Genomic DNA, 144,179 nt, shown 5'->3' with positions numbered 1-144,179 from the left:
AATATAGTGAGGTCATGATGTGTCCCTTTTCACACACATATAGCACGACTAGAAAATAATAGAAAAACAATAATTTAACGTTATTTTATACATAAATATTAGATCACATTAATCTTTTTACTAAAATTAGCTATTTTGTTTATGATTTAAAGCATATTTGTTATAATTTTTTTTCCATAGTGTTTGAACGTTTAAACTTTATTTAGTTGTGTATTTGTATTGAAAACGCATTTGACTTTAAGCAATGAAAAAGCATGTAAAACGCGGTGAAAACGCGGTAAAGACGCAGGAAAAACGCATGCGAATTTTTAGCGTTTTTGTGGTCAAAACCAAATTTGCCAATGACAAATTCTGCCAGAGGATGCGTTCATTTCTGCAAGGTACCGGACGCAACATGCGCACACAGCCTTACTGTCTATGGCAGGCAATCCCCACATGTTTATTGGCTGTCTAACAGCCACAAAACATGCAGGGTGAGAACTGAAGCATGGCGCTTCAGCGCCTGCAATACTCGCCAGAGCAACGAACGTGCCCAAGCATGCCGATGATCAATTGAGTAATGCTGCGCATGCTCGCTCATCACTAATTCTAAACTTTTCAAAAGAAGTGTAAACATATAAGCTTAATGTTGAGAGAGGAAAAACATGCTACAATGAATTAGCCGGTCCCCTCATCTGCTCTCCTGGTCTGGTTTTCTGTGAGCAAAATCCCGCTTAATGCTACCGGGTCCTTCTGCCAACCATCCTGCTGGTCATCAAAACTACCTGTCTACTGTTGTGCTTGAAATCAATTAAACAAACCGCAACCAGTCTTTGGTTGTGGATGTATTCTGTTAACCCTCCATCCTGCCTACTTTTTAAAGCATTCTAGAGTCTTTTCCTATTTTACATCAGGTGTTGTTAGCTAAGCCAATGCCAAGGGATTCCCTGCCACAAACTTTTGATCCATTTTTGAGGGCATTAATAATGAACATCAAGAAAACCTATAGTCTCCATTTATTCCCCTTAGATTCCACCACCTAATCTGTAGAAATCAAGTAGGTTAACGTCATGTGCAATAACGTACACTGCACAGACCCTTGGAGAGGGCATTAAAGCTGTACTACGTAGAATCCCCAGTGCCTGAACAAATAACACTTTCAATAAGTATATCTGTGTAAGATTTTTATAAAAAAAAAAAATCTCTTCATACTTCCTAACACTTTCGGCTGCAAAGTTCTCACATACATTAATGTATTACATAAATATTGAGTTGATAAACAGTTTTTATTTCTAACTTTAAAAAGATGAATGTTTGTAATAAAATGATGCAATTGCAATTTACTAATCTTTTTATTGTTTGCATTGACTGGTTTTATGTTGTCTTTTGTATCTCAGTTAAAGAATTTGTAATATTAGTGTACAATTTGACAGTAACATGTAACAATACCGCCATCTAGTGACAATGCAATACTCCATTTGCTCAATTCTGAAGTTATCCAAAGATTCAAAAATTCAAGTCAAACCCTTGTGTCCTCAGCTGTATTATGGCTCCATTTTGTATAGATTAAAAATAGTATTAGCCCAAAGGTCTATAGAGCCTCTATTATTTAAATAGGCTAAAAAAGGTGCATTAAGTTCAACCCTTAAATTATACATTGTCTCTAGATTATTTATAAACCTGTACATTTAAGATTGCATCAGCTAGAGAAGGCTGACATGGCCTTGGCTGCGGCCAGGTGAGCTCCCCTGTAATGATTTGCAGTTATCACTTGACATACTATAAGCACAACTAATCAGAAGGGACTATCATAGGTTAGAGCAGGAAATGTAATGGCCATTTTGTGATGAATATGAAAATTTAAGGGTGCGTAAGCTTTTTTGGCATAGATTTGGTGCAGTTTATTGTGTACGAAGGGCTGCTGATAAGTCTTTGGCTTTGTGATCTTTTTTGTTTCTATTGTAACGAATCATCACATGAAAGCCTTATGTTTCTAATATATGTTTTCAAAATTTTGTTTGTTCCTTATGGCAACAGTGTCCTACGCATGTGGGAAAACAAAATGGTGGTGTTTAATTCTATATTCATAACAACTGAGAGCAGAGGAATGATAAAATTCTTGTTTGTGCAAGGAAATTCCAAGAAGGATATTTATGGTGATATGTCGCAGACATTGGGGATCAATGCCCTTCATATTCCACAGTTGGGAACTAGGTTACCAAATTTAAAACGTGCCACTTCAGCATCAATGATGAGGAATGTCCTGAACGACCGAGAGTGGTTGTTATTCCGGAGATCGTTGATGATGTGCACAACTTCATACTGGAAAATCTACGAATTTCAGGTAAAGCAATAGCAGACATCATGGGAATTTCCCGTCAACGTGTTGGTGTCATTATCCATAAAAATTTGGACATTAGGAAGGTATCTGCAAAATGGGTCCCCAAATGTTTGACAACAGATCAGAGAAGCATGTGAGTGAAAACGTCCCGTTCCATTTGTCAGCGTTTACGGACTGATAAGGACTTCCTGGATTGACTGATCACTATGGATGAGACCTAGATTTATTTGTATGACCCTGAAAACAAGTAGCAGTCGAAAGAGTGGAGGCACAGTGGTTCTCCTCATCCAAAGAAGTTCAGGGTGCAAAAATCAGCCACTAAAGTGATGGCTTCTGTGTTCTGGGATAAGTAGGGCATACTGCTAGTGGACTACCTTCAAAAGGGTTCCACCTTCAATGCAAGGTATTACATTGAACTTTTGGACCAAATGAAGGCAGCTCTGAAATCAAAAAGGTGCGACAAGCTGTCCAAAGGAGTCTTGTTCCTGCAAGACAATGCCTTTGCTCACGCTGCACAAGCAACCATGGCAAAATTGGCAGAGCTGGGCTTCCAGCTGGTTGACCACCCACCTTATTCAACAGATTTAGCTACCTCCGCCTATCATCTGTTTCCAAACCTGATGAAACACCTCAAGGTACCACATTTCACACCATTTCTGATGCAATAGATGCTACGGATGCCTGGTTTGAGGCACAACCAAAATCCTTCTTTTTGCTAGGCTTACAGAACTTGGAATACCGATATAAGAAGTTAGTTGACATCAGTGGAGAGTATGTGGAATAAATGTAAAGTTTCATCATCCTATCTCATTTCTTTCTGGGTAAAGCCAAAGACTTATCAGCTGTACCTCATAATTAGAGATGAGCGAACCGGTCGCGGTTCGGCTCGAGTTCGGTTCGCCGAACGGAGGTCTCGTTCGAGTTTGGTTCGGCGAACCGGTTCGGCGAACCACTCGAACCGCATAGGAAACAATGGGAGGCAATCACAAACACATAAAAACACCTAGAAAACACCCTCAAAGGTGTCCAAAAGGTGACAAACAACTCACAACACAACACAAACACATGGGAAAGTGAAAAGGACATATACTCATGCGAAAACAAAAGAGCTGGACAAGGAAAAAGAGGAGGAGACACAAATATAGGCATGGCATGCCCTTCTAAAATCATGTAAAACACTGCAAGGTTACTCCAAGCGGAGTCTCCCTTTTTTCCAAAAATTGGGCCACACAGACACCACTTCAGTTGCAGCACTTGTGACCCAGTTGTACACTTCACAGGTAGATTTGCATCAAGCACATTCAAAATTACGTCATCCTTAACTGTCCCCAGGATGACACCGGGGTAGGTAGCAAAATCTTTCCTGAACCATGACTTGTTCATCTTGGCTCCTTTTAAAAAACACAGCAAGCAAGGGTTACTCCAAGCGGAGTCTCCCTTTTTTCCAAAAATTGGGCCACACACACACCCACCCCTTCAGTGGCAGCACTTGTGCCCCAGTTGTACACTTCACAGGTAGATTTGCATCAAGCACATTAAAAAATACGCAATTCTTAACCGTCCCCAGGATGACACCGGGGTAGGTAGCAAAGTCTTTGCTGAACCATGACTTGATCATCTTGGCTCCTTTTAACCCCTTCAGCCCCCAGCCTGTTTTCACCTTAAAGACCCGGCCATTTTTTGCAATTTTGACCAGTGTCACTTTGACAGGTTATAACTCTGGAACACTTCAACGGATCCTGGCGATTCTGACAATGTTTTTTCGTGACATATTGTACTTCATGTCAGTGGTAAATTTAACCCGATATGTTTTGTGTTTATTTGTGAAAATTTCGGAAATTTGGCAAAAATCGTGAAAATTTCGCAATTTTCTAAATTTGAAATTTTATGCCCATAAATCTGAGAGATATGTCACACAAAATAGTTACTAAATAACATTTCCCACTTGTCTGCTTTACACCATCACAATTTTTGAAAAAAAAAAATTTCCGTTAGGAAGTTAGAAGGGTTCAAAATTCATCAGCAATTTCTCATTTTTCCAACAAAATTTTCAAAAAAAAATTGTTTAGGTACCACATCACATTTGGAGTGATTTGAGAAACCTAGGTGAAAGAAAATACCCAAAAGTGACCCCATTCTAAAATCTGCACCCCTCACTCTGCTCAAAACCACATCCAAGAAGTTTATTAACCCTTTAGGAGCTTCACAGCAACCAAAGCAATGTAGAAGAAAAAAATGAAAATTTTACTTTTTTAACACAAAAATGTTACTTTAGCCATAAAAATTAGTATTTTCACAAGGGTATCAGGAAAAATGCATCAAAAAATGTATCATGCATTTTCTCCTGAGTACGCAGATACCTCATATGTGGTGAAAATCAAATGTTTGGGCACACGGCAGGACTCGGAAGGCAAGGAGCGTCATTTGAATTTTTGAGTGCAAAATTAGCTGCACTCATTAGCGGACGCCATGTCGGGTTTGAAGACTCCCTGAGGTGCCTAAACAATGGAGCTCCCACATAAGTGACCCCATTTTGGAAACTGGAGCCCTCAAATATTTTTTCTAGATGTTTGATGTGCACTTTGAACCCCTGGGGGCTTCACAGAAGTTTATAACGTTGAGCCGTGAAAAGAAAAAAAATTATTTTTACCACAAAACTGTTGCTTCAACCAGGTAGCTTTTTTATCACAAGGGTATCAGGAAAAAATGCACCATAAAATGTATTGTGCATTTTCTCCTGAGTGCGCAGATATCTCATATGTGGTGGAAATCAAATGTTTGGGCACACAGCAGGACTCGGAAGGCAAGGAGCACCATTTCACAGCAAAATTGGTTGGAATTATTAGCGGACGCCATGTTGCGTTTGGAGACCCCCCTGAAGTGCCTAAACAATGGAGCTCCCCCACAGTTGACCCCATTTTGGAAAATAGACCCCTCATGGAATTTATCTAGCTGTTTAGTGAGCACTTTGAACCCCTGGAGGCTTCAGAAACGTTTGTAATGTTCAGCCGTGAAAATATTTTATTCTTTTTTTTACCACAAAATTGTTTTTTCAAACAGGTAGATTTTTTTCACAAGGGTATCAGGAAAAAATGCACCATAAAATGTATTGTGCAATTTCTTCTGAGTACACAGGTACCTCATATGTGGTGGAAATCAATTGTTTGGGCGTACGGCGGGGCTCAGAAGAGAAGGAGCGCCATTTCACAGTAAAATTGATTGGAATTATTAGCAGACGCCATGTTGCATTTGGAGACCCCCTGAGGTGCCTAAACAATGGAGCTCCCCCACATGTGATCCCATTTTGGAAACTAGACCCCCCCCCCATGCAAAAAAATTAGTTTGGCGAAATAAAAAATACAGACATCAGTAAAAAAAAAAAAATGAATAAAAAAAAAAAAATATGAGCGCCTGCCACTAAGACCAGTGCCAAACGTGAGAGCAATGCACGAGTCTCGCATCGCATCATCCACTCCAGTCTGGAAGCGGGCAACTGCGCTGGATAATGTGATGCGAGAGGGCGGGGCGGCAGATGAGAAAGGGCGCAGCGGATGGAAGATGGGAAAGGGCACAGCATATGGAGGAGCGGCAGAGGATGGGAAAGGGCGCAGCGGATGGATGATGGGAAATGGCGCAGCGGATGGAGGAGCGGCAGAGGATGGGGGGGAGGGAGGTGAGATGGGGATACCTACCTTACAGGATGGATCTAGGCAGCAGGATCACAGCAGACAGAAGAGGCAGCAGATGAAGGAGGCAACAGATTGAGGAGTGTGAGAGGGGGCAGTAGATGAAGAGGGAGAGAGCAGGCAGCAGATCGGGGAGGGGGCAGAGTCTGATGGGAGAGAGAGATGGCAGATGGAGGAGGGGGGGCCCCAGGGGGAGGGGGGCCCCCAGAACATGGAGGGGGGAGGGTGGCTTGCAGCACATGTGGGGGAAGGGTGGCTTGCAGCACATGTGGGGGAAGGGTGGCTTGCAGCACATGTGGGGGGAGGGTGGCTTGCAACACATGGAGGGGGAGGAGGTGTAGTGGCGAAGGAGAAGGGGCAGCCAATGAAGGAGGCGGCGGTGGCCGATCGGGAACAGTGGGGGCCGATTCGGGGGCAGCAGCGGCTGAAAAAGGTGGGTGCGACGGCGGCGGGGACAGTGGCGAGCGTGGCGGCGGGGACAGTGGCAAACGTGGCGGCGGGGACAGTGGCGAACGTGGCGGCGGGGACAGTGGCGGGCGGGGTGATTGGGGACAGCAGTGGATCGGGAGCAGCGGCGGGGCGATCGGAGACAGCGGCAGGGCTGGCGGTGGCGATCAGAGCCGCAGCGGGGCTGGCGGTGGCGGGCGGGGCGATCGGCGACAGCGGCGGGGTTGGGGCTGGTGGGCGGGGCGATCGGAGACAGCGGCGGGGCTGGCGGTGGCGGGTGGGGCGATCGTTGACAGCGGTGGGGCTGGCGGTGGCGGGCAGGGCGATCGGAGACAGCGGCGGGTCTGGCGGTGGCGATCGGAGCCACGGCGGGGCTGGCGGCGGCGATCAGAGCCGCAGCGGGGCTGGCGGTGGCGGGCGGGGCGATCGGAGACAGCGGCGGGGCTGGCAGGCGGGGCGATCGGAGACAGCGGCGGGGCTGGTGCTGGTGGGCGGGGCAATCGGAGACACAGCGGCGGGGCTGGCGGTGGCGGGTGGGGCGTTCGGAGACAGCGGCGGGGCTAGGGCTAGCAGGCGGGGCGATCGGAGACAGCGGTGGGGCTGGCGCTGGCGGGCGAGGCGATCGGAGACAGCGGCGGGGCTGGCGGTGGCAGGCTGGGCTATCGGAGACAGCGGCGGGGCTGGCGGGGTGATCGGAGACAGCGGCGGGGCGATCGGAGACAGTGGCGGGGCTGGCGGTGGCGGGCGGGGCGATAGGAGACAGCGGCAGGGCTGGCAGGGCGATCGGGGACAGGGGCGGGCGGTGGGGGCAGCAACTTACCGATGGGCACCCGCAGAGACCGCTCTCCTCGGCTTTCAGGGACGGACACAGGTCACCGGCACCAGATCCACGGTGATTGGAGAGATCGGTCACAAGACCGGTCTCTCCAATCAGAGCTGGGGGCGGGTGAAGCACCGATCACCCAGCTCCAGCCAATGGCCAGTGCTACAGCAGCACTGATCAGGGCTGGATTTCAATGTTCCAGCCATTTTCAATGGCTGGAACATTACAGTGACTGTAATTGGCTGAGCGTCGTTCGTCCGCCAATCACAGCCTCTGTAGGTTCGGGGAGGAGAAACCACCCCTCCTGAGGTCAGGCAGAGGTCCCCTCCTTCCCGAATCTACTGTTTAATTAAACACATTTCACTCCCCGGGGCTCCGGGACCCCGATTTCGCCATGACGTACTGGGTACGTCATGGGTCGTTTAGCACCATGTCACCATGACGTACCCAGTACCTCAAGGGTCGTTAAGGGGTTAAAAAACACAGCAAGCAAGGGTTCTCCCCGGAAGAAGGATCAATACGAAACCTATAGGTCGGAGTTCACCCCTCATCCCACACTTAGGTATGTTTGTCTGCTTAGTACTATGACCTTGCAAATCTTTTGTATACTGCCACATGGCTTATTGAATTCATTTTATGGTCATGGTGGGACATTATGTGTTTATCAGCACACTTCTATCTTTGGAACACTTCGGCCTTTCACGGGCAGCTGTCAGCTGGGCTGTCATTAGTGTCGGCTTATTTTAGAGCGGACTTACATGCCTATGTGGTGTGAGGGCGCCATCTGCTGGTGTTTACCATTTAATTTCACTGCTTTTACATTTCCTTGCATTTTTTGTATTTGCTATAATGCCTTTATAAAATCTAATAAAACTATTTGTACCTTTTGTAATCAAGCTGTTGTACAGATTTTTCTTTTCTTTTCATCTTCATTTCTGTATATGGCTTTCCCCATATTAAAAAAATGACACGGGTTTGTCCGTGTCTGTTGGTATCATTAACTTAAAGGGTTACTCCAAGCGGAGTCTCCCTTTTTTCCAAAAATTGGGCCCACACACACACCCACCCCTTCAGTGGCAGCACTTGTGCCCCAGTTGTACACTTCACAGGTAGATTTGCATCAAGCACATTCAAAAATATGCCATCCTTAACCGTCCCCAGGATGACACCGGGGTAGGTAGCTAAGTCTTTCCTGATCCCAGCTCTGTTCATCTTGGATCATTTTTAAAAACACTGTAAGCAAGGGTTACTCCAAGCGGAGTCTCCCTTTTTTCCAAAAATTGGGCCCCACACACACTCACCCCTTCAGTGACAGCACTTGTGCCCCAGTTGTACACTTTACAGGTAGATTTGAATCAAGCACATTCAAAATCCACAAGCATTTACTCTCCCCAGGATGACACAGGGGTAGTAAATTCCTTGTGGATCCATGACTTGTTCATTTTGATGAACGTTAGTCTGTCCACATTGTCACTGAGGAGAAAACAATAAGAAACCTGTGGAGAAGAAAGCGCAATAGGGTCTTACCCTGACAAACAAGGGGTGGAAGAGAAGGTAATCCTACTCACCAAATAGGGTTGTGACAGGCACAACTCCTATACCAGCATAGATCCGGATCAACGGCAGCAGTACCCCAAGAGGCTGATGGCAGAAAGAGATAATAGAACGGGGCTTTCATACACCGCGCCAAAGATCACTTGATGAATTCTTGGATTAATGTAAACTTTTATTTTTGCACAGGTCTACGCGTTTCAGGAGGCTCAGCTCCCTTTCTCAGGACCAAAAGGCATAAGATACATCAAATCTCTGATGTCTGATGTATCTTATGCCTTTTGGTCCTGAGGAAGGGAGCTGAGCCTCCTGAAACGCGTAGACCTGTGCAAAAAAAAAAAGTTTACATTAATCCAAGAATTCATCAAGTGATGTTTGGCGCGGTGTATGAAAGCCACATTGTCACTGGACAGACGCGTGCGCTTATCTGTCAGCACACACCCAGCAGCACTGAAGACATGTTCAGAGATAACGCTGGCAGCTGGACACGACAAAATCTCCAAGGTGTAAGTGGAGAGCTCTGGCCAGTTTTCAAGATTTGAAGCCCAAAATGAGCAAGGCTCCATTTGCAAAGTCATGACATCGATGTTCATTTGGAGATACTCCTGTATCATCCTCTCCAGCCGTTGACTATGTGTCAGACTTGTTGTCTCTGGTGGCCTTGCAAAGGATGGTCTAAAAAAATTATGAAAAGATTCAATAAAATTGCTGTTACCAGCACCAGATACGGTGCTACTGGTACGGGTAGACTGTTGAAGATGACGAGACCGTCCCATGTTTGTCAAGTTACAACTGGGAGATTCACTCCCTGCACCACGGTTGTTTGGTGGAAAAGCCGAGCTAAGATCGAGTAACAGCTTCTGCTGATACTCCTGCATACGTGCGTCCCTTTCTATGGCTGGAATTATGTCACAAAATTTGGACTTGTACCGGGGATCTAATAGTGTGGCAAGCCAGTAGTCATCATCACTTCTAATTTTGACAATACGAGGGTCATGTTGGAGATAGTGCAGCAAGAAGGCGCTCATGTGTCTTGCGCAGCCATGCGGACCAAGTCCACGCTGTGTTTGTGGAATAGAGGTGCTAACCGTTCTTTCTTCCTTTGACATCTCCCCCCAACCTCTTTCAACAGAAATTTGACCAAGGTATCCCTCATCCGTTGAGTCTTCCATGTCCATGGACAGTTAGTCCTCCATTTCTTCATGTTCTCCTCCACCTTCCTCAACATTTCGCCTGCTACTATGCGCCCTTGTTGATCCCTGTCCCTCATGGTCCCATGCCTGCCGCGTTGGTGATGATGAACGTCTGGACCTTGGTGATGTTGTTGTGTCTTGCGCATATGAATCCTCCTGTAGTTCCTCCCCTTCCTGTTGTCCCACCCCCTGACTCCGAATAGTGTTTAGCATGTGCTCCAGCATGTAAATGACTGGAATTGTCATGCTGATAATGGCATTGTCAGCGCTAAACATATTCGTCGCCATGCCGAAACTGTGCAGAAGGGTGCATAGGTCCTTGATCTCCATCAGGGTGATCTGCCCCACCTCTGCATCTCGTTGGCCCAGGCTATACGTCATGACGTATTGCATCAGGGCTCGACGGTGCTGCCACAGTCGCTGTAACATGTGGAGAGTCGAATTCCAGCGTGTCGGCACATTGCATTTTAGGCGATGAACCGGCAGGCCGAAAGACTTCTGGAGCGATGCAAGTCGCTCAGCAGCGGTGGTTGAACAGCAGAAGTGAGCAGACAGTTTTCGTGCCCTGTTCAGAAGGCCATCTAGGCCGGGATAGTGTGTTAAAAATTGCTGGACAACAAGGTTCAACACGTGAGCCATACAAGGCACGTGTGTCACCTTGCCCAGGCGAAGGGCCGCACCCAGGTTTGCAGCATTGTCGCACACGGCCTTACCAGGCTGCAGGTTGAGTGGAGACAACCATTTATTAAACTCAGTCTCCAGAGCTGCCCACAACTCAGTCGCTGTGTGACTCCTATTTCCAAGACATTTCAAGCTAAAGACCGCCTGATGCCGTTGCACTCTGCTGCTTGCATAGTAATGAGGGGTGCGTGATTCCTTCTGCGCAGTTACAACGCTGGTGGCCTGACCAGGCAGGCTTGGGGTGGAGGTGGAGGACCCAGACAAGGTGGAGGAGGCAGAAGCAGTGGCGGAACTTGGACAGACAGAGGATTGACACACAAGTCGTGGGGACGGCAAGACTTGTGCAGCAGACCCTTCACCATCTATCACCATAGTTACCCAGTGCCCAGTCAGCGACATGTAACGTCCCTGTTTATGCTTACTGGTCCAAGTATCGGTGGTGAAATGCACCTGTTCACACACAGAGTTTCTCAAGGAAGCGGTGATGTTGTGTGCGACATGCTGGTGTAGCGCAGGCACACCTTTCTTGGAGAAGTAGTGGCGACTGGGCATCTGGTACTGGGGCACAGCGACAGACATAAGGTCTCTAAAATCCTGTGTGTCCACCAGGCGGAAAGGCAGCATTTCGGTAGCCAAGAGCTTACAGAGGGATAAAGTCAACCTCTTAGCTTTGTCATGGGTCGCAGGAAATGGCCTTTTATTTGTCCACATCTGAGGGACAGAGATCTGGCTGCTGTGTGTAGACGGTGTTGAGTAGGGTGTCCGTGAAAAAATGCAGGTTTGTGAGGAAAGTGCAGGCATAGACATGATGTTGCCTTCATCCAACGTTGATGCTATCGATGTCTGAGAGAGCTGTACACACGCACTTTTTTCCCCTTCCAAACCAAATGACGACCTACCAAGAAAACTGCCTGTTGCGGTTACAGTGGTGGAAGTTGTGCGTGGAAAACCAGGTGTGACAGCTGTCCCCACAGTCCTAGAAGATGAAGAGCGCGCGGATGCACTGGAAGGGGCAGGCAGTGGATGGGTCGCTCCTCTAGACCGCATTGCAGCACGGTGAACTTCCCACTGGGACATATGATATTTATTCATGTGACGATTCATGGAAGAAGTTGTTAAACTCCTGAGGTTTTGCCCTCTACTAACAGAATCATGACAAATTTTACATATCACATGATTTGGGCGATTATTTTCTATGTCAAAAAAGGTCCAGGCTAGGCAAGGCTTAGAGGGCATGCGACCTGCTGAGCCCCCCCGACTAGTGCTCAGAGGCAGAGTGGTGGCTGAGGATGCAGTTGTAGACGTGCTACCAGTACTACTCCTCTGTCCAGGAAGGCGCAAGGTAACTTCGTCGTCAGTAGCATCCTCCTCCACCGCCTCTGTTGACCTCCTCGAGTGCCTGACTGTGGGTTGACAGTAGGTGGGATCTAGAACTTCCTCATCAAGCGTTGTGATTGCACTCCCCTCACCCTCAGACCGAGCCTCTTCCTGACGTGAACCAATATTTAAGTTGTCATCCCAATCTGGTATCTGCGTCTCATCGTCATCAGTATGTTCCTCATTGTCTATAACAACAGGTGTTACAGTTTGTGAATAAGGGTCAACATGATGCTCAGAAACTTGGTCCTCACGGCCTGAATCAGAGTCACAAAGGTTCTGGGCATCACTGCAGACCATTTCCTGGTCTGTACTCACTGTAGCTTGGGAGCAGACCTCTGATTCCCAGGCTATAGTGTGACTGAACAGCTCTGCAGACTCAGCCATCTCAGTTCCACCATACTGTGCAGGGCGGATGGAGACTTCAGAGCTGGGAGAAAGCAAGTGTGATAGGGATGACAACTCAGAGGACTGGTGTTTTTTGGATGCGGTAGTTGAGGTGGCGGAGAGGGCACTTGTTGGACCACTTGAGATCCATTCAAGCATTTTCTTTTTTTGGCCATCATCTACCTTTGTTCCAGTTGTTTGTGTGCGTAAAAAAGGGAGCACATCGGATTGTCCACGGTAAGTAGTAGACATCTTACTTTTGCTGGAAGATGGTCTATCTTCAGAAGATGTTAATGGAGCTTTGCCACCTTCCCCACGAACAAACCCTTTTTTTCCTTTTCCAACATGCCTCTTCCCCTTTCTACCAGCATCTGTCATTTTGCCACTCATTTTGATTGCGACAAGATTGTGCACTTAAAATGTGGTAGTAAAAATTGAGAGGTGGTGTAGATTTCAGCGGTGGTCTATCTTTATTAACAGCAGAATAAACAACAATAACTATTCCTGACAATGCAACTACGGCCCTTAAACTGGCAGCATAGTTTGCTAGTATAATGGCTTAGTAACAATGAGTTTGAGTGTGCAATGCAGTGGTGCTGCAAATAGATTTGCACTAGTGGGACACTAATGGAAGTCCAACAGCCACTTTTAGGATGCCACTAAGTTCACTCAGTGTTTGCTAGTATAATGGCTTAGTAACAATGAGTTTGAGTGTGCAAAGGGCAGGAGGGTACAGTGGCAGGGTTGTGGGTCAGTGTACAGGAAAGGAAGCCTCACTTTCTATCCCTCCTAATGGGGAAATGCAGCGAGGAAGTCCCTGACCTTAGCTACACAGACGCTGTTATCTGTAGCTGTTAAAATCTGTTTCCATGGATCTGACTGTCACCTATGGCTCTGAGCCTGCTGGTATTAGCCCTTACAAGGGCTAATAGAAACTTCTATCCCTATTCTGTATAGCGCTGTGTGTAGAGCGTACACAGCAGTATCGGAGACAGGAGCTACGCCAGCGGTGACTGACACCCAGACGCAGAAGAGATAATGGCGTCCAGACAGGCAGATACCCATTTTTATAATGCAGGGACATGTGACATGGACATCCTATCACACATGCCGTTGCTTCTCTGGCTAAAAGTCCACTTAGCTGTGTGTGTGTCTGGGATTGGCTGACATGCTGGCCCGCCCCACTACACGCGCGCGCTTAGGGAAGGAAGACAAGGAAAAAAAAAATTATCCCATTATCCCAGCAGCAGTGATCTGAATGCATTGTTCCCGCACACTATACGCTGAAATTTCATAATAGTGTGAGGCACAGAGTGACTTACACTATTACAGCGGAAAGCCAGCTAATAATTAGCTTGGCTTTTTGCTGCTAGAACCGTTCTCGAACATAACTAGAACTATCGAGCTTTAGCAAAAAGCTCGAGTTCTAGTTCGATCTAGAACAGCCCCCAAAATCACTCGAACCTCGAACTGGAGAACCACGAACCCCGCTCAACTCTACTCATAATATTGTTGCCCAAATTTGCATGTCTATCCTTGTGCCAGCAAAGTCAGTGAGAATTCTGAAGTACTGTGCGCACGTTGCTTCTTTTTTCCTTGACGTTTTGGGAGCAGAAAAAATCTGCAGCATATCAAATGTTGGTGCTTTTTTCCCTTCATTTTTTAGCCCTTCCAGGCATTGATTTCACAAAAAAATGCATGACAAAAAAATGCACCAAAGACACATGCGTTTTTTGGTGCATTTTTCTGTCACAAGGTGTGCATTTTTAAGTGGAAAATTTCTGCACCTAATCTGCAGCGTGCGCACATAACATAAAAGTCGTCACAGCTCACAGTTTACCCTAGAGATAACTAAAGCAAGCCATAAAACACTGAATAAACTGTAGTATGTGACAGCTCAGGCAGTTTGGTTCAGAGAGCACAGTCGAACCATAAAAAAGTTACGTTTGTGACCCTGACTTGATCCGAACCTCAATGGAAGTCAATAATTCGGCAGTTAGTGGTTTCACCCACATGCTACCTGTCATAAGAAGAACACTTAAGGTGGAGGGTTGGCGGGGATTTTCAATTTTAGTGTGTGTGTGTGTGTGTGTGTGTTGTGTGAACACTACATCTGATCATGCTGATTTTACCCCCAGTGCAAGGTATTCAATCACTGCAAGCGGCACGCACAGAGCGGAGCATCACTCATATCCAAGCACAGCACTGCTCGCTTGAGTGGTTTGCACTGTTAACTTTACTCGAACTTCAAACTTTGTTTTTTTGGTAGTCGATTTCCGAACCCAAACTCTGAACCTCAAGTTCGCTCATCTCTACTCAGCAGCGAAGCACATTAGTGTGTGGAGAACAGATTGCTGGTTACCATCTGTTTACCCATAATTGTATATTGTTGCGTCAAACTGACATTAGTAAGACAGAATTTGTGTTGGATTCAGTCATAGGAGACCTCAGAATGTCATATACATTTTTTTAGGGCCATTGGAGGTGTTTGAAAGTATTTTACATTTATGGCAAATTGATTCACATAAAATCGAATTGTGTGGAAATGTTCAGTAAGGCTAGCAAATTCCAATTTCAAAAGATTTGCTATTCTCCAATTTTGTTTCCTCTACCCAAGTGCATGTCCTTACATTTTTCTACCTTAAACTTCAATTCCTATTTTTCAGCATAAGCCTCCAATTTACATAAATCCCTTTGTAATACATTATCCTCCTCTATGTTGATTACCTTCAAAACTTAGCATTATTTGCAAATATTCAAATTCTGCTCTGTATGCCTTCAACATGGTCAATATTATATTAACAAGAAAAAGATAGTAACCCCTAATGTGGTACCCTGTTGTTAACTCTGACCGATGAGAGTGCGTTCCATTAATAACCTTCTGTTTTCTTTCACTGAATCAGTTGTTAACCCATTTACATGTTGCGCCCCTGAACCCTTCAGGGTACTACTAGGTACTGCATCCTGTCATAGATGCAGGGCCTACCCCCAGGGAACTCGAAGCTCAGTGCCGGTACCAACCAAAACACATAACATCCCCAATTCCCTCGCCCAATCAGGTGGAGCTGATCCAGTCCACTAGCCAACAACCCGGGGGGGAGGAGACAGACACGGAGTTAGTCAGTAGTGACAGTAGTAGGAGACGGATGTGTCTCGAGACGGGGCCGTGTAGCAGTGACCTGACTGGTACAGGAGAGTGGTTTCCAGGTAGGGTACAACGAGGTATCCCTGGAACCAAAGCACCGATGGGGCACAGGGCTCTAGGTTAGGCAAACGCTTCAAGCTGCCTGACAAATACCTGCACAGTGAGGGGACCATCCAGGACCTCACTGAACCAAGAATCCGGGGGCACCAGCAGTAAAGATAGAGCCAGAGACCGGAACAGAACACCGACCTTACAGGGTTGAAACTGCCCGCCGTACAGACCAGAGCCTGACGACAAACAGGAGGGGACCCCCAGACGCTACAAGCTATGGGGTTCCACAAAACTACAGAAAGGTGCAGGGGAAAGAAGCTACCAGGTTACCACACCAGCACAGGGACTACAGGGACCAGGGGTCTGAACCAGCCATCCAACATTACCATCATTGTGAGTAAAAACAACAGTTGCAATGCATTTCCATCATGTGGTCTCAGTTCTTTCCCCCCACACCCCATCATCTACCCCCTGGGGCTCAGTCCTACTTGCAGAGGGCCCAACATCCAAGCTGCCATCACCACCAGCCCCAGTGGCCATACAGTGCCTTGCAAAAGTATTTGGCCCCCTTGAACTTTTCAAACTTTTCCCACATTTCAGGCTTCATACATAAAGATTAAAAACATTTTTTTTTTGGTGAAGAATCAACAACAAGTGGGACACAATTGTGAAGTAGAACAAAATTTATTGCTTATGTTAAAATTTTGTAAAAAATAAAAAACTGAAAATTGGGGCGTGTAATATTATTCGTCCCCTTTAAGTTAATATCATGTAGCACTACCTTTTGCTGCGATTACAGCTGCAAGTCACTTGGGGTATGTCTCTATCAGTTTTGCACATTGAAAGACTGAAATTCTAGCCCATTATTTCTTTGCAAATAGCTCGAGCTGAGTGAGGTTGGATGGAGAGCGTTTGTGAACAGCAGTTTCCAGCTCTTTCCACAGATTCTCGATTGGATTCAGGTCTGGACTTTGACTTGGCCATTTTAACACCTGGATACATTTATTTGTGAACCATTCCATTGTATATTTTGCTTTATGTTTTAGATCATTGTCTTGTTGGAAGACAAATCTCCGTCCCAGTCTCAGGTCTTTTGCAGACTCCAATAGGTTTTCTTTAAGACTGGTCCTGTATTTGGCTCCATCCATCTTCCCATCAATTTTAACCATCTTCCCTGTCCGTGTTGAAGAAAAGCAGGCCCAAACCATGACGCTGCCACCACCCTTTGACAGTGGTGATGGTGTGTTCAGGGTGATGAGCTGTGTTGCTTTTACGCCAAAGATATCGTTTGGCATTGTGCCCAAAAAGTTCGATTTTGGTTTCATCTGACCAGAGCACCTTCTTCCACATGTTTGGTGTGTCTCCCAGGTGGCTTGTAGCAAACTGTAAAAGACACTTTATATGGATATCGTTGAGAAATGGCTTTCTTCTTGCCACTCTTCCATAATGGCCAGTTTTGTGCAGTGTATGACTGATTGTTGTCCTATGGACATTCTCTCCCAACTCAGCTGTAGATCTCTGCAGTTAATCCAGAGTGATCATGGGCCTCTTGGCTGCATCTCTGATCAGTCTTCTCCTTGTTTGAGATGAAAGTTTGGATGAACAGCCGGGTCTTGGTAGATTTGCAGTGGTATGATACTCCTTCCATTTCAATATGATCGCTTACACAGTGCTCCTTGGAATGTTTAAAGTTTTGGCAATCTTTTTGGAACCAAATCCGGCTTTAAACTTTTCCACAACAGTATCACAGACCTGCCTGTTGTGTTCCTTGGTCTTCATGATGCTATCTGCGCTTTAAACAGAATACTGAGACTATCACAGAGCAAGTGCATTTATACGGAGACTTGATTACACACAGGTGGCTTATATTTATTATCATCAGTCATTTAGGACAACATTGGATCATTCAGAGATCCTCAATGAACTTCTGGAGTGAGTTTGCTGCACTGAAAGTAAAGGGGCCGAATAGTATTGCACGCCCACTTTTCAGTTTTTTATTTTTTACAAAAGTTTAACATAAGCAATAAATTTCGTTCAACTTCACAATTGTGTCCCACTTCTTGATTCTTCAACAAAAAATTAAAATGTTTTATCTTAATGTTTGAAGCCTGAAATGTAGGAAAAGTTCAAGAGGGCAGAATACTTTCGCAAGGCACTGTAAACTGTGCAGCGGCGGCTCCAATTACTTACCCGCAACCCGCAAGTGGTGTCACGACATAAACCCTTTCATCTCCCCTGTATATAAACCCCTTTTAAAGTGATCCCCAGGGTCACAGAACTGGGCAACGGCCATAGCACACACGTGATACAGCATCCCCGTACATATACGGCCCGGGACCGAGTACCCCATAGCCTTGGGTGGCCCACACATTTATTTTTTTAGTTCCTAGCAGCAACCTAAGAGTGTGGGCATTTTCCACATACAGTTCCCATTCCATTTCAGCACAGCTTCCATTCATTTCAGAAATTTTCCAGTCCCCCAGCCCTCATCTGGGGATCTTCTGGAAAAATGCTTGAGTTTCCCATTGACTTCCAATATACTCATTACTCTAATCGAGCATGTCAGAGCATCCAAAATCCTCAATTCGAGTACAGAGCATTTGAGCATTTTAGTTTTCGCTCATCCATGGTGTAAGGGTATGTGCATACGTTGTGTTCTGTGCAGTGCAGAAAAGAACGCACCCTTTGGCAGACTGGACAAATATAAACACTGCATTTGTCAAAAAAAAATCCATCCAAAACATATGCATTTTGGATGCATTTTCCATGTGATTTGCATGCGCTTTGGATGCATTTTTGACAGTGCATTCCTCCAGCAATTCAGCTCTGTTACATGCCCGCTGACAGCAGTCGCGCGATGAGAATGAACTTGGATGAACTTTACCCGACTTCATTGTCATCCCGCGGCTCTGTCTGTGTGTCGCGTCTTGATTAGCAGTCATCCGTGAAGGACTCACCAGTGACCGCTAATCCCCTGAGTGACTGAAGTGAGCAGCGCGATCAGCGGTGCCGTCACTCAGGTTACCAGCGGCCAGCTGGAGTCCTCCACCCGAGACTGCAACTCACCTGTAACATCATCGCTGATCGCTCAGCTCACTTCAGTCACTCGGGCAACTTGCTGTCACAGTTGGAGGATCCAGTGGTGGCCGCGGGTAACCTGAGTAACGTCATCGCTGATCGTGCGGCTCACTTCAGTTGCTGCGTGGAGCTGACAGAGCGGTCGTGATCTGTGGCTGCTCCGATCAGCTTCATGTAGCAGAGCTGGATGCGTCACAGGACCTCGTGTGGATTACGTCAGGAGGGGTATTTGGGGATTAATAAAGTGGTGAAAGAGGGTGTTTTTTTTGTCTTTTATTCCACATAAAGGATTTTTTCGGGTGTATGTGTTTATTTTCTTTAACTTACAGGTTAATCATGGAAGGTATCTCAGGGAGACGCCTGCCATGATTAACTTAGGACTTAGTGGTAGCTATGGGCTGCCATTAACTCCTTAGTACCCCGATTGCCACCACACCAGGGCATTTCGGGATGAGCCGGGTAGAGTCCTGGGACTGTCTCATCTAATGGATGTGGCAATTCCGGGCAGCTGCTGACTGATATTGTTAGGCTGGGGGGCTCCCCATAATGTGGAGCTCCCCATCCTGAGAATACCAGCCTTCAGCCTTGTGGCTTTACCCTGGCTGGTATCAAAATTGGGGGGGGACCGCACGTCTTTTTTTAATTATTTATTTATTTATTTTAATGCACGATATAGAACCCGCCCACCGGCGGCTCTTATTGGTTGCAGTGAGACAGCTGTCACAGCGTGGGTGCGTCTCTGACTGCAACAAATCATAGGCGCCGGTGGATTGGCAAAGCAGGGAATACGAGATGAAATAATGAGTGGCTGGCATTTTCAAAAGAGGAAAAGCCACCGGGGCTTTTTGACAGCTATGCATCGCGACACCCGTGATCGGTGAGTATAAGAGAGGGGCAGAGACCGACCAACGGATAGAGAGAAAGACAGAGCGACCAATTGACAGAGAAAGAGACAGATCGACAGAGATTGACCGTCATTGACAGACAGAGAGATATTGACCGACGTAGACAGAGAGAGATTGAAAAGACCTGCATTTTGTTTGTGAAAAAATTATGCGGAACGCAACAAAAATGCAGTCCAAGTGCATTTTGGTTGCATTTTGACCCACATCATTTATTTCAATGGGTGGAGAACACAGCTACAATGCACAAAAGAAGTGACATGCTGCTTTTTTTTCCGCATCGATTTTTGGCATCTAAAACGCATTGAATTTTCGGACTTCTCATAGACTTTGCTGGGGAAGCAGAAAGCATGCAATTTGGCACTGAAACGCTGCAGTTCAAAGCGCAGTGTTAACGCGGGAAAAAACACAACGTGCGCACATAGCCTTACTCTTGTCCAATCTGGAGCTTACCTATTCATAGAGGTGTAGCGCCCCTGAACCCATTAGGGTACTACAAGGTACTGCATCCTTCCAAAGATGCAAGGCCTACCCCCAGGGACCTGGAAGACAAGTGCCAGAAACAGCAAAACACATTATAATCCCAGTTTTTCCCCCATCCCCACAGACTGGTGACAGACTAGACCTGGACCCAATGGATGACCAGGTGGGAGGGGACAAACAGACAGTAAGTGGAAGTGAGAGGAGACGGACGTAACTGCTCTGACACGGGAGTGTAATGGATACCTGAGGGCCCCGGCGTGTGGTTGCCGGAGGAGTACGGCGAAGTACTCCCAGAACCATAGCACCGATGGGGCACAGAGCCCTAGGTCAGGCAAACGTTCCAAGCAGACATGATAAAATCTGCACAGTGAGGGGACCATCCAGGACCTCACTGACCTTAGAAGTACGAGGGCACCAGCAGTAACAAGGGAATCCGGGACCAGAATGGAACACAGACCCTACAGGGTTCACACTGCTGCCGTATGGACCAGAGACTGAGAGACAAACAGGAGGGGACCCCAAGACACTCCAAGCCACAGGGACCCACCAACTTAAGAAAGGTGCAGGGGAAAGAAGCCACCAGATCACCAACCAACACTGGGACTAAGGGAACCAGAGGTGAATACCAGCCTTCCTCCGGGTACCAGTTACCATCTACTGTGAGTAAAGAGAACCAGTTATACAGCAACCTCTCGTGTGGCCGACCTTTCTTTCCATGCCTAACTCCATCACCAAGCCCTTGGGGCCCCGGCCCTACTTGCGGAGGGCCCAACATCCAGGCTGCCCTCACATCAGCCCCAGTGGAGAGACTGTACAGCGGCGGTTCCATCACCATAACCGCAACCCACAAGTGGCGTCACGACTAGAGATGAGTGATGTTCGAGGTTCGCCAATTTCATGTTCGAGTGATTTTGGGGGTGCTCGAGTCATTCGTCGAACTCAAACAATTTGGTAACAGTTCGATAGTTCGAGTTACGTTCGATCAACAAAAAACGTAGCTAGTTACTAGCTGGCTTCTCACTGTAATAGTGTGAGTCACTGTGAATCATGATATTATCAAAACGCAAAGTATAGTGTGCGGGGGGACGGGGTTTAGATCAGTGCTGCTGCTGAGTGCTGAAAGAATGCCAATAGCCATTTTTTTTTATTTTTTTTTTTCTAACCGCATGTACAGTGGGGCGGGCCAGGCTGTCAGCAAATCACAGACACACACACAGCAAAGTGGATTTTTGCCAGGCAAGCAAGGGCACGTGTCATAGGCTGTGCATGTCACATGTCCTTACCCTATAAGATCCGGCCATTTTCCCCGTCGCTGCCATTATCTCTCTGCTGTGGGTGGATGACAGTCACTGCTCCCGCTCCCGCTGCTGCTGTGTGCGCTATAGACATACAGTGCAATCTACACAGTGCTTTAGGGATTAGGGACTACTTGTAATTTCAGCCCTTTTCAGGGCTACATTACAGCCATTCATAGGCACTGCTGCTAGGCAGGTCCGTACCAACGCTGTACTGGGCTTTAGATAACAGCATCTGGCTACATCAGCTCAGGCAATGCCTTGCTGCATTTTTTCATTGGCAGGGATAGAAACTGAGGCTTCCTTTGCTGTCCTGCTACCTACAGCACCTCTGCATTGTACACACCTTCCCATTTTTGCTATGCAATTTTTATAGCAAACAGTGCTAACACTTAGTGGCATACTAAAAGTGTCTGGGATACTAACTTAGTGTTCCTCTGGTGCCACGCAAGGTACACCACCTCTACATTCTACACACCTGCCCATTTTTGCTACGCATTTTTTATAGCAAACAGTGCTGACACTTAGTGGCATACTAAAAGTGTCTGGGATACTAACTTAGTGTTCCTCTGGTGCCATGCAAGGTACACCACCTCTGCATTGTACACACCTGCTCATTTTTGCTACGCAATTTTTATAGCAAATAGTGCTGACACTAAGGGGTACTTTGTACACTACGACATCACAAGCCGATGGTACTCCCCGCCCCCGTCGCAGCAGCGATATCTTGTGATAGCTGCCGTAGCCGTAAAATTATCGCTACGACAGCTTCACATGCATTTACCTGCCCTGCGACGTTGCTCTGGCTGGCGAACCGCCTCCTTCCTAAGGGGGCGGGTCATGTGGTGTCACAGCGACGTCACATGGCAGGCAGCAAAGGCAGCCACGTAAACATCCTGCCCACCTCCTTCCTTCCGCATTGCAGTCGGGACGCAGGTAAGGCGATGTTCCTCGCTCCTGCGGCTTCACACATAGCGATGTGTGCTGCCACAGGAACGAGGAACATCGTAACATCGGTCCTTCCGAAATTATGGAAATGACCGACGCTACACCAATCATACGATTTCGTCGCTTTTGCGCTCGTTAATCGTAGTAAAAACGATTCACATACTCCGATGTCGACAGCGATGTCGGATGTGCGTCACTTTCGATTTGACCCCAACGACATCGCACCTGCGATGTCGTAGTGTGCATAGTACCCCTTAGTGGCATACTAAAAGTGTCTGGGATACTAACTTGGTGTTCCTCTGGTGCGATGCAATGTACACCACCTCTGCATTGTACACACCTGCCCATTTTTGCTACGCAATTTTTATAGCAAACAGTGCTGACACTTTGTGGCATACTAAAAGTGTCTGGGATACTAACTTAGTGTTCCTCTGGTGCCACGCAAGGTACACCACCTCTGCATTCTACACACCTGCCCATTTTTTATAGCAAACAGTGCTTACACTTAGTGGCATACTAAAAGTGTCTGGGATACTAACTTAGTGTTCCTCTAGTGCCAAGCAAGGTACACCACCTCTGCATTCTACACACCTGCCCATTTTTGCTATGCAATTTTTATAGCAAACAGTGCTGCCAGTTTTAGGGCCATAGTTGCATTGTCAGGGATAGTCAGTGTTGGTTCTTCAGCTGTCAATAAAGCTAGACCACCTCTGCATTGTACACAACATCTCCATTTTTGATACGACATTTTAAGTGTACAATCTGGTCACAAACAAAATGAGTGGCAAAAGGACAGATGCTGGTGGAAAGGGGAACAGTCGTGTTGGAAAGGGAAAAAAAGTTTGTGTCCGTGGGGGAGGTGGTAAACCTACAGTAAGATCTGCTGAAGAAAGGCCATCTTCAAGCAAAATTAAGATGTCTACTGCTTTCCGTGGACAATCCGATGTGCTCCCTTTTTTACAGAACCCAACTACTGTAACAAAGGTAGATGATGCACAAAAAAAGAACATGCTTGAATGGATCTCAAGTGCTCCAACAAGTGGCCTCTCCTCCACCTCAACTTCAACATCCAAAAAACAACAGTTCTCTGGGTTGTCACCCCAATCGCACTTCCTTTCTCCCAGCTCTCAAGTCTCCACCCACCCTGCAGAGTATGGTGTAACAGAGATGGGTGACTCTGCAGAGCTGTTCAGTCACACTATAGTCTGGGAATCAGAGGTCTGCCCGCAAGCTACAGTGAGTACAGACCAGGAAATGGTCTGCAGTGATGCCCAGAAGCTTTGTGAGTCAGATTCAGGCCCTAATGAACAAGTTTCTGAGCATAATGTAGACCCTCATTCACAAACTGTAACACCTCTTGGAGGAGACAATGAGGAACATACTGATGACGATGAGACTCAGATACCTGATTGGAATGACAACTTAACTATTCAGTCAGGGCAGGAAGAGGTTAGGTCTGAGGGCGAGGGGAGTGCAAACACAACGGTTGATGATGAAGTTCTAGATCCCACTTACTGTCAACCCACAGTCAGAAAGACCATAGAAACTTATTGTAGGGGGAATTCAAGTGTCTAGACCAAAGAAACAAAACTCCTTAAAATTTTACAATTTTTATTCATGCAGTTAAAACACACCCCAAACAAACAAACAAACACATATATGGGACACCCAATCCCAAAGAGACCCCTCTATGAGTTAAGAGGTCACGATGGCGAAAAAGGGGGAGGGGGAAATAAACGTCCCTTTCAAAAACACAGTTAATACTACCTATTGAAAAATATGTATGGATACCAGAATCAATATTAGAAAGTGCAACCAGGGTATGGCCAACCGAACCCTGTAGTAGCCCTGCCTTGCCGCGGAGGTTGGCACCCTAAACCTAAGCGCTGTGGCGCCCCCACTCAACGAAGACTCACCCTACTTTCCCTTCGCTGGTCTATTGTGCAGCTGATCTGGGAAGGGAGGAGGTGAGGGACGGTTGCACTTGTAGAAAATACTCAAAGGGGATCTCATACAATCATAACAATAGAGCAGTACAAGTTCAGTAATTTATAGTGTTAAAAAATGGACCATATCAACAGAGTTGTTACTCTCCAAAATATAGGCACATAAATGGTTATTGAGTGCTTACTCGTTCCACTTATATATATCTGCACATGCCCAAAGGGAATCCTATTAGGGTATGTGCGCACGTTGCTTTTTACCTGCTTTTTACCTGCTTTTTTGCTGCTTTTTCTTCCGCGCTGTTTAATGCCAAAATGGATGTGTTCTTCTATTCAAGCAAAGTCTATGGGAATTTGGGTTTCTTGTTCACACTATGTTGTTCAAAATGCTGCCTTTTTGTGGCAGAACTTTGGTCAAAAACTCAGCTTTGCAGTGCAAAACCCAAATGGCAAAAACAATTGACATGTTGCTTCTTTGAAAAGCTGAGTTTTTGACCAAAGTTCTGCCTCAAAAAGGCAGCATTTTGAACAACATAGTGTGAACAAGAAAGCCAAATTCCCATAGACTTTGCTTGAATAGAAGAACACATCCATTTTGGCATTAAACAGCGCGGAAGAAAATGCAGCAAAAAAGCAGGTAAAAAGCAACGTGCGCACATACCCTAAAACAGATAAGTATACAAAAGTGCATAGATACCTTAAATATATCTCTTAGAATCCGTGAAAATATTCAATGAACACCCTCTGTATACAGAAAGTAAGGAGATAATGGTGGTTTTTCTTAGCAAAAAAACAAGGCCAATATTGCCCTAAATAAGATCTCCCAGAGACTCAATAGTCCCACACCAGTACTCCCTCACAAAATATTGGGAGACATCAGTCCGTAAGCATTATTAACCATAGGGTGCATACTTCACAGAAGGCAATAAAGGTTTTTTTTTACACTTTCACAGAAGGCAGAATAAACTTCACAGAAGATGGTACATGCAGTGGAATATAATACAGTTAATAAGGTCCAAATAACCATAATAGAAATTTCCAAATGTAAGCCGACGCCGGTGACTAAGCTCCACACGTGGCGGATTGCAGCCAGTGTTTCCTACCCTAATAGTGAGCCCCTGATGAACCCCGATGTGACTTTCGATCGGGGGGAAACGCGTTGGGCAATGTTTTGCGGTGTCAATCTGGACCCTGATGTATTTACATCATTCATAGGACTTCTATAAATAAGTTAAGTACTATGCTTACATTTAGAAATTTCTATTATGGTTATTTGGACCTTATTAACTGTATCATATTCCACTGCATGTACCATCTTCTGTGAAGTTTATTCTGCCTTCTGTGAAAGTGTAAAAAAAACCTTTATTGCCTTCTGTGAAGTATGCACCCTATGCTTAATAATGCTTACGGATTGATGTCTCCCAATATTTTGTGAGGGAGTACTGGTGTGGGACTATTGAGTCTCTGGGAGATCTTATTTAGGGCAATATCGGCCTTGGTTTTTTGCTAAGAAAAACCCCCATTATCTCCTTACTGTCTGTGTGTTCATTGAATATTTTCACGGATTCTAAGAGATATATTTAAGGTATCTATGCACTTTTGTATACTTATCTGTTTAATAGGATTCCCTTTGGGCATGTGCAGATATATATAAGTGGAACGAGTAAGCACTCAATAACCATTTATGTGCCTATATTTTGGAGAGTAACAACTCTGTTGATATGGTCCATTTTTTAACACTATAAATTACTGAACTTGTACTGCTCTATTGTTATGATTGTATGAGATCCCCTTTGAGTATTTTCTACAAGTGCAACCGTCCCTCACCTCCTCCCTTCCCAGATCAGCTGCACAATAGACCAGCGAAGGGAAAGTAGGGTGAGTCTTCGTTGAGTGGGGGCGCCACAGCGCTTAGGTTTAGGGTGCCAACCTCCGCGGCAAGGCAAAGCTACTACAGGGTTCGGTTGGCCATACCCTGGTTGCACTTTCTAATATTGATTCTGGTATCCATACACATTTTTCAATAGGCAGTATTAACTGTGTTTTTGAAAGGGACGTTTATTTCCCCCTCCCCCTTTTTCGCCATCGTGACCGCTTAACTCATAGAGGGGTCTCTTTGCTTATTGGCGAATTTGGGATTGGGTGTCCCATGCATGTGTTTGTTTGTTTGTTTGGGGTGTGTTTTAACTGCATGAATAAAAATTGTAAATTTTAAGGGGTTTTGTTTCTTTGGTCTAGACAACCCACAGTCAGGCACTCGAAAAGGTCAGCAGAGGCAGTGGAGGAGGATGAGACTGACGACAAGGTTAGCTTGCACCTTCCTGGACAAAGACAGAGTACTGGAAGCACATCAACAACTGCATCCTCAGCCACAACTCTGCCTCTGAGCACAAGTCGGGGTGGCTCTGCAGGTTGCATGGGATCTAGTAGTTGCATTGCATGGTCCTTTTTTGACATTGCAAAGGATCACCCAACTCATGTGATCTGTAGGCTGTGTCGGCAATCTGTAAGTAGAGGCCAAAAAAGCACTAGTTTGACCACTTCGTCCATGAACCGTCACATGAATAACAAGCATAAGTCCCAGTGGGAAGCTCACTGTGCTACAATGAGGCCTGGCGGAGCGGGCCTACCACCGTCTGCCCCTTCAACTGCATCCACGCACTCTTCATCCTCTTATGACTGTGGGGACAGCTGTCACACATGTTTTTCTACGCAGACCTTCCACCTCTTTAACCACAACAGGCAGTTTGCTTGGCAGGTCATCATCAGTTGTTTTGGGAGGGGAAACAGGTGCTGTTGTAGAGCTCTCTCAGACATCGAGAGCACCAACTTTGGATGAAGGCAATATCATGTCTCCGCCTGCACTTTCCTCACAGACCAGCAGTTTTCCAGGGACACCCTACTCCACAACGTCTCCGCACAGCAGCCAGATCTCGGTCCCTCAGATGTGGACAATTAAAAGACCATTTCCTCCGAGCAATGACAAAGCTAAGAGGTTGACTTTCACCTTCTGCAAGCTGTTGGCTACAGAAATGCTGCCTTTCCGCCTGGTGGACACAGAAGATTTTTGAGACCTTATGTCCGTCGCAGTGCTCCAGTACCAGATGCCCAGTCACCACTACTTCTCCAAGAAAGGTGTGCCTGCGCTACACCAGCATGTCGCACACAACATCACCGCTTCCTTGAGAAACTCCGTGTGTGACAGGGTGGATTTCACCACTGATACTTGGACCAGTAAGCATGGACAGGGGCGTTACATGTCGCTGACTGGGCACTGGGTAACTATGGTGTGAGATGGAGAAGGGTCTGCTGTACAAGTCTTACCGTCCCCACGACTTGTGCGTCAATCCTCTGTATGTGGAAGTTCCTTCACTGCTTCTGCCTCCTCAATCTCGTCTGGGCCCTCCACCTCCACCCCAAGCCTGCCAGGTCAGGCTACCCGCGTTGTAACTGCGTACAAGGAATCCCGCACACCTCCTTACTATGCTGGCAGCAGAGCTCAACGGCATCAGGCGGTCTTTACGTTGAAATGTCTGGGAAATAAGAGTCACACAGCTGAGGAGTTGTGGTCAGCTCTGGAGAGCGAGTTTAGTAAATGGTTGTCTCCACTCAACCTGCAGCCAGGGACGGCCGTGTGCGACAATGCTGCAAACCTGGGTGCGGCCCTACGCCGGGGCAAGGTGACACACGTGCCTTGTATGGCTCACGTGTTGAACCTTGTTGTCCAGCAATTTTTAACCCACTATCCCAGCCTAGATGGCCTTCTGCACAGGGCACGGTCACTCTCTGCTCACTTCCACCATTCAAATGCCGCAGCTGACTGACTAGCATCGCTCCAGAAGTCTTTCGGCCTGCCGGTTCATCGCCTGAAATTCAATGTGCCGACACGCTGGAATTCGACTCTCCACATGTTGCAGCGACTGTGGTAGCATCGCAGAGCCCTGGTGCAATACGTTATGACGTATAGCCTGAGCCAATGAGATGCAGAGGTGGGGTAAATCACACTGATGGAGTGGTCTTAGATCAAGGACCTATGCACCCTTCTGCACAGTTTCGACATGGCGACGAATATGTTTAGCACTGACAATGCCATTATCAGCATGACATTTCCAGTCATTTACATACTGGAGCACACTCTAAACACTATTCGGAGCCAGGGGGTGGGACAAGAGGAAGGGGAGGAAGTACAGGAGGATTCATATGCGGAAGGTATACCAACATCTACAAGGTCCAGACGTTCAGCATCACCAAGGTGGCAGGCATGGGACGGTGGGGGAGAGGGATTAACAATGGCGCATGGTAGCAGCCCAACTGTTGAGGAAGGTGCAGGAGACCAAGAAGAAATGAAGGACGAACTGTCGATGGGCATGGAAGACTCAGCAGATGAGGGAGACCTTGGTCAAATTTCGGTTGAACGAGGTTGGGGGGAGATGTCAGAGGAAGGAAGCACGGTTATCACCTCGCCGCCACAAACACAGCAAGAACTTGGTCTGCATGGATGCGCAAGACACATGAGCGCCTTCTTGCTGCACTACCTCCAACATGACCCTCGGATTGTCCGAATAAGAAGTAATGATGACTACTGGGTTGCCACACAATTAGATCCCCGGTACAAGTCCAAATTTGGCGAAATAATTCCAGCCATAGAAAGGGACGCACGTATGCCGGAGTATCAGCAGAAGCTGTTACTCAATCTAAGCTCGGCTTTTCCACCAAACACCAGTGGTGCATGGAGAGAATCTCCCAGTTATAATTTGCCAAGCATGGGACTGTCTCGTCATCAGTCAAACTGTACCAGCAACACCGTATCTGGTGCTGGTAAGAGCAATTTTATGGAATCGTTTCATAATTTTTTTAGACCATCCAATGCAAGGCCACAAGAGACAAGAAGTCTGACACATAGTCAACGACTGGAGAGGATGATACAGGAGTATCTCCAAATGAACATCGATGCCATGACTTTGCAACTGGAGTCTTGCTCATTTTGGGCTTCAAATCTTGAAAAATGGCCTCAGCTCGCCACTTACGCCTTGGAGATCTTGTCGTGTCCCGCAGCCAGCTTTGTGTCGGAACGTGTCTTCAGTGCTGCTGGGTGTGTGCTGTCAGATAAGCACACGCGTCTGTCCAGTGACAATGTGTACAGTCTAACGTTCATCAAGATGAACAAGTCATAGATCCACAAGGACTTTACTACCCCTGTGTCATCCTGGGGAGAGTAAAGGCTGGCATATTTTGGAATGTGCTTGATGCAAATCAACCTGTCAAGTTTGCAACTGGGGCACAAGTGATGCCACTGAAGTGGTGTCTGTGGCCCAATTTTTGGAAAAATGGGAGACTCTGCTTGGAGTCCCCTTGCTGTGTTTTACATGATTTTAGAAGGGCATGCCATGCCTCTATCTGTGTCTCCTCCTCTTTTTACTCGTCCAGCTGTTTTGTTTTTGCATGAGTATATGTCCTTGTCACTTTCCCATGTGTTTGTGGTGTCTTGGGAGTTGTTTGTCACCTTTTGGACACCTTTGAAGGTGTTTTCTATGTGTTTTTATGTGTTTGTTTGCCTGCCATTGTTCTCAATGGGGTTCGAGTGGTTCGTCGAACGGTTCGTCGAACGTTCGTCGAGCGGGGCCTCCGTTCGACAAACCGAACCGAACTCGAACGCCAGGGGGGTGGCTCAACTCTAGTCATGACATAAACTTTATTAACCATCCCTCTGTATATAACCCCTTTTTAAAGCGACCCCCAGGGTCACGGAACTGGGCACTGGCCACCCAGTGACAGATCTCAGTAGTACACTGCCCGGGACCGAGTACCCCAAAGCACTGGGTGGCACAGAAGCTGAGCAGATTAATAGGACAAGACAAATCTGTCAATCTGAAATTGATGTTGGATCATGAGGTTATTTTAATAGACACTCTCCAATATGGCATCTTGGAAAACCCTAATAGATTTTGATGACAAATAAGCTTAAATTTGCCAGTCTAAAGATTCTAGTTTCAGCTTTTGAACTGGTACCACATGTGCAAACCTTGCTATTACGGAATCCTTAATATTAGAAATAATGGTATATCTGTCATGGTACTACTCCTACAGAATTTGAAGGTGTATGTCTTCCTGGCCCAGTGTGGTATCGTTCAACAACAAGAAGAAAGGAAGAGAAAAGCTGTTACAGAGAATGAACTATAAAAGGATGTGCATAAAACACACATGGGTTCCATATTCATAAAAATATAATTTTATTGAGTGCAAAAAACATACAAAAAGTTTATAAAACTATAATCATAGTAATGCAATATAAATAGAGGGCTCCAAAAAGGAAGGGTAACCCCTTATGTCAGTGGCAACATGTACTGTAGAAAAAAATCAATTCTACCATACAGAGTGCATACACATGAATGTGCATGAATGCCCATTCACGTGCATCACCATATATCATTATGGCTCAATCAAAAGTGCAAGTAAATCAGACACACTATGTTGCATCAAATTAGGCTACCTGGTATATAAGTAATCACATGGCAAAAACCGCCTATCAACTATTATGTGAATAGCTTACCCATAGATGCAATGTGCCTAACTTGCTGCCACAGACCACTGGAGGGGACGAACAGCTCCCTGCTCCCGGACGCAAGTGTCGCATTAGCTTCCTCAGCGGGGGGACGGAGTTTAGTTAAGAGTTGTTGTTTAAAACAAACTTTTGATCTCCTTGTGAGTACGAGTTCTCATTGGGTCCTAGTTAGCCAATGACAGAGGCGGTTTGTGGCTTGCACAGGTTCATAGCCAACATGACAAGACTCCAAACACCGACCCAGGACCAGCTTTTCCATGTAGCATGCCAGGGCATCTTGAGTAAATCCCTGACCCATGACTACTACCCCATGCTATTCTACATAATCTGAAGACAGCATGCTGTAAGGGAGTTCAGGGATGCCTCTCTTAACAAGGTCCATGGTGTTGTTTACTTGCAATGATTGTTTTAGCACCTGGACCTTATCATTGCTGGACTATATTGTCTCATGCATGGCAGTTCAACACCCCCCTTCACTCATTAGCACCTCACTGTGAATGTACAATGAGTGTACGGGCGGGGCAACTCTCTGAGCTCTACTACATGCTAAATCTAAAAAATTTGCGCCTGAACTGCTGCACCCAGTAAACTGAATGATATGTCTTTGGATTCAAGATCTCTTTGCCTACATCATGCTACTCTCAGATGAGGTAGCAAAAACCTGCTGACAGATTCCCTTTAAGCAGAGGACATTAAGGGCTCATGAGCACGTTGCGTAATTGCATGCATTTAAGCTGCGTATAGCACTGCAGCGTAAATATATGCGTCCTGCATCCCCTGCACAATCTATGAAGATTGTGCATGAGACGTGCGCACATTGCTTTTATGAACGCAGCGATTTGGGTGCTAAAATTTTGACCCAAATCCATGCGTTCATAAAATGAGCATGTCAATTATTCCATGCGCTTTGGATGCAGCTCCCGCTCTGTCTATGGTGGGGTCTGCAGCCATAGCGCATGTAATCTACATTTTTTGTACAGAAAAACTGCATCCTTTATGCAGTGTTTCTGCAGCGATTTGAAATCGCACGTGCTGTCAAATCGCTGCAGAATATTCAGCAGTTACGTGCATATGAGCCCTAACAGTCTTCTACTAGGCATTGCTCCCACTAGCCAGTTTCCTACTCCACACTGATGAGGGGCAAATATCCCGAAAAAGCTGTCTATGGATAGATACCATGTTTGGTATAGGTGATCTCCTTGACTGGAGACTGCCCTTCCCGTGGTTGTTCCTTCCCGGTGAAAGACCTGGCTAGTTTCCTGCCAGCGTTGAGAAACATGTGATGGTGTCTCCGCAGGCTTTATTGTTTTAATGCTGTGGCTGCTCATGTCATCTGTTAGTTTTCTGAGCACATTTTGTAGAGAAGAAGACGTTTAATACATTGGCCTTTCCTTCATCCTCTAATACACATATCACTCAGACTATTATTATTATTGAGTGGACCAACACTATCTTTTTTGAGTCTCTAACTGTTTATGTACTGTACATGAAGAATATTTTTGGATTTTTCTTACTTTTTTTTTTAGCAATGATCCCCTGTGTCTCAAACTTTAGTTCTTCAGTACTTTATTTTTGTCATTTATTGGGCACCTTACAACTTTTTAGTCATACTGATTTTCTACTGTTTCTGTTTATTCCCATGGGGTGTATGTTGTGCACATTTAGAATACTTAAAGAATGGTACTTTGTGTACTTTTACTTTTGAGGATGTTGCCCCAGTTTATAGTATTAGGAGCATCTCTTGACCAATGGAAATTAGTAAACTAAACCTCTTATTAAAGAAAGCATTCTTTTGTGGTCACTAAAAAGTAAGTCACATCTAATTAAGAAAGATGACCAAGGAACAGGGCTAGAGAGATGGTCCAGCTATTATATTGTGTCATGTCTCAGTTTGGTGGATTATTTATTTTGATTCAAGATATTATTTATATCTTTGCATTTAATTCTCTTAGGTAGTATTGTATAATGCTTTGCTGCCACCTCTTGGTTGTAATGATTCCATCTCTTTACAATCTTGCTACACTTTATCCCATTCATTTTCATTCTATCTTCACGTATTAATATTTACTGTGACCATCACTTTCACAGTTTTTAACCAATTTTACTCATACAATTGTATTTAAGTTATGTTAAGGGTTAGGGCATACTATTTACAACATGGGAAGCAAGGGTAGGGATGATAGGTAATAAAATAACAGGTCCGTCAATCAGGACTGGAAGGATAAGAATTTGGACACCACCCAAGGGGACCAACGATTCCTTATTTTATTTTTGGTAAACAGATCCGAGGTCAGAAGGAGCTCGTATTTTTTGGATAATTTCCAATTTTGAGGGGATAGTTATTTCTCTCCAGTGGTCTGCCAGACACATATGTGCTGCTATGAGAATGTGTGATAGAATTGGTCTCAAATCGCCAGGGAATACATGTAAACCGATCCCCAAAACCGCTAGCGGACCGCTCAAACTTCCAGCCAGGCCTGTAACTGAGCTAATAATGTTAGGCACTTCTTCCCATAAAGGCCGGATGAGCAGGCATTCCCACAACACGTGCCCTAGGGAGCCAACACCTGAGAAGCCCTTCCAGCAAGATTAGGGATAGGAACGACAGAATTTGGAAATCTTCAGCGGGGTGTAGTACCAGTCAAAGTGAACATTCTTAAGCTGCTCAAGATGATTGATACAGGAGGAATATTTCTGCAGGTCACCAGAAGCGGACCACCATTGGTCTGGGGTTGAGGAGAAAGCAAGGGCCACTTCCCAGCTCCTCATATACGCTTGTTTAGGACCATTACCAGGAGAATTAAACACTTTATATAGTAGGCCATGTTTTTGAGAGGAGGAGGGACTAAAAAAACGCTGTATTGGCGAGCAAACAGCATTACGACAAGATAAAGGAAAATACACATGAATTTAAAAAATGCCGAATTTGCAGATACTGGTACAAGTTATTTCTGTGAAGGCCAAAATCATCCATTAGATGAGAAACTGTGGAAAGAAAAGCGCAATAGGGTCTTACCCCAAAAGGGGAGGAAGATATGTAATAAAAACACACTCACCTATAATGGTTGTGCCAGTCACAACCACTATGCAGGCATATATAAGATCCAGGTCCAGGCAGCAGTCCCAAAGTTGGCTGATAACAGAGAGTGAGAGAAGAAGGGTCTTAATTCCGCGCCAAGGACTCAATGGATCCAGGAAGAGATTAATGCTTCTTTAATAACATGCACAAGTCTACGCGTTTCTGGAGACACAACTCCCTTCATCAGGACATTGGCAAGAGAACATCAAATCTCTTGATGTTCTCTTGCCAATGTCCTGATGAAGGGAGCTGTGTCTTCAGAAATGCGTAGACTTGTGCATGTTATTAAAGAAGCATTAATCTCTTCCTGGATCTATTGAGTCCTTGGCGTGGAATTAAGACCCTTCTTCTATCACTCTCTGTTAAATTCATCCATTAGGACAGAGAAAGGTTTAGGCTGGAAACACATCTATGCGAGTAAAATCGGTCCGACTGGGCTGAAAAATACTCGGCTGATTTTAGTTCACGTTAGGTGCGAGTGCAACGCAAGTGCAATGCTATTTCTGAATAAATTAATGATTTTACTAGCGTGTGTAATGCGTGTGTAATGCGTGTGTAATGCGTATTTTTTACTATGTCATCTGCCATTCAGCGCTGCTACATGGCCACTGACAGCAGACACAGACAGCCATGTAGCAGAGCTGAATGGCAGATGACAGCAGACACAGACAGAGCCGCACAATCAGAATGAACTCGGGTGAACTTCACCCGACTTCATTGTCATGCTGCGGCTCTGTCTGTGCCGCGTCCTGATTAGCGGTCACCTGTGAAGGGCTCACCGGTGACCGCAAATCCCCTGAGTGACTGAAGTTAGCAGCCCTCTCTCATACTCACCGATCCCCGATGCCGCGCTGCACGGCATTCACAGTGCTCCGGCGGCTTTTACTATTTTGAAAAAGCTGGCCGCTCATTAAACAATCTCGTATTCCCTGCTTTCCCCGCCCACAGGCGCCTATGATTGGTTGCAGTGAGACACGCCCCCACGCTGAGTGACAGGTGTCTCACTGCACCCAATCACAGCAGCCGGTGGGCGGGTCTATACTGTGCAGTGAAATAAATAAATAAATAATTAAAAAAAATGGCGTGCGGTCCCCCCCCAATTTTAATACCAGCCAGATAAAGCCATATGGCTGAAGGCTGGTATTCTCAGGATGGGGAGCTCCATGTTATGGGGAGCCCCCCAGCCTAACAATATCAGCCAGCAGCCGCCCAGAATTGCCGCATACATTATATGCGACAGTTCTGGGACTGTACCCGGCTCTTCCCGATTTGCCCTGGTGCGTTGGCAAATCGGGGTAATAAGGAGTTAATGGCAGCCCATAGCTGCCACTAAATCCTAGATTAATCATGTCAGGCGTTTCCCCGAGATACCTTCCATGATTAATCTGTAAGTTACAGTAAATAAACACACACACATGAAAAAATCCTTTATTAGAAATAAAAAACACAAACAAATTCCCTCATTAACAATAAGCCCCAAAAAGCCCTCCATATCCGGCGTACTCCACGGACCTCCAACGTCGCTTCCAGCATGAAGGTGACAGGACCTGCAGAAGACACCGCCGCTCCGGTCACCTCCAAGCAGCAACTGAGGTGAGTAGCGCGATCAGCTGAGCTGTCACTGAGGTTAATCGCGGCCACCGCTGGATCCTCCAACAGTGACAGCGGGTAACCTCAGTGACAGCTCAGCTGATCGCGCTACTCACCTCAGTTGCTGCTTGGAGGTGACCGGAGCAGCGGTGTCTTCTGCAGCTCCTGTCACCTTCATGCTGGAAGCGACGCTGGAGGTCCGTGGATTACGCCAGATATGGAGGGCTTTTTGGGGCTTATTAAATTGGTAATGAGGGAATGTGTTTGTGTTTTTTATTTCTAATTAAGGATTTTTTCATGTGTGTGTGTTTATTTACTGTAACTTACAGATTAATCATGGAGGGTGTCTCATAGACACCTGACATGATTAATCTAGGATTTAGTGGCAGCTATGGGCTGCCATTAACTCCTTATTACCCCGATTTGCCAACGCACCAGGGCAAATCGGGAAGAGCCGGGTACAGTCCGAGAACTGTCGCATCTAATGTATGCGGCAATTCTGGGCGGCTGCTGACTGATATTGTTAGGCTGGGGGGCTCCCCATAACGTGGAGCTCCCCATCCTGAGAATACCAGCCTTCAGCCGTATGGCTTTATCTGGCTGGTATTAAAATTGGGGGGGACCGCACGCCATTTTTTTAAATTATTTATTTATTTATTTCACTGCACAGTATAGACCCGCCCACCGGCTGCTGTGATTGGGTGCAGTGAGACACCTGTCACTCAGCGTGGGGGCATGTCTCACTGCAACCAATCATAGGCGCCTGTGGGCGGGGAAAGCAGGGAATACGAGATTGTTTAATGAGCGGCCGGCTTTTTCAAAATAGTAAAAGCCGCCGCAGCAGTGAGAAAGCCGTGCAGCGCCGCGCCGGAGATCGGGGAACGGTGAGTATGAGAGAGGAGGGGAAAATGACCGACAGACTGTGAGAGAGGGACAGAGATAGTGACGGACCGACAGAGAGAGAATAGAGACCGAGAGGGAGAGACCGACTGACAGAGAATAGTGATTGACAGACATTGGGAGACATCGCTCGTTTCCAGTGTTTTAGGAAACATGCGAGAAATGTATTTAGAAAATCGGATGTCACTAGGATGGTGTGAGTGCCGTCCCGTGACATCCGATTTTTTACACGCTCCCATAGACTTGCATTGGAGAAACTCGCAGTAGAAACTCGCAAAAAAGCAGCATGCTGCGATTTTTTTTCTCAGTCCGATTCGGACTGAGAAAAAAAATCGCAGATGAGAGCTGAATCATTCATTAACATGTGTCCGATTCCAATGCGAGATTTTCTCGCATTGCTCTATTGCGAGAAACTCGCAAGTGAGAAGCAGCCCTTAGACTCCAGAATTAAGAGGATATCTTTCATGACCATAATACTATTCCTCATCCAATTGCCTAATGTGAGGCCATTCACATGAAGCTCCAAGGCTCTAATAGAGATAGACTCAAATTTAATCACCTGATGAGTAAACACCAGATCAGACTAATAAGAAAATGCGACTTTCATTGTCTGCAAGGGAAGAGAGGGGGCAAAGGAACTAAGTACTCGCGCCTCCAGTAGAAATCTCAATGTCCCACGCGGAGCTAAGTACTTCTCCATAAGTACCCATTTGTGAGTACTAGAATCATCATACCACTCCTTTAACGCCTCTAGAAACTTCCAGATCTTCCAGTTGTGACCCAAATAGAAAGTTCCCTTCACAGGGCATACTGCATAAATGGCCATTGGATTGAACATCTCCCTTCCAAGATTTCAGCCATAGGGCCCTTCTGGCTGAATTGGAAAGAGCCGCAGCTTTTGCTGATAACTTCAAGGAGTCATTGGAAGCGTCGGCATGAAAAGCTGCTGCCCCTTGGATACGTGGTAAGGAGGATAGGATCTCCTTTCGGGGTGTGTCATCTTTAATCCGGTCCTCCAACTGTTGGACCCAGACCATGAGGGATCGTGCGACACAAGTTCCCGGCGCTGCCGGTCTTAGAGCTCCTGTTGTAGCCTCCCAAGTGCTGACTTTCGGTCCAGCTGATCACGGAGGGAACCAAAATCCTCAAAGGGGAGAGTTGTGGATTTGGATGCCTTTGCCACCGCCACATCGATCCTAGGAGTCTTGTTCCATGATGTGGTATCAGCCTCGTCAAAGGGATACTTCCTCTTCAGAGAAGATGAAATCGGTACCCTCTTATCTGGCTTCTGCCATTGTTCCCTAATTACTTCCTGGATCTTGTGATTGATTGGGAAAACCTTCTTTCTACTTTCCAGGCCCCCGAACATAAGGTCCTGCGTAGACTCGGAATCCTTATCGACCACCAGCCCCATAGTAGCACGGACCGCTTTAACCAGGGATGTCACTTCAGAGGGAGGAAAACATGGCCTGCCACCTTCATCCGAAAAAGATGAGGAGTCAGAGTATGAGGGAAAGGTAGGCGAAGAGAATCCATAACCCCTCTCAGAGTTATCTGACTTATCGAATGATCCGGCCTGTTTCCTAGCCGTCTTCTAATGCTTTTTTGGAGCTGACTGAGATAGGGAGCCCATAGCATGCCATACTTCGGCCCTGATAATGTCCCGTAATTCATCCGTGAAACTTGGTGCTTCCGTACATAGGACCTTCTTAATACAGGAGGGACAAAGGTCTTTCCGGTAAACAGAAGCCAAAGTTTCTTTGCACACCCCACATGATCTATAGTTCTTCTTAGAGGTATGCTTTTTAGGCACCTAAGAAACAATGGAACATAGGGAAAACATAAGGAAGCAATAAGACAGCGGGCACTCACCCCCCAGGATGGCGGTTAAATACTGGTTTCGGTGGAGATTTAAGATTTCAGCCTTCCTGGAATCGGAGTGACGACTCATCGGACTGGAGGGGCATTCCCCCCGCTGCTGAGGGTGGGAAGGCTGAGAGTCCTTCTGTCTGTTCGGGACATCCTACACTGGTGGGGATCTGTCTGCCATCCTAAAGGGAGAAGATCTGCTCACCATACCATCGTGAGCGTCACTGCTTTATACCACACAGATTCAAATCTACCGCCCGAATCCTGTTCCTGGGCGCCTCCATCTTGGACGACCCCATGCATGCGCGGGAAAGCATTTCCGGGTGCCGCGTCACATCCTCTTCACCCCCGGCGTGTACAGCAGCAGCAGGGTGCCCAGCTCACGGGCTCCATGTGAGGACCATTGCCGGGGGCGACGCAGAGCAGAGCTGCCGCTCCAGGCTCACCCCCCACCACCGCATAAGCAAAAGCCCTGGGGAGGTGCTTCCAGGCCAGAATGCCGGCTTTTGGTTAGTACCAAGCTTGCACACTGGGTCAGACCTGGGAGAATCCGTGGGTTGTCCATCAAGACAGGAAACCAAACTGATGTGGAGGAGAAGTACCGCATTTTTATCAGTGGGTTTCCTGTCCTGATGTGGGCGGAACATCTCAGGTGGTGCTGTCATGGGCGAAGCGGAAAATAGTTGCAATTCCTAAACAATTCACAAGATATTTCTATTCAACCCCTTTAATTAATCCTGAAAGGCTACACTTCATTGTATCTCAGTTGATCTACTTTAAATAAAAAATAGTCTCATGCAGGGGCCAAATGACGAAGATTCAGTCACTGTCTAAATATTTCTGGACCTAACTGTATAATCTCAGTTTAAAAACAAACTATGCATTACTTACGCTCCCCAGGTCCAGCACTTTCCACCACTGATCCGGTCTCTTTTGTTAGGGCTCATGCCCACGTTGCGTCCTGGCCAGTGCAGAAATAAATGCACCCTCTGGCAGACGTGACGCTGAGTGTTGACAAAAAGAATGCATCCAAAACGCATGTATTTTGGATGCATTTTGCATGCATTTTACATGCGTTTTGGATGCATTTTTGTCAGTGTGGTTCCCCGGCAATTCAGCTCTGCTACATGGCCGCTGACAGCACACACAGACAGAGCCGGGCAACGAGAATGAACTCGGATGAACTTCACCCGACTTCATTGTCATCCCACGGCTCTGTCTCTGTGTGCTGTCATGAACTCAGATGAACCTCCGAGGTCAGTGCCAGGACACAGGAGTAGAGATGAGCGATGTTTGAGGTTCGCCAATTTCATGTTCGAGTGATTTTGGGGGGTGCTCGAACTCGAACTCGAGCTTTTTGCTAAAAGCTCGACAGTTCGAGTTACGTTCGAGAACGGCTCGATCACCAAAAGCAGGGCTTTTTACAGCTACAGTGTACAGGGAGCCATCGCTGGCAGCCTACGTAAGCTGGTAACCAAGATCAATATCGGGTATCCAAGCAAAGCGCTTTGCTTGGTAACCCGATATTTACCCTGGTTATGTGTGCAGGGAGCCGACAATTCCCCGCTGGGCTCCGCCCCCTCCTGCACGCAGCATGTACACACACACACTCACCTGTCCCCAGCCATGCAGTCCCCAGCACGGACGTCCTCAGCACCACATGGCCCAGCTAGGCTCCAACCACTTCGCACTCCGCCGCCCGCACACATGGCCCCGCTAGGCTCCACCCACTTTGCACTCCACCGACCGCACACATGACCTCGCTAGGCTCCACCCACTTCGCACTCCGCCACCCGCACACATGGCCCCGCTAGGCTCCACCCACCTCGCACTCCGCACACATGGCCCGCTTGGCTCCACCCACCTCGCACTCTGCACACATTACCCCGCTTAGCTCCACCCACCTCGCATTCCGCACACATTACCCTGCTTAGCTCCACCCACCTCGTACTCCGCACACATTACCCTGCTTAGCTACACCCACCTCACACTCCGCACACTATTACCTCGCTTGGCTCTACCCACCTCGCACTCCGCACACATTACCCCGCTTAGCTCCACCCACCTCGCACTACGCACACATTACCCCGCTAGGTTCCACCCACCTCGCACTCCGCACACATGGCCCCGCTTGGCTTACCTGCGGTGATGAAGTCCCACACTCCCGACCTCAGCGCTGTCACTGTCCTCCATGGCTGCCGCTTGTCACTTCTCCTCTCGCTGCCGACCCGAGACTGTGACTAGCGGTGACGTCACGGGCTCCCACGATACTTGGCTGTGAAGGCGGTGGTCATTGAAGTCAGTAGTGCAGGAGATCATCACCGCAGGTAATGTACCTCGCTCCTGACAGCAGCACTCGTCATGCCCTGCAGAGACCTGGGCTCACCTATTGATGTTAGCTCAGGTCACTGCATTGCACTCCCAGCCAATGGTGAACATTCTGTTCTTCATTGACTTGGACAGTGATTATGGTATGGATCGTCATGGGAGCCCCTTGGATTACAGCAGACCTGGATTTGTTTTTCTTTCTAATAAATTGGTGAAAGAGGGAATGTGTTGGGGAGTGTTTTTTCAAATAAAAATGTGTTTGTCGTCTATTTTTTTTTATTACTGACTGGGTTGGTGATGTCGGGTATCTGATAGACGCCTGACCTCACGAACCCCAGGGCTTGATGCCAGGTGACATTACACATCTGGTATTAACCCCATATATTACCCCGTTTGCCACTGCACCAGGGCAACGGGATGAGCTGGGGCGAATCACCAGGATTGGCGCATCTAATGGATGTGCCACTTCTGGGGCGGCTGCGGTCTGCTATTTTTAGGCTGGGGAGAGTCCACTAACCATTGACCTCCCTAGTCTGAGAATATCAGACCCCAGCTGTCTGCTTTACCTTGGCTGGTGATCCAATTTTGGGGGGACCCCCACGTGTTTTTTTTCTTTAAATTATTTATTTAATTTAAAATAACAGCGTGGGGTGCCCTCAGTTTTGGATTACCAGCCAAGGTGAAGCTGCCAGCTGTGGTCAGCAGGCTGCAGCCGTCTGCTTTACCCTAGCTGGCTATCAAAAATAGGGGGAACCCTACGTCATTTTTTTTTTTAAATTTATTTATTTTTTTTGTAAATACAAGGTTAAGCACCCCTTAGTTCCACATGAAAGGCACCAAAGGATGCAAAATTACAAAAGGCAGGAGAGTGGGACATTATGTGTCTTTCTGCCATTATAATGACTGAAAAGACTGATATGAAGTATACAAGCACAAGAAAATCACCAGAGCGCTCTACGCTGTGAAAAGCAGTAGAAAATGGCACTAGAGTGAACATGTGACCGCCTCATGTAGGTTGAAGCTATGGATCCTGGGTAAATTTATGTATTTTCCCTCCTTCAGTATTTTTGCAGTATGCAAAAAAAAAAAACGGAAGGCACATGACAAACGGATGACATACAGACCGTCTACGGAACGGAAACGGATGCCACACGGATGCACCCGTGAAAAAAAACGGACCGTTTTTTGCGGACCACAAAAACGGATCGGTCGTGTGAATGTAGCCTTATTTTGATCTGCCGTTTATAAACAGCAGGCAGAAATAAGTGAATAGCGCCCCCCAGCGTCAGAAAATCTCCGGGATTTCAGGGCTAGCTGAGACCCTGGAGATCATGATTTAGGCCGGTTTTTCCGGTCCCCGCTCACGTGATCACCGGTATACACCGTATACCGATGATCACGTTACAGTAAATGACAGCACCGGTAAAAAATTATTTATCTCCCATCTGGCATGAACAAACATGTCAGATGGGATATAAATCTCCTCCCCAGTCCCCCGATGTCGCCAAAGTGCCCCCCCCCCGACCCCCTCCAGAAAATCCAAGATGGCCACACGCACAGCAGCGCACTGGCTGCATTCACCCTACTCCTCTGATTCCTGTCGCATGTGCCATGACACATGCGACATAAAACTCCTCCCCAGGCCCTGCCAGGTCACCCCCTATAACCTCACCGGTGTTCCCCGGTGTCCCACAGTACCTGTGCAGCGTTGATCCCCTGCAGCCCTCTCCTTCACAATAGACGCTGCTGCATGCACAGAGCGGCTGTCAGCTCAGCTTCCTGTGTTCAGACACAGTGAGTGGTGGTAACCATGCATCTGTAAGCTACTGCAATGCCCTGCTCATGAGGTAAGGAACATAGTTGATCAGGAGAGCTATACTACATTTCCAAATGGAGGTATTTGATTTTATAGTTGCCCTGTTGAACGACTACCAAACATGAGAGTCCGTTATATGCTACAAGAAAACACATCTAAATAGCGAGCTCTGTTTAGTATTCATTCAGCTGGATAGCTGGACTTAAAGGGGTATTCCATCTCAAAGATCCTATCCCCAATATATAGTAGGTGGAATAGCAATAATATCAGCAAAAAACAATATTTGGAAATGTAGAATAGTTCTCCTGATTAGGCATGCCCTTATCTCATGAGCAAGGCATTGCAGCTTTGGTAGCAACAGTTACGACATGGACTCTGCTGCTGTGGACCCGGGGAGAGTGGATGCAGATTCATTGCACCCACACTCCTCACATGGAGGGTCTGCACTCCTAGAAAATGGAGGCTACGTTCCCTGAGCGTGTCCCCCCATATTCTAGACGTTCCAGAGTCATCAATGGACCCCCTTATTTTTTTTCCTTACAATAAGTTGGTGAAAGAGGGAATGTTTTGGGGAGTGTTTTTTCAAATACATTTTTTTTTGTCTATTTGTTTTGTTAGTACTGACAGTTTGTGATGTCGGTTATGTGATAGACGCCATGACATCACAAACTGCTGGGCTTGATTTCAGGAGACCTTACAGATAGTATCAACCCCATTTATTACCTGGTTTGCCACTGCACCAGGGCACGGGATGAGCCCTGGTGAAGCGCCAGGATTGGCGCCTCTAGTGGATGCGCCACTTTTGGGGCACCTGCGGGACGCTATTTTTAGGCTGTGAAGGGCCAATAACTATGGACCTTCCCACCCTGAGAATACCAGACCACAGCTGTCCGCTTTACCTTGGCTGGTGATCCAAATTGGGGGGAGACCCTACTTTTTTTTGTAATTATTATTATTTATAAAATAATTATAAAAAAGAGCCTGGGGTGACCTCCACATTGGATCCCCAACCACGGTAAAGCTGCCAGCTGTGGTTTTCAGGCTACAGCCGTCTGCTTTACCCTAGCTGGCTATCAAAAATGGGGGGGCCCAACGTCATTTTTTTTTACTTTTTTTAAATAAAAAAAAATGAATGGGGTTCCCTGTATTTTGATTGCCAGCCAAGGTAACGCCAGGCAAATGGGGGTGGCAACCCGTAGCTGTCTGCTTTATCTGAGCTGAGAGTCAAAAATACCACGGAGCGCTACGTCTTTTTTTTAAAGATTTATTTTTACAGCACTGTGATGTCCAGCAATGAAAATATAGGGAAGCCCTTTTTATTTTTAAGTTATTTAAATAAGTAATTAAAAAAATATATATATGGGCTCCCGCTGCATTTTTTTGTATTGCTAGCTAAGGGTAATCCAAACAGCTACTGGCTGCCAACCCCCACTGCTTGGTGTTACCTTCACTGGCAATGGAAAATCCAGGGAAGCATTTTTTATTTTTTTTGCCAAAAAACTACAAAATAACGACGTGTGCTTTGCCATATTTTTGTATGCTAGCCAGGTACAGCAGGCAGGTACGGCTGCCCCCAACCCTCAGCTGCCTATTTATACCCGGCTGGGAACTAAAAATATAGGGAAGCCCTTTTTTTAATTATTTCATGAAATGATTAAAAAAAAAACCCACGTGGGCTTTGCCCCATTTTTGTGTCCAGCCGGGTACAACTAGGCATCTGGGGATTGGAATCCGCAGCACAGGTTAGCCCGAGCTTTCTGTGCCCCTCTGCTGCGAATTGCATTGCTCTCATAGAAGCGCCATCATCTGGCGCTGTATCCAACTCTTCCAGCAGCCCTGAAGCCGGGTGGCTTGCTGGGTGATAATGAGTTAATACTAGCTTTGTTTTACTAGCTAGTATTAAGCCAGAGATTCTTAATGTCAGGCAAGTTTGACCCGGCCATTAAGAATCTCCAATAAAGGGTTAAAAAAAAAAAAAAAAAGACACCACACAGAGAAAAAAATACTTAGAAATAAATACACAGACACATTAGAGACTCCATGTTTCTTACTCCCTCTTATCTCTCCACGATCCATGGTCTTCTGTTTTCTTTCTCCTTCAACACATGCAGCTCTGCTCCATCAGCAGCACTGCATGGGAGAAAGACGCTGCTCCCCCTGCAGGCTTTTCACTCCGTGAGTGATCAGTGCTGCTGGCTGTTAGCGGTAACGTCACCCCTGACAGACGGGTTGCCATAGCAACGGTGCTCCGATCACATGATTCTCGGTGACGTCACCGCTAACAGGCGCGTTGCTATGGCAACAGTGATCTCAGTTATTTACCGGCCGTGTCAGCCAGTCAATAACGGAAAAGGGAAGCAGAACGGGGAGACGACCGTGTGCCAGAGCATGTCACCGGTACACTGCGATACAGAAACGTGCACCGTGTACCGGAGAGTGCAATGACAGGACCTAGCATGACGTCCAAGCCATGTGACCAGTCTGTGGCCAATGAGATAATAGACACGTGACTGGTCACATGCTATTTTGACGTCACGATAGGTCCTGTCATCACTGCTGGTTACCGAGAGGATGCAGCGATTATCCAATGGAAAAGCTGCGGGAGACAGAGTGCAGGACGCATCGCGGGTACCGGTAAGTGTTATGGCAATGTTTATTAACTGCATGTGTACATTTATAATGTGTTTTTATGTGTTTGTGATTGCCTCCCATTGTTTCCTATGGGGTTCGAGAGTTCGACGAATGGTTCGTCTACGGGGCACCGTTTGGCGAACCGAACCGAACGCGAACTCTAGGTGGGTTGCTCAACTCTACACAGGAGTCCGCAGCAGTGACATCAGAGCTTCACCCGATTTCACTGACATCGCGTAGCTCTCTCTTTGTGTCGCAGCCTGATTTGCGGTCACACGTGAAGGACTCACCTGTGATCGCAAATCCCCTGAGGGACTGCAGTGAGCCGCGCGATCAGCTGTGCCATCACTCAGGGGACCCGTGGCCACAGCTGCAGTCCTCCACCTGAGAGCGGTGGCCACGAGTAACTCATTGACAGCAAAGCTGATCGCGCAACTCACTTCAGTTATTAACACATGTCTCAATTTAAGAGCCATTTGTATAGACACCATACCCACCAAAATAGACGGGAGGGGTGTCAGCACTACTCATAGTACTAGTCAAACACAGGAGGAGAGAGTAAAGTGCAAAATATATACTTTATTGAAACAGACACAACAAGACAAATTAAAAAGAGGTATACTACCAAGTAAATAGGGAAAACAGGTGGTAGTCACATTGTCATGACAGATAACAGCCCAAATATTGTATATAGGTTCTACCAATAATGGAATGGGAAATAGATGGAATAAGGACTGACCAAAATCTTTAGTCAGGACTACAAAAGGTAAGGAGAGTGTGAACAGGGACAATATAGGATTGCAGTACGATACAGTCGTCACAGCATCTCCAGCAAGGCAGGGAGAGGCCGTGGTGACTTGTAAAGGAGGCACCAATAAAAATCAATTGTATATCTTAAGTTACATGGTGAGTAAAATAGAGTGACTATTGTAACAAGGCACAGATGGGGTATATTTCGCTTACCTAAAGTGCAAGTGCAGGATCAAAAGGTCCACAGTGCGCCAAAGGTGCCAGTAACCCTATGCAGTCCCTAGACCAAGTGGTGTCCCTAAAAAACGCCCAGGATCTCCATCCAACGCGCGTTTCGCGGGTGGGTTTAGCTTTTTCAAGGTGGGGAGCCTAAGTGGTGAACCAAGACTCTGAGGTCCCTTTAAAAACCCTCCTTTAATAGCATCATATGATGCAGGTGTGCGGTCAGATCGGCCGAAACCGGAAGTGACATATGTACTAAATTAACTGCTATGCCATTCTACAGAGTTCCGTGCAGTGATAGAAGACACATTTCCATAGTAACCACCGCACCGGAAATCATAGTCGTAGCCCAAAAACAGCCGGTTGCGGACACTTCCGGGACACAGAGAGTGTGATACTTAAGGGAAGTTGTATTTCTCTAGTGCCCGCTATCCCGGAAGTTTATCACGTGACCTCAATATCTCTCATACTATTAGTGCCAAGTATATTGACAGATAGCTCTGCCAATGGCGATCACAGTATGATGTGACGCCTATATGTCATGCCGCACTGCCCGGCCCGAGGGCCCCACGTGGTCCGGGAGACTCGTCAGCCCCTTAGCCACGCCCCGCCACTCGGGACCAAGCTGGGAGAGGGGGCGTGCATCACTACACGCCCCCTTCCCACGTGATCTCCGACGCCGGCGCTTCCGCCTGATCCAAGGGACGCGTAACCCTGGAAACAAAGCGGGAGCGCACAGCCACACGGTCTCACGCGCAGGCAGAGGACCAAGGCATCACATCAGGACAAATCAAGGCAACTAGATCGCCATGTTACAACCCATTTGCCCAGTAATAAAATAGGAGCCATAATATTAGGAATAGAGCCAGGTAGGGGGTCCCGGGCACAGGCTAAAGAGATTTTAAGATAAAAACGCCAGCTAAGGGGCAACACAAAGGTATATGCCCGAAGTTGAAGGCACCAAAAATAGAAACAATAAAGAGGCAGCGTGAACATGCATATAGATAGAAAACAATGCATGCTCTATAGGAAATGGAATATCTTCATCCCAATCTTCAAGTTGCCACGTAGCGATGTCAGAAGTCTTCATCCGATACATGGGATAGAGTTTCAACATATCACGAGATCGATCCGCACCAAAAATTAACTAGTGTATAAAAGGAGGAAAAAATTAGTTATCAAAGACAGGAATCACCAGTCTGTGATCACCACTTATGAGCCAAAACATACTCACGGTAGTAACAACAGAAAAGGATGCATTAAAACAACACTAATATTAAAAACACAACAAATATAAAACATGGGGTATGTCAAAGAGGAGACACAAGAATAATGGCGGAATCAGTACGCTAGTTATAAAAAGGACACAAAACTGATATTTTCATTAAGTCCCTTAGGGACTAAAGTGTCCAAGACAGTAATCCATCGGGCCTCCACCTGGGCAAGTCGTTTCTTCAAGTCGCCGCCGCGAGACCCACCACGGACAACATCAATCCCCTGTACCTTTAAACCAGATGGATTGCTGTTATGGAATCTCCGAAAGTGCCGAGGGAGCGTTTTAAGTATTGTTATATCTGTTGCATCTCTAGCAGCATTTATGTCCCTTACGTGCTCCCTCGTGCGCACCCGCAACTCACGCGAGGTGAGGCCGATGTACACGAGGGAACACGGACAGGTGGCATAGTAAATCACGTGTGTCGTAGCACACGTGATATGGCACCGAATGTTCAGAGTTCTAGTTCCATCGGAAGAGGTAAACGAGGTGGCACGGAGGATGTTCGGGCAGGCCAAGCAGCGACCACATGGATAACAGCCCATCAGGGGGCCACGAGTACTGAAAGGGTTAGATATTGGGGGGACATAGTGGCTTCTCACCAGAATGTCGCGAAGGTTTTTAGATCGGCGGGCCGTCATCAGAGGACCAGGAGGGAGTAGTTCCGCCAAGATAGGATCTGATCGGAGAACAGGCCAATGCTTCTTAAGAATTTCCCGCACGGTTTGCCAGTGGCTATTATGGGTACCTATAAATCGAACAGGAGGGTCAGATTGTTGATATTTAGGAATATAGTTCAGCAATTGCTGACGTGGAGTCCGCTTTGCCCGTAAGTAACCTCTCCTGATACAGCGATTGCTGTAGCCTCGGTCTCTAAAGCGGCCCCGAAGATCGGCCGACTGTGACTCAAAGACGGCATCGGAGGAACAAATCCGCCTCGTCCTCAGGAATTGGCCGGTCGGGATGGCGCGTATAGTTGATGGTGTATGGGCAGAAGACGCATGCAGCAGGGCATTGACGGAGGTGGATTTACGATGAACACTAGTTTGTATGGTTGACGACTGATCCACCTCAATGTTGATATCTAAAAAGTCAATGCACCTGCTGCTATGCTTGTAAGTCAGTTTGATGTTTAAATTATTGGAATTTAAGTGCCCCATAAATTCATCGAGCTGCTCCACCGTGCCCTGCCAAAAGAAAAGAACGTCATCAATATATCTAAGCCAGCACTGCACATGGGAGCTAAGTCTGCCACCACCCTCGCCAAAAACCAACCTCTCCCACATACCGAGGAAGAGGTTGGCATACGAGGGGGCACAGTCCGCCCCCATGGCAGTGCCGCGTTGCTGTAGATAAAACTGATCCTTAAAAATAAAGAAATTGTGGGTAAGGACAAAGTGGAGCAGCTTGAGGATAAATTTATTGAGTTCGCCATCCCGACCGCCCATCTCAAGGAAGAGGCGAGTGGCCTCCAGTCCATCTGAGTGTGAAATGCAGGTGTATAGGCTCTCCACGTCTGCCGTAACAATCAGCATGTCTTTATCCATAAAGATGCCGTCAATCCGCCGGAGCACATCAGTCGTGTCACGGACATATGAGGGCAGGGTTTCCACTAGTGGTTTTAGATGATAGTCGATAAATTTACAAATAGGGTCACACATGCCCCCTATGCCGGACACGATGGGGCGCCCCGGAGGATTAAGAGCATCTTTATGGATTTTAGGTAGTAAGTAAAAGGTAGGTACCTTAGGGTATTTGGTGGAGAGCCCTTCTGCCATGCCATCTTGCTAGTAATCACACCGATCTCCGACGCCGCCTCCAAGATCTTTGACAAACCAAGCGAAAAGGACTGTGCTGGATTAAAAGACAACTTAGAATAAGTGTTCTTATCACGCAGCTGTCTATAAGCCTCCCGCTCATAATTATCCACAGCCCAGACCACAATATTGCCCCCCTTGTCTACCGGTTTTATTATAATATTTTGGAGGTCACTCAATTCGTTTAATGCTCGTCTCTGTCTGTGGGTAAGATTATCTCTCTGTCTCCTAACTGGGATTTGCTTGAATTCCTCAGACACAAGACGAGTAAAGACCTCAATGGCAGGGCAAAGAGACAAGGGGGGAAAGCTTGTGGATCTGGGCAATAGTGATCGGGGGCACACACCTGCTGTAGCATCGGCCTGTTCAAGGAGCAGATCCTCCAGAACACGTAGTGCCTCCCTTTCCTCCGGACCGTCCAACCCCCTGGTCTCTCGTCTGTGATGTAACCTCTTCAGAATGAGCTTGCGTGCAAATAAATGGGTATCTTTTAGGGCTATGAAAAAGTCAAAATTGTTGGTTGGGGAAAATGTTAGGCCTCTTGACAACACATCCAGCTGATCATTAGAGAGTGTATAAGCAGATAGATTAATCACCTGAAGCCTATTTTTTCCCCCTTGCTTAACAGTCTGCCTGTTACGGGATAATTTGACCCGAGCACCAACACTTGACTCTGCCTCGTTGCCACCACCCGAGGTCTCAGATGAATCTCCAAACGAGGTTAATGATGTTAAGGAGGCGGACTACCCGCGAGAAAAGCTCCTCCCCCGAGGGCCCGTCCTAGATCTGGTCTGCCATCTATATACTGTGGAACTGGTATAATCACCCAGATCTCTATTAAATTTCTTCAGTTTCTGGCTACAAATCTCCTTTTCCAATTTAGAAAGTTCTTTTTCTATTTCCGCTTCCATCCTAGTGACAGTATCAGTGGGGCAGTTGTTTTTGATAGTATTTTCAAGCTCCTCCAATTCAGCCTCCATAGTGGTAAGGGATGTAGTATTATGATCCCTTAACAGAGACAGGAATCCCAGGGAACATGTTTGGGCCAGAGACTCCCAACTCTCACGGAAGGAAGCGTCTTCCACCGGAAAGGATGGGAATATCTGGACCCGCAGTCCGCGGGGGACCATGTCTCTGTCAAGGTATTTAACCAATAAAGCACGATTCCAACAAATTCTTAGTCTCCTCTTCAACAACTTATATTTAAAAATCAATGTATCACAATTAGAAGAAGTAGCATCACTGGTGACGTTCTTGTTGTGGTCATTCAGAACGGTATCAAAATGTAAAGACCATGCCCGGTCTCGAGCGCGGAAGTCCATGCTCAATTGAGAACAATCTGTGAGAAGCACAGAAACACAAATTATTAACACATGTCTCAATTTAAGAGCCATTTGTATAGACACCATACCCACCAAAATAGATGGGAGGGGTGTCAGCACTACTCATAGTACTAATCAAACACAGGAGGAGAGAGTAAAGTGCAAAATATATACTTTATTGAAACAGACACAAGAAGACAAATTAAAAAGAGGTATACTACCAAGTAAATAGGGAAAACAGGTGGTAGTCACATTGTCATGACAGATAACAGCCCAAATATTGTATATAGGTTCTACCAATAATGGAATGGGAAATAGATGGAATAAGGACTGACCAAAATCTTTAGTCAGGACTACAAAAGGTAAGGAGAGTGTGAACAGGGACAATATAGGATTGCAGTACGATACAGTCGTCACAGCATCTCCAGCAAGGCAGGGAGAGGCCGTGGTGACTAGTAAAGAAGGCACCAATAAAAATCAATTGTATATCTTAAGTTACATGGTGAGTAAAATAGAGTGACTATTGTAACAAGGCACAGATGGGGTATATTTCGCTTACCTAAAGTGCAAGTGCAGGATCAAAAGGTCCACAGTGCGCCAAAGGTGCCAGTAACCCTATGCAGTCCCTGGACCAAGTGGTGTCCCTAAAAAACGCCCAGGATCTCCATCCAACGCGCGTTTCGTGGGTGGGTTTAGCTTTTTCAAGGTGGGGAGCCTAAGTGGTGAATCAAGACTCTGAGGTCCCTTTAAAAACCCTCCTGTAATAGCATCATATGATGCAGGTGTGCGGTCAGATCGGCCGAAACCGGAAGTGACATATGTACTAAATTAACTGCTATGCCATTCTACAGAGTTCCGTGCAGTGATAGAAGACACATTTCCATAGTAACCACCGCACCGGAAATCATAGTCGTAGCCCAAAAACAGCCGGTTGCGGACACTTCCGGGACACAGAGAGTGTGATACTTAAGGGAAGTTGTATTTCTCTAGTGCCCGCTATCCCGGAAGTTTATCACGTGACCTCAATATCTCTCATACTATTAGTGCCAAGTATATTGACAGATAGCTCTGCCAATGGCGATCACAGTATGATGTGACGCCTATACGTCATGCCGCACTGCCCGGCCCGAGGGCCCCACGTGGTCCGGGAGACTCGTCAGCCCCTTAGCCACGCCCCGCCACTCGGGACCAAGCTGGGAGAGGGGGCGTGCATCACTACACGCCCCCTTCCCACGTGATCTCCGTGATCACTTCAGTTGCTGCATGGAGCTCACAGGAGTAGCGGTGTTCTACTGCCGCTCCTGTCAGCTTCCGATGTAGCAGAGCTGAAAGCGTCGTGGGACCTTGCGTGGATTACGTCGGACCTGGAGGTGTTTTTGAGGGGTTAATAAAGTGGTGAAAGAGGGTGTTTTTTTGTCTTCCATTACAAATAAAGGATTTTTTGGATGTGTGTGTTTATTTTCTTTAACTTACAGGTTAATCATGGAAGGTATCTCGGGGAGACACCTGCCAGCCATTAACTCCTTATTACCCCCGTTTAATCACCACACCAGGGCAATTCAGGATGAGCCGGGTAGAGTCCCGGGACCGTCGCATCTAATGGATGCGGCAATTCCGGACGGCTGCTGGCTGATATTGTTAAGCTGGGGGGCTCCCCATAACAAGGAGCTCCCCATCCTGAGAATACCAGCCTTCAGCCGTGTGGTCTTACCCTGGCTGGTATTCAAATTGGGGCGTACTGCACGTTGTTTTTTTTTTTAATTATTTATTTTTTAACTGCTCGATATAGACACGCCCACCGGTGGCTATGATTGGTTGCAGTGAGACAGTGGTCACTCAGCGTGGGGGCGTGTCTGTCTGCAACCAATCATAGGTGCCGGTGGGTGGGGGAAGCAGGGAATACGAGATGGATTAATGAGCGGCCGGCATTTTCACAAGAGGAGAAGCCGCCACAGTGTGAACCAGGGCTGTGGAGTCGGAGCCGGAGAGTCGGAGTCGGTGCTCATTTTGGTGGAGTCGGTATAAAATGGACCAACTCCGACTCCTAAAATATATAATAAATTGTGTACAGTAGATCAATGCAGAATGTGCTGAATATTTTTTCATAGGAATTTGGGAAAGTTATGAAATGTCCTATAAATGGCTGTTCTATTCCTGATCTAAGGCTACATTCAAACACAGCATTTTTGCTGAGTATTTTGAGGATACCTTTGTCAACTGTAAAAGCAGATCAGCTTTTTAAAAAACCGCATCACCTGAAAGGTTTTTGAGCTCATAGATAATGTTTTCAATAGCAGCAAAAGCAGATTAGAAAAACGCCACACAAACTGACATGCTCATTCTTTGTGAGGATCCATTTTTGAGCCCAAAAACTTATCCTCACAAAACGATGTGTCTGAATGTCATATCTTGAAACCCATTGCCTTTGCTGAGATGCCCAGAGTCACTGCATTTCACTGAATTATTTTGCCAATGTTCGATATGTTTGTGACAAGAAAGAAATTGTTACCATGACACTGGCAGTAAAAGATACTAAAGCTCATCACAGCAGCCAGTTTCTCCAGGCCTTAGTGGAAAAAGTTCTGCAAGATTACGAACTCAAAAAAAACAGGTTCTTGCTATTGTAACGGACAATGCTTCAAACATGATAAGTAAAATTAAACTGATGAATGAGCGTAATGAGCAAGAGCTAGAAGAAAATTTAGGATTCAGTATGTGTGAGATGAAAGGCCACAGTGCTGTTCATGTAACTGAGGAACAAGCAGATATTACAACAGAACAGCAAAATGATACTTTAGAATTAGATAATCTTGTTGAAGCTGCTTCAAAACACTTTCATATTCATCACATGCGCTGTGTTGTGCACATGCTGCAGCTGGCAATAAGAGATAGTCTGCAAGAGGAACATGCTGGAAATCTGATTGGAAAAGTGAGGAAATTGGTTACTGCCACCAGAACCCCTAAATTGATTCCATCTTGAAGAGACGTGCTGGGAAACGTGCAATTGTTGATCAAGCCACTCGGTGGGGTAGCACTTATTTAATGATTGAGTGATTGCTTGAACTAAAATCGTTTCTTATAGATATGGTGAACCCTCAGGTAACCTTAAATGAAGGTCAATGGACACAGGTGGCTGAATTGAAGGAATTGCTTAATCACCCATTTACCATGACTAAAAAATTACAAGCTGAGGATTTAACTCCTGGCATTTTCATAAGGGAGTGGAAGAACTTGCTATTTTGCCTGTCCCAAAGAGGAGGTTTAATCGCAGATGGCATTTCTGCTTCAATGAAACGGAGAGAGACACAGCTATTGGAAAATAAAAGTCTTCTGGCAGCTGTTTATGTGGACCCAAGTCATCATATACTGCTTGATGATCAACAGCTTACTAAAGGAAAAGAAGCTTTGAGTGAGGTAGCAGTTAGGATGAGCAGCTACAGGACTGCCAGGTGCAAGAGGACTTGGGGCCTGACCGTGCTACTGCTGCCATATCTTCATCCTAATCAGATGAGGAGTTTAACTTTGACAAGTATTTGGATGACATGGAGCAGGCAAAGCGTTGCCACAAGGAAAAAGATTTCACTCCGTCATATATAGCAAGCAGATTGACCAGATTTCAGTAAAATCTTTCACTTGCTCTCAAAGAAATAGAAAAATTCAACTGTTCATCAAAACTGACTGCATGAGGCAATTCCTTTATACCCAGAAATTGTTAGAGATGTTGCACATGTGGTTACGGCTTTGCCTCCAACCCAAGTTACTGTAGAGAGGTTGTTCTCAAGCCTTAAAATTATCAGGTCAAATTTGAGGTCATGTATGAAGGAGGATCTGATGTATATATGCATACACACACAAGATATATATGTAATCTACTGTATATTACATAGTGTATTACATATTTACAATTTATTACAGTTTTTTGTGTTCTAAAGTTGTATTCCAATAAATATATTTTATGTTCCATCTAAATATCTTGATTATTGTATCATAAAAATGATTAAATCTCTGATGTTCACATTGTACTACAATAAATTTTTCACTTTACTATAAGCAATATATGTGGGAGTCGGAGTCTGAGTCGTGGAATTCGAGTCGGTGCAAGGGAAATTGAGGAGTCGGAGTAGAAGGTTTGGCTTACCGACTCCACAGCCCTGGTGCAAACGCACTGCTTAACATTTTGGCAGCGTTTTTCTACAACTCATTCATTTTAATGGGTGACGCTGCCAAAACGCTCAAAAGAAGTGACGTGCTGCTTTTCTAAACGCAGAGATTTTGCCAAATTTTTGACAATCAAAACGCTGCGTTTAAAAAAGCATCGTGCGCACAGATTTTGCATGATTCTCATAGACTTTGCTGGGGAACCAGAACACATGCATTTTGACAATGTGACGCTGCTGCTCAAAACGCTGCAGAAACGCAAAAAAATAAGCAAAGTGCGCATGAGCCCTTAGACTGCAGGGCTGACATCTTGTCGACATTGCTGCAGCCAATCACTGAGCTCAGTGGCTCTGCTGATGTAGATGACATGAGGACAATTATTGGTTCAAGCTTTGTCGATGTGACAACATAGCCTAAGCGAGGGAATAGGGCAGGGGTAAGAAAAACTTTTATTGAAAGGTAACAACCAATTAAAAAAACTAAAGTGGACTTTTTTTTATTGTTAAAAAAAAAGTTTTAATTAAGATATTTACTTATGATATTTTGGAATCCCAACATTTCCCAAGTGCCTTTCTGGGATCAAAGGCACCACAATGTTACCATGTACCTCTTGCTACAGTTCCCCCATGTGCCTGCAGTGCACCCCACATGGAGCATGCTTACAGCATTGGGGACAGGAGACATTAGTGGGCGTGGCCAGGCACCATCACAAACCACTTAGTTGTTGTATCAGGGGCTGTGCGTGGCCGACTTGCATTACTGTTTATGGCTATAGAAACAATTGTTTGTATATTTATTGTACTGTATATTTATTTTCAGGCAGATATATATCATAAACAAAAATAACAGAATAGTGAAATGAAATCGACTACTAGAATTACAGAACAAAATGGGAAAATAATGCGCTTAGCAAGCCAGGCCACGCCCACTAAACCAGTCACTCCCAGTAACTATGTAAAGTGGCCGGTGCCTGGTACGACAACCAATAAGCAGCCGGTTCGCGATAGCACATGGAAATGGCAGGCAACAGCAATAAGATGGTCACGCCCACTAACTCCTGTCCCAAACATATGCACCCTATAGTACCCCAGTGCACCCCCCACACACACACACACACACACACCCTACAATACCCCAGTGCAGCCCACACACACACACACACACACACCCCCTACAATACCCCAGTGCAGCCCACACACACACACCCCCTACAATACCCCAGTGCAGCCCACACACACACACCCCCTACAATACCCCAGTGCAGCCCACACACACACACCCCCTACAATACCCCAGTGCACCACACACACACACACCCCCTACAATACCCCAGTGCACCACACACACACACACCCCCTACAATACCCCAGTGCACCACACACACACACACACACACACAATACAATACCCCAGTGCAGCCCACACACACACCCTACAATACCCCAGTGCACCCCACACACACACACACCCTACAATACCCCAGTGCACCACACACCCCCCCCCCTTACAATACCCCAGTGCACCACACACACCCCCCCCCTTACAATACCCCAGTGCACCACCCCACACACACCCCCCCCTTACAATACCCCAGTGCACCCCACACACACCCCCCCCCTTACAATACCCCAGTGCACCACACACACACACCCCCCTTACAATACCCCAGTGCACCACACACACACCCCCCCCTTACAATACCCCAGTGCACCACACACACCCCCCCTTACAATACCCCAGTGCACCCCCCACACACACCCCCCCCTCTTACAATACCCCAGTGCACCACACACACACCCCCCCTCTTACAATACCCCAGTGCACCACACACACCCCCCCCTTACAATACCCCAGTGCACCCCCCACACACACACCCCCTCTTACAATACCCCTGTGCACCCCTCACACACACACACACCCCCTCTTACAATACCCCAGTGCACCCCCCCCACACACACACCCTCTTACAATACCCCAGTGCACACCACACACACACACACACCCTCTTACAATACCCCAGTGCACACCACACACACACACACACACACACCCTCTTACAATACCCCAGTGCGCCCCACACACACACACACACACCCTCTTACAATACCCCAGTGCACCCCACACACACACACACACACACCCCTCTTACAATACCCCAGTGCACCCCACACACACACACACACACCCCCTCTTACAATACCCCAGTGCACCCCACACACACACACACACACCCCTCTTACAATACCCCAGTGCACCCCCCCCCACACACGCACCCCCCCTTACAATACCCCAGTGCACCCCCCCACACACGCACCCCCCCCTTACAATACCCCAGTGCACCCCCCCACACACGCACCCCCCCCTTACAATACCCCAGTGCACCCCCCCACACACGCACCCCCCCCTTACAATACCCCAGTGCACCCCCCCACACACACACACACCCCCTTACAATACCCCAGTGCACCCCCCACACACACACACACACCCCCACCCCCTTACAATACCCCAGTGCACCCCCCCACACACACACCCCATTACAATACCCCAGTGCACCCCCCCCCCACACACACACACACCCCATTACAATACCCCAGTGCACCCCCCCCACACACACACACACCCCATTACAATACCCCAGTGCACCCCCCCCACACACACACACCCCATTACAATACCCCAGTGCACCCCCCCCCCACACACACACCCCCATTACAATACCCCAGTGCACCCCCCCCCCCACACACACACACCCTTACAATACCCCAGTGCACCCCCCCCCCCACACACACACACACCCCTTACAATACCCCAGTGCACCCCCCACATACACACACACCCCTTACAATACCCCAGTGCACCCCCCACATACACACACACCCCTTACAATACCCCAGTGCACCCCCCACAATACCACAGTGCACCCCACATACACCCTAGAATACCCCAGTGCACCCCACACACCCCCTAGAATACCCCAGTGCCCCCCACACACACCCCCTAGAATACCCCAGTGCCCCCCACACACACACCCTAGAATACCCCAGTGCCCCTACACTGCTCTCCCCGTGCACCTCTATCTGATTAGCTCTGGTTTTCCTCTCAGTCCTCTGCCGCCTTCATTCCATCCAGTGAGCTCAGGCTTCCGAACCCGTACTGGTCTCAGCTGAGCTGTGCTCCCTCACTGACTGCTCACAGTCACATGACTTGAGGGTGTCACCTGACCGTCTGACGTCAGAAGGTCCTTCCCCGGTATGAGACTTACCGCACAATATGGCGGCGCTGTGTGTACGGCCAGTGACTAGAGGCGATTACCTGTAACAGATATCGGAGCTGCGAGACTTGTGCTTCGCTGTGACCGTCAGCGCCGACCGATGCTGAATGTACCGGCCTGCCGTGCCAGTGACAGGTGAGAGTAACGGCTGCCGGGAGAGAGCAGTAGTCACCGCCGGGGCTTGTGTGGTCACTGGGCGATGGCCTCCTGCTGTGCTGCCTGGCATTGTGAGGAGGAAGTGTGAGCACCTCTGGGAGAGATGGCAGCAGAGCTCGGTGTGAGGAGCGGAGCTCAGTGGCCGCTCTCCGGGCTCAGGCCTGGCTGTGGCCTGCATTACCCCAGTGTGCGGATCCGGGGCTGTCCCGGATAGTCTCATAACACCAGCCTTAAAGGGCTTGTCCACTGCTGTGCGGCCCCGAGGTGATAGATACACCCCAATCTGCACTGTCCTGGTGCAAGCCCTATAATGTCCCCCCTCACTACCCCATCAGGCGGCGGTGGTCCTGACACATTATGGCTGGAGACTGGTGGGGGTCGCAGGTTTCAGTTGAGCTTTGCTCCAGGAGCAAAGTCTAGGTTTTGTTTTTTTTTTCTCTGCATCTTCTTGTGGACAGCCCCTTTAATGCCCTCTCACACACTGAGGAAAGGCTCAGCAGCTGCTCATAATGACCGACCCCAGTATCTTCTGTGTAGGGGTCAGTCTATGCTTCTCTGAGGCCTGAAACGCACATCCGTTAAACACGTGCGTGTTTGTTGCGTTTCCGTATGTACCGGAGACACGGACAAACATGCACCAATGTTAATCTATGTTTGAGGTCACACGTGCGTGATTCCATAAGGTCCGTGTGTCCATGTCCGTGATCCGTATGTGTTTCCGTTTTCAGCATGGAACACGCACACACGGACCACATGAAAGTCAATGGTTATGTGCGCACAATATCGTGACATGGAGGCATCTCTGTATGCTTCGTGTACGTTTTGTGCTTTTTTTTCTAGTGATGTCGGGCATTCTTTCTTTTTCTGTCTATGTCGGTCAATCTCCCTCAGTCCGTCGGTCGGTCTCTCTGTCCCTCTCTCACAGTCTGTCAGTCAGTCTCCCCCTCTCTCATACTCACCGTTGCCTGATCACCGGCGCGGCGCTGCACGGCTGTTCAATAAACTCCGGCGGCTTTTACTATTTTGAAAAAGCCGGCTGCTCATTATTCAATCTCGTATTCCCTGCTTTCCCCGCCCACCGGCGCCTATGATTGGTTGCAGTGAGACACGCCCCCACGCTGAGTGACAGCTATCTCACTGCAACCAATCACAGCCGCCGGTGGGCGGGTCTAGACTGTGCAGTAAAAAAAATAAATAATTTAAAAAAAACGACCTGCGTTCCCCCCCCATTTTGATACCAGCCAGGGTAAAGTCACACAGCTGAAGGCTGGTATTCTCAGGATGGGGAGCTCCACGTTAAGGGGAGCCCCCCAGCCTAACAATATCAGCCAGCAGCCGCCCGGAATTGCCGCATACAATAGATGCGACAGTTTTGAGACTGTACCCGGCTCTTCCCGATTTGCCCTGGTGCGTTGGCAATCGGGGTAATAAGGAGTTATTGGCAGCCCATAGCTGCCAATAAGTCCTAGATTAATCATTGCAGGCGTCTATGAGAAACCCCCAATGATTAATCTGTAAGTTACAGTAAATAAACACACACAGTGAAAAAATCCTTTATTTGAAATAATAAACACTACAAAAAACCCGCGTTCACCAATTTATTATGCCCCAAATACCCATCCATGTCCGGCGTAATCCACGGAGGTCCCGCGTTGCTTCCAGCTCTGCTACATGAAGGTGACAGGAGCTGCAGAAGAACACCGCCGCTCCTGTCACCTCCACGCAGCAACTGAGGTGAGCCATGCGATCAGCTGAGCTGTCACTCAGTTTACTCGCGGCGACCGCTGGATCCTCCGCCTGTGACAGCAAGTCGCCCAAGTGACAGCGATGAAGTCACAGGTGAGTTGCGGTCACTGGGGGAGGATCCAGCTGGCCGCGGGTAACCTGAGTGGCGGCAGCGCTAATCGCGCAGCTCACTTCAGTCACTCAGGGGATTAGCGGTCACCGGTGAGTCCTTCACGAGTGACCGCTAATCAGTACGCGACACAGACAGAGCCGCCGTATGACAATGAAGTCGGGTGAAGTTCACCCGAGTTCATTCTCAGCGCGCGTCGCTGTCTGCGGGTATGTAGCAACTACATTTTACATCACACACGGACAACACACACACACGTCAGTTAAGTTTCACATGCACACACGGACATTCCACACGCACACACGGCTAGCATACGCAGTTCACACAGATGCCACACGGACCATAAAAACGGACACAAAAACGGGACACGGACCCAAAAGATGGACGTAACACATGTGCGTGTTTTTTCACAGATGTGTGTTTCAGGCCTGAAACACATCGGGTGGGGGGTGAAGGGCAGGATTTTACTGTCTGATGGTTTTGTTTTGGAGCGATGTCGCCAGAGGCGTCTGGCAGTGGCTTATCCCTCAATGAAGACACATGCGTGCCCAGCCTAACCGAGCGTGCATGTGAACAAGGCCCAGGAATAGCTGTCAGCCATGGAAGGTGGCATCTTATTGGTTTCCAGGAGGCGAAATGTAACTTGTTCATAATGCCAGTGATTAGCGTGCTTACATCACTACTGAATATGCTAGCACTATATACTCAGCAGGGATAAGGGTCTTGGTGTGTTATTTTCTCCGTATACAGGACTGCTGACCGCTCAGGCAGATCTGTGTATGGAGACCACGCTTCACACAGTACGCACCTTCAGGGTCTATTTCTATATTTTGGCCCGGTGCCTACATGATCATGTTTTTCATCTCGTCACTTTTGCAGTGTCACATTCATTGCTCAACTCGTACTATGTGACAGTGCGGTGCAAGAGCATAGCTGACCCCACATAGGGACCATTAAAGAAAAAGTAAGTGAACCCTTTTGTCCTTCCCTGGATTTCTGCATTGATCTCTTGTGAAGAGTGATATGATAAGAAACCACTGCACCGATAATGCAAGAATGTTCATCCGCAATAATCTTAGTGTAAATGCTTACCCACAGTGCAGGGAGAAAAGTTTTGGGGTTCACGAACTTTAACTTCTTCAAGAGCTGGCAATTACGGTATTTTTTTTTCTGCTTTTCAGCCATTGTTTTTATTTGTTTTGGGGTTTTTTTTCATCCCCCTTTTTCCAAGAACCACAACCATTTATTATGTTCCATTAATATGGCCATAGGGCTTGGTTTTTGCAGGATAAGTTATAATTTTTAACTACATTATTGATTTTACTATATGATGTACTGTACACCAGGAAAAATTCTAATTGCTATGAAATGGTATTTAAAAAAAAATAAATAGGTGTGTGTGTATATATATATGTGTATATATATATATGTATGTATATATATGTATATATATATATATATATATAATTAGCGTGTATGTGCGTACACGCACGTTACATTGGTATCGCTGTAATTGTTCTAACCCTGTAAATATATAGTGAGATGGCAGCCAGACACGTCATATAGAGGAGATATGTGTCACAGAGGTTGTTATTCTCTGTGATGAATGCATGGAAGCCAGCTCCAGTACGTATAGTGCTGAGAGGGTTCATAGGGCCAACAAGGGCCAGGTTTAGAGATGGGTGGAACTGGCTGCTCTCATATCCCCACCCCAGCGTGGTATGATGGACATAAGAAATCCCAGGTGCATTCATTAGCTTTCTGTATGTGGAGGTAAGAAGGCCTTTCTGATGCTCCATGCTTGGACTTGTGTGCTGGATTAACATTGTAGTGCCTTTGCTGTGGATCTTGTTTTCCTGCACAGAAGGGCTGTTTATTTTCCTAGTATGTGGCTTGCTGTATGAAGACACAATAAAGCAGCCTGGAAGTTTTGTATAAAGTCGCCTCCCTTGCTTTCCTCAATGTCACCGAGCAAGTTGAATCTCTACAGTTGGTGGAGAATGCGGGCAGGAATCCTGAAGGACACATTTGAATGTCATTTGGAATTCGCGTGGGTAAAAGCGGCAGTTGGACTGAAAGCAGACAACAGTGAGGAGCTATAGAGTAGCTGCTGCAAGCTAACTTTCAACAGCAGTAGCAGTTTCAGGAACAGCAACAATAATAGCAACAGAAAGCCCACCAGGAAACCAGTAAACTTGTTGAAACGGTTCTACCGTAGGTGCAGGAGCAACAGATGCAGCTGCAGCAAGGAAACCAAAAGCAGCATATGACATTCCTGGCTTCACTCCACCCAGGGAGGCCACAATATCACCGAGTCAAGGTAATGATTCACACTTTCGAAAGACTATGAGAGCCTTGGAAGCAATGACACCAGATGATGATGTTGAGGCGTTCCCGACAGTTTTCGAAAGGCGGGTCAGTTCTGGGTTGCCCATGGAGATCTCCAGAATGCTGATGATCTGGTGGGCTTAGTGGACAAGGGGCTGTAGCTTCTCTATACTGGGGTTCCCAAAGAGAGGCTGACACCCAAAAGAAGGGAATTATAGTCACATATGGAGGGCGTCCAAAGACCCAGGTGGCACCTTAGTTGTTTCCAAACGACCCAACTAATGACGTGATTTGCTGGAGGTGTCACAGTTCAGGTCACGTAGCTGCTCGTTGTCCCATGATCACCGAGCCGATGGACTGCGGCCTAAGTTAGCATTGCTCATATTATGTATATCCTGCCTCCAGTGTGGACTCTCAATACAGTGACGTGCCACAGGCATATTCCATGTCAGTGAATGGAGGGCCAATGACTGGTCTGTTGAACTCGGAGTGTTTGGTTACCCTAAGGCCTCTTGCGCACTTGCCGGTTTTTGCCGTGGATTTCCTGCGGTTTAGCTCCATGTTTCGCAGCATGTTATGTTCATAACATCTCTGCAGTGATTCACCAGCAAAACCTATGGGAAAAAAAAACTGCGCACTATGCGGATTTTGACAGCTGCATTTTTTGCTGCCACATCAAAAACAATTGCATGTCACTTCTTTTCCGCACATCGCTGCGGCATTTCACTCCATTGACTGCAATGTAATCGGGAAATCCCGCAGGGAATAATGCAGGCAGCAAATTCTGTGCGGTTCATTGCGTTTTCCTGCCTTATTCCCTGCGGTATTTCGTGGTTTCGGGACATAATGTTCAGCACTGCCTGTGGTTTGCAGGGAAGTGATGTCATTATGACAGGAAGAGGAAGCGGAGCAGAGAGTAAACACGCACATATCACACTCACACACAGACACAGACATAAAATACACATAGAACTCAAACGGACATATAAAAAAAAAACACGTGGGCTCCGTCGTATTTTTACCGTCCAGCCGGGTAAACACACAGCAGCAGCCTGGTATTCTCAGGCTGGGGAGGGCAAGGGCCAGGGTTAATGCCCCCCCTCCCGCAGCCGAGAATATAAGCCCGCAGCTGTCCCGGGGCTGTCACATCCATTATGCGGCGGTCCCGGAGTGTCCCGGCTCTTCCTGTTGCCGTGATGCTGTGGCAGTCAGGGTAATGGTGAGTTAATGGCAGTGCATCGCCACCACTAAGTCCAGGCTTAATCATGCAGCGTCTATGAGACAGCTTTCATGATTAACCTGTAAGTAAAGTCAATAAATACAAACACCGAAAAATCCTTTATTTTAAATTAAAACACAAAAAAAGCCCCCTCTTTCACCATTTTATTAACACCCTGGGGGGGGGGGGGCATTAACCCTGCTCCGGCGTAATCCACAGCGATGTCCCACATCGCTTGCATCCAGCAGCGACTGACACTGTACAGAATGCAGCCTCGCAACGAGACAGACTGCGGAGGTAACCACAGGTCATTTCTCACGGACGGTGATGTGAATACACTACCTCCGGGAGAAATGCAGCGTGTCGATTGTTGATTGATCTGTTATCTATCTATCTATCTATCTATCTATCTATCTATCTATTCTTCTCTCTGTCTATTTATCTATTTATTTATCTACTGTATCTACTATCTATCATAGAAGGAAATTACTTATTTTTTTTTTCTTCAATGTCCTTTATTGCATTGAATGCATTAAAACACATGTACCAACCCGCGGCAATACCGTGGTAAAACCGCAGAAAACCGCATGCGGTTTTCAGGTGCGGTTTGCCGCGTTTTTTTACCGCGGGTGCAGTAATCTTTCAGACCCTGCGGAATTTTCTTAAGAAAATTCCGTTTTCCAGTGCGCACAGGGCCTAATAAGGATCACATTGACTCACCGGCTGATTCCTAGAAAAATTGTGAGCATCCACTGATCCATGGGGACCCTAAAGACTACCCAGTGGCTTGGGTTGACATAAAGAAAAACTTTGGCACTAGGTCTCATGTGGTTGGTGTAGTCAAGGACTTATTGCATCCTATTATAATAGGGCGGGACCTTTCCTTATTTAGGGACTTGTGGGAGAAAAAGGGAATTGCCTGGTTGCTTGGACAACAACCAGGCCATCTCTAAAGAAACCTTGTCACAGCTGAAGTATGATGGGTTGTCCTATTGTGTGGTGGCTAGCGATGAAAGTGAGTCCAACTTTCCTGACGCCAACATTCCTCAGCTGTGGGTGAACGAGAGGGAACATTGGAACTTCCCAACTCAGGGATCTGACTGTTAGAGGAGCATTTGATAATGTAACCATTTTAAACAGGGTTGCTCAACAGCTGGGGTCCGATACCATATGGCAGGGTACTAGACATGGGCTATACTCATGTATTAGGTGGTCATCTGGGGGTAGTCACAACACAGGAACAGATCCTTCAGAGGTTTACTGGCTTGGCTGTCACCTAGATTTTGAATTAGTGCAGATCCTGTCCCACCTGCCAGCTAACCACCTCGGTTGCTCATTTCTGTAGCCCCTTAGTGCCATTACATATCGTTGAGGTCCAGTTTGATCTCATAGATTTAGTAGGACCCCTAGTCAAGACCACCAGAGGGCATAAGTGTATGCTAGTGGTCATAGATTATGCTATATGGTACCCGGATGCAGTACCATTGAGAAATTCCTCTGCTAAAAGTATTATCAGAGAATAAAGGGGGTTTTACACGCTGCAACATCGCTAATGCGGAGTCGTTGGGGGTCACGGAATTTGTGACGCACATCCGGCCGCATTAGTGATGCCGTTGCGTGTGACACCGATAAGCGATTTTGCATCGTTGCAAAAACGTGCAAAATCGCTAATCGGCGACATGGGGGTCCATTCTTAAAAATCGTTACTGCAGCAGTAACGAAGTTGTTCCTCGTTACTGCGGCAGCACACATCGCTGCGTGTGACGCCACAGGAACGAGGAAGCTCCCCTTACCTGCCTCCCGGCTGCTATGCAGAAGGGAGGAGGTGGGCGGGATGTTACGTCCCGCTCATCTCCGCCCCTCCGCTGCTATTGGACGGCGGTTCAGTGACGTCGCTGTGACGCCGCACGGACCGCCCCCTTAGAAAGGAGGCGGTTCGCCGGTCACAGCGACGTCGCCGGACAGGTAAGTATGTGTGACGGCTCTGGGCGATGTTGTGCGGCACAGGCAGCGATTTGCCCGTGTCGCGCAACAGATGGGGGCGGGTACCCACACTAGCGATATCGGGAACGATATCGCAATGTGTAAAGTAGCCTTTAGTCTAGATCAGTCATGGCGAACCTTTTACAGGCCGAGTGCCCAAACTGTAGCCCTAAACCCAATTTTTTTTCCGAAGTGCTAACTAATCCTATTATATAAAGAATTGATTTTAATCTTACCTTTGCCGTCTTCTCTTCAGCAGGGGGCATCACGCTCATGCATGCTTACCACACATTGGAGCTGAGCCCCTGCCCTTTCCAGACACAGCAGTTGGATTGATCTTTCTGGAAAAAAATTGCAGCATATTAGACAGAGATTTTAGCCTGGAATACAATCAGATGTCACCCTGTAATCCACATCTACATTTCAAAGTCTGAACATCTTGAAATCCCATAAAGACGTACGAGTGGCTCCCCTCCCCTTCATTGTGTAGTTCTGTCCCCTTCCTCGGCCACTTCCTGGTAAACATGTCCCCCATCCTGATATATATTTCCTACATTCTGGTATATTTGTCCCCATCACGGCCCCATCCTGGTAAATGTCCTCCATCCTGGTAAATGTTACCCATTCTGGCATGTTCCCCCATGCTGGTAAATGTACCCCATCCTGACATATTGCCCATTCTTGTAAATGTTCCCCCATCCCAGCATGTACCCCATTCCTGGTAAATGTTCCCAATCCTGGTTAATTTACCCCATCCAGGTAAATGTACCCCTTCCTGGTAAATGTACCCTATCGTGGCATGTTTCCTCCATCCTGGCATGTATGTTTCCTCCATCCTGGCATGTATGTTTCCCCATCCTGGCATGCATGTTTCCTCCATCCTGGCATGTATGTTTCCTCCATCCTGGCATGTATGTTTCCCCATCCTGGCATGCATGTTTCCTCCATCCTGGCATGTATGTTTCCTCCATCCTGGCATGTATGTTTCCTCCATCCTGGCATGTATGTTTCCTCCATCCTGGCATGTATGTTTCCTCCATCCTGGCATGTATGTTTCCTCCATCCTGGCATGTATGTTTCCTCCATCCTGGCATGTATGTTTCCTCCATCCTGGCATGCATGTTTCCTCCATCCTGGCATGCATGTTTCCTCCATCCTGGCATGTATGTTTCCTCCATCCTGGCATGTATGTTTCCTCCATCCTGGCATGTATGTTTCCTCCATCCTGGCATGTATGTTTCCTCCATCCTGGCATGTATGTTTCCTCCATCCTGGCATGCATGTTTCCTCCATCCTGGCATGTATGTTTCCCCCCCGTCCTGGCATGTATGTTTCCCCCCCGTCCTGGCATGCATGTTTCCCCCCCGTCCTGGTATGCATGTTTCCCCCCCCGTCCTGGCATGCATGTTTCCCCCCCGTCCTGGCATGCATGTTTCCCCCCCGTCCTGGCATGCATGTTTCCCCCCCGTCCTGGCATGCATGTTTCCCCCCGTCCTGGCATGCATGTTTCCCCCCCGTCCTGGCATGCATGTTTCCCCCCCGTCCTGGCATGCATGTTTCCCCCCCGTCCTGGCATGCATGTTTCCCCCCCGTCCTGGCATGCATGTTTCCCCCCCGTCCTGGCATGCATGTTTCCCCCCCGTCCTGGCATGCATGTTTCCCCCCCGTCCTGGCATGCATGTTTCCCCCCCGTCCTGGCATGTATGTTTCCCCCCCGTCCTGGCATGCATGTTTCCCCCCCGTCCTGGCATGCATGTTTCCCCCCCGTCCTGGTATGCATGTTTCCCCCCCCGTCCTGGCATGCATGTTTCCCCCCCCCGTCCTGGCATGCATGTTTCCCCCCCCGTCCTGGCATGCATGTTTCCCCCCCGTCCTGGCATGCATGTTTCCCCCCCGTCCTGGCATGCATGTTTCCCCCCCGTCCTGGCATGCATGTTTCCCCCCCCCGTCCTGGCATGCATGTTTCCCCCCCCCGTCCAGGCATGCATGTTTCCCCCCCGTCCTGGCATGCATGTTTCCCCCCCCGTCCTGGCATGCATGTTTCCCCCCAGCGTTCCCCCACCCCACGCTGGCATGTGCGTTCCCCCACCCCACGCTGGCATGTGCGTTCCCCCTCTCCCACCCCACGCTGGCATGTGCGTTCCACCTCTCCCACCCCACGCTGGCATGTGCGTTCCCCCTCTCCCACCCCACGCTGCCATGTGCGTTCCCACTCTCCCACCCCACGCTGCCATGTGCGTTCCCCCACCCCATGCTGGTGCTGCCGCACACGAGTTATAAAAAAAAAAAAAGAAAAGAAAAAGCAATACACAACTTGCCTTCCTGTACCCGCTGCACACTGCTCAGTTCCCACGCGGCCAGCAGACTGCGCTGGCGCCGCTCTCTGACGCTCCTCCGTCTCCTAGGCAACACACCTGCAGCCTGGGGGAGGAGGAGTGTCAGAGCGGAGGAGAAATGTCTCCTCCGCTCCAACACAGATTTGATCTGCCGGCGCGACTGCACTAGCAGACCAAATCAGCAGGATCGGGCGACAGCACGCGTGCCAACAGAATGGGCTCAGCGTGCCCCTGGTGGCACGCGTGCCATAGGTTCGCCATCACTGGTCTAGATCTTTCACTGAACCAGCCTGCTAAAAGAGGTCCTAATGGACCATGGTACTCTATTCATGTTGAAAGTAGTGAGGGAGTTGTGCAAAGCCCTGCAGATCACACAACTCAGGACCTGGACCCGCAGACGGATGGACTCGTGGAACAGTTTTATTAAACGTTGAAGGCCATTCTAAAGAAAAGCACTTCCAAGACTGTGACTGTCTACTATCGTACCTGTTGTTCTCCATCAGAGAAGTCCCACAGGCCTCTACGGGGTTTTCCCTGTTTAAGCGGTTTTGTGGCTGACACCCTCTTGGACTACTGGATATAACAAAAAAGACCAGGGAAGCAGAGGCTACATCAGAGAATATATATAAGAAATACCTCCTCCAGATGCAAGAGGCCTAGTTGAGGGTGTACAACCTGTCTGCCAGGGAGAGACCATTCAGCCTGGAGGATCGTGTACTGGTGCTCGTACCCTCGGTCAAAAGTAATTTTTTTGGCCAAGTGGTAAGACCCCTATGAAGTGGTCAAAAAGTTGGGTGAAGTTAATCATGAAAATCCACCAACCAGGGGAAGGAAGCTCTACCAGGTGTACCATATCAATCCCATCAAGCCATGGCGAGATAAGGAACCCATGGATGCCTTATATTTGGTGGCTAAGTTTGCAGTCAATGTAGAGATTGTCACGGTGGCTGAGATGCTGTCACCTGCCAAAAAGCAACAGTGCCGAGAATTGCTTAATTGGAACAAAGACTTGTTCTCGGGACTGTCAGGTTGTACTCAGGTCTTAAAACATCAAATTCTAATGGAACGTCATGTCCGAGTAAGTTTGAAGCCATACCGGATTTCCAAGACTCGCAGAGAGGTAATCTTGACGCAGATGTTGGAGCTAGGAGTAATTGAGGAGTTCAAGAGTGGCTGGTCCTGTGCCTTTTATCATTGTGCCAAAAGCAGCTGGAGATTGGCGTTTCAGCAACGATTACTGGAAGCTAACCAAGGTTTACATGATCGACACACAACCAATGCACCAAGCTCATAGAGAGGCTACATCACCAGCATGGACCCCAAGAAAGGATATTGGTAGACTCCCCTTTCCAAAGAGGCCAGGGAGAAGACAGCCCTTTCAACACCACATGGGTGTTTCCAGTATGTCCGGATGCCATTTGGGCTGCAAGGAGCTCCAGACACCTTCCAGAGAGACATGGACCGAATCTTACCTTCTCACAAGAAATACATACGCAGCGGCCTATCTGGATGACATTGTGATTTTTATCTAGTATTATGGAAGCCATCTGGACAATGTCCCTGCGATATTTGATGCCTTTAAGGAGGGCAGGGTTTTTAATCTACCTGAAGAAATGTTTATTCAGGATGGAAGAAACCTGATACTTGGGCTATGTCGTGGGCAGGGGCAAGATCAAGCCCTAAGTAAATAAGGTGGACACAATCCAGAACTGTCCGAAATCACTCTTGAAGAAACAAGTTAGGACGTTCCTGGGCATGGTGGGCTACTACCGTCTCTTCATCTCAAACTTCACCATTGTAGCCGCAGCCCTGATGGACCTCTTTAAGAGAATAAAGTCAGCTATGGCCAAGTGATATCCAGAAGTGGAGATAGCTTTCCAAGAATTGAATCTAGCCCTGTGTAAATAACCCATTTTGGCGGCTCCAGACTTCAATATGAAATTTGAGGTCCAGATGGATGTGTCAAAGATTGGGTTAGGTGCCATCTTGTCCCAAGAAGTGAATGTCGAGGAAAACCCAATAATGTACCTGAGCAGGAAACTGTCTTCCTGCGAGAAGAATTACTCCATCGTGGAGGAGTGTTTAACCATCAAGTAGGAGTTGGACACTTTAAAATACTACTTATTAGGCAGGAAATTTAGGTTGGTGTCAAACCATGCCCCGCTGAGATGGATGTACGAAAAGAATGGGAATTATTGCCCGGGTGACCAGATGGTTCCTACCACTTAAAGACTTTTAGTTTCCATGTAGAGCATAGGTCCGGAAAACTACATGGTGCTGACGCTCTGTCCTGGGTTCACTGTCTGGTATAAGGTGCCAAGCCCCATGAGTTTGGCCACAGAGGGAGGTAGGTGAGATGCAACTGGACACAACATGGAGGGGAGATATTTGTCACAGAGGTGGTTATTCTCTGTGGTGTAAGCCTGGAGGCTAACTTCAGTACGTGTAGTACTGAGAGGGTTAATAGGGTAGCAAGGGCCAGGTTTACGGGCAGTCAGAGGAATGATTGGGTCTGTCTCCTCACATATCCCCAACCTGGGGTGTGGTATGGTGGACATAAGAAAGTCCACGTGAAATAATTAGCTGTCTGTGTGTGTGGAGGTAAGAAGTTCTCCTGTGTGAAGCCTCCATGTATTAACTTGTATTCTGGACTGCCGTGTCTTCCTCAATGCCGCTAAGTGAGCCGTATCCCTACAACATATACAAACTTAATACCAAAATGATTTGTAGCACCACTTTCTGAGACTCGTAGTGATTTTATTTTTTCATTCTTGGATCTGTGTGATAGCTTATTTTTATTTTTTTGCATCGCAAGCTATTTTGGGGTACATTTTCATTGCTTGTAAGTGTATTTTTTTAGGGAGATGCAGCGATCAACCCCCTCCCCACAACACACATCCAGAAGTTTGGCATTTAGATTTTATTCTCTAGTTTACAGAGTTAAGTTTGAGTAAATTTAATTTCATTTTGTAATAGATCAGACGTTTACGGATATGGCACTACTGAATGTGATTAATTTTTTATTAATAAAGAGGGGAAGGGAGACAATTAGAAGTTTTATATTTTGCCATATGGGTTTTCAAACCATTGGCACTCCAGATTCGCTGACAAGAATTTAAACGGTTAAACAGTGAATCACTGCTGTTCAAAAAGATGCTAGGATCTCCTGGGTATGGCGGAAGCTTTGCTCCTGAACCTACTCCATACTTTGGCGTAACATTTGTCACATGTCGGGAGGGATTACTAATAGTGATGAGCGAGCACTACCATGCTCTGGTGCTCGATACTTGAAACGAACAGTTGGATGCTCGGATGGGTGCGACTTGAGTACCCGAGTATAATAGGAACCTGTCACCGTTTTTTTGCTTTATAAGCTGCGGCCACCACCACCAGTGGGCTCTTATATACAGCATTCTAACATGCTGTATATAACAGTCCAGACCGCTATGTAGAACATAAAAATCACTTTATAACACTCACCTAAACCGGTCGCTGTGGTGGATGTGGGTCAAATGGGCGTCTTCGTCCTCCGGTGCCGGCGCCACCTCCTTCGGCCATTTTTGTCCTTCTGAAGCCACGGTGCACGACGTGTGCGATGTCATACACTCTCACCGGCGTTCAGGTCCTGAGCAGGGCAGATCCAAGTATTGTAGTGCGCATGCTCGGGACTGGCGAGTGCGTATGACGTAGGACGCGTCATGCACACAGGCTTCAGAAGGAGGACGAAGATGGCTGAAAGAGCTGGCGCCGGCACCGGAGGATGAAGATGCCCATTTGAGCCACATCCACGGCAGCGATTTCCTAGGTGAGTATTATAAAGTGATTTTTACGTTCTACACAGCGGCCTGGGCTTTTATATACACCATGTTAGAATTCTGTATATAAGAGCCCACTAGTGGTGGCCGTAGCTTATAGGGCAAAAAACTGGTGACAGGTTCTCTATAATGGAAGTCAATGGGGAACGTGAGCATTTTTCCAGAAAATCCATGTAGCTAGAGATACCTCATGGTAGCCATCACTATGGCATTAATTGTACATTAGTTTCCCCCGACCAGTGGCTCTGCAGTTACATGTGCCTCCCCGGCTGATGTAAGCTCCTCATTATAGTGTCACAACTTTGATGAAACTTGGTAAAAGGATGAAAACCACATGACTGCTGCTACACGACGTACGGATAGGGACTGTGTCACTGTCATATCTTTAAAGGGTTAATCCAGCTCCGCTCATTTCCACTTTGCACATGTCCTGGGAGGTATCAGTAGATAATACCGCCACCTGCACTTCTCCTCTCTCAATATGGAAGGTTTACCCCGAGGGTATGTGCACACGTTAAGTATTTACTGCAGATGTTGCTGCACCAAATATGTGTCTCCTGGCAGGAAAAATTCCTCATAAAAAAAAACCCGTGTTTTGTGTGCCTCTTTAGGCTGTGTGCTCACTGTGCGTTTTTTGCCACGTTTTTTTTCTTGCACATTTTCAGAAATCTAGAAGGAAATCCTGATCCCAGCAAAGTCTCTGACAACTCTGAAGTGCTATGCACACATTTAGGATTTTTTTCCTTGTAGATTTTGTTGCAGAAAAAATTTGAAGCGTGTAAAAAAAAAAAAAATTCTGCATTTTTTTTTTTTTTTTCCTGAATTTTCACATTTGAAAGCAATGGGGGGGGGGGACACATTTCCTGCTAGAACATGCATATTTGGGTGCAGATGGTCTGCAAATTGTGCACATAGCCTAAATGGGGGAAAAATGCATAAGGTTATGTTCACACAGGGCACCGTTAAGGCCCTGTGCGCACTAGAAAAAGGATTTTTCTCAAGAAATGTCTTGAGTCTGAAAGATTAGCGCACTTGCGTTCAAAAAATGCACCATTAACGCATGCGTTTTTACCGAGTTTTTGATGCTTTTTCCCGCAGGTTGGTCCCTGCATTTTTTTTTACTATTATCTATGGCAAAAAACACAGGTACCTGCAGAAAAGAAGTGACATGCGCATTCTGTTTCTCAAGAAATTCTGCAGAAAGATTGTTCTTGAGACAAAAATGCATTGTGCGCACAGCTATTTTTTTTTTCAAAGGTTTTGCTGGGGAATTTCTGCAGAAAGGTTACAACCATTTTCTCAAGAAATTTCTGCAGCAAAAAAAAAAAGCGGGTAAAAACGCAGTGTGCGCACAGGGCCTTAAGGGCCATTTACACGCTGCGACATCGCTAACGATATATCGTCAGGGTCATGGTGTTTGTGACGCACATCCGGCACCGTTAGCGACATCGCAGCGTGTGACAGGCTGGAGCGACCTTAAACGATCGCAAAAGAGACAAAAATCGTTGGTATATGAGAGGTCGTTCATTTACTAAAAATTGTTGTCTCGTACGTAGCGAGGTTGTTTGTCGTTCCTGCGGCAGCACACATCGCTATGTGTGACACCACAGGAGCGAGGAACATCTCCTACCTGCATCCACCGGCAATGAGGAAGGAAGGAGGTGGGCGCCATGTTCCGGCCGCTCATCTCCACCCCTCCTCTGCTATTGGACGGCTGTTTTGTGACATCGCTGTGACGCCGTACGCACCTCCCCCTTGAAGGGTGGATTGTTCGGCGGTCACAGCGACGTCGCAGAACAGGTATGTGCGCCTGACGCTGCCATAGCGATAATGTTCGCTACGGCAGCGATCACCACATATCGCACCAACGACGGGGGCGGGTGCTAACTCTCGCAACATCGCTAGCGATGTCGCAAGCGTGTAAAGCCCCCTTTTAATTTGAGATTTCTATTTTGCTGTCTACACTGTGCAACTTTTTTTTCGCTGCGTTTTTGAAGATGCAGCATGTCAATTCTTTTTGCGTTTTCCCAGTGTTTTTGAGCCCTTCCAGTCAATAGATTTGACTTAAACTCGTCAAAAACGCATGCATTTTTTTGATGCGTTTTTGCCTTGAGTGCGTTTTTTGTGCATTTTTTTGGGCCAAAAACACATCTTAAGATGCACTGTGTAAACATAGCCTTATTAGAATGGGTGAAAAACGCTGAAAGAATTGACATGTGGCAGATATGAAATTGCTTCAAATCTGCAAGGAAAAAATAAGCGGCCTGTGGATGAGATTTCAGAAATCTTTCACTTTTCATGTGTTTTTCCTTGCTTATTTTAATCAATAAAAGCACGGAAAAAGCATCTCAGCAAAGTCTATGAGAATCGTGACTTGCTATGCACACGTTGTTTTTTTTCTTACAGATTTTGTAGCTGACAAAAGAAGCAGCATGTGAATTGTTTCTCCGTTTCTATAATCCCCCGCAATGCTTTATCACTACAGTGGATTAGAGTGCAGTACTTCGACACACATTATGCATACAGCATGGTGTGTGAGGCTCTCCATAGCTCAGTAACCCGGCTTTGCTATGGAGAGGTGATTCCTTTCCCTGCTTTCTGATTACTACGATCGCACTGATCGCAGCATTCAGCGGGTTAAACTTCCGGGAGCGGCGCGGGTACCACTCCGGCCAGTGAAAGCCGGGTCCCAGCTGTAACATCAGCCGCACGCCTGGCAGGGATTCAGCGCCTGAACACCGCTATATCACCATACCTAAAAAAAAAAAGCAGAAAAAAGACACAAGTGAAAAAACACGCAAACGCAATACAAAATGCGTGTTGTTTCAGCTTCTTTTTTCCTATTTTTTTGTGCAGAAAAGATGTACATAAAAAGCAACGTGGGCACATAGCCTTAGGTGATTCTCGTCCAAAGAAACGCTCTTTTTCAACTCCTGTTTGGAAGACCTCGAATAACTTGTCACGATGCAGGTGGCCAGATATCTACACATGGCACATCATTTTTTAGGCTTACTTTTATAGATCTCTTCGGAAATTATTTGCTGGTTCAATGCTAAATGCTTCACAGTACAGAGATGTTATATATTGACCCATTCAGGGGTCCTTGTCACTAGAGGATCTACTGCGCGGTTGCTGGGTGGGTAATGTCTTGGACCTGGTGCTCTGGATGCTCCTGTGTTGTCCAATTTCACCACTTTTGGTTCCTAAATCTGTCCTATTGACTGAAAATCTATAGTAGTTTTTCCATAATATTTTTATATCCCTTTATGACATGGTTAAATGTTGCTATTCTCTTTATTCTTTTTAGATGCAAGTCTTGCTTTTTGGATCAAAATGGACAAGATTTTGGAAGGTTTAGTGACGTCTTCTCATCCTTTAAACCTGAAGAAAGTCATTGTCAAAAAGGTTGTTGAATCTGCTGAGAACTCCATCAATGAGGAACAATGCAAAGCTATGTTCACCTTGACCACCCGATTGGTATTGGAGGGTGAGGACTATTTTCAGAAGCAAGTCGGACACCAGGTTTTAGAAGCATATGCAAGATACCACCGTGCAGAATTTGAGAACTTTTTCAATAGAAACTTTGTCCTAACTCTCTTACAAGAAGGTTATGGGCCTTTAGATCGGAAGGATGTGGCCATTATTGACTACATTCACAGCGGACTCAGGTTGATCATGAGTTGTCCTTCAGTTCTGGACATCTTTGCTGTCCTCCAAGTGGAAGTTCTGAGGATAGTTTGTGAAAGGCCGGAGCCATTTTTGTGTGCAAGATTAAGTGAACTTCTGAGTGACTTTGTACAATGTGTCCCAAAAGGTAAAATGTCCATTTCCTTCTGTCAGCAGCTAGTTAGGACCATTGGACACTTCCAATGTATTTCAACACTGGAGAAGGAGCTACGGGAATATGTTTCTCAAGTCACCAAAGTTAGTAGCTTGCTACAGAATATCTGGAAGGCTGAGCCATGCACTTTACTGCCTTCCTTACAAGAAGTGTTTGCCATTATTTCTTCTACAGGTAAGGCAAGATATGCAAAATATATGATCTGATATGTAGACCTTTTTTGGACAGTTATCAAAATTTGCTGATGCGCATGTGTAAAGGCTTACACTTCAATGCTCCCAAGCAGTCAGACCTACTGGCAAGGTGCATTACAGACTCACCCTTGGTGGTTCTACCAGGCACAGTACAGACGTCCCATCTACTGTTGTGGACCGTTTGTATACTATGCCAGAAGGTCTGACCATGCAAGAAATAAAGTGTAGGTACACCTTACCCTTCGACTTACTTTAGGCTTCTTGCGCTCATGATTATACTTTTACCACTATCACAATACAAAAAATGAAACAAAGGACTAAGACCAAGTTGGAAGAGGACATTGTAGAGGAAGGCGTCAACTCCAGGATCCCGGTCTATCACTAGCAGCCTCATGAGGATTTTCTCATGACCGGTAAAATTTAGGGTTCGTACCGGACACCGCGTGTCCAAGTCTCAAACTCGAACACAGACTTTAAAAAAAAAAGTCAGAGTTTGAGTACTCTTTGTATGCTAATAAAGATTGTTGGAAGGTTGCAGCCTTTATAGCACAGAACTTTGGGCCTCTATTGACTTATATGGGACTGGCAGACAAGGGTCAAGTTATGATCAAGTCCGGGTCCCGAACCAAACTTTTAACTTAAGTCCAGCCAAACCCAGCGGACCCGAACTTCCACAGGTCCGCTCATCTCTAGTAAACACCTTTTAAATACGTTTTTGCTGCCTAATCTGAGAGCAGCAAAATGTACAGACAGAGACTGATTCCAGCGATGTATCACTTATTGGGCTGCTTGCTATAATTTTGATCTCTTATAGGTGAATATCACTAGTGGACTAGAAAAAATGCTGCAATGTAGTTCACCATATTCACTCATTCTGTATAAACCCACGCACACCACTGACTGGCAGCTTTCTACCTATGTACACAAAAAGCTACCAATCAGTGGTATGGGCGGTTTTATACTGAGCTCAGCATTCAGAAAACTAGTAGATTTGCAGTAGATAAAATGAGCATTTTATTAAAATTACAGCCAGCAGCCCAGTAAGTGACACATTGCTGGAATCAGGGTCTTTGACTCTACATTAAAGTCCTCTCGGGTTGGGTACAAAAAAACAGGTGACAGAATCCCTTTAAAGGGCTTTGCCACTACTCTGACAACCCCTTCTCATAATTTATGTTTTCCTCAAGTAAAATGACACCTACACACAATTATGGTGCCTGCACCATTCCAACAGTACCGTCACTGCCTCTCCCGGGGATTGCGTGACATAACCATCTGAGTAGTGGAAAAACGTTTTAAATATAAAGAAGCCTTATTACTAGGTCACAAGTAGACCGCTTTTGCTGTTATTCTATTCTCACTGTCCCCCCTGAGCATTCCATTTTTTTTTTGTTTTTTTTATTTTTTAATCTCTCATATGGTTCAGAGATTTAAGCCTTATTATTTACTGCTAATTTTTATGGTAGTTACCAAGGGGGTGGTTCAGAAAAAAATCTTTGAGCAGTGTGTCTTTAGGTTGCTCTACCCTGTGTTATCAGTGTTAGGCTATGTGCGCACGTTGCGTATTTGCATGCAGTTACGCTGCGATCTGCACCGCAGCGTAACTGCATGCGTCCTGCGTTCCCAGCATAATCTATGGAGATTGTGCAGGAGCCGTGCACACGTGGCGTCTTAGAGCGCAGCGCTTCGGCTGCTGCCCGAAGCACGCGTTCTAAGAAGTGACATGTCACTTATTCCGTGCGCTCTGCATGCAGCCCCCGCCCTGTCTATGGGAGGGGCTGCACTCAGAGCGCATGGAATTGGCTTTTTTTTTTTCATTACGGACTCTTTCTGCAGCGATTTGAAGCTCACGTGTGCTGTTCAAATCACTGCAGAAATTTCTGCAGGGACAGAACGCAACGTGCGCACATAGCCTAAGACATGACTGATACTTTGCTCTCTTAATCACAGCTTTTCAATTAGATCAGAGCTGACACAGTACAGCAAAGTGAAGTTTGTCTCAGTACAAACACAAAAGCACATTTGCAGTTGTCAGCTCTGCTGTACTTCCCTCCCCCCCCCACACTTTCTGCACCGTGAATGGACAACCGCAACTCCTGCCCTATTAGTTCTAATCTAACGGTAGAGCTGTGTGTGATTGTTAGAACAGGCCATTGGTCATTACATGTCTCACACCGTTAACGCCGCCTTTAATTGAAATTAGGCTCTGGAGATTCTCAGGGAAATCAGTGTCCATAGATCTTAAAGGGAACCTGTCACCAGTTTTTTGCCCTATAAGCTGCGGCCACCACCAGTGGTATATAAGAGCCCAGGCCGCCATGTACAACATAAAAAACACTTTATAATACTCACCTAAACCAGTGGATATGGGTCAAATGTGCGTCTTCCGGTGCCGGCGCTGCCTCTTTCGGTCATCTTTGTTGCCGCCTCTCATCCTTCTGAAGCCGCGGTGCATGATGCGTCCGACGTCATACACACTCGCCGGCATTCAGGTCCTGAGCAGGGCAGATCAAAGTATTGTTGTGTACTTGCGCGGGACCGGTGATTGTGTATGACATAGACGCGTCATGCACCCAGGCTTCAGAAGCAGGACGAAGATGGCCGAAAGAAGAGGCGCCGGCATCGGAGGATGAAGACGCCCATATGACCCAACTCTACCGCAGTGACCGTTTAGGTGAGTATTATAAAGTGATTTTTACGTTCTACACAGCGACCTGGGCTTTTATATATATACCATGTTAGAATGCTGTATATAAGAGCTCACTGGTGGTGGTCGCAGCTTATAGGCCCCAAATCTGGTGACAGGTTCCCTTTAACAGCTCATTAACATATAAAAAATGGATTTCTCAGGAATAAGATCTTGAATTGCAGATAACAAGGTATTATTTTCTTCAACTTTCTATGTACTTAGCAGAGTGCATCCTAGTAACATTCCTTTTAAAAAGAAAACCAAAGAATACTTAGGAGAGCAGTAGGAATAAAAAAGAGCCCAAACTGTCCACTTATGTCTTTGTTACCGGAGTCGTCTGTTCTTGTCTGTACTCGTGGGCTCATGTTATGTTGCCTGTGAAGATGATGTCGTTATTGTTGGCACCTGTCTTGCTCATGTTCTTTGTTCTTTGCTGTCTGTAGAGCTTTGTTGTCCTCACACTGTTGCTTAATGTGTTTCTATTTGGGCATGTTTCTTTGCAGATGCTTCCTTTGAGCCATCTGTTGCCTTGGCCAGCCTGGTACAGCATATTCCTTTACAGATGATTACTGTCCTCATCAGAAGTTTGACCACGGATCCTAATGTAAAGGATGCAAGCATGACCCAGGCCCTGTGCAGGTACAGCACATCAGCTAGACTTATCAAGTAGATTGACTATAAATATTGAAAACGGTACAAATGTAGTATACAGACATTTTCCTCAATAGCCAACATGTATTCTGATATGCGACTAATACACGTGAGAAGAGCTTTGGTCACCACTGATTTTCAGAAGAAAATCTCCTTAGGGCTCTCTGCTACTTACTGATCAGGGGGTCCTGTTCTCGGAAATCTGATGGCACTTTCAGAGCAAAGGCCAGACTCATCTAATGTCCGGTTCAGTGATTCATAAAATCTGGCGGTATACGAGGGGCGATCCAAAAGTAATGATAATCAACAATAAACACAATGACTATATTAAAAAAAAATATATATTTTTCTACTTAGTCTCCTAACAAGTCTATACATTTAGTCCATCTCTTTTCTAAGCTTAGAATTCCCTTAGAAAAAAATTCTTGATCTTGACCCTCAAAAAAATCCCCAACAGCGGTTATCACGTCGCTATTGTCGTCAAATTTCTGGCCCTGGAGGTGTTCCTTGAGGCGAGGAAAGAGAAAGAAGTCACTGGGGGCTAGGTCTGGCGAATAGGGGGGTTCCACCAGTTCAAAGCCCGCTTCTTAAATGGTTGCCATGGCAACTGCAGCTTTGTGAGCCGGCGTGTTATCTTGGTGAAACAGCACTCCAGCCCGCAGTTTGCCGCGCCTTTTCTCCTTGATAGCCTCCCGCAATCTTCTTGTTTGTTCTGCGTAGTAGGAGCCCGTAATAGTGGCTCCCTTCTCCAAATAGTGCACCATAATAATTCCTTCAGCGTCCCAAAAAATGGACGCCATAACCTTCCCTGCTGAGCTTGACACTTTGAATTTCTTCAGCATCGGTTCGTCGGCTCGTTTCCATGTCATCGATTGTTGTTTATTTTCGTGATCAAAGTGGTGGATCCAGGTCTCGTCCATGGTCAAAAAACGGGACAAAAAATTCTCCTTGTCTGCTTGGAACTTTTCGAGATTTGCTATTGAAATGTCCACTCGTTTCTTCTTTTGCTCGTCGGTTAACATTTTTGGCACCCAACGCGCGGAGACCTTTCTCATATGCAATTCTTTTGCAAGGATTCTTTGAATACTGCCATATGAGATCCCTGTGACCTCAGCTACATGACTGATAGTCACTCTTCGATCTGCCAATACAACTTCTTCAACTTTTTTCACGTTTTCTTCATTGAGGGACGTGGATGGGCGTCCTTCACGATGTTCATCTTCCGTCGATGTTCTTCCCAGCTTAAATTCCTTGGCCCAGCGTGCAACTGTGGAATATGGAGGAGAAGAGTCCCCCAATGTTTCCACCAAGTCGCTGTGTATGTCTTTGGTAGTCGTTTTTTTTTCAAGCAGAGGTATTTGATGACAGCTCTGAGCTCGTTTTTTTCCATTTTGATGTTCTCTCCTCGGCAGTTCATATTCAAATGAATGTAGCTCCCGGGAATCGTGGCCTATTTAAGTGATTTTTTTTTTTTTTTTTTTTTCCTGGACTAGTGGGTACCTAAGAGAGAAGAAAACATTTTATTTAAATTTCTGTGACTATTGTTGCTATGACAGCCGGGGGTCAAATAAAGACCCTGGATCACATCTTGGTCATCTTTTGAAGCTCAGCCGTAGGGTGGGCTCCATAGGAGATCAAGATTTTCACTACATATTTATATTGCAATGCTGTGATATTGCAGCAGCATATAGTATAAGTGTAATATGGTAGAAGTCTCCTAAGGGGAATAAAAAATATAGAAAAAAGTTTTAAAAATAATGGAAATAAAGAAAAAAAAATTAAATACTTTTGGTATCGCCCCATTCATAAATGTCCAATCTATTAAAATATGGAATTACTTCAATCAATAAATGCCTTAAAAAGAAATGACACCAGCAGAATTGCATTTTTTGGTCAATTCACCTCTGAAAAAACCAAGCCTTCATTCTGACATGGACAATCATGGTTCTATGTCATTTGTACCGCACAATGAATGCTGTACAAATATCCAAAAAATAACGGTTACATTGATTTTTTTTTTAAAAAAAATAAATGGTGCCATTCAAAACTACAACTTGTCCTTCAAAAAACTAGCCCTCACGTGTCTATGCTGAACAAAGAATGAAAAAAATCATGAATTGTGATTAGGTGAGGAAAAAGCAAAACGTAAAAACTAAAAAAAAAAAATCCTTTTCCTTAAAGGGGTTGTGCACTACTAGGACAAACCCTTCTCATTCCACATTTTCACCAATTAAAATAATCAAGCTTTTACTCACCTCTAGTGGCACTGTCAATCCAACGGTGTCGGTGCTCACTCTCTCAGGTCTCACGTGAGGTTGTGGCTTCTCTCACCCGCCTTTGAACATATGAGTTAATCAACTGGAAGTGCAGTTTACACTCACTTCCTTATTCGTCTAAAGATGGGGTAGAGCGCCCCGGGTGAGCGAGCACAGACAACGTTGGAACAGCGCCACCACTGGAGGTGAGTATAAGCTTTAGGCCGGGGCCACACGGGGCACTACTGCGATGCTCGCATGACACTCAGCTCGCGCTGGCAGCACAGCAGTAGCCAAGTGTCATGCTAGTATCCCTGAGACTGAGGTCCGACTGTGCGAGCGGACCTCAGCTGTGGGGGGCGGCCCAGCTCTGAGGAGGGGCGGGCCAGCGCTGTGGAGGGGCGGGCCGGCACGGAGGAGGGGAGGGAGGGATTTATCTCCCTCTCTCCTCCATAGTCGGTTATTGCGATTCTCGCTCTGCACACGCGGTAGTGCAGTGCGATTTTTCTCTCACCCCATTCACTTGAATGGGTGCGAGAGAAACCAGGATCGCATTACAGTTGCAGCATGCTGCGATTGTTTTCTCGGTCCAATTAGGGCTGAGAACATAATCGCTCATGTGTGCTGACACACAGGCTAGAATTGGTCCGAGTGGAATGCGATGTTTTTTCGTACTCCACTTGCACTGATTTTCTCGCCGTGTGGCTTAGGCCTTACCATTTTAATTGGGGGAAAAGTGGAATGTGAAGGGGTTGTCCTAATAGTGGACAACCACCCCTTTTAATGTTTCTTTTCTCATTGTTATGTCGGGTTTTCGGCACACAAAATTTGAACCGTGCCAAAAAGCTTTGACTGTAAGTAAATGATGGTCGAAGGTCACCAATTAGGTATTCTCATGTGAATCAGAGACCGGATTCTAATTTTTCGTGAGGTTGTCAACCTTTAAAGGGAATCTGTCACCAGGTTTTAACCACCTAATCTGAGTGTAACATAATGTAGGGGCAGAGACCCTGATTGCAGCAATGTGTCACTTACTGGGCTGCTTAGTGTCATTTTGAAAAAAAATCACTCATTAATGAACCTGTAGATTATCATTAGAGGACTACTTGGCATGCGGTCAGGTAGTCCAGCTTATTTATGAGCTCTGTATAACTACTAGATCTGCAGCAGAGAAAACATTGAGTTTATCAAAATGACAGCAAACAGCTCAGTAAGTGACACATTGCTGGAATCAGGATCTCTGTCTCTACATTATCCTGCTCTCAAATGAGGTAGATGACACCTGGTGACAGATTCCCTTTAAAATATATATATATCTCTCTATGTTCAGATGTTTTTACTGTAAATAGGCAAAACTTAGTAAAATACTTTAGTGAGTCTAACAGACCCAGTCACTGGTACCGGCCGCTCCACTTCCAATTCTATGAGTTTCCTCTGTCTGATAGAGCTGGAAGTCACTTGGACACGACTAGGTTTTTGGCTCTGCTCACATGGTGTGCAGACGCGTTGCCCGAGTGCTACAGAAGCGTGTTCCCTTCCTCAGCCGCCTGATTACTGCATCCATCATTAGACAAATCCTCTAATTAGAGTTGCTGAATCCCTTGTGGCCAGAGTTCAGTGTTTGGAGCTCGCTGTCCCTTCTCTTTCAGGATGATTGACTGGCTTTCCTGGCCCCTAGCACAACATGTGGAGACCTGGGTGATTGCCCTGCTGAAGGGACTGGCGGCCGTCCAGAAGTTTACTATTCTCATCGATGTCACATTACTCAAAATTGAATTGGTATGTAAGTGGCTTCATCTGTGTCATCACAGCATTTATTAAAAAATATTAAAGGGATTGTCATCTACTAGAAATAGGGGTTACTAATGGGCAGCAGATCTCACACATCCTTCGTATGTCAGAGGAAAATCTGAGCGAAACAGACCATTAGCGGCCACTGATTGGCTGCAGTGCTCACGTGTCATAACAAGGTCATGCGAGCCTTGGGAGACCCTGCACAGGAGGTGAATATGAAGGTGTTATTTTTGTTTGACTCAGGGAACTAAAGTATTTGAGAAGGGGTTGTCCGAGTAATGGACAACTCCTATATAGAGTTTTGCTTCCCCATCTGATAGCAGCATGATGTAGGCAGAGACCCTGAATCCAAGAATGTATCACTTAGATTACTGGGTGCAGCTGATCTGACACAATGAAAGTTTTTTTAGATTTAGCCATATAGCAGAGCTGAAAAAGCTGTCCCCACCCAGACCAGGCTCTGTATATCCAAAGTCTATACAGCGAGCTGCCAATCACAGCAGCGGACGTGCCGGACTAGCTTACCTAGTCCGACAATTATAAGCTCCTAAAGCTAAAACAAACATTACAGGTTAGCAACAGCACTCAGTGTGATAAGACGCCTCAGTGAAATGTGACTATTAGCCCTTACAGCCTGCTGTCTTCAGATTACATAGCAAAAACCTGCTGACACAGTCCCTTTAATAATAATGCAACAGTAGAATGTACATAGAGGGCAGTGTTACACAAACATAAGTCTACCAGCTGAGCAGACGACTCACTGGTTATTAGTAGGTGTAATACTTAAAGCGTAGTTACTTTTTTTGTTTTATACATATCACAGTGCCACAGATCCCCTGCATTTGGTGGAAGTCCTGGTCCGGAGACCCCTATCAATACATCGCTCCTTGCACATGCTGTTGAGATACAGAACTCCAGTATATATGATAAGTTTTCTTCAGCGCTCTATTGGGAGACCCAGACGATTGGGGTATAGCTACTGCCCTCCGGAGGCCACACAAAGCACTACACTAAAAAGTGCAAGGCCCCTCCCCTTCTGGCTATACCCCCCCGTGATATCACGGGTTCTCCAGTTTTAGGTTTGTGTGCGAAGGAGGTCAGACATCCATGCATAGCTCCACAGATTTTAGTCAGCAGCAGCTGCTGACTATGTCGGATGGAAGAAAAGAGGGCCCATGTAGGGCCCCCAGCATGCTCCCTTCTCACCCGTGGATGGTGTTGTAAGGTTGAGGTACTTATTGCTAGTACAGAGGCCGGAGCCCACATGCTGTTTTCCTTCCCCATCCCCATGAGGGGCTCTGGGTGAAGTGGGATCTTACCGGTCTCCAGGCACAGAGACCGAGCTCCATCCACAGACCCAAAAGAACCTGCTGGATATGGAGCTGAGTATCGTCAGGGACAGGGCCCTGCTACATCAAGGTACTCTGTGTTCCCATGCACATCGCGCCCACACACACCAGCATTGCTGGGAGTGTTAGTGCGCCGGGGACAACAGCGCGGAGCGCTGGTGCTATTATTCACTGCAGCTTTGCTGAGTGAATTTATGTATTGAAAACGGCCGCGCCGGCCGCTGCTGGTTGTTTTTTACATTGTGGCGCGGCTGGGACTTGTGGTGCGCCGGGGGACTTCGGCGTCGGCCGTGCACATAGGACGGCCGCGCTTATTACTAGAGTCCCCGGCTTTGCGGCCTAGTTTTCGTTTCGTTCCCGCCCCAGCCCTGCCAGTCAGAGGAGGGGCGGGACGCTGTACAGTAGCTCAGCGCAGGGAGCTGGAGTCTGCTTTGCATTCTCCAGCCCCCTCTCACTGAACACAGTGAGACGCCGGGTTCCCGCTCTTGGCTGGGGCTCGCCCACGGCCCGCCCCTCTGCACAGGACGGGGAAGAGAAGCCGGCAGCCATTATGGTTTCCACTCTGGGAGAACGGAACCAGTCACAGGTTTTTGGGCGACCTCGCACCCGCTCTTGTGCGGGCGGTAAGCAACTGACACCACTAATGCTGAAGTGGGCTTTTGGGCTGTGTGCTGATATGCTATGCACTGTACTGTACTGTCGCTATTCTGGGCAACAGCAGCAAATAAGCAATGCTGCTGAGGCACAAGCTTTCAATGCTTCTTCGTTTGCATGTGCTGCAGTGTTTACTGTCAGATTGGGCAACAGCAGCAGTAGAGCAATTTGTGCTAAGGCACAAGCTTTCAATGCTGCTTCGCTTGCATGTGCTGCACGGTTTATTGTTATGATATACATTCACTGTATGTCGCTATTCTTGGCTAATGCGCCCAGATAAACAGACAAAAGCAGCAGTAGAGCAATGGTGCTACGGCACAAGTTTTCAATGCTGCTTGACTTGCATTGGCTGCAGTGTTTACTGTCATGCTTGTATGCTATACATTCACTGTATGTCGCTATCCTTGGCTAATGTTCCTGGATAAATAGATAACAGCAGCAGAAAGGCTAGGGTGCTAACGCGCAAGCTTTCAATGCTGCTTGGATTGCATGGGCTGCAGTGTTTACTGTCATGCTGTATGCTATACATTCACTGTATGTCGCTATCCTTGTCTCATGCTCCTAGATAAATAGACAACAGCAGCAGAAGAGCAAATGTGCCAAGCCACAAGTTTTCAATGCTGCGTGTACTACATGTGCTGAAGTGTTTATTTGTACTTCATGCTTGTATGACTATTCACTGTACGGTCGCTATCCTCGGCTAGGCTCTTAGATAGCTAGACAACAACAGCAGAAAAAGACAAGTTGCCAATGCACGGGCTTTCTATGCTGCTTGTACTGCATGTCATACGGTTTCAGGACCCCCAGTGCGTGCAATTGCTCAACCGGGGTCTCTGCTATATGTGGCCAAAGGAACCACCTGTGATCTCTGTCCAGAGACAGGGACGAAGTTGCAGTTTTTCCGCTGATATATTGTCTGTGACTATGACTGACATCTTACAGACTTTGCACCCCAAGCAGACCGTGGGCAATATGGTTGCAATGACCCTGGCCGCCCTGATCTGGAGCATCTCAAGGCGCCAGAGTGATTCCAGGCATCCCAGAGAGCAGGCATCCGACACGGTCGACAGTCCCAGATGGCCTAAGCGGGCTCGCTGGCATTAGCCCTCGACTACATCACTGGGCAAGGTCCCAGCTGGAGTACTCTCTGTACGATGAGGCAGACGTAGCTGTTCAGGACTCTGTTCCTGAGACCGCTCTCAATCCGGATACACCGGATGGTGACGCTATAGTGAATAATCTTATTGCGTCCATCAACGAAAGGTTGGGTATTTCTCCCTCAACTCCTCCAGTGGAGGGGTCAGCTTCACAGCAAGAGAAATCTCTATATATTGAGTACTTGTTTAGCACTCTGACTCCAGAGACGCAGTCCAGAAACGACACGCTTATCACGATAAGCGTTTCTCCGACCGTATTAATGAGACACGTGTCGCTCCCCCTGACGTGGTCAAGCGCTAGACCCAGTATCCAAATGTGGATCCCCCAATCTCCATGCTTGCAGCTAGATCTATAGTTGTAGTGGTGGATAGGACTTCACTTCAAAATGCCATTGACAGGCAGATTGGCCTCTGGTTGCAATCTGTCTATGAAGCTATCGGCAGGTCGGCTGCTCCGGCAGTCGCAGCCGTGAAGGCACTCCAAGCTATTTCAGCTAGTATTGCGCAGAGGGTCGCTGTCACAGGTACTCTCGGTCCCAGCAGCGTCTTTAACTCGCAATGTCGGCATGGCGAATCATGCTGTTATTGCTGTCCGAGACTCTACGAGCCGGACGTCAGTGGCATCCGCCAACTCCGTGTTTTTACGCAGAGGCTAGTAGTTGAGAGATTGGAACAGAGGCTGCTTCCAACGAAGTGCTTAACCAGGTTGCCTTTATCTAGTGATAGTCTGTTGGTAAGGGTTGAATGAAATCATTCAACTATCCAAGATGACTCAAAAAGCCCAGAAGGGCATAGATTCCTAGCGGGCTCAATTCACGCCCGGGGAAGGCAGCCGGAGGATCCGCTACCAAAGCGTTTTCCTCATAATTTTCAGCCCTCTCACTCCGCAACCGCGGGGGGGCAGACTCCCCCGCTTTAGCGGCATTTACCTACCGCAGGTTGAGGGCCTGTGAGTGAGAGTCAGTTTGTTTTCAAACTACCGCACCGACCGAGCCGAGGCTCTTCTGCAGGCGGAAAGAGCGGTAATCCCTGTTCCTCTTCAGGAACCAGATACGCATTTTGCCCCGACCTGGTCGTGGTGCCAAAATAGGACGGCTCCTTCCGTCCCGTTCTGGACTTTATACTGCTTAACGAGCACGTGAAAACCAGGCGGTTCCGGATGGCATCACTCCGCTCCGTCATTGCCTCTCTGTCTCAAGGAGTTTTCCTAGCTTCAATAGACATCAGGATGCTTATCTACACGTGCCGATTGCTCCGAGGCACCGGCGTTGGCTACGATTCGTTATTAAAGACGAGAATATTTCGTTTCGTAGCCATACCCTTTGGCTGGCGACAGCCCCACGGGTGTTCACCAAGTTCGTGGCAGCAGAGGGAGCAGTCCCGCGCTCTCACGGTCACTCTGTGATCCTTTACTTGGGCAATCTACTGGTCAAGGCACTCTCCTTTTACAAGCATGCCAACACAACCTGAACATGGCGCTGGACCCTTCCCAGAGTTTCGGGTGGGTCTTCAACTTTTCAAGGTTGAACCCAATCGCTGGCATCTCCTGGAGAGTTTTCACACTCTCTCAGCGATAGTGAAGCTTCCGCTGGACAAACAGCGTTCACTACAGACGAGGGGACAGTCTCTCCTTCAAGGAGGCGCCTCATCCAGAGGCGAGTTTTAGCTTTTCCAGACGGTCAAAGACCATCTTCAGAGGAGTCCACTCTTCAACTCAGTGGTCTGGAGCTCTGGGCAGTGTATCTTGCACTGCAAGCCTTCCTGCAGTGGCTGGAATGCAAATAGATCCGAATTCAGTCGGACTATCTACAGCGGTGGCATACACCAACCACCAAGGCGGACTACGCAGTCGACAAGACTCCCAAGAGGTCCGGCGGATTCTGCTATGGGTAGAAGACAGAGCATACACCATATCAGCTGTTCACATCCCGGGCGTACGACACTAGGAAGCAGACTTCCTCAGTCGCCAGGGCGTGGACGCAGGGGAATGGGCTCTGCACCCGTTTGTTTGCAAGAATTCTGTAGACGCAGGATGAAGACGGACGTCGACGTCATGGCTTCTCGGCAACAACAAGGTCCCGATTTTCATGACGCGGTCTTACGATCAAAGAGCTCTGGCGACAGGCGCCTTGGCTCAGGATTGGTCACAGTTCCAGCTACCGATTGCTGCCACACCATCCTCGTCGCCCCAGACTGGCCGGGGAGGTCGTGGTACCGTGATCTGTGGCATTTCACCGTCGGTCGACCGTGAGCACGACGTCATTGCCACCATGAGACGGGCTAGCCAGCCGCGGTCTGCCAAGATCTACCACAACTCGTGGAAGATATTTTTATCTTAGTGTTCTGCTCAGGGAGGGTCTCCCTGGCCATCGGCATTGCCTACTTTGCCTTCCCTCCTGCAATCTGGTTGGGAAAGAGGTTGGTCGCTCGGCTCCCTTTAAGGGCAAGTCTCGGCACTATCCGTCTTCTTTTCAGAAGCGTCTAGCACGTCTTCCTAAGGTGCGCACGTTACTACAGGGGGTTTGTCATATTGTGCCCCCGTACAAGCGGCCGTTAGATCCATGGGATCTGAACAGGGTACTAGTTGCTCTCCAGAAGCCGCATTTCGAGCCTCTGAGGGAAGTTTCCCTTTCGCGCCTGTCACAGAAAGTGGCCTTTCTGGTTGCGATCACGTCGCTTCGGCGAGTGTCTAAGCTGGCGGCTCTGTCATTCAAGGCTCCCTTCCTAGTGTTCCACCAGGACAAGGTAGTGCTGCGCCCTATTCAGGAGTTTCTCCCTAAGGTTGTATCCGCGTTTCTTCTTAATCGGGATATACCCTTTCCTTCCTTTTGTTCTCATCCGGTTCTCCGGTATGAAAAGGATTTACAGTTGTTAGTTCTGGTGAGAGCACTCAGAATCTACATTTCCCGCACGGCGCCCATGCGCCGCTCTGATGCATTTTTTGTCCTTGTCGCTGGTACGCGCAAGGGGTTGCAGGTTTCTAAAGCCACCATGGCTCGATGGATCAAAGAACCAATTCTTGAAGACTACCGTTCTGCGGGGCTTCCGGTTCCTTCAGGGCTGAAGGTCCATTCTACCAGAGCCGTAGGTGCGTTTTGGGCATTACGACACCAGGCTACGGCTCAACAGGTGTGCCAGGCAGCTACCTGGTCGAGCCTGCACATTTTTCACCAAACATTATCAGGTGCATACCTATGCTTCGGCGGACGCCAGCCTAGGTAGAAGAGCCCTGCAGGTGGCAGTGGCTTCCCCATAGGGGAGGGCTGTCTTGCAGCTCTAACATGAGGTATTTCTTTACCCACCCAGGGACAGCTTTTGGACGTCCCAATCGTCTGGGTCTCCCAATAGAGCGCTGAAGAAGAAGGGAATTTTGTTACTTACCGTAAATTCCTTTTCTTCTAGCTCTTATTGGGAGACCCAGCACCCGCCCTGTTGTCCTTCGGGATTTTTTTGTTGTTTGCGGGTACACATGTTGTTCATGTTGAACGGTTTTTCAGTTCTCCGATGTTACTCGGAGTTAATTTGTTTAAACCAGTTATTGGCTTTCCTCCTTCTTGCTTTGGCACTAAAACTGGAGAACCCGTGATATCACGGGGGGGTATAGCCAGAAGGGGAGGGGCCTTGCACTTTTTAGTGTAGTGCTTTGTGTGGCCTCCGGAGGGCAGTAGCTATACCCCAATCGTCTGGGTCTCCCAATAAGAGCTAGAAGAAAAGGAATTTACGGTAAGTAACAAAATTCCCTTCTTTTGAATGATCAGTGGGGGTCTCAGGACCAGGACCCTCTCTGATCTGCAGGGCATTTTTTTGTCCTGTTGCATCTTTAGAAACGTAGAAAACGTAAAAAAAAACCTGTTCCTCTAGAGTGTAACTGTCATATTGTTAAAAAAAAGACTGAAGTGTTCAGCTGGGCACTCTACCCCTTCTCTGCTCAGCTCTCCTTGGAACAGAGCGCTGTATAGGTCCATAGAAGGTATGTGAATCCATACTCGCGGAGAGTGCACTAAGGGTGCGTGCCCACGATCAGTATTGGCAGCGTTTTTGACGCAGCCTACCTCAGCCTTGTCCAAACCGCTGCGGTGTACAGTACAAGCACAGTGGATGGGATTTCTAGAAATCCTGTGCCAACTGTGCTTCTTTTTTCCGCCGCAGACACTGACTTGCGGTGCGTCTTTGAAGACCGCAGCATGTCAGTTGTTTGCTGCGGATTCGCATGCGTCCTATGTAGGGAGCACACAAGCGAGAGACCGCAGCGCACTAAACCCTGATCATGGGTACGAGCCACCACAGTCTCCTGCGGAGGAGACATGCGGCCCCCCAGTCAGTACTCGCTGTGTTCTGAACGCAGTGAGTCCTGATTGTGGGCACATACCCTAATAGGGCTGATGAGGTACAACGCTTAGCCGAGGGGGGGTCTCACACCCGGCGCTTCACTGCAGCATGTCAGCAGTTCTATCAAACAATGGACACATATGAAAGCTGATGGCCTGCGGGAGCACACTGATGGCTGGAGCTTGCTTTCAGAGTACTTCTGGTTTTCCGCTGTTGTTGCAGGTGGCACAGTATGGCGGTATTTTAGTGCTGCACTGGATTACTTGTGCCGCACTACAATGCTCCATCTCATGGGTCACCATATATGCCCAGCTATTCTACCCTAGAAAGAGCTATTGCAAGAGTGTGTTCTGGTCAAGGCTGCTGTACAATATGCATTCATATCAATGGTACTGCGTTTGGAAGTGGAAATTTTCACCAGAATGCCGTATATAAACTGCTGTGTAATCTGCTCACAGTGCCCTAGATAATGGCTGGCATGGTGAGCATAAATATGGTGCAAACTATTTCCAATACATGTCACAGAATTCATCGTCCATCACTGGGACACTTGGCTTGCTTTTTAGCAGATAGCCGGGTTCTCTTACACTTTGAGACCTTTTGCTGTTTGTGCTGATGACATTAGTTCTCCTAACAAAGAAACCCGATGGCTCAGATGGCGGAGGTCTGTAGTGGCCGGCGGAGGTCTGTAGTGGCCGGCGGAGGTCTGTAGTGGCCGGCGGAGGTCTGTAGTGGCCGGCGGACATCTGCTGTTCACACTACATGGATAGCATAGGGGAAAATGGCATCCATACAGGCAAAAAGCATAGTAAAGTACAGCTTGTTGGCGAGGGGTCATCATGCTTTTATGCTCCTCTATAATGTAAAAACAAATGTAAGCAAAAATAGTAATAAGTGATTAATATGTAACTGAACCTGTTATGCATGAGTATAAGAGCCATCCTAGATGGTGGATAACTCCAGTGTAGAAGTATTGCCCATAATATGTCCCAAGGAAAGCCGTCCGCACATGGCCTTACATGAAGCTACCATGGTAAGTTGGGTCCCTTAGGTGCAGAACTGGGGGGCCGCGGCTGACCGTGGAGATATGCTTCAGTTCATTGCTGCCCCAGTGTGCCCGTTAGTTCAGCTTTTGGTGACATATTTTCTCGGCTACTAATCTCTCACCATTTTTTGTTTTTTAGGTGTTCAACAGACTCTGGTTTCCTCTGGTGCGACCGGGAGCATTAGCCGTCCTTTCTCACATGTTACTTAGCTTTCAACATTCACCAGAGGCTTTTCACATGGTAAGACGTTTTTGCAAGTTTTGTATGGAAATGCTTGGAGTTTTCATGTCCAGGTGTAGTAAATACTCTAGAACGCATAGAATTGGGTCTCTTTGGGATGGAGTAAAAAACACAGAAAACAATCATTAATGTAAAAGATTCTGAAATATGGATCTGGTAATGGGAAGGGATATTTTCCTCTTCATGCTCATGAGATCCACTTTAGCCATTTGTTTTAGACAACTCTTAACCCTCAACTGAAGTCCTAGGAATCGTATTGCACAGGAGGGGGAGGGCTGCTAACTCTGGACATGAGGAACATTGAAAGGCTATGTGCACACGCTGCGTTTTTTTTGGCCGCTAAAAACGCACCCGCGGCAAAAAACGCATGTGTTTTTACCGCGATTTGGTGCGTTTTTGATCCCTGTGTTTTTCTGCGGTTTTCCAATGCATTGCATGTGGGGAAAACGCAGGAAAGAATTGACATGTTAATTTTTTTTTTTTTTTAAGCTCAAAAACGCAGCTTAAAAAAAAAAAGTTGTGTGCGACCAGCAAAAATGAAAACTCATAGACTTTGCTGGGGAAGAAAAGTCGTGCAGTTTTGAGGCCAAAAACGCACCCGAAAAACGTGCAAAAACGCACTGTGTGAACTTGCCCAAAGAGTGCCCTGCTTTCCTTCCCCTGATTTATATCTATGTGAGCTTTAAAGGGAATCTGTCAGGTCCAATATGCAGCCAGAACCACGAGCAGTTCTGGGTGCATATTAGTAATCCCTGCCTAACCGTCCCTGTTTACACTAGCATAGATAAAGAGATCTTTTGGAAAAGTATTTCTATAGATCATTTATTATATGCTAATGGGGCCAGGGACAGTCACAAGGGCGTTACTTCCCTTGACTAGTCGGCCCACATAGCATGCTAGCACGCCCCTGTGAGTGTACTAACATGCTTTTTAATGGGCAGCGACGCCGCACATACCTCAATCTTAATGGCGGACGGCAGAGGATGGATGCACAGTCCACTGCACATGATCCGGAGACCCCAGGACTTCCGATCATACGCACTAAACTGATCCCGGGTGTAAGCTTCCTGGCTTCAGTGAGGTATAGTGCACATGACTATCCTCCAGATCATGCCCAGTATGCATCCATCCTCTGCCGGCTGCCGTTGACAGTGAGGTATGTGCAGGGTCGCTGCGCATTCATTAAGGGCATGCTAACATACTATGTGGGACGACTAGCCAAGGGAAGTAATGCCCTTGCAACTAGTAACTAGTCCCTGGCCTCATTAGCATATTATAAAGGATCTTTAGAAATACTTTTTCTAAGCATCTCTTTATGTATGCTACTAGATACAGGGACAGTTAGACAGGGATCAGCAATATGTACCTAGAACTGCTCGTGGTTGTGGGTGCATATTGGACCTGACAGGTTCACTTTAAGCTCGCATGTATTTCTAGTATGATGAGGAGAGTAATCCACTTCCAGGCACCTCTGACAACTACTTATTTCCCATGGAACGAAAGATTGAAATCAACTCATGGACTGTTCAAACCCAACAGCATTGTCCTTTTTCTTCCCCAACATTATCTATCAGGGGAGAGTTAGGAGGCCACCATGCACATTAGATGTTTGGCTGGTCCTGTCAGTGGCTGCATATTGGGATCTTCTAATGTGTTTTAAATTGGACATATCTCTGTGGCTAACCTAAAGGGTGTATCCCAGGCTTAAATAAAAATCAATACAAATTTGCAATTGCTACCTACCTGCCTGTTGTGCATGGCACTGTTCTTTGCCGACACAGAGAGGTGGCAGACCGCTCCTGCTGGCAATACAGTGTCTTATTCAACAGAGTAGTTTCTCTTCTCCGTAGACAGGGCGGGACAGTCGACATCACACTGATTGACAGCTGGCTGCCTAACTGGTGGAGCCGGCTGTCAGTCAGCATGATGTCTGCTGTCCTGCCCCGCTCTGTTGACGCGACGTCTGCGGAAGCTACTGACTCGCTGGTACTAGCGGTCTGTCATCTCTCTTTGGCAAAGAACAGCGCTGGGCACAACCGGCAGGTAGGCCGCAACCGCCTGTTAATTCTTAAATAATAAAATAATAATGCTTTTAATAATAATAATAATAATAATAATAATAGCAATAATATCAAATAACTCCAATTAGAAATGTAGTATAGTTCTCCTGATATAGCCATGTCGCCATGGTTATGACCACGAGCATCGGTCTCGATATGAGTGGTCGTAACCATAGATACCTGTAGAAATCTGCTGTGTTTTGGGGTGCCAGTTAATGATAATCAACAAGAGCTACTGGATCTTTAAAAGAGGACTTATTGCAAATAGTGTATTTACAATGGCATACATAAGGGAAACCTATCTAAGGGAAAAGGTAATAGGAGAGAGTGGTGGAAGATTGGAAGTGGGAGTCTGGCTAGCTTGGTATGCTACCTGTATATCAGCCACACAGTCAAACATGGCCCATACAGTACCCATCCCTGGAACACCTCCATATAATAGTGCTATCCAATCACTTCATAGTCTTTTGAGTTGTCCAGGAACATGCACATGGCTGGTGATGTTGATGCTCTCCTGAAGGTGGCTCTCTTAGATGCAGAATGGGTTCGAGGATCTACACTTGACAAATGTATGTGCAATGGATTTCATCTTCCTGTGAATGGGGTCCTGGTATATAGGAAAGGTCTTCATATCAAAAGACCTGAGGACAGGTTTACAAAAACTTCATTTATGCTGTGGAGACTTGGTGTCCATGTCAAGAACAATGGATCATCCCCCCAAATGCCACAGGGGTTATGTACAGATGTAGATTACATGAGGCCACAGGCAAAATGTTCAATTCACATGGAAATGCACTCTTTGCTCTGTCAATAGAACCACGTGCAGTACACTATAGTACATACAAAGTACATACAATTGCCTTTCTGCCTCACAGGGCATGGTTTTGTCTTTGTAGTAGACCTTTGAGCTCTGGTAGTATTTAGAGTTCATGGATCTAATTCTGAGTTCAGTGATTCATATTGCACATTACACATATTATCTATGTTGGCTTCCAACATACACTTCTTTGTGTCTAAATGACACACACATACACACGCACACACTTACAACCAGGGCATGACAAAATAGCCTTCCGCCACAGGATCACCGTTCACTTATTCACTATGCGTAGCTGCATGAAGGCAACATCACTGAGAGGTATCGAACAGGCACAAGGCATAGAAATCACCGGATTCTCAACATTCATTCTCGTTCACACATATCGACTATTATAATATATAATATTCTATATATATATATATATATATATATATATATCTATATATATATATATAGATAGATAATATTTATTGCATACACACACTGGGTGCGAAAAGTGTTCAGACTCCTATACATTTTTCACTCTTTCATTGCAGCCATTTGGTAAATTCAAAAAAGTTCATTTTCTCATCATTAATGTACACTCTGCACCCCATCTTGACAGAAAAAAAACAGAAATGTAGAAATGTTTGCAAATTTATTTAACAAGAAGAACTGAAATATCACATGTTCATAAGTATTCAGACCCTTTGCTCAGAAACTCCTATTTAAGTCACATGCTGTCCATTTCCTTGTGATCCTCTTTGAGATGGTTCTACTCCTTCTTCATTGGAGTCTAGCTGTGTTTAATTAAACTGATAGGACTTGATTTGGAAAGGCACACACCTTCTATATAAGACCTCACAGCTAACAGTGCATGTCAGACCAAATGAGAATCATAAGGTCAAAGGAACTGCCCAAGGAGCTCAGAGACAGAATTGTGGCAAGGCACAGATCTGACCAAGGTTACAAAAGAATTTCTGCAGTACTCAAGGTTCCTAAGAGCACAGTGGCCGCCATAATCCTAAAATGGAAGACGTTTGGGACCACCAGAACTCTTCCTAGACCTGGCCGTCCAGCCAAACTGAGCAATCGTGGGAGAAGAGCCTTGGTGAAAGAGGTAAAGAAGAACCCCAAGATCACTGTGGCTGAGCTCCAGAGATGCAGTAGGCATATGGGAGAAAGTTCAAGACATATGAAAGCCCGTATAGAGTTTGCAAAAAAACACACGAATGACTCCCAAACTATGAGAAATAAGATTCTCTGGTCTGATGAGACGAAGATAGAAGTTTTTGGTGATAATTCTAAGCGGTATGTGTAGAGAAAACCAGGCACTGCTCATCACCTGCCCAATACAATCCCAACAGTGAAACATGGTGGTGGCAGCATCATTCTATGGGGGTGTTTTTTAGCTGCAGGGATGACAGGTTGCAATTGAAGGAAAGATGAATCTGGCCAAGTACAGAGATATCATGGAAGAAAACCTCTTCCAGAGTGCTCTGGACATCAGACTTGGCCGACGGTTTCCCTTCAAACAAGACAGTGACCCTAAGCACACAGCTAAAATAATAAAGGAGTGGCTTCAGAACCACTCTGTGGCCATTCTTGACAAGGCTAGCCAGAGCCCTCACCTAAATTCAATTGAGCATCTCTGGAGAGACCTGAAAATGGATGTCCACCAATGTTCACCATCCAACCTGATGGAACTGGAGAGGATCTGCAGGGAAGAATGGCAGAGGATCCCCAAATCCCAGGTGTGAAAAACTTGTTGCATCAATCCCAAGAAGACACATGGCTGTACTAGCTCAAAAGGGGGCTTCTACTCAATACTGAGCAAAGGGTCTGAATACTTAGGACCATGTGATATTTCAGTTTTTCTTGTTTAATGAATTTGCAAAAATTTCTATTTTTCTATTAAGATACTTTCCGCACCCACTGCGTGTGTGTGTGTATGATATATATATATATATATATATATATATATATATATATATATATATATATATATATATATATATATATATATATATATATATATATATATATATATATATATATATATATATATATATATATATATATGCGCATTATATCAACATTTCTACATGGACAATGCATCCAACTAATATCAATTTAAATATCTATTTCAAAATATATTGACACGGAGAGGCAGTCTCAAGCCTTCCAAGTTAATTATATATAGAAGAAATGACAATCGTGTATTTGTCATACTATAAAACAATCCCCCTCTCCTTTGAGTTGCATACAGTTTGTGAATATACGACATGTGAATTGTGCCTCTGTAAAAGTATTAGGCTCCTTTCACACTGCGTTTAGCCTTACATTCACAGGTCCCGTCGGGGCATCCGTCTGAACCGCCCCTTCTCCACCCCGCAAAGTGTGTTTCGGACGCATGCGCTGACAGGGCCATTGACTGTAATGGAGCACACTACGTTAGCGTGTGCTCTGTCTTGCACCATTTTTGCACATATACGGTTTCTGAATTCAAACACCCGAACGTAGTCGACTATGTTCGGGTGTCCGCCTGCAGAAAACGTATATGCACGAAAATGGTACAAAACAGAGCACATGCTAACTTAGTGTGCTCCATTACAGTCAATGGCCCTGTTGGCGCATGCGTCTGAAACATGTTTTGTGGGGGTGGGGCGCTTCGGATGGATTCCCCGACGAGACCTGTGAACGTAAGGCAAAACGCAGTGTAAAAGGAGCCTTAGTTGAATATTTAGAGCAAGATAATACAGTGAGAAAATACACTACGCAGGACGACACAAAACAGACAAACAGAACAATTAGTTAGGTCGGGGCCACACGGGGACTAATGTGAGTCCTCACATGACACTCGGCTCACACTGGCAGCACAGCAGGAGCCGAGTGTCATGCGAGTGTCACTGCGACTGAGGTCCGATCATGCGATCAGACCACACACAGCTACGGGGGGCGGGCCGGCCCTAAGGAAGGGAGGGAGGGATTTATCTCCCTCTCTCCTCCGTTGCCGGCTAATGCCATTCTCGCCCTGCACTCGCACACCGGTGTACTGCGAGTGTAGTGAGATTTTTCTCTCGCCCCATAGATTTGAATGGGTGCGAGAGAAACAAGTCTAGCATTACAATCGCAGCATGCTGCAACTGTTTTCTCAGTCCAGTTAGGGCTGAGAAAATGGTTCATTTCATGGCTCATGGGTGCTGACACACAGCTAATATTGGTCCGAGTGGAATGCGATAAAACATCACATTCCACTCGCTCCGATTTTCATGCCGTGTGGCTTAGGCCTTAACTCAACATTTATCTGTCTCATGGTGAATAAAGATGAATAAAGTGGTCACGTTGGTTTTGCAGATTTAGGCTATGTTCACACAGGGCTTTTTTGGTAAGTTTGTGCTGCATTTTTTAGCTGCAGATTTTCCTTGGTTTTATGCACATCCATGCTATTAAAAAGCTGCTTTTTACAGTCCCAGCAAAGTCTATGAGATTTCTGAAATCTCATGCACACACATCAGCATGTAAATTTTTTGCAGCGTTTTTGCAACGTTTTTTCCTTGATAACTCATTTTGAAGAAAAAAATGCATCAAAAATGCCACTAACAAAACGCACATGACTCAAAGGAGATTTCCTGCCACAAGATCAGGTTTTGGTCAGGAAAAATCTTAAGAAAAAAAAAGCCCTGTGTGAACATAGTCTTAGGCTATGTGCACACACTGTGGTGACCACAAAGATGCAGGTTTTTGGTCCCAAATAAACTCTCCCTCGGCATGCATTTCTTGCCTTGTTTTGCTGCATTTTTACAGTGTTTTTGCCCAGTGCGTTTAAGTCAAATCTATTGACTGGAAGCGCTCAAAAACGCTGGCAAAAACGCAGAAAGAATTGACATGCTGTATCTTTGTGGTCAGCACAAAGACGCAGCCAAAATAAAAGCTGCAACGTGCGGACAGCAAAAATGAAATCTCAAAGACTTTGCTGGAGAAGGAAATGCATGCAGTTTTGAGACCAAAACTAAACCCAAAATAAAGCGCAAAAACGTGGAAAAAAACGCAGCGTGCACACAAGGCCTTACACAGAAACCACAATAATAATTATTATTATTATTACACACAACTTCAGGTCCTGATTAGAACATACATACAAGGCAAACTAACAACCTTTAAGGCCCCTTTACACACTAAGACTTTCTAGCGATCCCACCAGCGATCCCGACCTGGCCGGGATCGCTGGAAAGTCTCTGGTGAACTGTCAAACAGGCAAACCTGGCCAACGACGCAGCAGCGATGCGGACCTGCAGAACGACCTAGCTGGTCGTTGGGGACAAGTCAAAGCAGCTATTTGAAAGGGAAGTCGCTAACGAAGTCATTGTAACGGTGTCAAACACACCGATACATGTTGCGCAGCGGGAAACAAAGGACCAAAAAATGTTCCTGAGAGATATGTAGCGATCAGCGACCTCACAGCGGGGGCCAGGTCAATGATGCGTGTCACACACTGCAAAGTCGCTGGGGAGGTCGCTATTACGTCACAAAACCGGTGACGTACAGCGATATCGCTAGCGATGTTGCAGTGTGTAAAGGGGCCTAAAGGTCCAGTCACATTAAACAACTTACCAGCGATCCCAACAACGATAGGGATCGCTGGTAAGTTGCTAGGAGGTTGCTGGTGAGATGTCACACTGCGACGCTCCAGCGATCCCACCAGCAACCTGACCTGGCAGGGATCGCTGGAGCGTCGCTACACGAGTTGCTGGTGAGCTCACCAGCAACCAGTGACCAGCCCCCAGCGCCGCGTGGAAGATGCTGCGCTTGGTAACTAAGGTAAATATCGGGTAACCAACCCGATATTTACATTGGTTACCAGCGCACGCAGCTACACGTGCAGAGAGCAGGGAGCAGCGCACACTGAGCGTTGGCTCCCTGCTCTCCTAGTTACAGCACACATCGGGTTAATTACCCGATGTGTGCTGCAGCTACATGTGCACAGAGCAGGGAGCAGCGCACACCGGGTGCAGCTGCACAGGGTACATATATAGAGTATAGAGTACAGGGTGCAGCTGCACAGAGCAGGGAGCAGCGCACAATGCTTAGCGCTGGCTCCCTGCTCTCCTAGCTACAGCACACATCGGGTTAATTAACCCGATGTGTCCTGCAGCCACATGTGCACAGAGCAGGAGCCGGCACTGACAGTGAGAGCGGCGGAGGCTGGTAACAAAGGTAAATATCGGGTAACCAAGGACAGGGCTTCTTGGTTACCCGATGTTTACATTGGTTACCAGCCTCTGCAGAAGCCGGCTCCTGCTGCCTGCACATTTAGTTGTTGCTGTCTCACTGTCACACACAGCGATGTGCGCTTCACAGCGGGAGAGCAACAACTAAATAATGGCCCAGGACATTCAGCAACAACCAACGACCTCACAGCAGGGGCCGGGTTGTTGCTGGATGTCACACACAGCGACATCACTAGCAACATCGCTGCTACGTCACAAAAGTTGTTCGTTAGCAGCGATGTTGCTAGCGATGTTGCTTAAGGCCCCGTCACACTAAGCAACATCGCTAGCAACATCGCTGCTAACGAACAACTTTTGTGACGTTGCTAGCGATGTGTGCTGTAGCTAGGAGAGCAGGGAGCCAGCGCTCAGTGTGCGCTGCTCCCTGCTCTCTGCACGTGTAGCTCCGTGCGCTGGTAACCAAGGTAAATATCGGGTTGGTTACCCGATATTTACCTTAGTTACCAAGCGCAGCATCTTCCACGCGGCGCTGGGGGCTGGTCACTGGTTGCTGGTGAGCTCACCAGCAACTCGTGTAGCGACGCTCCAGCGATCCCTGCCAGGTCAGGTTGCTGGTGGGATCGCTGGAGCGTCGCAGTGTGACATCTCACCAGCAACCTCCTAGCAACTTACCAGCGATCCCTATCGTTGTTGGGATCGCTGGTAAGTTGCTTAGTGTGACTGGACCTTAAGTGTGACGGGGCCTTTAAGGTGAATACAGTACCCCTTCATCACAATGGGATGATTATTAGCAAACAATTATTTAAATGTTTATCTTTCAGCTCATTGTCTAAACCACTTGGACCTTTTACAACGTATTGACCAACTGAATGTACATAAAGATAATAATTGTAGAAAGAAATAATCAGTTTAATCCATGGATACAGCATTGTATATGACCTGTTGAACAAAACACATTGGTTATTCTGCTTGCTCTGCTATCACGTGACAATTGATCTCCAATCTAAAAATAAACACAAACCTAATTAGATGACAAGTCCAAATCATATGCAAGAGATACCTTTTTTCCTATACATATGCTAATAGATCCACAATTAACTTGACAGCCTAAAAAAAGCTGCAATGCTTTGCACATGAGGTAAGAGACATGGCTATATCAGGAGAACTATACTACAATTCTAATTGGAGGGATTTGCTAATATTCAATTCTTTGGGAATACCCATTTAAAGGGAATCTGTCAGCAGGTTTTTGCTACCTCATCAAAGAGCAGTATCATGTAGACAAAGAGATCCTTAGCTGATGTATCACTTAGAACTGACCTTGATAGTACAATATTACAAAACAAAAAGTTCTGGATAAGATTTCAGAATGAGCAGATACTTGGCAAATGAGATTTACTGATAAATGTAAAGTAATGCACCTAGGACGGAGTAATCCTATAGCTGCGTATACATTAAATGGAAGTAAACTCGGGACTACAGATCAGGAGAAGGACTTGGGTATTCTCATTACAAATAAGCTGAGCAACAGCACTCAATGTCAAGCAGCAGCTGCAAAAGCAAACAAGATTCTAGGGTGTATAAAAAGAGAGATTAGATCCCGTGATCCCAACGTATTGTTACCCCTCTATAAATCACTTGTAAGGCCACATCTGGAATATGGGATCCAGTTTTGGGCTCCACATTTTAAAAAGGACATTCAGAAGTTAGAGTCAGTTCAAAGGCGGCTAACTAGACCACTACAAGGAATGGAAGGCCTCACATATGATGACAGGTTGAAAAAGTTAGATATGTTTAGCTTAGAAAAAGGACGTCTCAGAGGAGATCTCATTTATATGTATAAATACATATGTGGTCAATATAAATACTGGCACATGACTTATTTCTTCCAAAGGCAATACTAAGGACCAGGGGGCATACACTGGGAGTGGAAGAAAAGCGATTCCGGCAGATAAATAGGAAAGGGTTCTTTACAGTTAGAGCAGTCAGACTGTGGAATGTCCTACCACAAGAGGTAGTAATGGCGGATACTATAACAGCTTTTAAAAAAGGGCTGGATGATTTCCTCAGTGCACAAAACATTGTTGGTTATAAATGACTTAGTGACCAAATGTAGAACTGGTGGAGGAAGGTTGAACTAGATGGACCTAGGTCTTTTTTCAACCTAAGTAACTATGTAACTATATGTAACAGCTGCAGCCACTAATCTGACAGTGAAGGATTTTATTTTTTGTATGTAGCAGAGCTCTGAGAGCTGCCCCTCACCCTGCAATGCTAGGCTTTCAGTGTACATTTCCATAGATAGAAGCTGCTAATCACAGAAGGGGCTGGAGTCAGCCCAGAGCTCACTGGCAGCTGAGATCCACTAATGATAAAGATAAGAGATTAAAGGCTCAGTCACACACAACGACTTACCAGCGATCCCGAAAACAATGCGACCTGATAGGGATCGCTGGTAAGTCGCTGGGAGGTCGCAGGTGAGATGTCACACAGTCAGATCTTACCAGCGATGCAGGAACAATACAGGTCGCAGTAACTACCTGTATAACGATCTCAGCAGTCACTGTGACCCTGTCACACAGTGTCAAACACAGCGATGTGTCCTGCCCAGCAGGACATCACCTTTGAAGAAAATGGCCTGGACCATTCGGCCACGACTAGAGATCTCACAGCAGGGGCCTGATCGCTGGTAGGTGTCACACATAACGAGGTCGCTAACGGGATCGCTACTGCGATGACAGAAACCGTGACTCAGCAGCGATCTCGCTAGTGATCTCGTTATGTGTGACGGTAGCTTTATACTAACATAGCTGGTAAATAAAAACAGACTGACAGACTGTGAGATAAGAGGACTGAATGTTCTGTTTTAATTCTTGCAGCATGCTGCCTTCAGATTACATTGCAGAAACTTGCTGACAGTCCCTTTTTAAGCACTGGTGGATTGGTCAATAACATAAAACATTGTGGCAGTCTTCATATGACTCTGTAACATTATTAGAGAGTCAGCAGCTGCATGGAGATAGTGCATCTTAAGCAACATGGAGCTGATGTCATAGACAGCCAGAATGCCCACAGAGACAGCATAGAAGGTTTATTATTATGCCGTCCTAATTGCTGTATACACAGCACTGTACGTGCGCTGCGTATACAGGACATGAAGCATTAACAGCTCTTCTTCCTCCTGTCCCATTGATCATCTGATTTCCTACAGCTGGAAATGGCAACACAATTTAAAATGTATTTTAGAGGACATGGTCATAAAAGGAAAAAAATAATAATGAACTGCTAAGTGATCATGAAAGAAAGTTCCCATTCAGAACTTAGTATAGGAACTTTGCAGATATGTAATGTTCTGTACGTTGTATGGGTAATGGTAGAATGTATGTTTATCTAGGTCAGCAGTGATTTGTCTTTTTTTTTTTCCCCCTTTAGATTGTCCCCCATGTTGTTAATTTGGTCCAGTCCTTTAAGAGCGATGGCCTCCCGTCCAGTACCACTTTCCTCATCCAGTTTTCGGAATTGATGCACTGTATGATCTATCATTACTCTGGATTTCCAGATCTTTATGAGCCTATTTTGGAAGCTGTTAAGGTAATGGCTCTTGTTTAATTGACAAATAATAAATTCTATGTTCTGCCGTTTTCTTCAGTGAAGTGATTTGATGAATTACCGTATTTTTCGCTTTATAAGACGCACTTTTCCTCCCCAAATTTTGGGAGGAAAATGGGGGGTGCGTCTTATAAAGCGGTAGCGGGGGGGGGGGGGGTCCTGTCTGAGGCGATCGGGCGGGTGCCTGTGGCTGCATGCAAGCGCCCGGGTACCTGTACTTGCATGCAGCGGCAGCCGGGTACCCGTGGCTGTGTACGGGCGGCAGCGGGTGCTGTGTGGGGTCGGCAGCCAGGTACCTGTGCTTGCATGCGGTGGCAGACGGGTACCCATGGCTGTGTGCGGGCGGCAGCCGGGTGCTGTGTGCGAGCGGCAGTCGGGTGCCCGTGCAGGTACTCGGCTGCCGCCCTCACACAGTCACCCATCTGCCGCCCGCACACAGCCATGGGTACCCGGCTGCCACCGCACGCAAGCACAGGTACCCGGCGGCTTGTACGCGGGGTGGGCGGGCAGCCTGCTGGCTGCCACTCTGTGCATGCGGGGCGGGCGGCTGTGCAGCATGTTACCAGTTGTCCGCGGTCCCACTTTCAAATGATGGCGCCGGTGGAGCTCTTGGATGAGAGCTCCATCTGCGCACGCGCTGCTCCGGGAGTCAGCGCGTGCGCAGATGGAGCCCTTGGATGAGAGCTCCATCTGCGCATGCGTCGCTCCGGGCGCCATTACTTGAATCGGGACCGCGGACACACTCCACCACTGAGCCGTCGCCGCCGCTCCCACTACTGAGCCGCCGCTGCCACCACTGAACCGGGACCGCGGACACACGCCACCACTGAGCAGTCCCTGCCGCTGCCACCACTGAGCAGTTGCCGCCGCTCCCACCACTGAGCCGCCGCCGCCGCTGCCACCACTGAACCGGGACCGCGGACACACGCCACCACTGAGCAGTCCCTGCCGCTGCCACCACTGAGCAGTCCCTGCCGCTGCCACCACTGAGCAGTTGCCGCCGCCGCTGCCACCACTGAACCGGGACCGCGGACACTCACTGCACCGGCCTGCTGCACGGCTCACACGCCACGGCTGCTGCCGCCACCACGGACCCCACGGATCCTGCCACCGCGGACGCCACCGCGCCTGCAACCACGGCACCTGCAACCACGGACCCCGCTGCCACTGACCTGCCGCGCCTGCCAGCACAACCTGTGCCTCCTGTGACCCCGCTTCACCACCACTGCTGCCCCCCTCCGGTAAGAGAACACCGGAGTATAAGACGGACCCCATTTTTCTTTTTTTTACCTTTTTTATGTCTAAGTTTGGGGTGCGTCTTATATTCCGGTGCGTCTTATAAAGCGAAAAATACGGTACATTTTTCAAGTTCCAGTAAAGTTAAAAGTTCATCTACAAATGAATGAGCAGAAGTAAAATTGTTCAGCACTAGGGGCAGCTATTGCGGATCTTCATTATTTTTTAAATACTGTGTTTAAGACCGTGATAGAATTAGTAGATAAATGACATGATCTGCTGCACAAAGAAACACTAAAGAGCCTAAAATCATGGCATGAATACACCAAGCCAGTTCACTGTGTATACATTATAAAGTCTGGGGCGATGGATACATGATCAGCCAAAATGTTTAACTATTTGTAGAACATTGTGTTGGGCCCACCCCTCGTGCAACCAATACAAACTTCCGATGTATCTCTCTGAGAGCCAGAACGCAGAATTGAATTGTGACCTCCAGCGTGCTCCATGAAACACTGGAGCTTTTGGCATGCCACAAATCGCCGGAGACCGACAGGAGCAGTGGTCTGAACAGATGAGGCTGCTGCTGTAAGGGGAAAATAATGCAGGGGTCAGGGGACTGACATTTAAAGCACCACTCAAGCAGTGAAATAAAAAATTACACTTGAGTGGATCTTTAAGCCCTATAAGTTGAGGTAGAGCTATTGCCCAGGGTGCCCCGCTGCTTCAGGCTGCTCGCTCCAGTGCCTCAGGCTGCTCGCTCCAGTGCCTCAGACTGCTCACTACAATGCACCCCAGTACTTCAGGTTGCTCTCTCCAATGCACCCCAGTGCCTCAGGCGGCTCGCTCCAGTGCACCCCACTGCCTCAGGCAGCTCGCTCCAGTGCCTCAGGCGCCTCACTCCAGTGCGCCCCAGTAACTCAGGCGGCTCACTCCAGTGCGCCCCAGTGCCTCAGGCGGCTCACTCCAATTCACCCCAGTTCCTCAGGCGGTTTACTCCAGGGCGCCCCACTGCCTCTGCCAGCTCACTCCAGGCTGTCCTCATAATGTATTATTACTTTTTTAATTCACCAGACCTAGCCGCCTTCTTACCTTGCTGCATGATCCAGCATTGATGCTCTTGTGCCCATTGGAGGCACTTTTATTCATTGACAAAGGTCAGCATAGGCATTTTGACTAATCTGTAGCTACATATCCCCAAATGGGCCAGTTGACACCTCTCTATTAGGGCAATAGCGATTACATTTACTGCAGTTTCTTCTACAGTAGATATTCCATGGGATCAGAGCAGGGTTTGTTCCCTTTAAACATAAATGAGCCTTTGGTGCCCATGATGTTGGCATATATAATAGTTGTCCTTTCTTGAACAACTTTTGGTGAGTAATCATCACTGACTACCAAGAACACTCTACAAGATCTGGCATTTTTAAGAGACTTTGACCCAGTCCTCTAGCTTTAATAGTAAGGCCCTTGTTGAAGTCTCTTGCCCATTTCTTTATCGTTCCTATGGGAGACCCAGACCATGGGTGTTTAGCTTCTGTCTCCGGAGGACACACAAAGTACTACACTTAAAAGTGTAGCTCCTCCCTCTGAGCTTATACACCCCCTGGAGAACCAGATCTAGCCAGTTTATCGCTTTGTGTTCAGGAGGCATACATCCACACATGCATTCTCATCTGATTTGTTTGAATTTTGGAAAGAGTTTGAAGAAAAGCGGGTCCAAGTCTGGACTCCCGGCATGTCCCTTCTCACCCCACTGTGTCGGCGGTGTTGTAAGGTTGATTCCTAGGCTGGAGCCTTACATGCCGTGCTCCTTCACCATCCCTCCTGGGCTCTGGCTTGAAGTGGGAGCCAGCACGGTCTCCATGCTTGGCAGGAGACCGGTCTCCATCCGCAGCCCTTCAGGACCCTGCTGGACTGGAGCACTCATCCCCAGGGACTTGGCCCTGCGTCTCAGCAAGCTAAGTACCTGAGACGTTTACTTTTCGGGGTCCCTGTACATTATTGTTGTGGGAGAGTGTGCTTATTGTGTTTTTTGACATTTCCGGTGGGTTCTCTAGCTGTCGCCTGAGAACCGCGCCGATGGTGCCTGCGCGCCGGCCGCGCCGCTCAAATTTAGGCCCCGGCTCCGCCGGAGGCCTAGTTTCGGTTTCACTGCCCTTGCATGTCACTCATGCAGAGGGACAGGCTCGGCTCCGCCCGGCGGCCGTTCGGCACAGGGGAGGGACACTCCCCACTGCAGTGTGTGTCCCCTCCCCTGTAGGTCTCTATGGCCCTCCAGATCCCGCTCCTCAAGCAAGTCCTGCCCCCTCCCTTTGCTCCGGCGGCCATTTTATCAGCGTTCTCTCTGCGATCAGTCACATTGCAGCGCTGGTCTGCAGCATCTCTGCTGAGGTGCTGTGCTTGGGGGTCCGGGCTTCGGGATCTGGAGGGCACACAACACCGCTCCAGCGATCCGGTAAGCCACAACCGGTCTCCGGTTGTGGACCTCTGTTTATACTCTCTGGGGTTCATTCTCTGGCAGAGCCCCCACTCCAGCAGCATGTCTCACACGAGGAGCAAGGCTCCAAAGCTGTATTCAGTATGCACTGCATGTAAGCTGCTGCCTGAACCGAGCATATTCCCACATTGTGATGCCTGCTCTAACCTGGCGGTGCCTCAGCCTGGAGTCTCACCCCCAGTGGTCTCTCAGGCTGCTCCTGCTCCTGTGGCTGAACCCCCGGCTTGGGTAGAATCCTTTTCTAGGTCTATCTCCCAGTCTTTTGCTGACTCCATGGGACTTCTGTCCAGGACTTTGCTGAACATGCATCAGCCCCCTTCACAGGGTGCCTCTGCTGCTAGGGGTCTCTCAGGACCGGAGCTCACAGAGGATTCATCTGGTCCCAGACCCCATCCTCCTAAGAAGAGACGCAGGGTTCCCTCTCCTTCCTCGTCCCGCGGCTCTGATTCAGTAGCTGACTCGCAAGATGAGGAGGATGCCTTTACAGGGGGCTCGGAGGCTACCTCCATGTACCCCATTGATCCGTCCGAAAGTGACTCAGATGTTAGTGACTTGATTGCTTCCATTAATTCTGTACTGGATCTCAATCCGCCAGTATCAGAGGAGCAACCCTCTCTGGCAGAAAAGCACCAGTTTACCTCGCCTAAGAGAGCAAAGAGTGTGTTCTTTAACCACTCCAGTTTTCAGGCCGCTGTGACCAAGCCCAGGGCCTGTCCTGACAAACGCTTCCCAAAGCGTGGTTCTGATGACCGCTTCCCCTTTCCACCTGAGGTGGTCAAAGAGTGGGCTCATTCCCCAAAGGTAGACCCTCCGGTGTCTAGGCTCTCAGCCCGGACCGTTGTGTCGGTGGCTGATGGCACCTCCCTTAAGGATTCCACTGACCGCCAGATTGACCTTCTGGCCAAATCCGTATATGAAGCGGCGGGGGCCTCGTTTTCCCCGACTTTTGCAGCAGTGTGGGCTCTCAAAGCCATCTCTGCTTCTCTAGAGGAGATGCATTCCCTCGCCAGGGAATCTATGCCCGAATTGGTTCCCTTAACTTCCCAAGCTTCAGCTTTTTCATCCTATGCCATGTCTGCCATGCTGGAGGCTTCTCACCGCACTGCGGTGGCTTCGGCTAATTCCCTCGCTATCCGCAGGATCTTGTGGCTTCGAGAGTGGAAGGCAGATGGTTCTTCAAAGAAGTACCTTGCGGGGCTCCCTTTTGCTGGGTCCCGGCTGTTCGGAGAACAGCTGGATGAAATTATTAAGGAAGCTACTGGCGGGAAGAGTACTTCCATGCCACAAACCAAAACCAGGAAACCTGTCCAGGGTAGGAATCAGTCGAGGTTTCGTTCCTTTCGTTCCTCCAACTGGTCGTCCTCTAAGCCCTCGGCCTCGTCCACTAGCTCAGCCAAGGACCAGAAATCCAACTGGCGCCCAAAAGCGCGTCCACAGAAGACCGCAGGAGGTGCTGCCGCTAAGGCAGCCTCCTCGTGACTATCTGTCCACGCCAGCAAAGTCCTTAGTCGGTGGCAGGCTCTCCCACTTTGGCGACGCGTGGTTTCAACACGTCTCCGATCAGTGGGTAAGGGATATCATCTCCCACGGCTACAGGATAGAATTCTCTTCCAGCCCGCCAAACGGATTTTTTCTCTCAACTCCCCCCTGCTCCAAGGCCGCCGCCTTCTCACAGGCCGTGGCATCCCTGCAGGCAAGCGGAGTGATTGTACCAGTTCCCACTCGGGAACGGTTCAGAGGTTTCTACTCAAATCTCTTCCTAGTCCCCAAAAAGAACGGTTCCTTCCGGCCCATCCTGGATCTCAAGCTTCTCAACAAGCATGTTCAGGTGCGGCATTTTCGCATGGAGTCTCTGCGATCAGTCATTGCCTCAATGACCCAAGGAGATTTCCTGGCGTCCATCGACATCAGAGATGCCTATCTGCATGTGCCAATTGCAGTTTCTCACCAGTGTTGGCTATGTTTTGCAATCGGAGAAGATCATTTCCAATTTGTGGCTCTTCCTTTCGGGTTGGCCACAGCTCCTCGGGTATTCACCAAGGTCATGGCAGCAGTGATTGCGGTCCTGCACCTACAGGGGTTGGCAGTGATTCCTTACCTGGACGACCTTCTAGTCAAGGCGTCATCCAGCGTGGACTGTCAGCGGAGTGTCTCGCTCACTCTCGCCACTCTAGCCCAGTTCGGGTGGCTTGTCAATCTTCCCAAATCCACCCTGACTCCGACCCAGAGTCTCACGTACCTAGGGATGCAGTTCGAGACTTTGCTGGCACTTGTGAAGTTGCCATTAGTCAAACAGCATTCCCTCCAACTGGCGGTGCGCTCTCTGCTGAGACCCCGCCGTTATTCCCTCAGGCGCTTGATGCAGGTGCTGGGTCAAATGGTGGCGTCAATGGAGGCTGTTCCCTTTGCCCAGTTCCATCTGCGTCCCCTGCAGCTGGACATTCTCCGCTGTTGGGACAAGCGGCCTTCCTCCTTGCACAGGTTGGTGGCTCTGTCGCCACAGACCAGGAGCTCTCTTCAGTGGTGGCTTCGGCCCCTCTCTCTGTCCCAGGGGCGCTCCTTCCTGGCCCCGTCCTGGGTGATTCTCACCACGGATGCCAGCCTTTCCGGCTGGGGAGCGGTATATCTCCACCACAGAGCACAGGGCACTTGGACTCCGTCCGAGTCAGCCCTTTCAATCAATGTGCTGGAAACCAGAGCTGTGCTTCTAGCTCTCCTAGCCTTTCACCACCTGTTGACGGGCAGGCACATTCGAGTCCAGTCAGACAACGCGACAGCGGTTGTCTACATCAATCACCAAGGCGGGACACGCAGCCTCCTGGCAATGTTGGAGGTCCAACGCATTCTTCAATGGGCGGAGGACTCAAAGTCCACCATATCCGCAGTCCTCATCCCAGGCGTAGAAAACTGGGAGGCAGATTATCTCAGCCGTCAATCCGTGGACGGTGGCGAGTGGTCCCTGCACCCGGCAGTGTTTCAGTCAATCTGCCGCAAGTGGGGCACTCCGGACGTGGATCTGATGGCATCCCGTCACAACAACAAAGTTCCGGTTTACGTGGCTCGCTCCCACGATCCTCAGGCCTTCGCCGCGGACGCTCTGGTTCAAGACTGGTCCCAGTTTCGTCTGTCCTACGTGTTTCCCCCTCTAGCTCTCTTGCCCAGAGTCCTGCGCAAGATCAGAATGGAGGGTCGTCGAGTCATCCTCATTGCACCGTACTGGCCCAGGCGAGCTTGGTACCCAGACCTGCTCCATCTGTCCGTAGAGGTGCCGTGGCATCTCCCGGACCGTTCAGACCTTCTCTCGCAAGGTCCGTTTTTCCGTCTGAATTCTGCGGCTCTCAAATTGACGGCGTGGCTCTTGAGTCCTGGATCTTGACGGCTTTTGGTATTCCTCCTGAAGTCATCTCCACTATGACTCGGGCCCGTAAGCCTTCCTCCGCCAAGATCTATCACAGGACTTGGAAAATTTTCCTGTCCTGGTGTCGCTCTTCCGGCCATCCTCCTTGGCCATTCTCCTTGCCGACCCTTCTGTCCTTTCTACAGTCCGGTCTGCAGCTAGGACTGTCCCTCAACTCTCTCAAGGGACAAGTCTCAGCTCTGTCAGTACTGTTCCAGCGGCGTCTCGCTCGGCTGGCTCAGGTCCGCACCTTCATGCAAGGCGCGTCTCACATCATTCCGCCTTACCGGCGGCCCTTAGATCCCTGGGACCTTAATTTGGTTCTCACGGTTTTGCAGAAACCCCCCTTTGAGCCCCTTAGGGAGGTTTCTTTGTTTCGTCTTTCACAGAAAGTGGCCTTTCTGGTGGCCATAACTTCCCTCAGGAGAGTCTCTGATTTGGCTGCGCTCTCCTCGGAGTCACCTTTTTTGGTTTTTCATCAAGACAAGGTGGTTCTCCGTCCGACTCCGGACTTTCTTCCTAAGGTGGTCTCTCCTTTCCACCTTAACCAGGACATTACCCTACCTTCCTTTTGTCCGGCTCCTGTTCATCGCTTTGAAAAAGCGTTGCATACTCTGGATCTGGTGCGTGCTCTCCGGATCTATGTGTCTCGCACCACTGCTCTTAGGCGGTGCACTTCTTTTTGTGCTAACCACAGGCCGGCGCAAGGGCCTCTCTGCTTTTAAGCCGACCTTAGCCCGTTGGATTAGGTCGACCATTTCGAACGCCTACCAGTACACTCAGGTGCCTCCCCCGCCGGGGATCAAGGCACATTCGACCAGAGCTGTCTGTGCCTCTTGGGCTTTCAGGCACCAGGCTACGGCTCAGCAAGTCTGTCAGTCTGCCACTTGGACTAGCCTGCATACCTTTTAGAAGCACTACCAAGTGCATGCTCATGCTTCGGCAGATGCGAGCTTGGGCAGACGCATCCTTCAGGCGGCTGTCGCCCATTTGTGAAGTTAGGCTCCGCCTACTTCTTAGTTTTTCTGTTTATTTCCCACCCATGGACAGCTTTGGAACGTCCCATGGTCTGGGTCTCCCATAGGAACAATAAAGAAAAAGAGAATTTTGGGTCTCCCATAGGAACGATAAAGAAAAAGAGAATTTTGTTTACTTACCGTAAATTCTTTTTCTTATAGTTCCATATTGGGAGACCCAGCTCCCTCCCTGTTGCCTGTTGGCAATTTCTTGTTCCGCGTGTTATCACCGGCTGTTGTCGTGGACAGAGTCTCCGGTTGTTCCGGTTCTTACTCTGTTTTACTTGTGGGTGGCTATTCTCCTTCAGCTTTTGCACTAAACTGGCTAGATCTGGTTCTCCAGGGGGTGTATAGGCTCAGAGGGAAGAGCTACACTTTTTAGTGTAGTACTTTGTGTGTCCTCCGGAGGCAGAAGCTATACACCCATGGTCTGGGTCTCCCAATACGGAACTATAAGAAAAAGAATTTACGGTAAGTAAACAAAATTCTCTTTTTTTCCTCTTTACGACACATCAACTTCAAGAAGTCACTATTTCCTGCCTAATATATTTCAATGTTTCTCATTATTTTTTTTTCACCTGTCTGGAGTTTTACTTTTAAAGCGAATGGCTGTATAAAGAAACAACATCTCGGTCCCCATAGTCATGGAGAAACTATATTGTAATCCTATTTTATTAATAATAATATCATATTCCCATCACAAAGAAAAAAACGCCACCATTACATTTTTGTACTGTAAAATCCAATGGCTGTTTGATAATGCATTTCATGTACATCATGCTGGTGTATTTAGTAGACCTATTCATTAAGAAGAACCTGCTGGTTGTGTCGTCTCACCAGAACATCTGCCTTGGTATTCGGGCTAATGTAATCTTCCAGATACATATGTTGTAATGCCTTTTGTGGTTGTCCTTTATGACTTGTTGAATTGCTGATACATGAGCTCTAGGATTGTGGCGTCTTCGGTATACAAGTCTGTGATAGGCTAGGCGTCGGCGCTTCCATTGCCTGTTGACTTTGCAAGAAATTATCAGTCAGCTTCAACTTTAAGTGGGGATTCTTGGAATTATAGCCTGTTAATTTACATGTAAATTCATACATAACGGAGTTGTCAGATTGTGTCATTTTTGTCTTCTTGTAGGATTTGCCCAAACCATCTGAAGAAAAAGTTAAACTTATTTTGAACCAAAGTGCCTGGACATCCCAATCCAATGCTTTAGCATCTTGTCTACCCAGGCTATCGGGAAAATCAGAAACTGGAAAAACTGGGCTCGTCAATCTAGGGAATACATGTTACATGAATAGTGTCTTACAAGCACTTTTTATGGCTACAGAGTAAGTACCTGGAGTTCAGCAATGTTATTCACCTCTATCCAAAGTGGCAATATCCGCTACGAAAGAAGCAATGATACCATGTAAAAGAGACACCTGGTACAAGGAATGCAACAGGGCATGATATGGAGCAGGAGTGGCTGGATAGCTGTATCCATGTGTCATAATTAGGGAAGATCGAATATCACAAATATTCGGCAATATTCGGCTTCGCGAATATCCGACGAATAGGTCACCGCTATGCGAATATTCAATGCGCAATGTAAGTCTATGGGAAGCCCGAATAGTTGCTATTCAGCAACTATTCAGGTTTACCATAGGCTTAAATTGCGCATTGAATATTCACAAATAGTCGAATAGCGGCGACCTATTCGGCGAATATGGGCGTTGCCGAATATTTGAGGTATTCGATCATCCCTAGTCATAATCCTTTTATATACTATGCTCCATTGATTAAGGGTATGTGCACTCGCTGCAGATTTGGTGCAGACATTTTCTGCGTCAAATCTGCACCCTCTGGCAGAAATACGCACCAAAAAAACCACGTGTTTTGGTGCTTTTTTTTTGTGATATCAATGTCTGGAAGGGCTAAAAACACTCCTCAGCTATTGACATGCTGTGTACCAAATCTGCAAGAAAAACAAAAGTATTTTGCACACAGCACTGGGCTTGACTTTGCTGGCTTCAGGATAGGCATGCAGATTTTGCAAAAAATGCATCATAAAATGCACCGTGTGCACAGGCCCTTATGGACCATAAAATCAGAGAGTGCATTGATATTTTGTCTCCACTATATTGACCACTATGGAGAAGTAGTTCATTTATGTGTCTGTACTTTTTCCTAGTAATATTGCAAAATATCATGGTATTCACTTGTGAAACTAGTGGGTGCCATGTTATTGAGCACTATTGTATGGAGGGATATCTCTCTTGACCGAGCCCCACAGTCCTCTACCACCAGAAATTTGTTTGATTTATTACTCCTTCCTGTGAATTGGAAGCACTTGATCTTGTGAACGGAAATGTTCCACACCAGAGTTATTGGCGATCTGAAGAAAGGGATCAAAAATATCATAGGAAAGGAGGAATAAATCTGATTTAGGGCTCATTCAGACACCCGTTTTTTTGTACATGTTCTATGCGTGTTTTTGGATACAGCAGCAAGCCATTATAGTCTATGGATTTTTCAATTGAAGGTTTGTTATAACACACTGCCCCCAAAAAAACCTTATGAAAATCAGGTAAAAAAAATACACTGATCTGGTTTTTTTTTTTCACATGGAAAAAAAAAAAAGAAAACTTCTATATACATTAGGTCTTAAGTAGGGATAGGCAGACCCGGACTGTGAAAGTCTGGATCCGCACGGTTTCAAACGTGGCCTGGATTCCGGGTGTTTGATCCGGACCTGGCACTCGAGAAATTTAAAATGAAAATAAATAGAGAATAAAGAAAACAAGAATGAAGTGAGTGCTTCTTACTTACCAAGACTCCGTCATGACGGCAAACTGCTTCCAGGTCGCGCATTCACTTCCTGTGCCGCGTTTTAGGCTCCCTTCATATGCACTGCTTTCCCCGTCCACTCGCTGTCCTGTCGTCTGTGATTGGTTGCAGTCAGATGCGCCCCCAGCCTGTGTAACATCCTTTGTAACTGCGTCTGCCTGCAATCACTGACAGGCTCTGTACCCGGGTCAGTATCGAGGTATAAAAATAAATTAATAAAACAATTGGCGTAGAGTCCTCTCGTATTCTGATACCCAGCACATATAAAGCCCACAGCTACAGGGTGCCGACCCAGTCCTGTGCTTAACTTGGCTGTGTATCAAACGAAGAGGAACCCAATGAGGCTTTTTTTTCTTTATTTAAATAAATAATTTTAAAAAACTGACATGCGGTCCCCCCCAATTTTGATACTCAGCCATGATAAAGTCAGCTGGGGGCTGGTATTCTCAGGCTGGGGAGACCCAGCCTAAAAATATCAGCTTCCGGACGCCCGGAATTGTCGCATCCATTAGATGCAACAAGCCCGGCGCTTTACCGGTTCTTCCCGTTGCCCTGGTGCGGTGGCAATCGGGGTAATAGGAGCGGTTAATAACAGCCCACAGCTGCTACTAAACTCTAGATTAGTGATGGCTGACATCTTTGACCCCCATCAGTAATCTGTAAGTTAAAGTAAATAAACGAACACCGAAAAAATCCTTTTATTTGGAATAAAATACAAAAAGACCCCCTCTTATACCACTTTATTAATCCTCTAAACACCCCCTAGAACATGACCACCCGCTGTGAGTGCAGAGAATGAATGAGCCGCGATGAGCGACTATGTTTCCATGGTCCTCCTCCTGTAAAAGCAAGTAACCTCACCTCAAGTGACCTTCACTCAGATGACACCTGCATCTCCTGGCAGAAAACCGCAGGAGTTTTTTTTTGCCAAGAGATGTAGATTTGGTGCTGCAAATTTTACATCATATTCCTGCACCCAATGTACACATCCTTTTTTGACGCATTTTTTTGCTTCGATTTTTGCTGTGGTTTTCTGCTAAGATGTGCACATTTGGTGCTGAATTCGTCTGCGCCAGAGTTCAGCACCAAATTTGCACCTTCTGGCAGACAAAAAACAAACTTTTTTTGGCATTTTTTGGCCAAGGGATGCAAATTTAGTGTTTAAATTTTTACATCATATTCCTGCACCCAATCTACACCTCCTGGCAAAAAATAAAAACCGTGTCACTACTGCATCATACCGCATGCGGTAGTGATGGGTTATTTTTGGTGTAGATTGGGTGCAGGAATATGGTGTAAAAATTTCATTACCAAATTTGCATCCAAAATCCAAAAAAAAAACTTTTTCTGCCAGGAGCTAGAAATTTGGTGCTCATATCTAGCCGATTTCAGCACCAAATGTGCACCTCCTGGCAGAAAATGGCAAAAAAATGCGTTATAAAACTGTGGATTTTTTGCCAGGAGGTGTAGATTAGGTGCAGAAATATGGTGCAAAAATTCCACCACCAAATCTGCATCTCTTGGCAAAAAAATGCGGTTTTCTACCAGGAGATGCAGGTCTGTGACCTCACTTGAGCTCAGATTACCTGCGATCACAGGTGAAGGACCGTGGGAACCGCAAATGACCTGAGTGACGTCATCGCTCATTCATACTCATTCTCTGCACTCACAGCAGGCAGTCATGCTTCATGGCCGCTCACTGTGACTTGGATGTAACTGAGCCAGGATCGTCGTAGGACCTCGTGTGGATTACTTCGGACCTACAGGGGTGTTTAGGGAGTTAATAAAGTGGTGAAAGAGGGTTTTTTTTTTGCATTTCATTCCAAATAAAGGTTTTTTTCAGTGTTTTTGTTTATTACAGTTTACTGATTTGGTGTTATAGATGCCTGGCATCACTAATCTAGGATTTCGTAGCCGCTGTGGGCTTGTATTAACTCCTGCTATTAACTTGATTGGCACCGCATTAGGGCAATCAGGAAGAGCCGGGTAAAGCGCTGGGCTTGTTGCATCTAATGGATGCGAGAATTCCGGGCAGCTGGAGGCTGATATTTTTGCAGCCTGTAGTTATGGGCTTTATCTGTGCTCCGTAGCAGAATACAGGGAGGACCCTATGCCAATTGTTTTATTTATTTTTATACCACGATACTGATGGTAGATGCTAGAGTGTGCGGGATCCTTCCAGGTATGATGTCATTTCAATACGTCCCTATAACATGATAGTGGCGTGTTCAAAATGCTCTCAGACGTTTCCAGCCAGAATAAACATTATTTCTCTGACGCCTCATTGGGGGACACAGGACCATGGGTGTTATGCTGCTTATCCATAGGAGGGACACTAAGTAGATGCAAAAGACATTAACTCCTCCTCTGCAGTATACACCCCCTGGCCGGGCCAGGCAACCTCAGTTTTAGCTTAGTGTCTGTAGGAGGCACATTCAAGGTTTTTTGTTATTTTTTGAGGGCGACGGTTCCCCTAGGGACCGATCTCCCAATACCATCAACGGGCGGGAACGCGGAGTGTCGCCTCCCCGTACCCCCTCCTGCGACGCTGGATCCTGGGCTGCATCTTACTGGATGACTGGTCCCACAGACACCGATTTTCCAGAGGCCCAGGGTAGAGGCACACTTCCTCAGCTCCTTTTGCAGGCACTGAGTTGATACATTGCACCTGAGTGGCCGGACACAACAGGCTGACTGCTATTTCCACTGCTTTGACTGAGGCAGTGTTAAGGTGAGATCCTCCCTGACTGGTACCCAGGCAAAGGGAGTAAGACGGCTCCCAGGGCTAATGAGCTCACAGGCTTTATTCATACCATAGCTGCGTGCTAGCTGGAGGGAGGGGGAGTCCCTTGATGATTGCAGAGAATCCTGCAGAGACAATCTACCGGTGGCGGGGGAGGGCTCCCAGGAATAATGAGCTCACAGGCTTTATTCCCACCATAGCTGCGTGCTGGCTGGAGGGAGAGGGAGTCCCTCGCTGATTACAGGAGCACCGCAGAGACAATCTACCGGTCATGGGGGGAGGGCTCCCAGGACTCATGAACTCACAGTCTTTATTCCCACTAGCTGTGTGCTGGCTGGAGGGAGAGGGAGTTCCCGCCGGTTTTTCACTACTTACAACTGACTTCTTCTCGGCGCCTTTTTTAGCGCTAAGCCCCGCCCCTATCGGGCCGCGATAAACCAGCTTCCCATCCCCCGCCCGGAAAGCACGCGAAGATTTCCACACAGAGCGGGCTTATTCCTTCCTGAGGACGGAGGGCCATCGGATGATTCTGGTGAAGTACACCAAAGCAAATACGAACCTTGCTTCTCACTTCTTCACTGTAGCTCTGCAGATCATTGCTCCCCCTCCTGGCATACTCCTACTAGGAACATGCAAAATTCTTAGGGTACTAAGAGTGCTAAGGCTCACATAGTCTATTATTCAGCCTGCACTACCTGCCACGCTGAGCTACCACGTAAACACACCTTTCTGTGAGTCCTGTGCCCCTGTAGCCCCCCAAGAGCCCCCCGCCACCACCGCTGCAACTGTCAGCCCAGAGCCTAGAGCTCCCAGCCCACCGGAATGGGCACAGTTTCTGTCCCAATCCATGGAAAAACTGTCCCAGAACCTGGTGCTGGCTATGCAATGTTGTCCTCCGCACCCATCTGGGCCCCCGGACAGAACGCAGCCTGAGGATACCCCTATGGAGGATCCTTCTGAGGAAATCTGGGCCAATGCTTCACCGGTTGCAGGAATCAAGAAAAGGGCACACGGCCAGGTGTCTCCAGCACTCTCTCATGGCCCCCATGGCTTTCCCTCGGGAGCACACAGGGCAGACTCTCCCACACGTTCCACGGCTTCTGAAGAGCTGGAGGAGGGAGAATGCTGTTTGTACAAGGATGATTCCTTGGTCTCAACCTCCCCAGATGATCAAACTGCAATAGACTCCCTTATCGCAGCAATCAACCAAATTCTGCATGTGGAGGATTCCCCATCCACTACCACTGACCATGCGGTCTCCTTTAAGAGGGCAAAGAAACCCCAAAAGGTTTTCGCTGATCACCCAGAGTTTCAAGATATCCTCACAAAGCAAAGGGAGAAACCTGACAGGCGCTTCGGTAACCGAAAACTCATGGAGGCCCGGTACCCCTTTGCCTCACCCGCCCATAAGGGCTGGGCCGATCCGCCCTCGGTCGACCCCCTTGCCACAAAGACGCTCCTGTCTTTACCCGATGGCTCCTCCATCAAGGACCCGACAGACAAACAGGTGGAGCACCTCGCCCGCTCTGCTTTTGAGGCTGCGGGTTCCTCCCTCTCGCCCTCCTTTGCCTCGGTGTGGGTCGCAAAGGCGATCTTGGTCGGGGCAGAATCCCTTAACATTTCGCTTGAGAAATCCCAATTGCCTCATACCTTCACAGAGGTAACAGCTCAAATTGCTGCTGCGGCGGAGTACCTCATGCAGGCCTCCATTGACGCTGCTACCTGCGCAGCATTTGCCGCCTCAAATACCATAGCCATCCGCAGAGCTCTCTGGCTCCGACAATGGCGAGCGGACTCTGCCTCCAAGAAGTCTCTCACGGGCCTCCCCTATTTTCCAGACCGATTGTTTGGCGAACGTCTGGACAAGCTCATTTCGGATGCCACGGGAGGAAAGAGTACCTCCCTTCCCCAGCTGAAGCCCAAGACGACCTTCACCAGACGTCCACAGTCCTCGTTCCGCTCTTTTCGGAACTCATTTGGTTGGTCGACATCCCGCTCTGCATCCGCCGGTAGCCGCGGACTACACAGAGACCGACCTTCTCAGCTCTCCCCGAAACTCACTTCGACATGGCAGCCTAGACCAAAACAGTCCAGGACTAGGGAGGCTCGTCAACGACGTTTCCCCCCCTCATGACTCCTTCGGCGCCCCGGAAGACACACTCATTGTACGGGGTAGACTGCGGCTCTTCCAACACATCTGGGCTGCCGCCTCAGACGACAAATGGGTGCGAGACCTTGTGTCTTCCATGTACCACATAGAATTTTGTACCCGACCCCCGAGTCGGTTCTTTCTCTCAAATCCCCCAAAGACTCAAAAACGACGTGAGGCCTTTTTCTCAGCAATCCACTCGCTCCAAATGGCAGGAGTGATAATACCTGTCCCGGACGACGAGAAGTTCAGGGGTTTTTATTCAAACCTTTTTGTGGTCCCCAAAAAGGATGGGTCAGTTCGACCCATCCTGGACCTCAAACACCTGATCAAACATGTGCACGTACGGAGATTCAGAATGGAGTCCCTAAGGTCCATTATTGCATCCATGATCAAAGGGGAATTCCTTGCCTCCATAGATATCAAGGACCCATTGCCCCAGCTCACCAAAGGTTCCTCCGCTTCGCGGTTCAGGACTCCCATTTTCAATTCGTAGCCCTACCCTTCGGCTTTGCCACCGCACCAAGGGTCTTCACCAAAGTCATGGCGGCCGCCATGAGTGTCCTTCACGCCAGGGGAGTAGTCATTCTGCCTTACTTAGACGACCTCCTCATCAAGGCCCCCCTCCTTCCACGACTGCTCAACCAGTGTGCAGATCACCGCGGACACCCTATCCCGCTTAGGGTGGCTTCTGAATCTAGACAAATCATCCCCGGTCCCATCACAATCCATCACCTTCCTGGGCATGTCCCTGGACACCCGTCAGGGCTTGATATCTCTCCCTCAGGACAAGGCGATCGCTCTACGACAAGCGGTACGCTGCCTTCTACGTCCTCCGTCTCGCTCCATTCGATTCAGCATGAGGGTGCTAGGCAGGATGGTGTCGGCTATGGAGGCAGAGCCCTTTGCTCAGCCGCACCTCCGTCCACTGCAGTTGGCACTTCTAGCTGCCTGGGAAAAGAGCCCCTTCTCCCTGGGCAAACATCTTCACCTGACGCCTGCAGTCAGGTATGCACTCCGCTGGTGGCTTCGGTCCTCATCCCTATCCAAGGGGAGATCTTTTCTCCCAGTGAACTGGCTGGTCCTGACCACGGAAGCCAGCCTCCTAGGCTGGGGAGCAGTGTACCGGCACCACACTGCTCAAGTAAGCCCCAGGAGTCTTCCCTACCCATAAACATCCTGGAAATCCGCGCGATCTTCCTCGCGCTCAGGACGTTCCGCCCTCTGCTAGCAGGTCATCAGATTCGAGTCCAATCGGACAATGCGACAGCTGCAGCCTATATCAATCGGCAGGGGGGAACCCGCAGCAAAGCGGCTTATCTCGAGGCCCACAGGATCCTCAGCTGGGCCGAATCGACGGGGTCAGTGATATCAGCGGTACACATACCGGGAGTAGAGAACTGGGCAGCGGACTTTCTAAGTCGCCAAGGCCTGGCCGCCGGAGAGTGGTCTCTCCACCCAGATGTGTTTCTACACATCTGCAATCGCTGGGGTACACCAGACGTGGATCTAATGGCCTCAAGGTTGAACGCAAAGGTACCCGCGTTCATAGCCAGGTCACGTGACCCGCAGTCCATCGGCGCGGATGCTCTAGTCTGCTCCTGGCACCACTTCAGCCTGCCTTACATATTCCACCTCTGGTGCAGGGAAACTAACGTCCAGCCTATGCCTCTGGCCATCCTCAGAATTCTCGATTTTCTGCAGTCTGGCTTGCAAGCGTGGTTGGCCCTCAGCTTCCTTAAAGTGCAGGTCTCAGCGCTCTCAATCTTCTACCAATGCCGCCTGGCTCAAAAACCGCAAGTCAAGACCTTCCTCCAGGGCGTTTCCCATCTAATTCCCTGTACAAATGGCCGCTGGACCCATGGGACCTCAATCTCGTTCTGGATGGTCTCTAGAAGTCCCCCTTTGAACCTCTCAAGGAATTCTCCCTTGCTCTTCTGTCCTGGAAGGTAACATTCCTGGTGGCAATTACATCCATCAGACGGGTTTCGGAGCTGGCAGCACTCTCTTGCCGCGAGCCTTTTTTGATCTTTCACCAGAACAAGGTGGTTCTGCGCCCCCTTCCGGAATTTCTTCCAAAGGTTCCTACCCCGTTTCATTTGAACGAGGACGTTGTTCTGCCTTCCTTTTGTCCGCACCCAGTTCATAGGGTGGAAAGGTCTCTGCATTTGTTAGACCTCGTCAGAGCTCTCAGATATTACATATCCAGGACAGCCCCCTTTAGGAAAACGGACTCTTTGTTCGTCATTCCTGAGGGGCCTAAGAAGGGACAGGCAGCTTCAAAGGCAAGTCTGGCTCGCTGGATTCGCTCTGCGATCCAGGAAGTCTACCGCTTGCAACTCAAGCCCATTCCTAGTGGGCTGCGGGCTCATTCCACGCGAGCAGTTGGCGCTTCGTGGGCCATTCGGCATCAGGCTTCAGTGGAACAGGTGTGTAAGGCTGCGACCTGGTCTAGCCTACATACGTTTTCAAAGCATTACAGAGTCCATACCCAGGTTTCAGCTGAGGCAAATCTGGGTAGGAAAATTCTGCAAACGGCAGTAGAGCACCTCTCTCAGTAGGCGCTCCAAACTGTCTGGGACTGGTTCCTCGTCCTTGGGTTGTGTTGTCTTTCTTTTATTTTTCCCACCCATGGACTGCTTTAGGACGTCCCATGGTCCTGTGTCCCCCAATGAGGCGTCAGAGAAAAACGGATTTTTGTGTACTCACCGTAAAATCGTTTTCTCTTAGCCATCATTGGGGGACACAGCACCCACCCTGTTGCCCTGTTGGGCCTTGGTTCTCTCAGTACCTTATTTGGTTATGATTCTTTTTCTCATGTTCCTCCGTTAAGATAAGTTCTTACTATTTTTTTTCTCCTACTGCTTGTGTACTAAAACTGAGGTTGCCTGGCCCGGCCAGGGGGTGTATACTGCAGAGGAGGAGCTAATGTCTTTTGCATCTACTTAGTAGTGTCCTATGGATAAGCAGCATCACACCCATGGTCCTGTGTGCCCCAATGATGGCTACAGGGCTGTGGAGTCGGTAAGCCAAACCTTCGACTCCGACTCCTCAAATTCTCTTGCACCGACTCCGACTCCGGCTCCGACTCCGACTCCGGCTCCTACATATATTGCTTATAGTTAGGTGAAAAATTTATTGTAGTACATGAATATGTGTATGTGAACATTAGACATTTAATAATTTTTATGATACAATAATCAAGATATTTGGATAGAACATAAAATATATTTATTGGATACAACTTTAGAACACAAAAAACTGTAATAAATTGTAAATATGTAATACACTATGTAATATACAGTAGATTACATATATATCTTGTGTGTGTATATACACTGTGTATATATATATAATATTACATATTTACAATTTATTAGTTTTTTGTGTTCTAAAGTTGTATCCAATAAATATTTTATGTTCTATCCAAATATCTTGATTATTGTATCATAAAAACAATTAAATGTCTGATGTTCACATTATACTACAATAAATTTTTCACTTAAATATAAGCATTATACTAAATGTTATTATTTAGTAAAATATTCAGCACATTCTGCATTGCACTCCTGTCCCCAATTTATTATATATTTTAGGAGTCGGAGTAGGTGCATTTTATACCGACTCCAACTCCGACTCCGACTCCACCAAAATGAGCTCCGACTCCGACTCCACGACTCCGACTCCGACTCCACAGCCCTGGATGGCTAAGAGAAAACGATTTTACGGTGAGTACACAAAAATCTGTTTTTTTCAAGTACACATGGGCATTGAGCTGTTTATAATAAAAGTTGGGGTGTGGGGGTAAGACCCCGAGATGGGGGGGGGGGCGGCAAAATTCCTCTTGCATAATTATAGCAGATGAGAGGTAACATCGTGACGCCCACCAACCAAGCGAGTCATGACCACTAACATGGAATGTTACCCATACATTCTAGGTTCATGGTAGATGCTAGAGTATACGGGCTCCTTCAGTAACACTACTTTCCCCACCCACCAGCCATCCTGGCACCTGTGATTGGATGCAGTCAACTGACACGCTGCCACTCAGGGTGGGGGCGCATTTGGCTGCAACCAATCACAGGTGCCAGTGGGCAGGGAAAGCAGTGCATATGTGATGAACAAGGCCTGGGAGTAGCATACAACCACACAGGAGCCTCAGTAAGTACAGCGCGCTGGCTCCCATTCCCCTATCCCTTCTACCACCATTTTTAATCTCCGGATTCTGATCCCCATAGACTTTTATATGGGGGCTGGATCCCGGACTGCTTCTGGATTTTAAAAATAAGAGAACAAGGAGCCGCTGGTCCCGGTTTTCTGTAAGTCCGCCCATCTATAGTCTTAGGTGTTTCTCTAAATGATACAATAAATTGTTACTATTCATGTATTGGGCATTAAGTAATTGTGTTCTTTCACTAATAGTTTATGGTTATTAGCATTCCTAGAGCATATTTTAGATAAAAACCAAAGTTGTTTGCAAAATTATAAAAAATATATACCGTATTTACTCCAGTATAAGCCGAGTTTTTCAGCCTATTTTTTTTTTTAATACTGAAAACGCCCCCCTCAACTTATACTTGAGTGAGGTTCCCACAAAACATTATTCTCATCTGTCCTTCGTTCCTGCGATGTCCTCTAACCTGCTTCTTGCAGACCGCACATAGACTACTCCATGATCGTGTCCGGTATTTGAGGCCACTGCTGCTGTCATCGCTTTACTTCAGTTGAATGCTTTGGAGCACCGCAAAGCATTCAACTGCATTACAGCGATGACTGTAGACAACACCGGCAGCCTCGTGCACCAGACGAGATCATGGAGGGGTCTATGCCTGCGGTCCGCAAGAAGCACCCCTCGATTATCACAGTGGGGCCCGGAGCTACCGCTGCTGCCATCACTTTACTTGGGGCACAAGGATGGGACACATTACTACAGGATGTGGCAAAAGGATGGGCACAGAACCACAAGATGGTTACATAACTAGAGTAAAGGGCACAAGAATGGGCACATTACGGGATGGGTCACAAGAATGGGCACATTACAGGATGGGGCACAAGAATGGGCACATTACAGGATGGGCACATTACAGGATAGTGCGCAAGCATGGGCACATTACAGGATGGGGCGCAAGCATGGGCACATTACAGGATGGGGCACAAGAATGGGCACATTGCTACAGGATGGGGCACATTACTGCAGGAGACAAGGATGTGGCATATTATGTTTTATTGGGATCTATTTTTATTTTTGAAATTTTTCCAGTAGTTGCTGCATTTCCCGCCATAGACTTATACTTGAGTCAAAACGTTTTCCCAGTTTTTTGTGATAAAATTAAGGGCCACGGCTTATACTCGAGTATATACGGTATGTATTTTTTTATATTGTATTTAGTCAATAGGAAGTGTTGTTGGTCAGGACCATTTTTTCCAGTTTTCCCATTTTTATAAGCATAACGTAACACTCATGTAACCTTTTCTTGTCATCGATCTAACCCTGGTACTGTCAGCTGAAGTGAAACTAATGGTTTTGGACCTGCACAGGTTAGAGACTAACCAAAGCACTACATAGTTGAAAATGTGGCACAAATTTGTGACAGGTGAGGAGTCTCGGTATTTGGACAGTGCGAGTCTCCTGACCTTTGTTCCCCTGTGTGAGGAGGCTGCTGGTGTCCACATTTTACTGACTGTGACTTCTACATTTTGATTTCTATGTAACTTGAGATATGTAGATGTAAAGGAGACCCTGACATCTGTGCATATATTTATTCTTCTTTCAGTTTTCGGAGGCAGGTGCTGTCACTTAATTTGAATGGCTGCAACTCATTGATGAAGAAACTCCAGCACCTTTTTGCATTCCTGGCTCATACCCAGGTATTTATCTAGTAACAAAAATAAACATTAGACTTTCCCAAGCATCTGATGGTCAGCAGGCTTAATGCATGTTCAAAATCTTGCAGTGGTGGGGTTTTCCTCCCAATCCCTTATGTTTTCAAGTGACAGGTTATTTTAGCCTAAAATCATTCAACCAATTTCAGGCATTCCTTTTTGGAATTGTATTTTGTACATTTAAGTGCTTCTTTGAAACAATTAGTGCTTTTTATTTCAAAGGGGTGTTCCCAAAATCACAATTTGGTTTTATCGTAACCCATTTTTAAATTTGCACTGCTTAGCACATAGTAGCCTCCTAAATGACCCATGGAGCACAATGTCTGTCATGGGTCATGTCACAGCTTTTCATTCAGACTCGCACGCTGAGCCCACATCTTTCCCTGTACGTCAGCTGATCTCCTCAGTCATCCTGTGCCTCTAACAACCGCGTGTGGGGAGAAAAAGCAAAAATGGGAAAGGAAAAAAAAAAAAAAAACGGAAAATCATCCCATCGTGAGGGGGTCAGTGACTCAGCCCCCATAGTTCTTGGAATTCCACAGTGAAATAACAAAAAAATCTTTCTCCCCTCATAGAGAGAAGCATATGCACCGCAGGTTTTCTTTGAGGCTTCACGACCACCTTGGTTCACACCGCGATCTCAGCAAGATTGTTCTGAGTATCTCCGATTTCTTTTGGACAGGTATAGTAGAATTGTATTACTTTTCTTGCACTGAATCTGAATAACGCATTTTCATGTTAAAATTGAGTTAAAGGAATCCTACACTGACAGAGTGGGCCTCACAAACTAATTTTGCTCAAGAGTGTCTGTACTTTCCAAGTAGTAGTAATATGATGCCCATTACCCACGTAAACTACTGACATTGTCTGCAGCCTGTGGGAGATGAGCATACTCCGGAATTTACATCCATCCATCTTCTCTGGTATTGTTACATAACTCTGTTTCTTTCCTTAGGGTTAAGTAAAATTTTGATATTAGTAAAAATTGATTGAAGAAAAAAAAAGCCACCTACGTTATATTCGTGTGGTGGACTATGCAGTATGGAGGTTATTTCTTTGTCGCTCAGTTGGGAGACCCAGACAATTGGGTGTATAGCTTCTGCCTCCGGAGGCCACACAAAGTATTACACTCAAAAGTGTAACCCCTCCCCTCTGCCTATACACTTTCCCGTGGATCACGGGCTCCTCAGTTTTATGCTTTGTGTGGAAGGAGGCACACATCCACTCACACATCTCCATTTTAGTCAGCAGCAGCTGCTGATTGTATCGGTTGGAAGAAAAGAGGGCCCCCACGGGGCCCCCGGCATGCTCCCTTCTCACCCCACTAAGTCGGCGGTGCTGTTAAGGTTGAGGTACCCATTGCGGGTACGACGGCCGGAGCCTCATGCCGTGTTTCCTTCTCCATCCCTTAGGGCTCTGGTAGAAGTGGGATCCGAAGCGGTCATCCAGGTTCTGGGACCGTGCTCCCTCCGCAGCCCCTGAGGGAATCTGCTGGACAAGAGCTTATCTATCCTCAGGGACAGGGCCCTGCATCCACGAGGTACTCTGTGTCCCCATGGGGACTGTGTATGGAGCGCCTGGTTCCCGGACGCCGCAACTGGCTGCTGAATTGTGAAGACCGGGGACTACCGCGCCGACCGCGCCTGCTTGTCGGCCGCGGTATTAAATTTAGTCCCCGGCTTCATCGCGGCCTAGTGGCAAAACTCCTGCCCCCGGGCCTGTCTATCAGAGATAGGGGCGGGACAGCCGACCTGACGTCGGATGTGAGGGCCGGGGCATCCTGTATGCTCCCTCCCCCCTCACTGATCACTGTGGGGACCCCAGATTCCCGCACTTTTCCTAACGCCGCCCACGGCTTCACTCCTCCCCTGAGAGCTCCGGCAGCCATTTTTCGGACATTCTGCCGGTGGAGAATCACAGAGAACAGCTCTGCAGCTCTGGGAGACCAAGGCAGGGAATCTGGAGCACACACACCCCGCTTTTTAGCGGTCGGTAAGCCGCACCGGTCACTCGGTGTTGGTCCCCCTGGGTGCCGGTATAGATACGTATATATATACTTTTCTTTGTCGCTCCTAATTGGGAGACCCAGACAATTGGGTGTATAGCTATGCCTCCGGAGGCCACACAAAGTATTACACTAAAAGTGTAAAGCCCCTCCCCTTCAGCCTATACACCCCCCGTACTGCTACGGGCTCATCAGTTTTTATGCTTTGTGCGAAGGAGGTCAGACATCCACGCATAGCTCCACAGCTTAGTCAGCAGCAGCTGCTGACTATGTCGGATGGAAGAAAAGAGGGCCCATAACAGGGCCCCCAGCATGCTCCCTTCTCACCCCACTTTTGTCGGCGGTGTTGTTAAGGTTGAGGTATCCATTGCGGGTACGGAGGCTGGAGCCCACATGCTGCTTTCCTTCCCCATCCCTCAATTAGGGCTCTGGGTGAAGTGGGATCCCATCGGTCTCCAGGCACAGGAGACCGTGCTCCATCCACAGCTCCTGAGGACCCTGCTGGATAGGAGCCGAGTATCGTTCAGGGACATGGCCCTGCTACTTGGAGGTACTCTGTGTCCCCGTGGGGACTGCGCACAGCAACACTCCAGCATTGCTGGGTGTGCTAGTGCACCGGGGACAGCAGCGCTGGCTGCATGTGTGCCACTATACACTCAGCGTCGCTGAGTGTATTTGTGTAGGGGGACTGCCGCACTGACCGCCGCTGCCATGGTTATGCCTGCGGCGCGGCTGGGACTGTTAGTGCGCCGGGGACTTCCGCGCCGACCGCGCTTATACGGCGGCCGCGCTTATAACTATAGTCCCCGGCTTCTGCGGCCTAGTCTCATTCTTTTCCCGCCCCCAGCCCTGCCAGTCATGGGAAGGGCGGGATGCTGTACAGGTCGGCAGCACTGAGGGCTGGAGCATGCTTTGCATACTCCACCCCCCTCACTCTGCACAGTGGGGCACCAGTTCCCGCACTTTTCTGGGTCACGCCCACGACTCCCTCCTCTCCCCAGGACGCTGGCAGCCATTCCTCTCAGCTCTGCTAACGCTGGAGAGGAGAGACAAGCTCAAAGAGACCCAGGCAGGAATTCTGGTGCCCACACAAACGCTTTGCGCAGGCGGTAAGCAGCACCTGTGGTGCTGGCCCCACTAGTGCAGAAGTGTATTTATAGTTTATATGATTATAGTCTATACTTTACACTGTATGGTGCACTGTTGATTTGTGGCTATTTACCCTCCTGTATTGCTCAGAGGAGACAACAGCATGTCGTCCACAAATAGCAAGGGTGCCATGGCACAGACTTACTATGCTGCTTGTGCAGCATGTACGGCTATACTGCCGGCAGGTTCCACTGACCCTCATTGTGTGCAATGCTCGGCCCCTGTGGCACTTTCTCAGCCGGAGCCTCTGCTAGGGGTGGCCCAGGGAGAACCACCTGTTAACACTGTCCAGGTGACAGGGACGGAGTTTGCAGTTTTTACTGAAAGACTTTCTGAGACTATGGCTAAGATATTAGAAGCCTTGCAGTCCAGGCCGGCATGTCAAGCCAGGGGCACTGTGTTATCATTGTCCCCTGGTTCCCCTCAGTTGGAACAGCAATGTCTTCCCGGGGTGTCTCATGGATCCCAGGGTGAGGTCTCTGACACGGACCGCAGCCCCAGACCGACTAAGCGAGCTCGCTATGAAATTCCCTCGACATCATCACAATGTTCAGGGTCTCAGCGAGAGGACTCTCTATATGATGAAGCGGAGGTAGCTGATCAGGATTCTGATCCTGAAGCCGCTCTCAACCTTGATACTCCTGATGGGGACGCCATAGTGAATGATCTTATTGCGTCCATCAATGAAATGTTGGATATTTCTCCCTCAGCTCCTCCAGTGGAGGAGTCAGCTTCTCAGCAGGAGAAATTCCGTTTCAGGTTTCCCAAGCGTACAAAGAGTATGTTTCTGGACCACTCTGACTTCAGAGAGGCAGTCCAGAAACACCGAGCTTATCCAGATAAGCGTTTTTCCAAGCGCCTTAAGGATACACGTTACCCTTTTCCCCCTGACGTGGTCAAGGGCTGGACTCAGTGTCCCAAGGTGGATCCTCCAATCTCCAGACTGGCGGCTAGATCCATAGTTGCAGTGGAAGATGGAGCTTCACTCAAGGATGCCACCGACAGACAGATGGAGCTCTGGTTGAAATCCATCTATGAAGCTATCGGCGCGTCTTTTGCTCCAGCATTCGCAGCCGTATGGGCACTCCAAGCTATCTCAGCTGGTCAGGCGCAAATTGACGCACTCACGTACGTCTGCGCCGCAGGTGGCGTCCATAACCTCTCAAACGTCGGCATTTGCGTCCTACGCTATTAATGCTGTCCTGGACTCTGCGACCCGTACGGCGGTTGTAGCCGCCAATTCGGTGGTAATACGCAGGGCCTTGTGGCTGCGGGAATGGAAGGCAGATTCGGCTTCCAAAAAGTGCTTAACTGGATTGCCATTTTCTGGCGACCGTTTGTTTGGTGAGAGATTGGATGAAATCATCAAACAATCCAAGGGAAAGGAAACATCCTTACCCCAAGCCAAACCAAAAACACCCCAACAGAGGAGGGGACAGTCGAGGTTTCGGTCCTTTCGGGGTGCGGGCAGGTCACAATTCTCCTCGTCCAAAAGGCCTCAGAAGGATCAGAGGAACGCCGACGCATGGCGGTCTAAATCACGCCCTAAAAAGACCGCCGGAGGTGCCGCTACCAAGGCGGCTTCCTCATGACTTACGGCCTCCTCACACCGCATCCTCGGTCGGTGGCAGGCTCTCCCGCTTTTGCGACACCTGGCTGCCACAAGTAAAAGACCGTTGGGTGAGAGACATTTTGTCTCACGGTTACAGGATAGAGTTCAGCTCTCGTCCTCCGACTCGATTCTTCAGAACATCTCCGCCTCCCGAGCGAGCCGAGGCTCTTCTGCAGGCGGTGGGCATTCTGAAGGCAGAAGGAGTGGTGGTCCCGGTTCCTCTTCAGCAACAGGGTCACGGTTTCTACTCCAACCTGTTTGTGGTTCCAAAGAAGGACGGGTCCTTCCGTCCTGTTTTGGACCTAAAACTGCTCAACAAACACGTAAGGACCAGGCGGTTCCGGATGGAATCCCTCCGCTCCGTCATCGCCTCAATGTCCCAAGGAGATTTCCTAGCATCGATCGATATCAAGGATGCTTATCTCCACGTACCAATTGCTCCAGAGCATCAGCGCTTCTTGCGCTTCGCCATAGGAGACGAACACCTTCAGTTCGCGGCACTGCCGTTCGGCCTGGCGACAGCCCCAAGGGTTGTCACCAAGGTCATGGCTACAGTAGTTGCGGTCCTCCACTCTCAGGGTCACTCAGTGATACCTTACTTAGACGATCTGCTGGTCAAGGCACCCTCTCAAGAGGCATGCCAACACAGCCTCAACGTTACTCTGGAGATTCTCCAGAGTTTCGGGTGGATCATCAATTTTCCAAAGTCAAATCTGACACCGGTCCAATCACTGACATATCTTGGCATGGAGTTTCATATTCTTCCAGCGATAGTGAAGCTTCCGCTGGACAAACAGCGTTCACTACACACAGGGGTACAATCTCTCCTTCAAGGTCGGTCACACCCCTTGACGCACCTCATGCACTTCCTGGGGAAGATGGTGGCAGCAATGGAAGCAGTCCCTTTCGCGCAGTTTCACCTGCGTCCTCTTCAATGGGACATCCTACGCAAGTGGGACAGGAGGCCGACGTCCCTAGACAGGAACGTCTCCCTCTCTCAAGCAACCAAAGCTTCCCTTCGGTGGTGGCTTCTTCCCACCTCATTATCGAAAGGGAAATCCTTCCTACCCCCATCCTGGGCGGTGGTCACGACGGACGCGAGCCTGTCAGGGTGGGGAGCAGTTTTTTTTCCACCACAGGGCTCAGGGTACGTGGACTCAGCAAGAGTCCTCACTTCAGATCAATGTTCTGAAGATCAGGGCAGTGTATCTTGCCCTAAAAGCGTTCCAGCAGTGGCTGGAAGGCAAGCAGATCCGAATTCAGTCGGACAACTCCACAGCGGTGGCTTACATCAACCACCAAGGTGGGACACGCAGTCGGCAAGCCTTCCAGGAAGTCCGGAGGATTCTGCTGTGGGTGGAAGCCACAGCATCCACCATATCAGCAGTTCACATCCCGGGCGTAGAAAACTGGGAAGCAGACTTTCTCAGTCGCCAGGGCATGGACGCAGGGGAATGGTCCCTTCACCCGGACGAGTTTCAGGAGATCTGTTGCCGCTGGGGGATGCCGGACGTCGACCTAATGGCGTCACGGCACAACAACAAGGTCCCAACATTCATGGCTCGATCTCAAGATCACAGAGCTCTGGCGGCAGACGCCTTAGTTCAGGATTGGTCGCAGTTTCAGCTTCCTTATGTGTTTCTTCCTCTGGCTCTGTTGCCCAGAGTGTTACGCAAGATAAGGGCCGACTGCCGCCGCGCCACCCTCGTCGCTCCAGACTGGCCGAGGAGGTCGTGGTACCCGGATCTGTGGCATCTCACGGTCGGCCAACCGTGGGCACTGCCAGACCGACCAGATTTGCTGTCTCAAGGGCCGTTTTTCCATCTGAATTCTGCGGCCCTCAACCTGACTGTGTGGCCATTGAGTCCTGGATCCTAGCGTCTTCAGGATTATCTCAAGAGGTCATTGCCACTATGAGACAGGCTAGGAAACCAACGTCCGCCAAGATCTACCACAGGACGTGGAAAATATTCCTGTCGTGGTGCTCTGCTCAGGCGTTTTCTCCCTGGCCATTTGCCTTGCCCACTTTTCATCTCAATCAGGACATCTCCTTACCCTCGTTTTGTCCTCATCCAGTTCACCAATGTGAAAAGGATTTGCACTTGTTAGATCTGGTGAGAGCACTCAGACTCTACATTTCTCGTACGGCGCCCCTGCGCCGCTCCGATGCTCTCTTTGTCCTTGTCGCTGGCCAGCGTAAAGGGACACAAGCTTCCAAATCAACCCTGGCTCGGTGGATCAAGGAACCAATTCTCGAAGCTTACCGTTCCTCGGGGCTTCCGGTTCCCTCAGGACTGAAGGCCCATTCTACCAGGGCCGTGGGAGCGTCCTGGGCCTTGCGACACCAGGCTACGGCTCAGCAGATGTGTCAGGCAACTACCTGGTCGAGCCTGCACACTTTCACGAAACACTATCAGATGCATACCTATGCTTCGGCAGATGCCAGCCTAGGTAGGCGAGTCCTTCAGGCGGCAGTTGCCCACCTGTAGGACGGAGCCGTTACGGCTCTATTATGAGGTATTATTTACCCACCCAGGGACTGCTTTTGGACGTCCCAATTGTCTGGGTCTCCCAATTAGGAGCGACAAAGAAGAAGGGAATTTTGTTTACTTACCGTAAATTCCTTTTCTTCTAGCTCCAATTGGGAGACCCAGCACCCGCCCCTGTTTTTTGTATACACATGTTGTTCATGTTAAATGGTTTCAGTTCTCCGATATTCCTTCGGATTGAATTTACTTTAAACCAGTTTATAATTTTTTCCTCCTTCTGGCTTTTGCACCAAAACTGATGAGCCCGTAGCAGTACGGGGGGTGTATAGGCTGAAGGGGAGGGGCTTTACACTTTTAGTGTAATACTTTGTGTGGCCTCCGGAGGCATAGCTATACACCCAATTGTCTGGGTCTCCCAATTGGAGCTAGAAGAAAAGGAATTTACGGTAAGTAAACAAAATTCCCTTCATTTCTGTTCGGCCGGGCTGTATACCCTTTTTTCTATATACCCTCAGTGATCACGCTCCTAGGACACAACAGCATGTCGTCCACAAGGAGCAAGGGCACTAAAGCACAGGGTTTTTTTGCGACATGTACCTCTTGTAGGGCTATGTTACCTGCGGGTTCCACCTACCCTCACTGTGAGCAATGCTCGGCCCCTGTTACGCTTGCTCAGCCGGAGCCTCGGTCACTAGTGGGCCCCTCGGCTCAGGCAGACCCCCCTGCTTCCACTGTCCAGGTGGCAGCGACAGAGTTTGCAGTTTTTGCTGAAAAGCTCTCAGAGTCACTCTCACAATCCATGGCTCAGTCTATGGACAAATGGTCTGCCAAGTTGCTGGAAGCCCTGCAGTCCAGACCGGTCCTTACACAGGCCCCGGACCCTGTTAGATCGGCGCCTCCAGATCCCTCTCGGTCCACCCCGGCCGGGGTGGGCCCTAGGTCTCACGTGGAGGACTCCTCCACGGACCACAGTCCCAGACCAGCTAAGCGGGCTTGCTTGGAATCTTCCCCGACTTCCTCACGCTGCTCGGGTTCCCAGCTTGAGGACTCTCTAGAGGACGAGGCGGAGGTTGCAGCTCAGGGCTCGGACCCTGATGTTGCTCTCAATCTTGATACACCTGAAGGGGACGCCTTAGTAAATGATCTTATCTCGTCCATCAATCAGGTGTTGGATCTATCTCCCCCGCCTCCACCTGTAGAGGAGTCGGCCTCTCAGCAGGAGAAACACCAGTTTCGGTTTCCCAAACGTACACGGAGTGCATTTTTTGATCACTCTAACTTCAGGGATGCCATCCAGAAGCCCAGAGCGGTTCCGGACAAGCGCTTTACTAAGCGCCTTACTGACACACGTTACCCCTTCCCCGCTGACGTAGTTAAGGGTTGGGCTCAATGTCCCAAGGTGGATCCCCCAGTCTCCAGATTGGCGGCTAGATCTGTGGTTTCGGTTGCAGATGGCTCATCACTAAAAGATGCCACTAACAGGCAGATAGAACTCCTGGTGAAATCCATCTATGAGGCCACGGGAGCGTCTTTTGCCCCGGCTTTTGCAGCCGTGTGGGCACTCCAAGCTATCTCAGCTTGTCTGGCTGAGATTAATGCGGTCACACGTACGTCTGCCCCGCAGGTTGCATCTTTAACCTCTCAGGCGTCGGCGTTTTCTTCCTACGCCATGAACGCAGTCCTAGACTCTGCTAGCCGTACAGCGGTGGCATCCGCTAATTCTGTTGCAGTCCGCAGGGCCATGTGGCTGCGCGAATGGAAGGCAGACTCGGCTTCCAAGAGGTTCTTAACCGGTTTGCCGTTTTCTGGCGAGCGATTGTTTGGCGAACGATTGGATGAGATTATTAAGGAATCCAAGGGAAAGGACTCCTCCTTACCCCAGTCCAAACCCAAGAGACCTCAGCAACGAAAAATACAATCAAGGTTTCGGTCCTTTCGTCCCTCCGCCAAGCCACAGTCCTCTTCGTCCAATAGACAGGACAAAGGCCAGAGGAACTCCTATGCGTGGCGGTCTAAGTCACGCCCCCAAAAGACCGCCGGAGGTACTGCCCCCAAGGCGGCCTCCTCATGACTCACGGCATCCCCGAACCGCATCCTCGGTCGGTGGCAGGCTCTCCCGCTTTCGCGACGCCTGGTGGCCACATGTTCAAGACCGATGGGTGAGAGACATCCTGTCTCACGGTTACAGGATAGAGTTCAGCTCTCGTCCTCCGACTCGTTTCTTCAGAACCTCCCCGCCCCCCGCGCGGGCAGACGCACTTTTTCAAGCAGTGGACGCTCTGAAAAAAGAAGGAGTTGTGACCCCCGTTCCCACTCAGGAACAGGGTCGCGGTTTTTACTCCAACTTATTCGTGGTGCCAAAGAAAGACGGATCATTCCGTCCCGTTCTGGACCTCAAATTGCTCAACAAACACGTGAGCACCAGACGATTCCGGATGGAATCTCTCCGCTCGGTCATCGCCTCGATGTCACAAGGAGACTTCCTCGCATCGATCGACATCAAGGATGCTTATCTCCATGTGCCGATCGCACCAGAACATCAACGCTTTTTGCGTTTCGCCATCGGGGACGAACACCTTCAGTTCGTGGCATTGCCCTTCGGCCTGGCGACAGCCCCACGGGTTTTCACCAAAGTCATGGCATCCGTTGTGGCGGTCCTGCATTCTCAGGGGCACTCGGTGATTCCCTACTTAGACGATCTCCTAGTCAGGGCACCTTCTCGGGCGGCGTGTCAACACAGCCTTACCGTCGCTCTGGAGACCCTCCAGCAGTTCGGGTGGCTCATCAACTTCCCAAAATCCAAGTTGACACCGACCCAATCTCTGACTTATCTAGGGATGGAGTTTCATACACAGTCAGCGGTAGTCAAGCTACCACTAGACAAACAGCTGTCACTGCAGGCAGGGGTGCAATCTCTGATTCAGACTCAGTCACACCCCTTGAGACGCCTCATGCACTTCCTGGGGAAGATGGTGGCAGCGATGGAAGCAGTGCCTTTCGCGCAATTCCATCTGCGCCCGCTCCAGTGGGACATTCTCCACAAATGGGACAGGAGGTCGAACTCTCTCGACAGGAACGTCTCTCTTTCCCTTGCAACAAAGACGTCTCTTCAGTGGTGGCTTCTTCCCACTTCTCTATCACAGGGAAAATCCTTCCTGCCCCCAACCTGGGCTGTGGTCACCACGGACGCGAGCCTGTCAGGGTGGGGAGCGGTGTTCCTCCATCACAGGGCTCAGGGAACCTGGACTCCGATAGAGTCTTCCCTTCAGATCAATGTCCTGGAGATAAGGGCAGTGTATCTGGCCCTATTGGCTTTCCAGCAGTTGCTGGAGGGCAGGCAGATCCGTATCCAGTCGGACAACGCCACTGCCGTCGCATACATCAACCACCAAGGCGGCACGCGGAGTCGTCAAGCCTTCCAGGAAGTCCGGCGAATTCTGCAGTGGGTGGAAGCCACAGCATCCACCATCTCCGCAGTTCACATACCGGGCGTAGAAAACTGGGAAGCAGATTTTCTCAGTCGTCAGGGTATGGATGCGGGGGAATGGTCCCTGCACCCAGAAGTGTTTCGAGAGATCTGTCGCCGCTGGGGAACGCCGGACGTCGATCTCATGGCGTCACGGCACAACAACAAGGTCCCGGCCTTCATGGCACGATCTCAAGATCACAGAGCTCTGGCGGCGGACGCATTAGTTCAGGATTGGTCGCAGTTTCGACTGCCTTATGTATTTCCTCCTCTGGCAATGCTGCCCAGAGTACTACGCAAGATCAGGTCCGACTGCCGTCGCGCCATTCTCGTCGCTCCAGACTGGCCGAGGCGGTCATGGTACCCGGATCTGTGGCATCTCGCGGTGGGTCAGCCGTGGGCGCTGCCAGACCGCCCAGACTTGCTGTCGCAAGGGCCGTTTTTCCATCTGAATTCTGCGGCCCTCAACCTGACTGTATGGCCATTGAGTCCTGGCTCCTAGCGTCTTCAGGGTTGTCTCAGGATGTCATTGCCACTATGAGACAGGCCAAGAAACCGACGTCCGCCAAGATCTATTACAGGTCTTGGCGGATTTTCTTGTCCTGGTGTTCTGATAAAGGTTTTACTCCCTGGCCTTTTGCCTTACCCACTTTTCTTTCCTTCCTTCAATCCGGAATGGATAAGGGGTTGTCACTTAGTTCTCTCAAAGGGCAAGTATCGGCACTCTCAATATTCTTTCAAAAGCGCCTGGCCAAGCTTCCGCAGGTCCGCACGTTCCTGCAGGGAGTTTGCCACATAGTCCCACCTTACAAGCGCCCGCTTGAACCCTGGGACCTTAACAGGGTGCTAACGGCTCTTCAGAAACCGCCTTTTGAGCCGCTGCGGGATGTCTCCTTATCACGTCTTTCGCAGAAAGTGGCATTTCTAGTAGCAGTTACTTCACTCCGTAGAGTGTCGGAGCTGGCAGCACTGTCATGCAAAGCCCCCTTCCTGGTTTTTCACCAGGATAAGGTGGTTCTCCGTCCGGTCCCGGAATTTCTCCCTAAGGTGGTATCGCCTTTTCATCTCAATCAGGATATCACCTTACCTTCATTTTGCCCTAATCCAATTCACCGCTTTGAAAAGGATTTGCACTCATTAGATCTAGTGAGAGCACTCCGATTCTACGTGTCTCGCACAGCGCCCCTGCGCCGTTCAGATGCGCTCTTTGTCCTTGTGGCTGGTCAGCGTAAGGGTTCGCAAGCTTCCAGGTCAACCTTGGCTCGGTGGATCAAGGAACCGATTCTTGAAGCCTACCGTTCTTCGGGGCTTCCGATTCCTTCGGGGCTGAAAGCCCATTCTACCAGAGCCGTGGGGGCGTCCTGGGCATTGCGGCACCAGGCAACGGCTCTACAAGTGTGTCAGGCAGCTACGTGGTCTAGTATGCACACTTTCACAAAGCACTATCAAGTGCATGCCTATGCTTCGGCAGATGCCAGTCTAGGTAGGCAAGTCCTTCAGGCGGCGGTGGCCCACCTGTAAGAGGGAGTCGTGTCGGCTCTTGTTATCGAGGTATTCTTTTACCCACCCAGGGACTGCTTTTGGACGTCCCAATTGTCTGGGTCTCCCAATGGAGCGACAAAGAAGAAGGGAATTTTGTTTACTTACCGTAAATTCCTTTTCTTCTAGCTCCTATTGGGAGACCCAGCACCCGCCCCTGTTCCCTTCGGGCTAGTTGTTCTTTTGTGTACACATGTTGTTCATGTTCAATTGTTTCATGGTTTTCAGTTCTCCGAACATCCTTCGGATTGAATTTACCTTAAACCAATTTATAAGTTTCCTCCTTCCTGCTTTTGCACCAAAACTGAGGAGCCCGTGATCCACGGGAGGGTGTATAGGCAGAGGGGAGGGGTTACACTTTTCAGTGTAATACTTTGTGTGGCCTTCGGAGGCAGAAGCTATACACCCAATTGTCTGGGTCTCCCAATAGGAGCTAGAAGAAAAGGAATTTACGGTAAGTAAACAAAATTCCCTTCTTTGGTACATCTAATTGATCTCTTTTGTTATCCATCTAATTTTTCTCAGTCCTTCCCTTTGTTAATAATTTATCGTTGGTCTTTGTTAGATTACACGAAGAGGAGAAGACTCTCAAAGCTTTGTCCTCCAGAAGTCCAGAAACTATGATCATTGATGGTAATGTGCAGCCATGCTCTCCTTCAAGAACAGATGTCTTTCCCAGTCTACAGAACACAAGCTGGAGAAGCGACGATAAGACCCTAATAGAAAGTATGTTTGGGGGAAAGCTTCAAACTAATATTTGTTGCCTGAACTGCAGGAGTACTTCACAGAAGATAGAAGCCTTCTCAGATCTTTCTTTAGCGTTTTGTCCTTCAGCAGCTGATAAACCTGCGCAGAACATGATCTGCTCACCCACAGAAAAAGATGACGATTGTATCGAGATTGATGTCACACCTGAAACTGAACCGAGAAGTGAAACTCTTCCCTCTACTGAATGTGACAATGACTCCACCAAGCTGAAAGCTGCTGGGACTGGCATTCAAGCCAATAGTTCCTGTGCGTTACATACCCCTACATGTGAGAGTACAGTAGAGTGTGCCATTGACTCTTGTAGAAACAGCGGGCGAGATAAACCCTTGTCCGTAACAGACTTGTTAAATTATTTCTTAGCTCCAGAGATTCTTGATGGAGAAAATCGTTATCATTGCGAAAAGTGTTCTTCCCTCCAGAATGCTGAAAAGACTATGCAAATCCTGGAAGAGCCAGAATACCTCATATTAACTTTATTAAGATTTTCATATGATCCAAAATGTCATGTGAGGCGTAAAATTCTGGATAATGTGTCCATTCCACTCGTACTTGAGCTACCAGTAGAGAGAACTACCTCAGTGGCTTCTCCTGGAGATTGGAATCGAGATGTTGACATTCCTGATGTTGGAGAAAACCTGGCCAAGAAGCTTAAACCATCTGGCACTGAAGATGTGAGCTGCACACAACTTCTACCTTATGTTTTAAGTTCTATTGTGGTCCATTCTGGCACCTCTTCAGAAAGTGGTCATTATTATTCATATGCCAGGAACATCACCAATTCAACAAGATGCATCCAACCAGAGAAGTCCACCTTGACTTCTAATCAATGTCAGCTAGTAGGCAAGGAGACGTGCAATGCTGTTGTCGGAAATGACAAACCGTGCAATGATCTGTCAAAAGAATGGTTTCTTTTTAATGACAGCAGAGTGACTTTTACATCATTTCAGTCTGTTTTAAATATTACAAGTCGATTTCCAAAGGACACTGCGTATGTGCTGATATATAAAAAGCACAGCTCTAGTGATCTAGAGAACGTGCAATCTAATTCTGCACATGGACTATGGGTCAATGGCGAGCCCCCACTTCAGAAGGAGCTCATGGATGCTATTACAAAGGATAATAAGCTCTATTTACAGGTATGGGATTGTAACTATGCTATGGATTTCAGTTACTGAGAAATTACATGAATCTGTCAATGACCACCCACTGTCTTTTATCACCAGTGATGCAGATCCCAAGTCTACAGCACAACGTTTCTACTCCTGCAACAAGGGTTATGTAGTGTATTAAGGCATTGGAAAACATAGTAAAACAAAAAAAAGCGGGTGGGGCATTTGTAAAAAAAAAAAAAAAAAAAAAAAAGGGGTGCGTATACATGGTGCAAAAATAGAATATTCTCCCCATGGTAGGTTGCTTGACAGATTGATTCTTAAAGGGAATATATCACATATTTTTGCCATCTAATCTGAAAGCAGCAGAGATGCTTATTCCCGCGGTGTTTCACCTACTGGGCTGCTTACTGTAGTTTTGATAAAGTCGCTGATTAGTCAGCAGTAGATTATCATTAGATGACTACTTGTCCTGCTGCAGGTAGTCCAGCATATTCATGAGCTCTGTATAACTGCTAGATCTGCAGCAGAGAAAACTTTGATTTTATCCAAATTACAGCAAACCGCTCAGTAAGTGGCACATCACTGGAATCAGGGTCTCTGTCTCTACATTATCCTGCTCTCAGATGAGGTAGCAAAACCCTGGTGACAGAGTCCTTTAGAGGGTTTTTTGCACAAAGTACATTTTAATCAATAATCTTGAAATAATAAAAAGTTCCACAATGTGTTTAAAAAAATGTACCTGTGCTGAGAAAATCTTTAAAACAGCACCCCAGATGTACTGTGTAATGGCCGTGTCTGACCACACAGGAACATTGTCTGAACATAACACATCTTCTGGGTAGGGGTGAAAGCAAAAGAGATTATACAGACAGAACTGCATAGGATTTCAGCTTCTGCTTTCTGTGAGGTAAGACATGTTTAAAAACAAGCAGCAAGTGTTTTACCTCACCAAAACAAATCAACTGTGATGCTGTCCTGTCTACATACTTTTTTAACCTCTTCACGACACATGACGTACTGGGTATGTCATGGATCGTGTGAGGTTAATCCCCGCCGCCTGCCATAAGCAGTCCGCGACAATCCGCGCACATGTCAGCTGATTTCAACAGCTGACGTGTGCCTGACAGGCGAGAGTGGAATCGCGCTCCACCCGCACCTTTTTAACCTCTTACATGTCGCTGTCAAAATCTGACAGCGAGATGTAACAGCGTTTCAAAGTAAGCATTAACTTACACAGCGCCATCGGATGTCACGTGATGTGATCACGTGACTTCTGATGGTAGCACAGGGTCATGTGATGACTCCTGTACCTATCATGAGTCACTTTCTCTCACTGCCTGCAGACTGACGTGGGTGAGAGTAAAGCAGCTTTTCTCCAGATCTCAGCTGTGTAGCTGTGATCTGGAGAAATGGAAGAGCGATCAGACTGCTGATAATTATAGTCCCCTATGGGTACTAGTGAAATTTAAAAGAAAAGTTTTAAAAAAATGAAAAAACCATAAAGTTCAAATCACCCCCTGTTCAGTCCATTGAAAATTAAAGGGTTAAAAAAAATATACACATTTGATATCGCCACGTTCAGAAACGCCCGATGTATCGAAATATAAAATCAATCTGATCGGTAAACGGCGTAGCGGCAAAAAAATTCCAAACGCCAAAATTACAGGTTTTTTTGGTCGGCACAAATTTTGTGCAAAATGCAATAACAGGCGATCAAAATGTAGCATCTGCACAAACATGAGATAGTTAAAAACGTCAGCCTGAGACACAAAAAATAAGCCTTCAGTGAGCCATAGATCTCAAAAAATGAGAACGGTACAGGTTTCGTAAAATGGCGGAAAAAGTACAACACTTTTTTGGAAAAACTTGTGAATTTTCTGTAACCCCTTAGGCCGGTTTCACATTTGCGTCGTTTTGATGGTAATGAAATCCAGCACAGATGCAGTACAGTTCATTTACAGTGTAAGCGCGACACCATGTGGTTATGTGCGTTATACACAACCGCATGTGTCCACATGGTGTCGCGCGTCCTCTGTAAATGAACTGTACTGCATCTGTGCTGGATTTCGTTACCGTCAAAACGACGCAAATGTGAAACCGGCCTTAGATAAAAGTAAACCTATACTTGTTTGGAATCTACAAACTCGTACCGACCTGAGGCATCACACCGACACATCAGTTTTACAATATAATTAACGCGCTGAATAAAATATCCCAAAAACTATTGTGCGAGCGCATTTTTTTTTTTTTTTTGCAGTTTTTCCGCACTTGAAATGTTTTTCTGTTTTCCAGTACAATATATGGAAAAATTGCAGCTCGGCCCGCAAAAAAACAAGCCCTTATATGGCAAGATTGATGGAAAAATAAAAAAGTTACGGCTCTCTGAAGAAGAGGGGCAAAAAAAAACACGCAAAAACTCTCGGGGGTGAAGGGATTAAACATATCCAATTGTGTAACTTATTTTATTTCCGAGATCTATTGATTAAAATGTACTTTGTGGGAACAACCCATTAATATATAAGGACAAGAGTGAATAGTATGCTGTATAGATTCATGTGCCTCATTTAGTGTATTTATAATTGTTTATATGTTCTCCTTCAAGTAATAAGAATTTATTTTTTTTACTTTCCTTAGGAGCAAGAACTCAATGCACGCACACGAGCCCTACAAGCAGCATCTGCTTCCTGCTCTTTTCGACCTAATGGTTTTGATGACAATGACCCGCCTGGGAGCTGCGGTCCTACCGGAGGCGGTGGAGAAGGAGGGTTCAGCACCATTGGCAGACTTGTCTTTTGAATAAGGCTAAATGTCAATAAATTGTCCAATCTGCACTGATGACAAAACCACACTGGCCGATGAGACTGTGTAGCTCAATTTCTGACTGTGACATACAGCATTTCACTAAACATAAACCAATCCATTGAATTGACGGGCAGCTTCTATATTTACAAGAGTTATGGAAACTTGAATGGATATGCATCAGTGTGTTCCTCAAGAAAGAAAAAAGCTGCCTATATATACAGTTCTTCTATAAATATATTATAAGAGTGTAGCGATCTGTGAAACTGGTATTTTTTTTTTCTTTTTCACTACATTGTTTTGTTACATTTTCCTGAAATAGCGAAAGCTTTATGGTGCATCCTATGCCGAAAGCAATAATGGTTTGCATTTTGATCCAGTTCAGGGTATTTTCCACTAAAATATAAAGCACCAGAGAGAATATGTGTATAGATCCATGATATCACTTTTTATGAAAATGCATGATCTTCTACAAACTTTTTTTTTTTTTTTAATCTAGAAAACAAAATGCTAACTTTATAGTATTTCTAAATTGTTTTCAGAATTTTTAAAAATTCTACTTCAGGGAGTACATCTGCTGTGTAAATGAGGGAACGTTCTGTATGTGCCTTGCAGTACTGTAAATCAAAATGAGATTCCTCTGGATTGTCTCGTGTGATAAGTATTCAATATTGTTAATATTATGGATTGCGGCTTAAAGTTACTTTATTGCTGGAGTAAAACAGTGGTTCCATAAATGTTCTTATGGTCTTGCTGTTATTTCTAACAAAAACAAAATTAAAATTGTGTGTGTGTTTGTTATACAGTGCTGGCCAAAAGTATTGGCACCCATGCAATTCTGTCAGAGAATACTCAGTTTCTTCCTGAAAATGATTGCAATCACAAATTCTTTGGTATTATTATCTTCATTTAATTTGTCTTCAATGAAAAAAAAATAAATTGTCATAAAGCCAAATTGGATATAATTCAACACCAAACATAAAAAGGGGGTGGACAAAAGTATTGGCACTGTTTGAAAAATCATGTGATGCTTCTCTAATTTGTGTAATTAACAGCACCTGTAACTTACCTGTGGCACCTAACAGGTGTTGGCAATAACTAAATCACACTTGCAGACAGTTGACATGGATTAAAGTTGACTCAACCTTTGTTTTCCTGTGTCCTTGTGTGTACCACATTGAGCATGGAGAAAAGAAAGAAGACCAAATAACTGTCTGAGGACTTGAGAATCCAAATTGTGAGGAAGCATGACCAATCTCAAGGCTACAAGTCCATCTCCAAAGACCTGAAAGTTCCTGTGTCTACGGTGCGCAGTGTCATCAAGAGGTTTAAAGCCCATGGCACTGTGACTAACCTCCCTAGATGTGGAAGGAAAAGAAAAATTGACGAGAGATTTCAACACAAGATTGTGCAGATGGTGGATAAAGAACCTCGACTAACATCCAAACAAGTTCAAGCTGCCCTGCAGTCCGAGGGTACAACAGTGTCAACCCGTACTATCCGTCGGCGTCTGAATGAAAAGGGACTGTATGGTAGGATACCCAGGAAGACCCCACTTCTTACCCCGAGACATAAAAAAGCCAGGCTGGAGTTTGCCAAAACGTACCTGAGAAAGCCTAAAACGTTTTGGAAGAATGTTCTCTGGTCAGATGAGACAAAAGTAGAGCTTTTTGGAAAAGCCATCAACATAGAGTTTACAGGAAAAAAAAAAGAGACATTCAAAGAAAAGAACACTGTCCCTATAGTCAAACATGGCGGAGGTTCCCTGATGTTTTGGGGTTTCTTTGCTGCCTCTGGCACTGGACTGCTTGACCGTGTGCATAGCATTAAGAAGTCTGAAGACTACCAACAAATTTTGCAGCATAATTTAGGGCCCAGTGTGAGAAAGCTGGGTCTCCCTCAGAGGTCATGGGTCTTCCAGCAGGACAATGACCCAAAACACACTTCAAAAAGCACTAGAAAATGGTTTGATAGAAAGCACTGGAGACTACT

At 47.6% G+C, this 144,179-nt stretch overlaps 2 protein-coding genes across 6 annotated transcripts; one reads left to right on the top strand and one right to left on the bottom strand.

Annotated features, from left to right (window-relative positions):
- Positions 1-45,725: 45,725 nt before the first annotated feature.
- On the bottom strand, positions 45,726-53,280 carry LOC142310639 (uncharacterized). Of its 4 annotated transcripts, none has more exons than XR_012754202.1 (4): positions 49,494-53,280; positions 49,076-49,184; positions 47,933-48,078; positions 45,726-47,204 (listed from the first exon to the last, which is right to left on the bottom strand). XR_012754202.1 is itself a non-coding variant. In XM_075348216.1 (2 exons), the coding sequence occupies exons 1-2, from the start codon at positions 48,776-48,778 to the stop codon at positions 46,977-46,979; spliced, it is 1,074 nt and encodes a 357-aa protein (XP_075204331.1). In that variant the 5' UTR covers positions 48,779-48,837; the 3' UTR covers positions 45,726-46,976. The 4 variants fall into 4 exon arrangements, 1 of the variants encoding a protein (XP_075204331.1); XR_012754203.1 differs by having other exon boundaries at positions 49,076-49,643; positions 49,744-53,280; XR_012754198.1 differs by having other exon boundaries at positions 49,076-53,280.
- Positions 53,281-57,873: 4,593 nt separating this feature from the next.
- Positions 57,874-142,924, top strand: USP38 (ubiquitin specific peptidase 38). 2 transcript variants are annotated; one of them, XM_075348191.1, is made up of 11 exons: positions 57,874-58,036; positions 74,901-75,608; positions 78,821-78,956; positions 82,873-83,002; positions 91,691-91,792; positions 103,315-103,473; positions 112,782-112,975; positions 125,140-125,233; positions 125,824-125,930; positions 138,074-139,412; positions 142,023-142,924. In XM_075348191.1, exons 1-11 carry the CDS (start codon positions 58,009-58,011, stop codon positions 142,182-142,184), a joined length of 3,159 nt encoding a protein of 1,052 aa, XP_075204306.1. In that variant the 5' UTR covers positions 57,874-58,008; the 3' UTR covers positions 142,185-142,924. The 2 variants fall into 2 exon arrangements, with proteins under 2 accessions (XP_075204306.1, XP_075204317.1); XM_075348202.1 differs by lacking the exons at positions 57,874-58,036; positions 74,901-75,608; positions 78,821-78,956; positions 82,873-83,002; positions 91,691-91,792 and adding an exon at positions 103,011-103,119.
- Positions 142,925-144,179: the final 1,255 nt, after the last annotated feature.

The sequence above is a fragment of the Anomaloglossus baeobatrachus genome, chromosome 1 (assembly GCF_048569485.1).
Source record: "Anomaloglossus baeobatrachus isolate aAnoBae1 chromosome 1, aAnoBae1.hap1, whole genome shotgun sequence".
NCBI lineage: Eukaryota > Metazoa > Chordata > Amphibia > Anura > Aromobatidae > Anomaloglossus > Anomaloglossus baeobatrachus.
This window is presented reverse-complemented; position numbering and strand designations above follow the sequence as displayed.

What these genes read in the sequence shown, in the direction of transcription:
- LOC142310639 (XM_075348216.1), bottom strand. Translation starts at nt 48,778, where the DNA reads ATGGGCGGTCGGGATGGCGAACTCAATAAATTTATCCTCAAGCTGCTC. An exon ending in AAAACCTTCGCGACATTCTG is followed by an intron (nt 47,205 to 47,932) that starts GTGAGAAGCCAC and finishes TTTATACACTAG; the next exon opens with TTAATTTTTGGTGCGGATCG.
- USP38 (XM_075348191.1), top strand. Translation starts at nt 58,009, where the DNA reads ATGTACCGGCCTGCCGTGCCAGTGACAG. An exon ending in ATGACCCAGGCCCTGTGCAG is followed by an intron (nt 78,957 to 82,872) that starts GTACAGCACATC and finishes CTTCTCTTTCAG; the next exon opens with GATGATTGACTGGCTTTCCT. An exon ending in CATTACTCAAAATTGAATTG is followed by an intron (nt 83,003 to 91,690) that starts GTATGTAAGTGG and finishes TTTGTTTTTTAG; the next exon opens with GTGTTCAACAGACTCTGGTT.